Source organism: Hippichthys cyanospilos, chromosome 2 (assembly GCF_059441005.1).
Source record: "Hippichthys cyanospilos isolate Australia breed blue-spotted pipefish chromosome 2, RoL_Hcya_1.0, whole genome shotgun sequence".
In the NCBI taxonomy this organism is placed as follows: domain Eukaryota; kingdom Metazoa; phylum Chordata; class Actinopteri; order Syngnathiformes; family Syngnathidae; genus Hippichthys; species Hippichthys cyanospilos.
The window spans coordinates 19,154,890-19,281,546 of NC_142370.1; the positions used below are offsets into that span (position 1 = coordinate 19,154,890).

General features: G+C 40.9%; 6 protein-coding genes across 9 annotated transcripts; 3 read left to right on the forward strand and 3 right to left on the reverse strand.

Moving 5' to 3' along the window:
* The first annotated feature begins 13,717 nt into the window (after window positions 1-13,717).
* On the forward strand, window positions 13,718-21,964 carry tnnc1a (troponin C type 1a (slow)). The gene is made up of 7 exons (XM_088407412.1): window positions 13,718-13,828; window positions 13,932-17,524; window positions 18,558-18,588; window positions 18,677-18,823; window positions 20,594-20,708; window positions 21,059-21,195; window positions 21,426-21,964. The coding sequence occupies exons 2-7, from the start codon at window positions 17,501-17,503 to the stop codon at window positions 21,455-21,457; spliced, it is 486 nt and encodes a 161-aa protein (XP_088263538.1). The 5' UTR covers window positions 13,718-13,828; window positions 13,932-17,500; the 3' UTR covers window positions 21,458-21,964.
* A 7,241-nt stretch (window positions 21,965-29,205) lies between these two features.
* On the reverse strand, window positions 29,206-34,267 carry LOC148427734 (dual specificity protein phosphatase 7-like). Its single transcript, XM_088409023.1, has 3 exons — window positions 33,554-34,267; window positions 32,554-32,982; window positions 29,206-30,635 (listed from the first exon to the last, which is right to left on the reverse strand). Exons 1-3 carry the CDS (start codon window positions 33,921-33,923, stop codon window positions 30,325-30,327), a joined length of 1,110 nt encoding a protein of 369 aa, XP_088265149.1. The 5' UTR covers window positions 33,924-34,267; the 3' UTR covers window positions 29,206-30,324.
* Window positions 34,268-37,857: 3,590 nt separating this feature from the next.
* On the reverse strand, window positions 37,858-44,005 carry LOC148427735 (meiotic recombination protein SPO11-like). The gene is given in 15 exon segments (XM_088409245.1): window positions 37,858-38,289; window positions 38,606-38,717; window positions 39,375-39,451; window positions 40,132-40,156; window positions 40,158-40,167; window positions 40,421-40,520; window positions 40,655-40,764; window positions 40,879-40,915; window positions 40,985-41,071; window positions 41,812-41,920; window positions 42,003-42,069; window positions 42,250-42,338; window positions 42,960-43,070; window positions 43,619-43,716; window positions 43,991-44,005. Coding segments are annotated over 15 exon segments (1,167 nt in total). The 3' UTR covers window positions 37,858-38,169.
* A 6,417-nt stretch (window positions 44,006-50,422) lies between these two features.
* Window positions 50,423-71,554, forward strand: LOC148427736 (bone morphogenetic protein 7-like). The gene is made up of 7 exons (XM_088403547.1): window positions 50,423-51,108; window positions 64,916-65,108; window positions 65,620-65,768; window positions 67,934-68,137; window positions 70,170-70,246; window positions 70,318-70,428; window positions 70,518-71,554. The coding sequence occupies exons 1-7, from the start codon at window positions 50,709-50,711 to the stop codon at window positions 70,665-70,667; spliced, it is 1,284 nt and encodes a 427-aa protein (XP_088259673.1). The 5' UTR covers window positions 50,423-50,708; the 3' UTR covers window positions 70,668-71,554.
* A 2,241-nt stretch (window positions 71,555-73,795) lies between these two features.
* irf10 (interferon regulatory factor 10) lies at window positions 73,796-79,024 on the forward strand. 2 transcript variants are annotated; one of them, XR_015864776.1, is made up of 8 exons: window positions 73,796-74,173; window positions 75,761-75,956; window positions 76,037-76,113; window positions 76,242-76,293; window positions 77,146-77,250; window positions 77,330-77,716; window positions 77,815-77,970; window positions 78,183-79,024. XR_015864776.1 is itself a non-coding variant. In XM_088408003.1 (8 exons), the coding sequence occupies exons 1-8, from the start codon at window positions 74,003-74,005 to the stop codon at window positions 78,309-78,311; spliced, it is 1,236 nt and encodes a 411-aa protein (XP_088264129.1). In that variant the 5' UTR covers window positions 73,796-74,002; the 3' UTR covers window positions 78,312-79,024. The 2 variants fall into 2 exon arrangements, 1 of the variants encoding a protein (XP_088264129.1); XM_088408003.1 differs by having other exon boundaries at window positions 77,852-77,970.
* Window positions 79,025-79,030: 6 nt separating this feature from the next.
* LOC148427738 (uncharacterized) lies at window positions 79,031-105,196 on the reverse strand. 3 transcript variants are annotated; one of them, XM_088407999.1, is made up of 3 exons: window positions 104,897-105,196; window positions 81,037-82,656; window positions 79,031-80,623 (listed from the first exon to the last, which is right to left on the reverse strand). In XM_088407999.1, the coding sequence occupies exons 2-3, from the start codon at window positions 82,498-82,500 to the stop codon at window positions 80,162-80,164; spliced, it is 1,926 nt and encodes a 641-aa protein (XP_088264125.1). In that variant the 5' UTR covers window positions 82,501-82,656; window positions 104,897-105,196; the 3' UTR covers window positions 79,031-80,161. The 3 variants fall into 3 exon arrangements, with proteins under 3 accessions (XP_088264125.1, XP_088264126.1, XP_088264128.1); XM_088408000.1 differs by lacking the exon at window positions 104,897-105,196 and adding an exon at window positions 85,396-85,573; XM_088408002.1 differs by lacking the exon at window positions 104,897-105,196 and adding an exon at window positions 83,187-83,398.
* Window positions 105,197-126,657: the final 21,461 nt, after the last annotated feature.

The following is a 126,657-nucleotide window of genomic DNA, read 5'->3' on the forward strand; positions in this document are numbered from 1 at the left end:
CAGAGGTGCATCCTTCAGCATGTATTAAGACTGAAATCATGTCTAATGTCGAGGTCCCACATGGAATGCTGCTGTCCTTGTTAGCATCAGCCTCAAACTGCCATTGCTGCTGTGCATGAGCGTGTAATAACAGTGAAGTGGCCCACTTGCGTCTTCACAACACACATTTTTCATCCGGGAAACGATGCCTAGCTCCCACTTGCATGTGCTGAGCGGAATGGAGGAGCCCGGGTGCGCTTGTGATGTTGGTACACTGTCCATGATTGGATGCGGCTCACAGTGCGATGCACATGTTGTATAGCTTGCTCTTACGTGCCCACTCTCCTTCGGCGTAGCGTTTGTTTAGCATGACCTAAATTGCTATGAAGTGAGTGTCCCGGCAGCTCTGTCTCGCCTTTTTCTTTGTGAGCCTCTTCTTGCTTTCTCGCGAGGGAGCAAACAAGCTGAGAGAACAGTTTTTTTCGAAAACCAACAGCTTCTGCCAGGCATACTTTGCATACGTGGCAAAGTATTGTAGGATTTAAGCAGGTCCGCTCTTCTCCGATATTTCACCTGCCTAACTTGTGGCGCATCTGTCTGCATCTTTGCTACCAGTGTTGAAAATTACGAGCATTTTCTTTCACTGGGATGGAACAGTTGCGGGTGACTCCAATAAACATCACTTTGCGCAAATCCATTGAAATGTGCAGCATAAATTTCAGAACATTGACAGGTCTGGCATTAACACATGCACGTGTTGAGGATGTGCCATGCAACAACCGGCGCAAGAAAATGAAAATAAACAAATGACCTCAATGACAAACAGTATGGGGGCACTAAAACGCTTCAAATTTTGTACGTGAGTTGCTAGGCAACAGCTTAAACCAATCTCCGTCTTTTCTCCCCCCTCATTCCTACGATCCCCCCAAGTGGCTCTCCTCTGGGCCTCTGGGATCGCACCACTGCTATCATTGAAAATGATTAATTAACTTCTACGAAAAGGTCCATTAATGATGCAGATTAAGTTTCGAGGGGTTAAAAGGCACCGCAAGAAAACCAGGAAGGCATTGGAAGCTTCAGATGCACGTCAGAGTCGGAAACAGCATCCATCAAGGTGAAAACCTCCTTGGTTTTAATCGAAATATCTTAATAGTGAGCATGTTTTCATGATATCGATCATTTTGCTAACCTCGGGCGGTAATGGTCTCTCCATTATGAACAAATTGGGTTCTACCATACTGACAGTATCTTCACAATCTTCATAATAATTTAGAACTTTTGACAACCAGTCACTTGATGACACAAATCTGCAGATTCAGTGACCACAAATTTGGTCATCGAACTGCGGGCTAGGGTGTCCCGGTGGCATTTCCACATGGGGCGGCATGACTCAGTGGCAGTGTAGATGTTTCTCAACTGAGAGGTTGTGGGTCTGATCCCCCGTCCACTGTGATCATGTCAAAGTGCCCTTGAGCAAGACACTTGAAACCCCCAGTTGCTCGCCAGAAGGCAAATTATTAGAGATGGTAAAATCGAGTCCAGAAAGTAAACATCCTCCCGCAGTTTGGCTTTAGCCACATGTGCTTTCACTCAAAAGGGTAAGTTAAGGAGCTCATTTGACTGCAAGATCTTTAGAAGCACCTGCGGCCAAAGCCAAACTGTGGCAGGGTTTTGACTTTCTGGACCTGGATTTCTCATTTCTGTTTTAAAAGTATAGTCAGTGTAAAGCGCTATCAGTAGCTGAGGTAGAAAAGCGATATAAGTGAGCATCTTTTCACTGATGGACACCCTTGTTCGGTGTTCGCTTTGGAAAAAAAAAAAAGGCCTGATAAGGCTATTCCATTAATGTCCATGTATTATTTGGTATGTTTATTTTGAAGTTGGCTCATGTAACGCATTGATGGCGTGATTTAACATTTCTACTTCCTTGGCGCGTGCTATGTATGGACATGGAAAGCAGAGGGTCGTGCAAGATGTCCAGAATGTGTGCCAAAAATGCAGGGAAGCAGAGAGGCGGGGTGTGCTCATAGTTATAATTTAATTAAGGTTATGTGACAAAATAATACAGGATCAAAAAATGATGTGGACTGTGCCAAAAAAAAACTTTAAAAAGTGAAAACTAAATACAATCAAAATTGACGAGACAGCAATGACCACCTGGGCAGGACACAACTGGTGCAGGGTGCTGATTGGCAGACACAAGGGAAGCAGTTTGGCGAGGACAGGTGTTCACAATCGAACTAAAAAGACACTATCATAAGGGGGCCACAAACATGTACTAGAAACATGAACAAAACCAACCGACAAACCCGGAATGTGAAAAGACAAACCGACAAAACCCCGATATCAACTCAAAACACAACAGATACCACCCCAGAATACAACAGCATATCAGCGCGTACCAAATGAACATAAACCCATGACGATTAAATAGAAAAACACGGACAAGAAAGCACACGGTACTGTTTTGATCACGGATTAAATCTGCCGAAATCTGCCACTACTGAACACAGATAAACTGTCATTCAAAAACAATTTGGGACCATTGGCAGATGCTTGATTCTCAGGTTAGCGATTCCATTGGTTTACGGGAGGCGCAAAGTCCAAAATTCACACAGCAAACCGTACTCATGCACTTGAATGGATTTAGTTTAGCAAAGGTGAGGGGCTCTTGAATACCGATTTGCACAACTTTTACACCAAATTTCAGAGCAATGAGTACTAACTTAGGTTTTGCCCTTCATATTTGGAGGAAACAATGGTTCGGAATGAAAATCAAATACAAATCATTCCCCCTCGGGTGACAAACAAAGTATTTGAAGGTGCATGCAGCACATATGCATGAGGGAGCATAGAAAGAAAACGAGACGCGGGGTCTGTCGTCAGTCCCACCAAATTGTGGGGAGGCGAGCCACGGAGCCCTTTAAGTATGAGCTGCAATCCTTTCTCAGCACACTGGCCCTGCTAATCCCCTCCATTCTAGCCAATCACTATGGAAACCGACTGGGTCTCTCACCCTTACAGCCTATTCGTGCCACTCTGTCACCGACATGGACATTGTGCCGCGGAACATGAGGCTAGCCACGTCTCTGTATCGTCATAAGGCAAGGCTGCATGTTCTTTTGACGTTACAAAAATTTGCCTGTATGTCAGGAGGTCGAACGAACCCCAAAATGTTTCCCCTGCGACCTATCGTGTCAAGTCTTTGCTCCTCCTCGGGCAAAACTGCAGGAGAGTACTCGTCATGGTTTTAAAGGGTTTATCGTCTTCAAAGCCGAGGCAGCCGGTCCTCCGCTCCGTCAGCGAGACCGCGCGATCCTTCCAGCACCGACAAGAGTGGGAAAATGCACGTGGACACAATCTGTGGGCTAAGCTTCCAATCCAGAGCTTTTACATAAAGCTGGGGAAGATACTGTATATTTGCATACACCGCTGACGTAATCTTTAATCCACCTCAAAACACCTCCAAAACTAGTACAATGTCTTGGCCCGCAGCGCCACTGATTGTTAAGTAACTATCAGTGTGGCCAAAGTGCAAGACCACACGAAAATATGCTAATCACAGCCGTGACCATGTGGGCACGGCGCTCGAGACCGTCCATCTTGTTCTAGGTGCCACTCAATAGATGACTGCCGGTCACATCTTTTAAGTAGGAACGTTGTATTGCAGTCAAATTCGATGAAAGTAGAACAATTCTAGAAGTCTTCCTATTCCAATTTGGTCTCCTTATTTACAATTTTCTAAGATTGTATCACGAAAACTATGAAATGAATGATGTATTTAATAAAACATTCACAAGTCATTTGTTTTTTTCAACGCAACTCATGCGGTTTCACGATTAACACTACAGTAACATCCATGAGCACGTGTCTCGGGTCGAAATGTGTGGGGCCGGTTACTGGTTTTCAAAATCAAACTTTGATTTGATTCTCAAGGGCTGGATTTGAGTCACTTTGATTTTTGATCCAGTTGAGGATTGCATGCAGCACTTTCGTACGGAAGCCATTCTCTGCCTGCAAATAGTAGAAACGTGTTACTCTAAGTCGGCGGATTTGTAAGAATGCAAATGTTCATCGAAATAACTGAACCCAGTGCAATGACAATAATCATGTATGTTATTGAACGTGCCCGGATCAAAACACGAATAATTGAATTCTTTTGCGGTGTCAATAAAGTGGCAAAAACTTTTTAGTGATTCCTGGTTTACGAGAGGTCAATATAAAGGACATTTAGGTCCTATACGGGACTTCCTGGCCAATACGGGACTGGCAAACCTAACTGTCGTCCAAGATAGCATTTTGATTTAGCTAGAGTAATAACAAGTGTTATTAGTTGGATGACAGATTATCAGATTGAGTAGTAATTACATTTGTTATAAATAGTACCCGGTGAGGATTTATTACATGTTACATTTAGCAAAATATTAGTGTCCTGGTTTTTTATTTTGAAAATGCTGTCACACTAAACGATATTACATACACCGCTAATCACACTGTCGCACTTCACATTTTGTATTGTAATTACTTAAATGAATGAACTATGCACATTTTTAAAGGAGTTTATGCAACCAAAATGAATGAATTAACATCCACAATAACACTTTAGCATAGCTAGCTTCACCATTAACACCCAACAATGTACCATTGTATTAAGTAGTACAGTACATGTAATACCATATGCGCCAGCAGGGCAGTTTGTCGCATGTGATTAGCATTATTAGCTCTATGCTATTCTTCTATTCAATGATGAATTGAATTCGACTCTGGTAAGAATTCATTACTCTGACTGATTGATTGATTGAACTTACTTTGAACATAAAAACACGAAATTAATAGAGAGAAAAACATCAGAAGATATCACGGTTAAGTGCCGTTTACATGTTCACAAGGAGTAGTTAGATGTTCAAGAATCCAGTTCTACTCCTTTCTTCCCTCAAAATTATTACGTGATATTCAGATACTAAGGTTACTTATAGACAATAATATAATGCCATATATTTTAAATTAAACAAATCAGAAATGGAAAAAACTCTCACCCATACACAATTCTCAAGTCAATGATTCATGTATTTTGTAACAAGGTGTTTTATAACCTCTCTTTGAAAACATTAAATGATTTACATTCTCTCTTTTCTATAATTATTACATAGCTCAACACTTTTCACAGAGACACATATTTGCTTTTTGTTGAATCTTGTCAGATTTTTTAAAATCACTTGTGCCTCTCAAACTATAACAAGCCTCTCTGATAAAAAAAAACAAGAAACAAAAAAAACCTTATGAATACTGTGGCAATGTTTGTTATTATATAATTTATACATTATTTGTGCTGCTTTGAATTAAACCAAGTCAATGAATTTGAGTATGTTTAATTTAGTGAATAATGGATTGGTTGCTTCTATATATTTTGAAGGATTGATATTTGTGTAGCTTTTTTTGAAGACGGGCAAACATTTACTAGTCCAAATCTGCGCACAAAAGGTAAGGTGTAAAAATAATAATGAACGAAATAATAGATATATAATGATTCCTTATTTAGGAGGTTTGGTAAAGAATAACTATGATGTTAGATATTTTTGCTTGAGCATTTTCAATATGAAGTTTCCAACTTATCAATCAATTGTAACCACCCAAAAAATTATTTGGTTTACTCTTTCTATTTTGATTGAGTCAACTGAGATTTGCATAGAATATCCATCATTTCTAAAGGATAGAAGCTACATTTTTGTGCACTTCTTAAAGAGGACAGTTTGCACTTGTATCACATTTCAATACCATTGTGACAAATATTTTAAATCACAATTTGTTTTCCATAATTTGCTGACTAAAATGTGAACCCGTATGTGAATAATAATCAATAACCATTTAGTCAGAAGAATGTTGGTACCATGCGAAATGAGAACATGTCACGTTTGCAAAAACTGACAATGTGCAACATTTTTCACTGCTATGTTGAAGGCCATAGATCACATCTTATTCCACGAGTGACACTTTGAAGATGTGTCGGCGCACGCTGTCACTGTCAGACACGACGCATGTGAGGACGAAGCCGGAGGTTGCGAACGCAGCCTACAGATATTAATGCACACGAGGAGACGGCAGATGACCTTGTGTAACAAAGCCCACGTAAAGCCTAGTAACGGTTTCAAGGCGTGCCGTCTGCTGCGGCACGCCAACGCTCTGATGCAACACCTCCGATGTGTCCGTCCCTTCCAAATGAGACAGAGGCATGAGAAAGAAATGAAATGACTTCATTTAATGGTTGGCAATGACATCAGGAAACGCTGACCTTTCGTAGGCTGCTTGGGGCCACGAAGTGAGTCACATGACGGGGAGATATTTACAGTGCCTCTCGTCACTGGCCCTGTCAAATCACAGCACACTTCAGTTGAGCCCAGCAGGCCCAAGGCTGGACTTAGGCTCCGAAGACTGACGCAAAGGTGTTTTTTTTTTTTCTTTTCTTTTAGCCTGCACTCTGCGCAACCCCTGCATGGCAGAGAACAAGAGGGCATGAGGGGACAGGCGTGTATGTTTGTGACAGCTTGTGTAAGTGTTTGCACATAAAAGGAGGTGAGTGACACACATTGTCCACCAAATTTCAGACCAATTTATCTTGTGAACTAGCCCCTATCGTGCATCCCTGTAACTTTTGCTCACATCTATAAAAACCTCCATTTAATTCAAAATTACCCCGGATAGCTATACAAGAATCTGAGGAGGCAATATCTGTGCTTGAACACAATTCTATACAGTAAGGTGGTAGCTGAATATTTAGAATCAGACTTCTCGTGAAAAATTAGGTTCAAACTATCTCTTTAATTATTTAGATGCTTAACTCTCACGAGGTCGGGCATAATAACTCACAGTCAAAAAATAGAAATATAACTATTATAATAGTCGACAAACTATTTTTCTATGGGATATTCTCAAAATAAATAAGTGTGCTCTAAGGCGGGTGGCATGGTGGACGAAAAGTGAGCATTTGCATCCCAGTTTTGAGGTTAGGGTTCGAATCTGTGCTCCGATTGCCCAGGCCGCCTTTATCTGCTCATGGGACCTGGAGTAAACCCATAAAAAACAGCCCCCTACCGCAGGGCATCATTTCAGTTTCAAAGATTCTCTGAATCCTGACTGATGGGCAAATTCAGTGTTTTTTTGTTTTTTTTAAGAAAAAAGAATGTATGTGACAAACATAAACCTACATTTGCAGGGAAAGCAAAGTTTGTTTTTAGTGTATCTAAGAAGTGTATCTAATCTAAGCAGTATATGTTAGAAAATAATGTACAGCACTGTATGTGTACACGGCTGTATGTATGCTGCAGCCGTCTATGCTACAGGCTGAATATGAGCTGGTGTATGCGATTGTGCGTTGTTGATTCAAAGTTTTATTTCCAGTTCCATTTGTTGGCTCACTGTCGGTCAATTCGGGCTTTGGTTCCGAGATCCACCCCAGTTCTACGCCTAGTTGCCAATCAAGTTGCCCAGCCGGGAAAAAAAAGTAGGCGGTGAGAACCTTGACAACTTTTCGCCCAGAACTGTTAATTCATCTTCTTCTTCCTTCTTCGATCTTTTAACACATCGTAACCAGGAGTGCAAATAATTACGAAAGGTGCTGTATGCTGCATTAACTGAAGACTCTCATTTGTCTTTAGGTGTAAACTTGAGTGTGAAGACAAAACAGTGGAGAAAGTGAATGAATGGTTAGATGAAGCAAGGTCATGCACATATAGAAGCAACTTTATCATACTCAGATCTCTTAACTTACACGGGGATTCCGCGTACTGCGTTGTGCCTCCGCCATGTTAACGAACGAGAGCGGTTCCACATGCTGCGTGCGCACCAACTTGAAAAATCTGGTTCTTCGCCGCCCGCTGTGGTCAATTGCACAGTTCAGAAAGCAACAAACAGGAAAAAGAACGTAATCTACATCCGGATTTCCAAAGGAAAAGCACTCTATGCGGGTAAGACTGAGTTCTCTATTGCTGATTGATTGGATGAAGCCAAAAGCGGCTTCTCCTTCTCTGAGCCATTGTCGTCGAGACAACGAGTGCAAATGCTTTCCTCCTGGTGATTGGCACTGTAATGTGTACAAATATATATTGTGGTCCCTTCTGGAGGTTTCTGATTTTCCCCAAATTGGGGTTTTTGAGTTTTTCCTTCCCCATCTGGGAGCTTTGACAGGGGATGCTGTTGTGTACCTTATACTGAAAAGATGTCTCTGTACGACCTCTTTTCATCTGTGAAGCCCTTTGAGACTTCGGTGATGTAGGGCTATATAAATAGAATTTGATTGATTGATTGATATATTACTGTTTGAGTCGCTATTCTATCATCCATCCATTTTCTATCGCCGGTTAGCCTCACGAGGGTCGCAGGCTTGCTAGTGCCTATCCCAGTAGGCTAAGGGCAGTAGGCGGGGGACACCCTGAACTGGTTGCCAGCCAATCGCAGGGCACGAGTCTATCAATTAATTTGGAATTTAAAACGAATACTGTAAGTACTCACTATTGCAAACGAAGCATGCAATGAAGTGTTACTGTTACTTTGATGTGGCTTGAAATAAGATCTCCTGACTCATGAGGATAGTTGCATGATGTTGATGACTAGAACGAGTTCCTCGTGGATTTTCCTCAGTTTTTTTTTTTTTTTTTTCAATTTTGCCTATATTCTGCAAGATTTGCATGGATGTGCATTATTGCTGCCCTGACGCGGCCTAGGCCAGTGGTGTCAAACTCGTTTTTATTGTCGGCCACATTGTAGTTATAGTTTGGGTTAGAGGGCTGGAATGACTTTGAAGTCAAATCAATTTCAAGTGTGTTCATGACACTCACACAGTTTTGGGATCAAAGACTGGTAAAAACCTCTTAAAAGAGAGCTTGGGAACAAAAATTGATTGATTTTTTGTCCTCCCAACTTTCTTAAAGTTGAAGATCAGTTTTGTTTTTTGGCCAGAACATCAAGTCAAATCAGTATTTGACAAGCCACATAACATGATGTGGCGAGCCGGATCTGGCCCCCGGGCCTTGAGTTGGACACCTGTGGCCTTAGTGGAAAAAAAAAAAAAAAAGAGTCGGAAATGTGGTATGATGAGTCCAAAATGTAAAGCTGTTGCTCCTGATCCGCATGGAGTATAATATAGCATAATGCTCCATGCAACAAAGGAGGGGACTGTTTTACAATGAATGAGCGCAATGGGTCTATTCCATCCAAATCAGCTCAAAGAGAAATATCGTTACAGGCACACAGGGTGTTCCGCTCGTTTGTGCGTGTGTTTATTTTCAATTTATTGTTGTATTGCTGATGCATGGATGCTTGCATGTAGCCGGACTGTCAGCTCTGATCGGTACAACTTTGACAAGTCCTTACACAAGTCCAAGTGACCGATTCATGTGTGGAGATGACAATACAAATTATAGGCAGCAGCAAGCCTGCGACCTTTCTGAGGATAAGCGGCTGTAGAAAATGGATTAGTCATTTATTTTGCTCAACTCCTTCCTTACCATGGACGAGAATTCTTGTCATGCAGAATACTTAGAATACTTATGTTGTTTGCCAGTGACAAGAACTGATAAAAAGAGAAAAAGAGGAGGAAAGGCTCAGTCTCACATTTTCCTTTCAGCAATCATGAAGGTGAGGACACAGGGGGTAAGGAGGAGGTGGAGGAGGAAGCAGAAGACCTCTGCTTGGAGCTCAGCTGCATGTCACACCCAATCATTATGTCACACGAGTGTTTCTAGTGGGATGAATGCCGTTTATAGCAGTTGCTGTTGGCCAGTAGTGCCCAGCTGATTTAATGCCGCCTGCATCAGACATATTGACGATCTTGGGGACGTTTCTCCACTTGATGGTGACTAGTTGTCCGTGTGACAAGTGCATTGTGCCTAGTGTTGGGAGTAATGCATTGCAAAAGTAACTTCATCACTGTAATGCATTAATTTTTACCCTAAGATATTACACACAAAAAGTAATATTGTACTTGTTACAAATGACAGTAATGTCACGCATTACTATGCATTTTTAGCCTGAAAGTGCTGTTTCAAATTTGCCAAAAACCCATGAGATTAGAGGAGAAACTTGCTGGTGTTAGTCTTCAGCTTCAGCAGAGATTAATGTGGCAGCAGAAGACGGTAGGTTTAAACATAAACAATATATCCACAACATGGACATACGCTCATTACTTTCAGTTTGCCAAAGACAAAGATAAGAATAATATAATAGTTGTGTGTGCGACACCTGAAGAGCTTTTCACTGTGGACCAGTTCTCCAAAGGATCGGTTATTTGACAAACCATCTAGAGTGGTGCCGTAGTAACGTGAACTTGGCGAAAGAAAACACGTAGAGTATAAAGGTTTCCACTTCCACGTCAAGAGGTTAGGAGATTTGTTAGAAGTGCATCGTACGTGGAAGACTTACTGCCGTTTCCCACCTTGGATTCAGCGGGCATTTGGAAACTTTGTCAGCAAGATCCCTGTCGCAACTAGCAATAATGACAATGCACTGTAAGATAACACTTAATTTCACTGTACGATTGCAATTAATAATAATCTATAAATTGTTCAGGTCGGTGTGTATCAAGATGATACACAATAGCAACCACGTAGGCTAGCTGATAATTTTAGCCCCACCGAAACCATCTATTTTTGAAACATCTGTCCCTAATTAAGCCGACTGAACTTGAATTTGAATGCAATACTAACACTGAAAATATGAAATGCACTGTTTTTGCCTACAGAAAAAAGAATGCATCAGTATGCTGTGAATCTTAGTAATAAATGAATTAAAGTACAAAAAAAATATATTTTATATCTTGTCTTTAAAGGTTTACAATACAATTTAGATGAAATGATTTGTACTGGTTTTAGGTTTGAGACAACCTTTCACTGAATGCGTAATGAGCAACATTTAAAATGTCAAATCCATATTTCCAGTTATGGTGGTGAGAGTAAGATGAAAGTAATGCAATAGTAGTGTAACGCATTACATTTCAAATACAGTACTAATGTAATGTAACTAATTACTGATTACTAATGACAGTAAAAAGTTATACATAATGCATTACAGTTTTGAAGTAACTTGTCCAACACTGATTGTGCCATTGTGGATGTGCAACCACATGTGGCGTGATTGTGCAACTCACACACAGAGTGATGGTGTTGAAAATGAGCCATGCACATGTATTAACCTTGATTGTCGCCCCCACCCCCGAGTTCTGATTGGTGAAGGAGACAAAGAAAAGAAAATGATACAGTCGCTCCATGGACCAAATGTGGCATGCAGAGAGGGAGGAGGAGTGGAGTGGGATTGTGGGTGTGGGGGGAAATAGCCCCGCTCAGCTCTCATTTTCTCCCCGCTACTACCCAGCAGAGTTTCTATGGCAACCCCTCAAAAACGGTGTGCGGTGAATTGTGGATTTGTGATGCGCCATCTGATTGCGCCGTGTAGAAGAAATGGCTGCCACTTTCGTCAGCCTTTCCCCACTCGTAAAAGGAAATTGGTGGAGTGGGCCTATGAAACAGCACACGGCATTTGCTTGTTTCCATTTGGGTGTCAATCTTTGCCGACACAACAACAAAAACAAACGGGAAGCTTTGTATCAGAACCGGGCCTCCCGCTCATCAGTCCTGGCACCCTCCAGAATGCACTCAGTTTTCCGTGCACGCGCACCCTTATGTTTGAGTTTGCAATTGATGCACCCATGATGGCAATTCATTTTTGCTGATCTCCAACAGAGGCACACAAGACCTGCTCTCTTTTTAGATGGCCGGTGGCCAAGAAAGAGACACACAAGGCAAGGACAAGTGGCACAAATCATGTTTAACTTGAAGCCCAGCCCCGCCTCCTCCCTGGCCTGTGTCACTACCTGCCTGCACGTCAGCCATGTGAGGTCTTTGTCAAGGCATTGTGTGTGAATACAACATGTGTGTGTGTGTGTGTGTGTGTGTGTGTGTGTGTGTGTGCGTGTGTGTGTGTGTGTGTGCGTGTGTGAGCTCTCTGAGTGGCAGCAAGATGCTTGTAAGCTGTGCCAGTCCCCATTAGCATCCCATTATAAACCAGCATGCACACTCTTCACTTTGAATGCCTGCTGCAGCATGCTCGTGTGTGCGTGGCTGTGTTTGCGAGAGTGTGTGTAGGTGTGTGTGTGTGTGTGTGTATGTGTGTGTGTGTGTGTGTGTGTGAGAGAGAGAGAGAGAGAGAGAGAGAGAGAGAGAGAGAGAGAGGGGGGGGGGGGGGCAGACAGACAGAGAGAGAGACGGACAGAGAGAGAGAGACAGACAGACAGACAGACAGACAGACAGACAGACTAAGAGAGAGAGAACTGATTGAGATGGCCTCTTTTTAAAACATCCCAAAAAACAGCAATGTTTTGTACTGCTCACTATTCAGTATTAGTGTGTCTGCAAGTGCTTTGGTTGTTTTGTTTGACCCAGATTTCTCACCTACCCCTCTGTTGGTAAATTGAATTTCCGGAGGCAGCCTTGCGCAACAATTACGTTCAAGGTACATGAAGTAAACAGCGACATCTGCTGAGTGGAAATGTTGTTTCGATTGTATTCACAATTGAAGTTTGAAAATCACCAGCGAACAAAAGTCTCTCAACATTAGACATGACCTTTACATACTCTCCGCCATCTAATTAAAAAGCCTTTATATGTTCCATCTACCAATGGTACTGATCAATTATGTGAAAATAACACTTTCCAACGACATTAAAAGGCTCAAATTCCCAACCACCATTTCGGGAAAAACTCTGAAAACTCAAAGAGCTAAAACTTCGAACTTCTTTAAGACATTGATTGCTTTAATTATACTGTGAAAATACAACAAAATAAACTGTCTTAATTTTTTTTTGTCCTAATCAATGGTCTGTTCTGAGTGTGAGTATGTGTTTGCCCGTTTTCCGTGTAACAGGTCTGTCACTGGGAAATCAGTCTACGGTCCAAATTACATGCATGGATAGAACAATTTAAAGGTGTATGTTTCTCTGATACTAGATCGTATCAAGATGAAGACAGACCAAGACTACGAAAATCAAAGAAAAACAAAACACTCAATAAAAACAGCACGAAATGATCAGTATTCTCCCATGTTGTTGTTGTTGTTGTTGTTTTTAAATATTTATTTACGACACACAAATTAGCCTTGTCCAAGACTGAAACAAGATTGAGTAAAAATGCCTTAAATTCCAAGATGAGACCTCTCATAACAGACGGTGTCTTAAACATCAAAACGTGCCTCTATTGAATTTGTACGAATTGGTTTTAAAAGACTGATTCGCGCAAAGTTGTCTGTGCGATCATATCAAATGCAATAGTATGGAAGAAAAAAACAGTCGCTCTGTAATCCATTACACTGCTGTCAAATTCTGTCAGGTTCCAAAGAAAATCTTAGCTAAAGAATTAACCACGTCTGCTGGAAAAATATTTTATTTATTTATTTATTTATTTATTTATTTATTTATTTATTTATTTATTTATTTATTTATTCATTTATTTATTTATTTTTGCATGACAGGAAATAAAATACGTCATATTTTTTTGCAATAAAAATACATCTTTAACCACCAAGAGATGCTTGCGTCAATGCAATTGTGTGATCATCTATCCAGCCAGTGTTCCAAAAGTACGTATCCTTGTTAGGGTGACAGGCCAGGTGTAACTCAACCCAGAGGATTTTGGCGATGTAAACCCTGCACTGGTCGCAAACCAATTACAGATCAGCATTTTTACTTTTCAATCTATGCGAATATATATGTTCACTGCATCATCAGAATCCAGATCAGCAGAGGATGCGGGGCATGGAGTGTGCACAGGAGCTACCTTTGATGGTGACATCAGCAGATGTGCACAAGGTCATCAACATGGCGCCCTCTGCGGGGAATGTGTTTGTCTGCTCCGGTTGCAAATGTCAGCTTTTTCATCTTTGTTGTGCGTTTTTTGCGTTTCTTTCACCAGACAGTTGCCATGCGCTGGTAGCATACAGCAGGGGGGCAGGATTGAACATTGCCAACGCTCGTAGCTTAGTGGATTTATACCTTTGAACATACAAATCATTGTGAGATCGCACGGGCAACCCTGCCGACTCCAGGAAGTCCATGCTATGAAAAGTCGATGACCACTACCAAGTCTCTTGCTGGCAAATATGCAGTCGCTGCAAAAAAAGCTCGACGAACTGAGAGCCAGGATCACAACGCGGAGGGAAATAAACTGAAGGGGGTGAGGAGCTTTAAACAACTGGGCATCCACATCATAGAGGACCTCACTTGGACACTAAACATCAAACAGCTGGTGAGGAAGGCACAGCAGCGCTGACTTTCAGTGGTGGCGTAGGTTTGGTATGTCACCAAGTGTCCTCAGTAACTTTAGCAGCTGCATTTTGGAGGAACGAGCTGCATCACTGTGTGGTACGGCAACTCCATTGCTACGGAGAGCAAACGCCTGCAGAGAGTGGACTAGACAGCATCCAAGATCACCGGAACTCCACGTATCGTCCCTGCAGAGCATCTTCCAGCTCAGAGTCTGCAGGAGAATTGCCTCCGTCACCTGGGAACCCACCCACCACATACACAGACTGTTCACTTTCCTCCCGTCAGGCCAGAGGCACAGACGTGTAAAATGCAGCACTAGTAGACTCAGAAACTCTTCCTTCCCCTCTGTCATCAGACTCATTGAGCTTCATTGTACACTGTGCACATGACAATAAACACTTTGAATCTCTTGAATCTGCGATTGGCTGGCAACAAGTTCAGGATGTCCCCCTCTTACTGCCCAAAGCCAGCTGGGATAGTCACCAGCAAGCCTGCGACCCTTGCGAGGATAAGCGGCTCTAGAAAAGGGATGGATGGAATCTCTTGAAGGTTCTGAGCAGAACAAACCCACGGAAAATAATCAGTCCAGATAATATCCCAGCCATGCACTGAGGGTTTGATCATCAGCGCTAGCTGATGTGTTTGCAGACATCTTCAACCTGTCCCTTGCAAAAGTCCCCACCTGCTTCAAGTCTGCCACCATAATGCCTAACCCCAAGCAGAGCACTGTAACCTCAGAGTCAGAAATCCACAACCGCACATCCAGCATCAGAAGTGTCAACACAGGGACACTCCAGGGCTCTGTGCGGAGCCCCTTGTTTTACCCACTCTTCGCTTATGTCTGTGTCACCTCCCAGAGCACCGCCAGCTTAATTAAGTACCCGAAGGACCCTACAGTCGTTTGCCTGATCACTGTGGGGTCGAGATAGCATACGGGAAAGAGGTGGCAGACCTTGTGGCCTGGTGTCGTCTCCACCTCAACGCAGACAAGACCAATGAGCTGATCATTGATCCAAGGCTGCAGATGGAGTCACAAAAACTACAACTATTCATCAATGGGACAGTGGTAGAGAGGATGAACACCTTTACATTCCTTATCACTTACATTTTGGAGGCTCTCACCTGGTCCCACAACACCTGACAGATCATCAAAAACTCCCAACAAAGACTGTACTTTTTTGAGGAGAATGAAGGAGTTTGGCATGCCTGCAAAGATTCTCAGCAACTTCTACAGATGTGCAATTGAAAGTGTTCTCACTACCTCCATCCCTAGAAAATGTGCCATCCAAGATGCCATCCAATCTGGTATGGCAACTGTACAACACAAGACAATATGACCCTTACTCTTATTGCCCAAATTACTGTTTTTATTGCCTACTTTGTTATTTGTTTTATTGTGTGGAATGTAAGCCTGCTTGAGGAAGTAAACAGAGTAACAATTTCATTTTTGACAATAACATTTGAATCTTGAATTTATGGCCACTTCAATGTTTTCTACAGTGAAATATTGTAGCTAATAAATGAAACCGCCACAGTGCAAAATCTCTTCCACTCAGTTTATTCACTTAACTGAACATATTTCTCCACTGCTTGGTGGCGCTTTGACTGCAGGCTGATTGCAGTTTGCACTTTAAAGATGCAGTAATATAGCAGATAAACATTCAAGTCATTTGTATTATATTTCAGTATGCAAAAAGGTGCGTGGTGGGATGACGTACATATGATGTAATGTCTATCCCGACGATTAAAATTGCATTTAAGACATTTTTAAATTACCATTTTTTAGCATTCCTGTCATTCTGTCAGCAAAACGGGTGCCAGTCGGCGATGGACTGACGGACAGTTAGTCAGTGTTTATAAGGTGCCCACCTCTGGAAATAAATGTACACAAAACATTGCTACACACGCAGCTAAACAGAAGATTACTGTATCATTATGACATCCTGTCCGTCGTCTGGGAGGAGTGGCCGAGATCTTAAAAAAAATGGCGTATAGGTCTGATATATTGACAAAATACAATGTTACTAATGTTATTTGGAATAACAATACATCCTGAGTCCTGAGATTTGATTTTGATTTGAGAGCTACACAATATCTCAACATTAAATTTCAGTAGAGTTCATGTGTTTTTTGTTTTTTTTAATTTTACATTTTTGTTTTTAATTCCTGTCAGGAAAATTATTTCAGTATGCCTCCTTTTGAAATTAATTGCTACATTTGTGCAAAAATCCGGCATGTGTGCTACTTAGCTTCTGTTAACGTTTGATAATTGTATATAGCAGCACTATTGGATGGATTTGTTATTTGATACAGGTCGCTCAGCACTACTGTTATAGTACGACCGTTCTCTCTTTTTATTTAGAATTCATTTCGCGTTTTGAAGAAATGTAAATGTTGTAAATCTTGGTCACATAACAGTTTCATTTGCTTTTGTGGACAGTGCACGTGTGGGCATCGTAAAAACTGGCGCATCTTAATTTTTGCGTCATGTCAAGCTTGGTTTATCATAATTGGGAATTTGGCAGGGAAAAGAAGGCGTTGAAAAGACTTGAATTTCATAGCACCGTCTTTCTTTTTCTTATTTTCTTCTTCCCTTTCTTCTTCTCTCCTGAATGACATTTTGACATTTTCTAGGGACTTTTTGATTTTTACACTGTGAACTACATGGCACAGGTTATTTCGTGCGTGTGTTTTTTCTTCTCCCCACAATCACACAAACACGGCGCACACCTGCCGCTGACATTGTTGCCACTTTTCTCATACTCTACTTGGACATTAGGGGTCTGCTTTGCCTCATCTCCTGGCCTCTTCCCTCTCACGTCCACCAGCCCCGCTCTCCAGAGCTTTCTATGACTCCTCTCCTGTTCTAGAGGAATGTTGAGTGTCTCTTTAGCCCCCTCCCAAAAGATTAAGCCCTACCACACTCCCCCCTCCTCTCTTCATTCCATTCCCAAGTATGCCCCCTAAGAGTTGCCGCATTTTTATCTGAGCCCAGTGATTGTGACGGATTGGCCGCATGACACACAGACACAGACACACATTTGCGAACGCATACCTGGGGGAGTGCTGCCGGGCCGGGGAGGGACCAGACAACGGCGAGCTGACGATATAAAGCCTTGCCATGATGAGGCCAGCGTCCTGCCCTGAGCTGGACACTACCCACTTCCTCTGTGGCCGCAGGACACCATCAAGACAGGCAGCAGGCCAGCCTCCAACATGAACGACATCTACAAGGCAGCGGTATGTCCTCATACAATTGTTGGCTCATTTGTTTGTATAATGGCTCAAACTATAAAGTCTTGGAGATCATTTACATCATGGGTGGACACCCAAAGGGACCGTCCGTCCCCCAGCATGGGGTAGTGTATGTCCATCTATTAAATTTGATGTTGCCGTTTAACTTGAGTGGTCTCCATCAGCAGCTCGCATCAAAGGAGCCTTGATACCGTCTCTCGACGTTGGCCCATTTCACCCCTGACAGTCCTGAGAGGAACCCCTCAGGAGGGCTGTGCCAACTTCATTCATGACTCCAAATGGATCAGTGCAACTTTGCATGTGCTAATTTGGGCTAGTTGCTTGTGGTCGTCTGGTGCCAGAGTGGGGCTTGAGCATTAGATAACCCAATCCAACCAACCCCCAGCCCCCATCACCCTGCCACAGGGCTGAATTCCAGCATTATCAAGAGCCTTCGAGCTGTGAGGTTGTCTGCATGGACTCGCAGCTAGCTGCTTTGGCCTCACACATCCCAGTGGAATAGTGCGGCTGAGACAGAAAAGCCACACAGGAATGTTTATTACATCTGGTTGGGTGGATTGATTCTTTCACATATATCATCCCTTGCAGGAGGGGTGCATTTAATTTATAGTGGACAGATAGACAAACAGACACGCAGTGTAGCTCTTACATAAGCAGCTGTCTCCTTCTCTCATTCGTAGTAGCTTTTCCAGGATTACTGTTCTATTGTTGCACCCGAGCCACAAGCTATGCTAATTTAAAACATTGTGTATTCCGTCCTTTATGGATCCCGATCCTCGGCCTATTTTTAACCCTGCACTTGATGTATAGATTCTGTGTTCGCTCGGGGATGGCCCGGCGTTTTAACTAAAATTGGACCCTTTAATTCACTATAAAAGTGATTACAAAGTAGAATTCGCTTTGGGCGATCTGAAACATTTCTCCATGCGTCGGTGAGTCGTCAGATGGCATACAATTAAAAACAAATGAGTGTGTTTCCTAAAAATCCATAAGCAAAACTCCTTTGCTCTGTTTGCAGGTTGAACAACTGACAGATGAACAGAAAAATGGCAAGTGTCCTGTGAATAAACCATATCTTGAATTTCCTACAAACTCAAAAATATTGTTGCTAATTTGTGCATGTGGGTGCTCTTCCAGAGTTCAAGGCCGCCTTTGACATTTTTGTCCAAGATGCGGAAGATGGATGCATTAGCACTAAGGAACTGGGGAAGGTGATGAGGATGCTGGGCCAGAATCCCACCCCAGAGGAACTGCAGGAGATGATTGATGAGGTGGATGAAGATGGTAAATCAGACTTTTTATGTTTAAATAAAAAGAAAATTGCGTATGTTCCGTTATGATATCATTTGTTCTGCTGTTGCTATTGTCATGTGCTTGTTATCCTTTTCAATTGGCCTTGTATTTGTCACCTTTGTCATTTTTTTATAGCCATGTACTTGCCATTGTCCTTCATTGGCCATGTTTTTGTCACCTCTGTCATTTGAATGCATTTATCACCTTCATCATATAGGGTCATGCATTTGGTGTTGTGAGTGGTTTGTTCTTGATGTATACGTTGCCATGCAGTTGCTATGGTCCTTTAGTTTTTATTTCTTAGTTTTATTTGTTATGTCATATAGGATTGATGTCTGGCAGTGCTTAAGATCCGAGTTCCCAGTGCTGACAGAGTGTCAAGCTGGCTCCCTTGTCCCCATAGGGGTCTAATGTTCCAGGTTTAGTTTTGCGGGTCTAGTGTTCCGGGTCTAGTTTTCCAAGTCTGTATCCCCGAGTCTAGTTTTCCAGGTCTATATTTTCAAGACTGGTTTTTCAGGTGTTGTTCTCCACTCCTAGCTCACCAGCCCCTAATTGTTTTCTTTGATTTTGTCTATATATTTGGAGCCTCTACTTTATTGTCCTGGCTGCTTCTGTGTCAAAATTCTGTTCGTGTGACATGTGATTTTTCTTTGGTAGGTCAGTAGGTTTTATGTATCGGGACCGTGAATATGCAGTTAAATGTTAAGAAGCCTGATTTAACTATATCTGACATACCTGAGAATCTACAGTATTGTTATTATCTGATTGACTTGCTCTTTTAAAATTTCAATGTATATGTCAACTGATATAACATTTTCAGGGTTCAGGAGTGACTTCATGAAGAATCTGCTTGGCAGACTCTGTGGTGGCACAATCATTTCTTACCCGCAGTCCATCAACTGTAAATATGTGACGGAAATCATATATTAGGTTGTTATCATTATGTGTTTATTTCTTGTCTAGAATAGCAAGCATTGCTATTTGTCTATGCAGTCCTAGTTCATCTCACCCCAGTCCTTAGATAAAGCTGTTGACACAGGAAAGCGTGAACTGAAACCGTGGCCCAGCTGTTGGCGGCGCCTGGCTGGCTCGTTTTCTTATGTCTTGTATTGTGTAATGCTTTGCTGAATTAATAAAAAGCAGGCGGGGACGGTTGGGCTCCGACGGCTGTGAAGCGAACACGAGAGTGACAGCATAGTCGCCCCTTGCCGGCAAGAAAAGTCCATCTTGACCGGTCTGAGTCACTATTTTGCTGCTTAGCAGCTGGGCTTGTCTTAGTCCTCTTTCATAGATTTCTCTGTCAAAATAATAATATGTTAGAAGGTTTTTTAAGAAAATGACAAAATAACAGTACTATAATACAATTTTATAGCCACACGTGTATTCTCCACATGTATCCATTTTTATTTTTCCTGCATGAGGGCTGTGAAGGCTCACTGAGCTCAAACTCAGTTGAGTTGGAATGGATATCAAGGTCAAAGTGTATTTATTGTCATGTGCAAAGTGTAGAAACACGTTTCTCTGTACAGTGAAAGTATTACTTTGAAATCCCCTTCAGTGTTGAAAAATAGGAATGACAAGACAAAACCAAAACAGTGTAAAAACAACACATTAACGAGCACAAGTACGAACGGTATGAAGCGGGTTGATTATAAACAGATCTCTTCAATAGTGTGCAAGATATTGCTTATCCACATTAAAAGGTGATGAAGTAGAAGTTGAACAAAAGGCAAATTTTGAGTCAAGTGTGTGTGTGCACAGGGAGTGGCACGGTGGACTTTGATGAGTTCTTGGTCATGATGGTGAGGTGCATGAAGGACGACAGCAAAGGGAAGTCCGAGGAGGAACTGGCGGAGTTGTTCCGCATGTTTGACAAGTGAGTTGCATTTTTACTATTTCTAATACCGAATGGAACTTAGCTGTTATTCAAATAAAATCTAATGAATGCAAGAAGACAAAGTCAAGTTGCAATGCTGCATGTAATGACAAAAGCTCTGCGCTGCCATGCAATTACTTCCTGGTCCTTTTTGGCAGCCAACAATTTCAGCAATTTATGCAGCCTCTCTGCGCTAGCCAGACAACTTGAGTGGGCGTCTTTCTCCCTGCTGAGGTGTCGCAATTAGATGCAAGACAAGATCAATAAGGGGTCAGGCGAAAACCCTAGCTCATTTTCATGCCCATGTGTTTCATGTATGTGTGCGTTTCTTTGAATGTGTGATCTCACAGAAACGCGGATGGTTACATTGACCTGGACGAGTTGAAAATGATGCTGGAATCAACAGGAGAAGCAATTACTGAGGACGATATCGAGGAACTGATGAAAGATGGTGATAAGAACAACGATGGCAAAATTGACTATGACGGTGAGGAGTTTGAAGACAGTGAAGGAGGAAGTGCTTTCTTCTGTCACTCATAGTAGGATGACATGACCACGACAAAAGGGAACACACGTCTTGCACATTTCCTTTGCAATTCTTAGTCCATTGACTTGTATGCATGTTTTAAAAATCTACTTTGGACTATTGACGCTTAGTTCATTGTTATTCGATGCATGTTGGACACTTTTTGCTAATGTGGCCTGTTCTTTTTGCAGAGTTCTTGGAGTTCATGAAAGGAGTGGAATAATTGATCTCCTGAGAACATTATTTTTGTATTCCTCTGTCACATCTGGAAAACTGGAAGCTGACTTCTGGTTGGAGCTTTGGAAAGACAGCAAGATTTTTTGCATCTGACTATTTGTATTCTATGTTCCCCATCACCTCCTCTTGCATCATTGTAAATACAATGTGTAGCTATAGTTTTCTGCCCACGTATACTGAATTTGTGTAAAATACAAATTTCATTTGCAGCATTTTTTTAATGTCTGATGGTCAGTTTACAGGTATTTTTATTGACCAGTTGATGTGCAGATACGTTCCCAAAGCCGAAAACTTCTTTGAGTCGTCATTCTGTAGTGACTTTGAGACCAACCATCAGCTTCGGCATATTTAGTGATGCGCATGACAAACATTTGACTATGTATAGACACCCTCAGGACTTTTTATCTTCCTCTCATAGCCTTGGAAAGCATGCGTTTGATTATGTGCTTGGAATGTGCCGTCAAGAAATAAACAAGATGCATTTGTCAGAGTAGTTTGATGCATCCTCTTTTATTTCCTCATAATTACTCAATAATTACTGACAAGCCATTTTTCTGGACCCTCTTGCTGTTTTGCCCGTTTGTCGTATTTGAATTTTTTTTTCACAGTAAAAAAACAAAACAAAATAATGCACTTTTAAAGCCAGTTATGATTTCATTTCAAGAATGGATCTCAAATCCGTAGCCATTTGTTTGCTCTACTCAAGCTTGTCTGTGGCATGCAATGCATGGTCGCTGTGTGACTCTCTAGTTGCCCGGTCTATTGAGACAGGAGCTATTTATGTCTAATCATGTTAGTGCCCATGTTAGGGGATCTGGAGTGACTGTCTTCGTGTTGACAATCCCATGCCTTTGTCCTTATAAAGAACTCGAAACGTGTTGCAGACCACAGCGCGCTATCTCCATGGAGGATTGGATGACAGCTGCCAACCAAAAGACCAGTAATGATGAAGACGGCCGCTGCACATCTTAGCTCAATTATCTTTTGAAACGGTTGGTTCTGAAAAAAGTGACATTTGAAATTGATACCTAAGTAGAATGACTGTTCACTGATGTGGCTTTTGAGCACGTGTGCCTTTTGGTAACTGGGTAAAATGAAGCTTTTTTTTTTTTTTTTCAACCTTTATTTTGCTCCACTTATGAGGCTAAATAAGAGACAATATGCAGAGAAACGCTGCACCACTGTAATTTATAAGCTAGGTTTTATGGACACATCCCAGGTAGTGTGTAAACATCTATTTACAGATATTCTATCCATTAGTAGTGAAGGTTAGCAGCTCTACCCTGAGAAGAAACCATACACAGACATAGCTGATCTGAATGTAGATGTACTACTCACTAGCATATATGTAAGTAGATTGAGTCACGCAATTTTTGAATATGCAGTTACAGGGGGCTCACCACTTGATGTCAGCAGTCAACTGCTGTCAACACATGTTGACGCGCTGTGTTGGGCTCATGAATGGCTACACCGGACGACGGAAACAAATACGCTTCCGATGTTAAAAAAATAATAATAATAAAATAGCGGGGTATCACCTCGGCTATATCGATGAATGAATGCTTCCACATTAGTAATCTTGATTTATGAGAGTTTGCAGGAACCATGTGCAGAAAAATATAAATTGTGAAACGAGTAATTCCCATCGATAGTGTTAAATACTTGTTAAATAAAATATTTCAAATGTAAATAAAAGTGTATGTCGTACCGACAAACACATTTGTATAGACACAAACAGTAGACAGAATACAAATGTAAGTTGACAGTCATTCGTAGCTAACATTTCCGTTCTCTGTTTAATTGTGATTGGTCACATGTTAACAGAAACCAAAAAACTCCACTGTGATTACCCACATGTTTTTGAGGGGAACTATAAATGAGGAATTTGACATTTTGATTATGATCAACAAGTTGAAAATTTGAGGAAACGCTGCCGGACTAACCTACAGGTGCTAATGTTCAGAAGTTCAATTCTTGACCAGTTGGTAAGGTCACGGTTGTGGGACAAATCCCACGTACTGGTCTGCTGGATTTTTTGTTTTAAGAAATATATATATATATATATATATATATATATATATATATATATATATATATATATATATATATATATATATATATATATATATATATATATATATATATATATTATATATATATATATATATATATATATATATATATATATATATATATATATATATATATATATATATATATATATATATATATATATATATATATTTTGGGGGGGGGCGTGGCACCACTCACTCACATATGTGCACTGATATGTAATGTGTTAGTCAATGCTGACAGGTCTAAAATTTATTTTTGTTTTCTTTGGAGATTTTTCCACTTTTGTCGTGGTCCTCAATGCATTGGGGGAGCAGACCGCCGCTCATTGAGTTGAAGGGCTTCAGAAGAGTATATTTTGTCATGTCATTAGTCCGACCGCATGGTGACCGCATTTGCCCGCCTCCGTCCATCGTCCCACAGGTGCACCATCCACGATCTGGTGAACAAACAACACCACATCGATTGGCTCCGTTTCCTCGCATTTGTAAAGTCGCTAAGCTAATGTGTGCGATGCGGACGAGGTCCAATGGTGCTTTTCCCTCCATCAATGGGAGGCAGCGCAGCAGCAGCTGGAGAAGTGTATGAATGGAAGCGGGGTGTGGCAAGCTGTTACGCAAGCTAGCCTGATGACTCATGCTGGTTGTTGTGATCGCACATAGCAGTTTAGGAGACACCTTCGCCACTGTGGATTCCGGTGACTCAAAAAGTCGCATGAGACCAGTGTGGCAGGGGAAGTGTGACGCCGGAGGGATAAAAGGGATTTGCATTGATAACACCGATATACTGTTTGCGATCACCATTACATAACGGATTCCATTCGGTTTTATTAAACCAGGGTGTGCGACACAAACAGTTCATACATCCTCAGTAAAATATTGTCATATTTGTGATTCATTCACAGTCACACGCTTCATGAAATCGGGCTACAACTGTCAGTGAGCCGAGCCAAGAATGCGATGTGATTATAACCTCTTCGCAGCGCTGTCTGATTTACGGCGCGATAAAAGAGTCACAAAATCCTCGGCAGAGTGAGGATGAGGGCGTTAACCACTCATACCAGCTTTGCGCCACCCACACAGGAAGGCTTCAAATGACGGTTCCTGTATTTCTGGCTTCTCAGATTACATAGGGGGGGACAATGTCACGTAGCCTACTTAAAAAAACATAATTGTTATTCCCTTTATTATCTTATGTAATTGGACATTATTGTGCTGTTTATCACTTCAAATAAAGACAATGCATTCTTGGAGCATAGGATTATGATATAATAATTACTTATCAGTGCCAGATTTGGCTTTTTTTCTTTTTAAAAAAGTGGTAGGCTTTTTTCTAAGTTATCATGAATACGCAACAAGGAAGTGGAAGATGACACAAAAAGAGAGTGAAAGGCCTGTGACTCCAGCTTGAACAGACACAATGTTGTATCGTGACGTTCCATCCCACTTGTGGCGCTGAAAACATTGAAGTACTGTGTGTGCACTGCCTGCGCATAATGGCCCACACAACGGCGAGCCCGAAAGACACAGAATTGGCAAATTCCACAATAACTATTCATTGATTCCAATGAATGACGATGATTGTTTAGCCTGATTGTACCATGGGGTGGGGTGGGGGTTCTATTTTTACCACTTTTCCAAAGGGATATCCTGTGTTAAACTGTGCAGTACACTGCAAGGAATATGCCATTCACATCATTTTTAGACCATGCGTTAATTTGTTTGCTAAAACATTAACAGGATGCTAATAATGAACAAGTCTTTTGAAATTTCACACTAAGGTATATACATACATACAGTATATATAATCTTTAGCTCTATAATAAGTAATTCATCTTCACAAAATCAGGCTTATGTTTGAGAAAACGAAAATTTAATTATACACTTGATCCCATTTATTTTATTTTTTTTTTTTATAAAATTTGGAGGTTGCTCGGTATGTATGTTGCCAAGTTGAAATTCCCAGTTTTGAGAAAAACACATTTAAAGTTTTAGTTCAATCATCTTTTAATGGTGCACATCATCTACCTATCCCTTATTTTCATACACTTTGGGTAACCTTTTGAGCCGCTGGGAAACGAAAGTCGAAACCTTGACGTGGCTGACAAAAATGTATTTGGCAATTTTTGTTGACTCAAATATCACTCAATTGACTCAATCGTTACCTTTTGGGGCTCATTCATTCAGTCTGTACAGTAAGCAGCATTCTGCCTTGTAGGAAGTGACCAACAACATGCAGGGCATGACAGTTCCCAGAGCTGCCTCGTGCACCTTTGCCGAGCACAGAACACATGACAGAGAGATGACCTATCTGTTGTATAGCGTGGGGTGAGCCATGTTAGACAACACCGGTGCTCCCTCTCATTCACTTGGCCACGGACTCAAGTGCAAACACACAAATTTGTTCCCGTACAATTGTGAGCTCAGCCTACTGGAAAGCGGCGGATGGTGGAATTGGCTCTGAATTGAGACTTCTGGTAGTAACAGATGGGCGGATCGCTCCACCACTAGGAGTCCATGTGGCTCTGATTCACACACGACCTATATACTCTTGGACTAAAGTGACACTTTGCTTACTCTTCCCATGGCATATTGTACATTAATGTCCAAGTACGATTCATTTGGGTTAGCTGTTGTTTTGATACAGATACACTTTTATTTAGGGATGCTAAGTGTTCCTAGAATATTGCCTGACAAGATGGGTGTCTTCAAATAGGATTTAAATCTTGTAGTATGGTGACACAATCATATGCATAGCTGAGCCTGCTACAGCCTCTCAGAGAGGGAGAATCTGACTCCAGATCTGTTCAATCCATCCCACATATCGACAAGAATGAAGTACTGAAAACGGTTTCAATTTCAAATAAAAGGAGATACAAGTATATGCCTATTATTGTCACTGTAAAAGTATTCAAGGGACTCCATATTGGGCATGTCAGCTGCCATTATGGCTTGGAGCACACATAAACGATATCGTGGTCATCCACTTAAGCCATGAAGCTGAACCCATAAAGTGCCGTCATTCAACAAAAATGACAGAGATGTATGATGTCATCATTTCTCAGTTTCATGAGGTCTGGGATGGCGCGCTCAGCAAGTGTTGAGATTAGGATTATTCCACTCTGGCATGAAAATCTACTTTACAAGCAAAGGGAGTCCACGGAGAAATGTTGTTGTTATTCAAACTGTTAGTGCGCTTTCTCAAAAATAACAATCTTTATTGCCTGTTACTAAGAATGGCCATCTCTATTTGTAAATTTGAATAAACATATTTGTATTCCAAGTATTGTGCAATTCGGGAAGAAGCAGCTGTGAGAATACTGTCAGCCATGCGGTATGCTAAGCACACTCTTATAGCCACAGCAGATGCGAACCAGCTCCAAATGGCTTTTATGTCACATAAACAAGTGGGCCCTGACACCCAGCTCAAATCCCAGCGGCCTCGTGCACATCTGCTTCCACGATAATGAGTGCAGAATTAGCACATTTGGCATTGAAAAACTGTTTGTGGACCACCGGTTTAGTCATATCTCTTGTATCTTTTGAATTGGACCCTATCCAATACTAATATAGATGCCAAATTAAATCATTCAGCATCACAAAGTTAGAATGAGATGATTTCGATTTAGGAAGCTAAAATGTCCCAACCCCCTGATTTAATTTATTGACTCATAACACCTTAAGACATTTTGTGCCATTTTGTGCTTCACTTTTTGCGGCTTCAGTGCTTTGTGTTTTTTTGTTTTTGTTTTGTTTTTTTCAAAAGCCTGTCACTTTACAACAGCGCCGACATGATGCACTGCAATAACACTCCCACGCTTGGTCCTAACATGCAGTCTAACAGCCTGTTAATAGTCAATCCTGTCCAGCTGCAAAATAAGGCACTCCTGCTTCAAACTGAACCGATGCTCGTCCTTCTAAATTAAAGTGCTCATGGCATTTCGTAAAGGTGGTGCGCTTATGGCTGTGAGTGAGAGAACTGCACACACACGTGGGGCAATAGGAAAGAATGAGATAGAATGATAGCACAGGCTGAGACAGGCCCTTTAAGAAAACTTGTATTGTGGGTAATCGGCGGGCGGGCGGGGCGAGGTGGGTGTTGGGGGGTTAGTGCTCGGGCTGCAGGTGGAGTTAGCGGCTGTTCACCGCGCACTGTGTGCTGTGTATTGTAACGATAACAAAGTTTGTTCCCAAAAAGAGACACATGTTGAACTATATATATATATATATATATATATATATATATATATATATATATTTTAGACACATGTTGAACTATATATATATATATATATTTTATCAACACTTTATAGAACAACTGACAACTCGGCAGCTCACCAAATCTTGCTCCTAATTTAATAAGTATTATGTAACACTATGAATTGTTGAACGTATTCTCAGTTCAATGTAAGGGACTCGAAGTAAAAATACTAGCAAACAAAAAAGAATTTTGAAATCAACACAGCTGTTTATCTTTTTTAACGTTCTACCTGATGTATCATGAATGTTATTCCAACATTATTGTGAGGAGACCATATGCCCGGGCTCCATACGGTATCTTAAGTCGGCAAGCAGCCGTCTATCTATCAGCAAATCTACATGAATGAATAAAATACTGTACCTTGTGAAAGCTCAAATTGAAGAGGCTTTATGGTTTTTTTTTGTTTTTTTTTACAGGCGATTAAGGAAAATCAAATACGAGTCCTGCTGTGGGGTGCAGCTTTCTTTGGCCTGTGCTTTACTGCCACTACCTTTTCTGGCCCAATAACAGATCTGGCCTGCAGGTATGTGACTTGCCAGGTTCAGTCTTGCAGAGAAAGCCCATCACTCAACGGCTTTCATTCTCCACACCTTGATGCGTTGCCAGGCGTGCCCTTTCATGCACCGTAATGCTGATACAAATGTTGAAGGCTGAAGTAAAAACCTGTTATCATTTTCTCAAGCATATCCCTCCTGAAGCTGGAACTAATATAGCACCCACACAGCTTGCAAGGCATTAAATCCTGAGGGATAACTGATGGGTAAATGACCATTCCTTCTTTCCGAACGCACATATTCTCATTTGTACACATGGAGGGTCATTTTCTGTATAGTAGTTTCGCTTTCGTAAAAAATGCTCAGTCAATAAGGCATCTCAAGTACAGCAATAGAACATTAAGATGAAGATGAAGTTAACAGTCACATGAAGTGACACCAAATCCACATTTCAGAATACATTTAAAACTGTTTCGCTTTCACGCGCATTAACTGCTGGCTTGACAAGATGACACAATGGATATACCATCTTAAAGAAGGCGCATTTCCCAAAGTATATTTTGAACGTAAAATTCATGGTTTCAGAAAGCGGCATGGCTCATCAGCGTGCAAATGCGCTTGTGCAAATTTGACCGGAATGCAGAGTGAAAATGGGTCAGAAAGAAGCTAATGTACTAATAGAAATTGCATTTGATATATGTAAAATGATATATTATTAGATTTTATTTTCATTTCATTGGTATTAATTTTAATTAAAAGCCGATTTATTCGCACAGACAGAATTACTTAAAAGTACTTTAATTATCATGAAGGACTTGGAGTTTAACTGTAATTTTTTGTTGTCTGACATGGGAAGCCATTTTGTCATGTGAGAAACCAAGGAGAGAATGAAACGCACACAAGCATGTTCAAATAAAAATATACAATATATTTGTTATATAAACTTGTACAGAATACTTTGGACATTTAAGTTAAACATACACTATGTATGAGGGTCAGAATCAGGTCAATGTTTGATCCTTCATTATGCTTGAGAAAAGGTTCCGCATTCAATTGACTCTATGTGCATCTTTTACAAAACGTGGCAACCAAAACAGCCCTTTGAAGAGACCATGACATGACAGAGATGCTTACAAAAATCCCTGAAAAATAGTTCTCAGTGAGGTAAGAACACGCTAGTCCAACTTTCGCTCATTCCCAGGTATTAGTTTGAAAGCTCCACGGGCAAGTAGACAGCTAATTATGTGCCTTCACGTTTCCTGGAAACGTCACCGCGCCAGAGAGAGAGGTGCACCGGAACAAATATTGTCTTGAGAACTAAACATGGTGAATGTTTGTCCGTTATGAGTTTAGTGCACGTATTCATGTTAAACTTTTGTTGAGGCTAAAAGGAGAAGCCTCGGTTCAGTTACCGGAAGTCTATTTCATATTCCGTTTGAAAATAAGAGAAACAAACAAACAAACAAAAAAAGGTCTGCGGTCTTTGACGGAACAGAAACATGCAAATAGCCTCCTGCGATACACAAAATCAAATAGCAGGGTTCGGTACTTCAAATGTAGTTTGGTAGTATACAGCCACTTACGTTTAAGCTTCCTGTTAATACAATATGAGCGGGAACATTCTGACAGGAAACATGACCCACTAGCTTGTGTGACGGTTTGCTTCAATTGCACAACACTCCTTGGACAGCCGACAAGAATGACAAAGTTGGAAAGAAATCTAAGGCCGGATGACTGGAGTAGCTTATTTTCCTTAAGTTGCAAAACATTCAGATTGACCAAGACTCAATTAAGCCCTCCCCTACAAAAAACAGCCATAAGAGCAATCTGAAGAAAAACATTTAAACATGTTCTGGCTTTTATGGCAGTACATGACAATGCAGAGTATTATTGTCACACACATTTCACCTGGTGTTACATAGTAAGGCATCAGACGCCGACTCAAATATGGCTTGGCTTCCGCCAAAGTCGCGGGGAGGTCAGGAAGCCGACAAGCCGAATCAACCGCCACCAACATTCAAGACGTTCATGTCGATTCCAGTGTGTCCAGCTGAAAGACGTTGTGATTGGTTGGCGTGGTGAAGAAGAGCTGGTCTTCGTTGGTGGAGCGGTTGTCGCAAGGACTGTGCAGCCCCAGTGTCCGTTCAAAGTCCAATAATTGACCCATGAAGTTGAAGTTGGGGGAAATGTTGGACTTCTTTCTCTTGACAAGGTCATAGGCGTCGTTGAGCGACAGGTTGAGTCTCTGCATCAAGTAAGCCACCGTGACTGTAACAGAGCGGCTAATGCCAGCCAGACAGTGGACCAGGATGCCACACTGCTTGGACCGAGCTTCGTCTGGAGAGAAAAAGAAGGTCGCCGTCACTTTTCATTTAGCGCCATAGTAAGGCTTTTGAAAAGAATATGTCATACAAAAACAATCCACTTGTATGCACAATGACACCATTATCATCCTCTATGGAGGACCGAAAAAGCCAGAGTCTCATACTGGGAATTCGTTAGCTGTCAACAAAACGTGCACCAAGTCTAACTTGTGACCCTGCAATCAGGATCAGTACAGAGAGTGGAAGTGCCACTTCCTTCCTGGTTCTACTGTGAACCGCTCATGAAACTGACAAAGGAGCTGTGGTTTGGAGTGCAGTCCCGGTTAGAGAGAATCAGTCAACCTGAAAGCAGCTCAGCGCCAACCCATTTTTGTTTGAAATGTTTAATCACAATTAGCGGCCTTTGCACGTGGTCACAGCATAAACCGAAGCTTATTGACGAATATTACAACGCCTTTCGTCCTACGGTAGAAATAATTATATTCAAACGCAGGCACAACAGGTCGTTTGCCTGAAAAATTGGCCTCATTCTAAACATAAAAGTTAGTGGATGAATTGTAATCTACAATCTAAATATGATCTTATTGCATAATAAGCTAATTTCACTGATAGTTCTTAACTCTTGTATTGAAGGCCATCAATTGTTGGTATAAACCAGTGCTTCTCAGTTATTTTTTGTAAAGCCCCTCCCAGGAAAGAGAAAAGATTTGGCGGCCCCTGCTCACTTCCGGCAGTGGCTGTAATTAAAATCATTATCTACAAATCTATAAATGTAATAAGTATACCTAAAAGTACATCCTTTATTCCACAACAACAAAAGAAATAAGGCAATACAAAAAGCCTAAACGTAACCTTTTAAGCCCGTCCTTGGGGGTCATCCGCACTGCCCCGAGGGGTCCGCCACACTTTTTGAAAAGTACTTGTACAAACCATTTTCACAACTTTAAAGCTTGTTTCACTGTCTGTCTCTTTTGGAGAAATATTCAAACAAATATTAGCTGCATTGCCATTTATGTGCTATACAGTAAACAGCATTCACTAGAAGATTAGGACGTCATCTTTCGAGCTGGAGTGAAAAAAAACTTTCTTCACGATATATATCTGTGGCTCCTCTAGTTTAAATTCATACAGTTTTTGCATAATATGAATTAAGCAGCAGAATTCACCTCAGTTTATATACCTCAGAGGTCAGCAATTTTACCAGTTGTTAACTTAAAACAACCTCACAGATGCAAAGGGCTTAGGTTAATGAGCAATCACAGCACAGCCTGGAAACATCACATGATCAAACCTAGAAAACAGGTGTCATTACCTGAGCCCTTTGCAACTGTGAGGTCAATTTTGGTCAAGCGCATGTGGCAAAAAGGCTGCCTCCTGACATGGATTAAAACAGGTGGATTTTTCTGCATAATTTATATTTCACATCTGCAATTTAATACCATGAATACCATGTTTAGACTAGGGGGGTGTACAAAATAGTACACATTTATATAAGGATTTTTATTTTTATTTGTATTTTTTAATTGTACTTTCCCTTTAAGCATTTCCTGCTATTATAACAGAATGAAGAAAAATCACGGACCACTACAATGTATCCCACCTGGGTAGATAAGATTTGCAATAACGCTATATGCACCAGAAACAAAACGAACAAAACAAAACAAGTAAAAGAAATTCATCAACGCCCTCTACAACATGACGGTCGTGTAGCTGATTTGGAATCTAGGCATTGGATCCCCTGAAAAATAATTAAAAGCATTTAACTATGCAAGATATCAACACGTGTGGTCCTTACACAGCTAACTAGGCTTTATATTTTCCATTACAATACAGATTTTTTTTTTTTTTTAATTGTCAGTTGGTTATCACCACATTAAAAATGTCTCTTGCCATTGTGATCATAAACAAACAGAAACTCAGCCCACACTCACCTATAAATGATATTGCCTCTGGGAAGAACTGGGACAGATTTTGACTCCAGTGGTCGGATATGGGGATCTGTTTATACCTGAAGCGTCCATCATGCTCAAACATGTTTGGGAGATTGGGTGTGACGTTCAAAATGTACTTGATGTTGTATTGGCGCAGTACATCTAAGTTGGTCGAGTCTTTGGCACAGCCCAGGTAAAGGTAAGGTAGGATCTGGACCGGGAAAGTAGGCTGATTGCTGGGGAGCGGGCTCTCCTCCGACTCCGTAGCGCTGTTGGGCTCTCGATCGGAATCCCCGTCCGAACAGTCTGAGCTGATGCGCAAATTTCCGAAACCCAGAAAGGAAAGCGGAGGAGAGGAACTCGGACAGGAGATGTCGAGGAGAGTCTCACAGTGCTCTGGGTACTCAGTGTGGAATTTTACAAAGCCACCTGGAATATAGCCAAAAGAACACACGTGAGAAAAATCATCTTCCTAGTTTAGAGAATCAAAAAACAAAGTCACTTCGAGGAGAATTTGATCGGCACTGGAATGAGGTGACGTAGTACATAAGTAGATCCTGTTATCAAAACAGACCATTCATGAAATGCACGCCTTCTCCAAGCTCAGCAAAACACAGCGTAGCCATTTTGGAATTTTAATTGAGAATCTCAATGGCACACTTAAAAAAAAAAAAAAAAACCCGAGCCAAAAAGCAAGCTCATCTATTTGACGTATTTCGAGGGGACGACCACAATCGAAATAACAAGATTCATTAAACAGAAGGCGTCTTTTTAAAGTGTTTTCACTTTTTGCGTCTCTGCGCGCAGAACAAGCACTCAAACAAATAAGACTTGGCGCACCACTACTACTAGCTTGATTTGGATGTTGATAATAGGACATATGCAACAAGCGTGTTTGCCTTTTCAGGTTAACACGAGTCCACTCTCGACAGCACGGTGCAGAAACTCGAGTGAGCCACATTTTAGCTAACGTTCAAAAGTAACTTGCTTGGATCCTCACCTTCCAGGTAGTGCGCTTTACAGCCATCCTCCCAGAGTTTTTGAAGGAGCAAGCCCAAAACGGACGATGGGGTTCCGCTGTCCGGCCAGCTGACGGTGCTCTCGTCGTAGAGAACCACCGTGTCCGTTTGACATCGCCGCGTAAAATTCTCTTTGTCCTCGTGGTTGGGAATGATGGTCCGAATGGGTATGTTGCCCTTCTTGAACCTGCGGAGCATCAGGCCCGGGATGATCACGCTGATGGCGCCTTCGATGTGCGACGACTCGTACAGCTCGTGTGCGCGGCAGTCGAGCAGGAGCACTGAAGTGGCGCCCGATTCCAACTCCACTTGCAGCCATTCCACGCTCTTACCCGCAGTCGCTTTAGACATGTCGCGCTTGGTGTCGATCGGTGGCTTTCCCTCTACATGCTCCGACTTCCACGCGGCCACGTACTACATTTTTCCCGCAAAAAGGGAGCCCCGCGGCCACGACGAGCGTTCGGCTTGCGCTTGAGCTGAGCGGAGAGCTTTCCCCCTTTTTTTCCGCTTCGCCCTTCCCATCAAGCGGGGAGAGTTAGCCTACTAGTGTACAGACAGCGAGGCGAGTCCGTTTCAACGAAATCTATGAATCTTGAAACGCGACTTCTTTTCCCAAGGCAAAAAAATCTATATGTTTGTCAACTTCAGTTGCTCTGCATCGTACCGCACTCAGGTTTTGTCATTCCACTACACGACAGCAGAGCAACTCCAGAGGGAGGAGTTTGCTCCGGGTGACTTAAAGTCGTAGCTGGAAGAAGTTAGGTAACAATCGACTATTTCTCAATCACTTTTAAATACTTTCGCCTTCACTTACTATAAGCGGGGTGGGTAACAAACCATCATTTTGTTTACTAAATATTTACTCCAAGGTTGTTTTCAGATTGTTTCTGATTTAAGGTACTTTTCTACAACAAAGGAGAATTTTAACTCAAGAAAAAAAATCACAAATTTCAGGTCTTTCCAAACTTTTTACTGGTACAGCACTGGCAGTTACAAGAGATTGTCACGCATTTTAATTAGAAGCACACGTGTTCAGGTCAAGTGAACATTAACAACTCTGGCAGACAGCTATATCAATTCATTAGCCAACAGCTCTTCTTGTTTTACCTTGTAACAATACAATATTTTTGGCCTGGGGTGGCTCATCTGGAGCACTGCATGGGATCATTCCTAATGGTTGAGTCCATATGTTTGAGAAACCTAAAAGGGAGTGAGAAGTAACTGTGAGTTTGAGTTCTATTACAACTAGAGAAGCTTTGCATGAATGTGGCAAGAAGAGTAGTTTCATCTGAATTGTACAAAAAAAACACAACAACGCCAAAACCGCACTCAATGCATTTCTTAATAGTGACGATGCTTTTTATTCCATATGTGGATCTCAAAACCACTTATTTTGTTCCTTAGTATGTTTTTTTTTTTTTTTTTTTGGGGGGGGGGGTCTATGCGCAATCATGTTTGTAAACTTTAAGGTTAACTAATGATGCAAGCCATCGTGCAAGGGGGCTCGTTGGTGAATGAGGGCAAATAAGAGGGATGAGGCAGTGAGATGCGTGCAGAGGCAAGGCGAGCGTGCGGCTCATCTGCTTCCACACGTGAGTGGGGGGTGGGCAGGGAGCAGATGTGCAGAGCATCGGGATTAACAAGAATGAGGAATACAGATAAACCTGCACATACGCACACATGCTAACCATTGTACGCTGATCCAGCAACAAGCACATTGGTTTGCACATCCCACCACCGCCGCATGCGCACCTGCTTCCAACACTTACACCACCATGTACTTACATTATGCCTGTGGCTCTACATGCTCGCCCACATAATTGTTGTTCTAACAAAACTCCAGTACTGCAACAATAAGCACTGAACAGGCTGCCATTGCCGGAAAGGGGTAAGCATGATTGAAAACTCCACACACGTTACACATGCTGTGCCTTTTCTGTGTATGATGTGAAGGATGACCTCATCAGTCACATCTGTCCCATGTAACCTACACTATTAATGCATTCATTGTAACTATTCAGTAAATGCTCAGAGAGAATGAAAGACTAACATGAGCTGAGGTGACCCGCATAAAAGCCATGGTCACCTGACTTCTCCACTTCCACCAGCACGTTGGTTACATAACGCTCTCCAAAACGTGACCACATGATAATTCGAGTGTGCAAGAGGGGGCGTCTTGGGTTTGCAGGAGTCCGGGTTTTGCGTGTCAAGTTGTGCATCTGAGGGCTTCCGTGCAAAGTCCTCACTAGCACTCCTGTCATGTACACATGGACAGCGGGCTGTAGTCAGGCCAGCCTCCACTCAAAAAGACTAAGTCAAGCCTAAAAGGTTCATTTTTAAAAGATTGTCTTTCATTTCCAAGATATTTGTTGTTTGATTGTCTTTCATTTCCATGATGATGTCATCATCTGAAAAATAAAATGGAACATTTTCCTAATTTTTAGACTGTTTTCTTAGCAAACACCTGACCTATCTTTTTTTCTTTCTCGTGCTCTGGATATTTTTGGTACTTTTGAAAATGTTCTCTGGAGTCACATCAATATTTACATCCACAGATTGTATGCAGGGATGACAGTCAAGTTTATTTGTATAGTAAATCAGGGCGAGTTTTTTTTGTGTGCCTCCCATGAAGTGGGCTCCTCCGAAGAGCTCTTTGCGGCCCTGGTTTGGCAGAAAAATACGCAAAAAATATATAATATATTAGACTCAATGGCACTCAGATGATTTAAAAAAAACTGAAGTGCTGTTCAAGATCTTACGTGTGCCTCTGTACTGCACCTGTAGCAAAACACAAAGCGGACATTTTTGCTGATTTTCCCCATCCGTGTTATCTCAAAAGTAGATTGCAATATCCTGCTCATTGTTGATACCATCTAGTGGTTCATGAAAACCTCCAACCGCACAGCATGCACAAGTATGAGCCATCAGTACAGAGGCATTCCTGTCACGGACTAAAACGGAGACCAACTTTGCCCCCTTGTGGTGAAACCAAATATGTTTTGAAATGCGTTTATGAATGAACCGCCTCGGAAATCACGGTACACGGTGGCCGTACAACATAAAACCCATGCACTGGATGTCATTCTCTAGCCTTTAAATATTCAACGAGTGCTACTGCGACTGTATTTGAACACGTAAGACACGCTGCTTTTGTGCTATCAGTGGAAATAATCAACGGATTTTTTTGTTCTTGTTTGGGCCATATCTCATTCTCTTTGCTTACTGTTCTCGTCTTTCTTTCTCATGCATCTGTCTAGATAATGTATAAATGTGTCCATAAGATGGGCAATTGTAACGCCTGGGAAGCCAATGTTTGGACTGCGTTTCAGAGTCAGGGTTTTAAATACAATTTGTATGCATAAATCATTTGCACAGTTGAGAAAAGCATTCTGGGATGCATCATTCCAGTAACCAACGGGCACAACACGAAGTAAAATCTCAGTCTGGTTGTCTCCTTGCCAGGAAATCCAAGTTTGACTGGAAGAAATCAACAAAAAAGGTTATCTAGTAAATAATCAGCAAAACCTTGCTATTTAAGTGTCGTGTAAACGATAGATCAAAATAATAAAAAAAAATGTTGATACGTCAAGAGCTGCTGAAAGATCAAGTTGACCGTTGAAACCATGCTTCTAAGATGAACATCAAAATAAACTTCCCTGTTATAGTTAAGAAACCTTCGTGGTCAAAAGACAGAACTGCAACAAGGCAGCTGCAATATACTGATTCTTGATGAGACGCTCTGAAATAGAATCACATCAAAAGTGCACAAGTGTGACCATTAAGAGTGCGTCAGTACACGGAGCTCGTCAATTTTGAAAAGTTGTGCGCACACTGTACATACAAAATATAACCTATAAGAGCATCTAGCTTTTTTGAATCTTCATTGAAACTCCCACTGATTAAAGGCATTAACAGCAATATCTAAAAAATGCGTATTAAATTCCCAGGTTTTAATTTCTTCCATTTGGAAAACCCCAATCCACTCTCATGACCAACCGCACTCTCATCCAATGTGAACAGAAAAGGTCAGCTGGTCATGACAAGCAGAGAGGAAGGATTCTCAAGGGCTTATTATCTACTGGTACCAAAGAGTAGTAATGATAAAAATAATAAATCAGGACACAGTATTCAGAATTGTCACTGGGGGGGAAACCTGCAGATGTGTAAGCCATCCAACAAGAAGGATTTTATGAATTCAATGCTTTTAACACAATTGTAAACCACAAATGAAGTCACACACTTTCAACATGAATATAAGAAAATATGATAAGAAAATTCTGATAAGCTTTACAGCATTTACAAATATCTGAACCTCGGACAATGAACCAATTTACTTGTTTGATGGGTTTCTGTGTGTTCTCTTCTCAGCTTTTTGACCCCCAATATTCTTTTAATTCAATCTTCACATACAGAACATGACCGCACCAACTAGCGCTCCCAATATAATAATGATGGTGTGTATTTGTCTCGAGTAATTTGTAAACGTAAGCAAAATGATCAAGGTAGGAGGTGTCAGTAAAGGTCAAACTGGTCGGTTACTGTGATTTTCAAACAATGTATCATTCCGCCTTCGTCCCACTGGGGGGCACTATTGCAATCACAACCAGCTCCCGAAGCGCAGTTTGTTGGGCAGGTAGATACCGGTGAGGAAATCTGGACCGATGGCTGCCAGCGACTGTATTTCAGCTTTCAATCCCTTCTTCTGCATCAACGTTATCTACAACGAGAGCAATTAGGCTTCGAGTCAAAATCCTCTGCCATGCATGACATGATGAGTAACATGCCAAAGAAGTAACTTAGAAATCACTGTAGTAACACAATTATTGACAACACACACATGCTTGTGTACGCTATCCTTAGTTTAGTATTTAAAAAAAAAAAAAAAAAAAAAAAAGAGTAAAAGTTGAAAGTGGAATTTCTACAAGGGCATGAATTTTTCAAGGATAAGAGTTTTTTTATCCACGGGTTGCCCGACCCTGATAGCATATGCATTTGACAGATAAATCACTGGTTTATTTATTTTCTTTTTTCACCTCTTTCAGCCACTCTGGTTTGTCTGCAACTTAGGGCCTTTTGAGGAGGCTGTCAAGTTTGTTTTCATCGTTCTTGGTGAGGGGAAGCAGAGCATTCCCGGGAACCTGTAACCTCAAGAATGAAATGAGCATTTAACCCTACTAATTTCTTTCAAGGGTTATAAGAAATATATATGACATGTCATACTAGGCTACTTCAACGAAACTTCAAAATTGACAGCGCTATTTTGTCAAATGAGTATTCGTTGAAGTGTTTTTCTTTTTTAACCAATATTCCCTCTAGGTGGGAAAAATAATAATAATCATGATTTGTGGTTATTTTTTTGATAATCGCCCAATTCTTCTGACCACAGTTACTAATTCACATGCTTGAAAAAATACATTGAAGAACTACAATTGTTAGAAAGCACAGCAACCAATAAAAATACATTTAAATTGACGCTGTGAAAGATTTAGACCGTTTTCCATTAATAAGGAATACAATAAATGATTGTAAATCTCAATTTTAAATTATATTACATGGGGGGAGGGGGGGGCACTTCTCCAGGTGGCCATGTTTGTTATAGCAACGGACAATGGTAAATGCAGCACCTCCTGCTCTTCATACAGAAAAATGGTCTAAATCTCACACACTGTCCCTTTAAAGTTCAACTTCGTTTAAATTTGAACTTCACCTTGTTGTCAAATCCTTCAAGAGAAGACACCAAAAACTAGGCTAGTCTAAACAAATAATGAGGAGGATATAGCAGGAGGAACTGAGATTTCAAACCTCTTGAGGTCCGAGGGGAGGAGGCCTAACCACATAACACCGGGAATGGTTAGGCTTTGGGCTTCAAAGGACATGGTCTATCCAAGGAAAAAAAAAAGGTACAGAAATAAATGTTTACATTTAAGGCATCACAGCTCAGCCCACTGCCTGCATTCCGTGCTGCCCGTATGTCAAATGTGTGTTAAATTAGACAGAGTACAAACATCATCAGCAACACGTTAATTTCATGACAGTTTAAATCTTTTGGGGTGGACTTTTAATTTATCAATTACATCATCACAAATCTCCACTTTCCAAGGCACATGTGCGTACGGCGTAAAAACTAGCACATCTGTGGTGTTGTGCAGGTGCAAGTCTTTAGTGTGTTTGGAAAATTGGCAGACTCAAAGTTTCCAACAGTCAAATTAGAGCCGAACGTGCGACAATTTTTTCAAACGCACCCTAAGCCATTGTTGCAATGGAAAGCACCGGCGTTACTTATAAGGAGAAAAAGCATGGGTATGATGTAAGCGAGTTATTGTCCATCCACATGGAGATTGCTTCGAGGTGTCTTTCAGGTTAGAGCATGTCAACATGCTATCCATACCATGTGACAGTATGACATTTGTCCAGTCTCACAGATCCCAAGACACTACATTCATAAGTTCTCAATGTTTTTTTTTTTTTTAAACATATAACACAGTAAAATGTCTTTCAGTTGTCACTCTGAAATCACTCCATCTCACAGTAAAGCAATTGAAGGCCATATGGCACTCACCACTGATCCATACTTGTAGATACACGATCTCAATGCCTGGAAAAATCAGACACGCGACATGCCAATCACCAACATACAACAGCAATTACACTACGAGACGTGCAACAGGGCCCAGAACCAAGTAAAACGTTACATACGTGTCCTGCCATGCAACAGAAAAGAAGTTGAATGTCTGGATGGGATTAGGCCCGAAAAGACACCCTGAGGCAGCTAACAGGTGCTTTGGCTCTTGAGTGCGACCAAATAGTCCTGTGAGATGTAAAGTTGGGCTGAGCTCAAGCACAAGTACCATGCGGGTCAGCGTCCACAAGAGTGAAGACCGGGACATGGAGCGCGTCCCAGAGCTTCCTCACCATCAACCTGCTGTCCACATCTGGAAATCCTTTACCCTTAAAAAAAATAAAATAAAACACACACACACAAATGCACACTCTTAAAAGGGACAGCTGTGCCTCAAGGCAACATTAAGATGAGAAACTTTTAATCCACATAAAGGGGAAGATGAAAAGAAACCCTGACATACTGTGATCATGATACACGGAGAAAGTTTTGCACAGAAGTCATTCAGTTGAAGTCTTTGAAACGTAGCATCCTTCTCAACTACCAGGATGAACTTGGCAGCTGATACAATATCTATGCAAATGCTAAGGCAAAGCAAAGACCTGCAGCCAATTAGCACCATCCCTACTCGCTCAAGTACAAATAGGAACAGTAACAATCTTGGGGAAAAAAAATACGAAAGGATAGTTTGGATTCCTGCGATGTTTGAAGAGACTGCAACAGCCTAAAAAAAACAGAAGCATCAGAGGCAAAATTAGTGTCTCTCATGAAACGTAGAGTGAGAAGGACTTACCGTGGAACTTGAATGGCAGTCAATTCTTGTACCATCTTCCTCCATGTAACAAAGATCACTTGAGATCAAACCTTTGGACGTGGCCAACTGTTCAAGTCAAAATAGAAAGTTTGTAAGCTCATGCTGGTGGCTTGATTATTTATTTCATCAAATATTGATACAGTAAAAATCACATTATGGGACCTGATTTCCTATGATGGGCAAAGCACACAGATTGTTTACATGAGTAAAAGAAAAGACACTCATGTAAAACTGACTTGAGCAAAAGTGCTGATCAAAATATCTACTCAAGTAAAAGAAAAAGTACTGGCCCTGAAATGTACTTTAAAGTACAGTGTAAAAAGCTACTAAATATTGTCAGTGATGTTCAAGGGGGTGGGGGGGTGGGGGGGGGGGTGGGGGGGTTGGTACGTCCTCCTCACAGTCCCAAGTTCAAATCCACCTCTGTCCCGCCTTCCTCTGTGGAGTTTGCATGATCTCCCCGAGCCCGCATGGGTTACTTCCGGGCACTCCAGCTTCCTCCCACATTTCAAAAACATGCATGGCAAGTGTATATGACACTCTAAATCAGTGGTGTCAAACTCGTTTTAGCTTGCGGCCCGCATGAAGGAATTTCTATTCCCAAGTGGACGGAGAAAATAAAACCATGGGATATGGATGTTCATATAACTTTAAAACAGGAACTTCAGATTTATTTATTTTGTGATACTGTCCAAAAAAGTACAAACACAACATCACGATCACTCATAAAAAAAATAACTACTATTAATCATATAACATTTCAAGTTGTCCATTATCCGTATGTTTTTCTTTAAGTATACACTCACCACATGTAGAGCTCTGCGATGAACCTTTAGCATGCAGGACACATCATCCACAATTCCATCGATTACTTTTTGGGACGCAAACAGCTGTGGATGGTTGTAATAGATATCTCTGCCGAGGAAAATATAGATGAATTAGATGCCAATTTGAGGATTTGGAGTAGAGATAAAGAAATGAACGCTGAAATTATTACCTTTTAGTGGCATATGAGTGGCTCCGCACAAGTGTGTACAATACAGAGAGAATTTTAATGATCTGGGCTTCAAACAGATTTTGGAATATATATTAAAACACATCTTGAAAAGGACTGGTCTGAAAAATTTTATAGACAGGCCGTAAAAAGAAAAAATAAACCTTTAGCTCCCCCTCCCCAGACAAAAAAAAAAATGTCAGTTGTGAAAAGGGTATTTTAAGTAATGGTGGATAAATGATCATCTTACAAAATGTTGTGGCAGTTTTTGGGCAGTCACTTCTGATTGTCCTGACAGCTGTTGCTGAACTCATCTGAAGCCCAATGTCACTGTCAAAACTTAAAGAGGGACTCAATTGAACTTCACAAGAACTAATGAATGGCATAAGCGTTTAAAAACTCATTCGGTACAGAACAATAAAGTATCTTACATCTTACAGTGTAAATTACCGACTTTCACCTTTACAGCTTTGAAAATCTGCTCTACCACATGTAAGCTATCAAAAATTCCCCACAGCCAGAGGGCTACCTGTGAGAAGCCCCCCCCCCGCAAATACACACACACACACACACAATGAGCTTTGCTGAACATCTTAAGTCACATTAGGCCCTGCGTCTTTTAATCACTCAGTCATCTTAGGGTAGCAGGAAGTTATTTCAGCTTCAATCTCTGTGGTCCAAAGTACATTTTTTCACTGCTAACACCTGGCTACCCCGTTTGGGAATTTTTGTGCAAACTCTAACGGAACGCCCCAGTCCCCCTCAAATCAAATTCAACAAGCTGGTCATCTTGTGTGGCCCAACTGCCTACAACAGGCCATGTAGGTAGATGTTGATTTTTTCCATACAGCGTAATTGTTTTAGCTTTCCAACGTCAGCCTTCTTAACTGTTTTACACAGTTTAAGACTGATTCAAGGAACAAGATTATGAAAAATGTAAATCTGTTGGGAAGAATTTACCTGACATTGTCCCAACTGGATCTGTCTGGCAGCACAAGTGCTGGTGCCTCGTCCATCGACAGACAAGTTATTATTTCCAGGATTACATTTTCAATGCGGTGCAAAACCTGCCTGTATGTCCAAGTACATTTGATTATGGATGCAATCAGTCAAATTCAGCAACAGATCCGACGTTTATATTGTAATTGCGTATAGTTATTTAAGGTGATTAATGCTAATGTGCAAGCACGTACTTTAGGTACTTTCAGTCTAATTAAGCAGCAAGCATACTCGTGTATATCCTTATGGTTAAGGATTGTTGCTGAACACAACTTTTATGATAAACCCCAAGATTAGGTCACGCTGAATACCGGCATCTTTAACAACTAAGGCAGGCAAGCATTGTGAATTTGCAGGGGCACTGGAGTCCATCTTTCACAGTGTGAAGGTCTAGTCAGAGTGTGTGAAAGCCCAGATCCAAAGAGAAGAGGTCTGTGCCCCTGACCTGACCCTGAATTTCTTCTAATGTGCAGCTTTACCAAAAGAATTCATTTGCCCTAAGTGGCTTTGACAAGCTGCTTCCATAGTAATGGTTCTTAATTTCTGAGTAATTGCTATCTCTAAGTGATGATGGACAACCTCCTCACCCAGGCTGCAACCAAATCGGTTATGTGAACGACCTCTGGTTGTGGGGGTTCTTTTTTGTGCTGCAGAAAAGCTGAGCCCCCTGCTGTTCCCTTCGCTCACGAGAGATTTGTATCGAGTGCTGGGCTCTAACCTGAGGAGACAGAGTGCAACGAGTCATGTGCTTGTCTCAGGATGAGTGTTTGTACTGGGCAGGAGTGAGCGGGGCACAGGGGAAGTATAGGGGGAAGTTGGGGGATGTCGGGTAAGAAGAAAAGAGAAGGAGGAGGGAATGGACTCGCTGCAGGTGAAGGGGATTAACTGCAGCTTGGCCCAGAGAAACCAAATACAAATCTGTCAAGTTAATCCTCACAAATAGAAAACAGAGCTGCCCTCCATTCACAACCTCCATAGTTCAGCAAATCTACCTCCTGCTCCCCCATGTGGCCCCCTAACTCTCCTCTTCGGGCTCTCTGGCTGCTCTGTTTCTCATCATCTTTTGGCCAGTCTGACCATGCTGCCTAATGGCCCCAAAGTCCAGTCAGTATCCCCTAAAGAGGGTCTGACTGGTCGTCCCGGCTCCCGTCTGATTGACACTACACACTTAGGGGGTCATTAAAAAAAAGGGGGGGGGGTGTATGGGCAAGACATCTCAGTGATGGGATCTCAGTGATGGGAAAAGAATCTAAAAAGGGACCTAAACCCAATTGAGGTTAACGCAAGCGGAGAGGTTTTATCAGCACCCGACACCTCGGTAAAGCTTCATGATAAGCATGCGGCTTGGTGTGGAGAGCAGTTCAGTGTCAAAATGATGACACAGGTGCCGAATGATAACATGCTCCTATGACTAATGCTAAGTCTGGCATTAACGCTAAGGTTGACTTCAATCTAATCACAGAATGTCAGTAGCACAATGGATAACTTAACGTTGACGACTAAGGACCACGAATTAGATCACGAGGTGTTTCGGCATGCCACATCAGGCTGGAAACCATAGCTCAAACAAATGGACATAGCAAATACAGTACTGGCAAAAATATGCCACAGACCAAGTACAAGTGAAGCAATCTTAATAAGGTAATCATGCTATCATGGAACTCATTTGTTACGGGGATGCAAATTTAGTCATTGTGGAAATCCCAGAAATCAAGGGATAAAGGTATAATTTGCTCCAAAAAGGAAATTGGGAATTTAAAAAAAAAAAAAAAAACACTTTAAATCTTTTACCCATTAGCAAGGAAATATTAATAACTCAAGGGATAAAACAACAGGATTTTAAGCATCTGGGTTTCGAAACCGTGTCAAACTATGTTAAAGAGTAAAACCAGCATGGATTAAACTTGAAACCTAAATGGGACATGAGAAGTGTTCTATTTTCCCGCCCTCTTTCTTGCCTGCCTCACAGCTGTGTTTCATATGTTCATAGGGCCCCTGGAAGTGGAAATATTTACCAGTGCAGAGCATCATTACAGCAGCGAGTTAGACAAGGACAATCACAGCAAACAACAAGAGATTGATTGACAAAAAAGTAAAACCACAAACCCCATTCACTTCTGTCCTTGCACTTAGACCCCTTGATTTGGACATCAATTTAAGGTTCAGTTTAGTCTTGCTTTGAGACCACCCCACCCCTTCCACCCAGTCAAATGGACCTGATCCACCTCCCTCAGTTCACAGGTCTTCAAAGGACTGCTGCCTGCTGCTCTTTAAGGCAACACATGAAATAAATATTAATCTAGCCTCTGATCGTGCTCTCCAAGGCCCTCAATGAGAGCATGACACCAATGGACAGTGCGTCATCATTTTTTTTTCTCTCTCTCTCTCTCTTTTTTTTTCTCTCTCTCTTTTTTTTGTGAACCACTTTCTAAGCATGTTTTGACTACACAGTTTAAAGTTATCAACCCATCAGCTGAACAATAGTGCTGTGTGATTGTCTCACACCAACATGCGGGCGCACGGTACCACGATATCACTGCTGGCTGATTGAATTTTTGCTGGAGGGGGGTTTAAAAAAATAAGGGCTAATTAACACGCATACATGCACACTCACACACGATTTGGTGGGGGGAGTGCTTAGGGAGTACCAACTCCCCTATTAGGGACTGTTAGGTTCCTGTACAACCAATGTCAGCGTTTGATCTGTCATAAAACAGATTTTTTTTTTCCGCTTCCTAAAGTGAATGGACCGAATCTCTACTGCCATCCAAGATGTTGATTGGGTCCCGTTTGGTACTTTTGGCTTAATCAAGACTGCGTCTCAAACTCTCTCTGGAGCGGTTTGCATCCTAGTGCAAAGTGGTTGTCATGAAAATCAGAGCAACAAGTCTTCACTGTAGCTGGTCTATAATATATCTGAGAAACCCATTATTATGGACACATATTCACCATAACTGTTCTTATTCATGCTCTCCACTCAAAAGTTTTTGAAGTAACTTCACTGAGTTGATTATGAAGACAAAACTTGATATGCTAAGAATGAACTTTAAGTGACATAAAAGTTAGGAGCCACTCAGAATTGTGTGATGAGAGAGGGAGGGGCAGAAAAGTGTTAACCTCCTGAATCCACATGGCCATTCTTTGACAAATTGAGGTTGAATACCAAGTTTTTACAGCCACAAAACAGTTACACATTCTGCTGCTAATAACACGAGTGTCACGTGAGGAGGAGAGTTCGAATCCAGACATATACAGGACCCAGAAATTAAAAAGTCAAAAATCTTTTTACACAAAAATCTAGTGTGACAAGTTGGAAAACTAGACACTGAAACCAAACTCAATGAAAGAAAATTGTGACAAAAGGTCAAGTCTTGCAACAGCAAACCCCAGAAGACGCGGGTAATATGTATAAAATGTAGCGCAACCTTCGCCAACAAAGATAGTCATTGCATCTCAGTCCACAATACAAGCTACCACCACGATTTATGTTGTTGTACACAACTGCTTGTTAGAGAGCGAGAAACCGAGCGAGAGAGAGTACGCGTGTATGCACACATACACGAACGCACATTATTGTAGTTTTTATTGCTATTGTAGGAAAACAAAAATATAACAAAACACACCCAAAACCTCCACAGAACTACACAGCCTGTACAGAGAATCATTACAGGAATAGGTAATAAAAATGAGAAGAGAGATGCAGTCGGAATTTGTAATTAATACTCTGAAATATTATCCGTGCAGGTGATATTTTCTACAAAACTAAAATTCTTCTGGTCTTTTGGAAAGAATAAAGTTGATATTTTATTCACGTAAAAACATAAAGTACAATAGAGAACAACGTAGCTTATGGATGTGAAAATTTGATATGTGTTGTGACAAACTGTAGTACGTAAGAGACCAAAGAAACAAAACCAGATCGGTAAAAACGCTCACTGATGAGCTGGCTTGTTTAGTGAACATGTGTACAACATCCAGTCAGCAGCCTCTCCTTTGTAGACAACACTATGCTGATAAATAATGAGATAACATCAGTTCTGAGTAAAATGATGACTGGCTGAAAATAAACGTGTCTGTTGTCAATTTGTGCGCTGTCTTGCAAGATAGCGTCCGCCCACAGCCCAAAAGATAATTTGTGACAGAGGAGACTTCAGTCTGTAACGCAGCTGTACGTATGTTTTGAGGGTTGTTGATAGAAGCTTCAAACACAGTTTCCCCTGCTATTCTGCTTTCCGTCCCCCTGTCAAGGACCTCTCGGTGAGGCTCGCTTATTCCAGCCCGAGCCTCTTGCCCACTGTTTACTGTGAATGTCACCAGGCTTGGCGAGTCGCAAACAAAGAGAGGTCTGTTCTTTTTGTCCCATCCATGATTGCTATCTCCTGGCTTGGCAAAAAGTAAGCCAAAGACTGAGGGTAGTTAGAGGTTTGACCTCAGCGAGACGACACGGAAAGAGAGAGAAGAGAACATGAGAACAAATGAAAATGAATGTACCAAAGATGAATAACATGCTTGCTAGCTTCTTGAAATTCTGTCTGCTACATCAACATCTGCCGCCATTACAGGATGGAAGTGTTCATATGTAGTCGTCTAGCTCGGAGCAACCAAAGCAGATTGAAATAGCCTATACGTAGGCTTTCGGCTACTTGAAATCTTGACTAGAAAAGGAGATGCGAGTTGTTTTGTGAGAGCAAAAAGACCCGTGTTGAGATTGTGGGAAGGTGAGCCAAGTGGACAGGACGCGAAGACCCTCTCTGCCCGCCCCCTCTGTTTACAATCATAGCTAAAGCTGTCTGGCAGCCTCGCATGCTCTGCGATTGAAGTTCTAATTTTATTGTCATAAAAATCTTCTGGCGAGCCGCGGCCCTAAAACATCTCTTTGGGAGCCTTTGAAACGGCACTCTCTAATGTTTTAAGAGTTCATTCCTGAAACGGCCATCTGAAATACATTCAAGTGTGTCAGTGAGAACAGAACTCACGAGAGGGTCAGCGGCGCTCTTTAAAAGTTTGGTGTTTAAGAGGTGCTTGGGCACTAGGGGCAGATGGAGTGTAGAAGCAGCTGCCAAACATCTGCAACCCTCCTTTGTAATCTGGGCCCTGTTGTCACAAACTTCCTGCCACGGCATAGTAGAAAATTTGGATATGCTCAAAATGAATTTGGGTCCACAACGCAAGCTCTTTGGTACAATGAAGCGCCAAGCGACACAAACTGGGGGATACGAGCACAGTTATATCAACAGAATTATTCGGAACAGACCGTTTTACAATCTGCCCTGAGCAAGTGACGGAAAGTAACATTGCTAGTCCTGTCTTTTTGCACTCATTTTCATTTGAGTACAATGGTTGGAACACTGTGCAATTGGAATCCGGTGGCTTCACTGCCTAGTTTCCAGGGCCAAGAATGAATCAAGCTACACTCAATTACTATATGTTCCATTATTTGCAATAAATGTGATCGATGAAACACTCTGGTTTACAATTTGCTTCGTTGATTATTACTAAGGTAGGAGGGTGAGTGGTTTTATTTCTGTGCCCCGAAAGCAAGCACTTTTATTTTGTAGAATTAAATTGGTTCCGGCAGAGCGTTTATTAAACGGGCACCTGATGACCTTCCCGTTGCCGTTTTGTGAATGGCAGGCACATTGCTAAAGATGGGTGGTTGGTGAGGCAGAAGGATGCCAGCATGTTACCTGTTGCTTTAAATCTGGGTTGCGGTATCATCTTGTGTAATGTGAGTATATGCTTTTTTTTTTTATATGATTGTTTTATTTTTGATGTTGGACTTGGTTTAATTTGCTGTTACTTTTTAGAAATGTGCGTGATCGCAACCACCGATGGGAATAACTTTTTAAACTGCCGGCAAGGTACCGATTAACTTCAGAAGAGTAGAAATTGATCGTTAGGGTGGATAATTTACGAATGTGTGTGTATTGGGAGGACCGTATAATGTTAGCCTGTCAATGATTTTTATCCCACTTATTTTCTATTATACTGTTGGGCACTTTTTATGTTTTTAGTTGATTTGCCGGGTCAAGGGGTTGTGCAACGGGTTTGATGCAGCATTTTTTTCTATTTTTGAATTTGCTTGCAGTGCCTTACTTTGTGTGAAGTGTGCTGCAAACACTGCCGGAAGTGTAGGCACACTCCTTTGCGCACTTATCTCAGCCTGGCTATTAAAATAAAGTTGTTAATATCTATCTCCAGCCACAGTCAGTTTATTCTGACGATTGATTGAGACCTGTGCTTGAAAACAATAATACATAAGGAGTTCAACAAAGGCCAGAGGTTAAACAATTCTGGGCCACTTCTCTCACCTGAACCTCTCGCTTGCGAAGCAAACCAAAGAAATGGGTGCTGACTAATATTTGGCCCCAATATATATGCAGGAAAAAACAGGGAGCTTCATTTGGAATGATTTGAATCAAAATAGAAAATAAAGTCTTTCATCATGCAGGGAAGGCTGATAGGAATTGCCGATAGAATGAAAGAAAAAAACTGCCATTGGGAGATGTAAAACCACCAGCCTTACATTGCTTAACTTGAATACATTGCTCTTTCTCTCTGAAACTCAAATGCAACATGTGCAAAATGCAAAATGTGTATTGATGGTAGAAAGTAAGAAGTTGGAAGTGATGTGAATTTGCGGCATGACATTAACGGTTGGATACTGTGTCAGTTGGCGTAATACACTCAGCATAACTATTCACCAAAGCATGCGTTCTAAAAACAGTTACTTTCAAAATAAATCAAGGGTCAACAAAAGTTGCCATCCCAGATTTGGATTGATTGTGCAAAACTTTCTGTATTGTTGTATTCAAAACAATGGGAGGTTGTGTTATGAAACATAACCCAGGAAGTTGGGTTAAATTGACCCAAATATTGGGCAGGTCTTTTTTTGATTCTTTTCAACCCAACTATGTAAGATGGAACATTCTGAGTGTTTCAGAAATTGGAATTTTCACTAAATAGTGACTGCATGTACATGTTGTCAAAACAATTTATGTTAGTGCCAAATTTATTCTTGAGGCCTTATGAGGTCAACGCAAATGTTAATGTAGAAACTTAACTGATTCTTTCCAATTAAGCATTGTGTATGGCTAACTAATTCATGTGGTATGATTAACTGAGGGGATTATAAAATTAACATATGAGTATAACATACAATGAGGAAATAAAATGAACATGGAATAAACACGAGTAACACTGGTTACCTCTTACAAATTATAGGATTGTCAAAGGGCTAAAATAACATGAATATACCTAGTTAAGGCAAAACTGAGACGCCCGATTCAATTGAATGAATGGATTTAAGAAATCCAAACAGTTTGGAAAGGATGTTGACAGTGCAAATACCAATCCCAGAGCTTCATTCGGTTGCCACCCTCTTTAATCTCTCTGTCGCGCTCCTCCCATTACAGCTCGTTACTGCAGAAGGTGTTCTCTCCTGGTAAAAGCCGCGGCTTCCACTGTGCACTTGTAGTCCGCAGCACACGTGTGCAATCCCGCAAGTTTGAGAGCGAGGAAGACGAGCGACAGCCACGAGCACCTGATAAAAGGACGGATAGCCGAAATCGATGTTCCTTACGGGAGAACTTTCCCCAACATGAGGGCAGCTGATTCCGGTCACTGAAAGCGGTTGCCAAAGTGCGGTTACCGTTTTGGAGCGATTGGCAGCAGCGCCAGAGACTTTTACGCGCAGTGGCTTAGTTTGCTATGGCACCGCTTTTGGACAGACGCGCTCCAGTTTTGCTCTTGATTTGGAGTTACTGCGTCGTGGCCGACACGGCTTTCACGAACTTTTCCGTGGACAACGAGTTCCATTCGAGCTTCATCCACCGCAGGTTGAGGAGCCAGGAGCGCCGTGAGATGCAGCGGGAAATTCTGTCTATCCTGGGGCTGCCGCACCGGCCGCGACCGCACTTCCACGGCAAGCACAACTCTGCTCCCATGTTCATGTTGGACCTGTACAACGCCATGTCCACGGAGGGGGACGAGGACAGGTACTCCTATCCATACAAGCCCATCTTCACCACTCAGGCACCCCCCATCGCCAGCCTGCAAGACAACAACTTCCTGAATGATGCCGACATGGTCATGAGCTTTGTCAACATAGGTACGACATCTTCTCCTCACATAACCGACCGCCTTTTGGAACCTCCGGAAGTATAGCACGAGAATTTGAAGGAATTAGTGACGCCAAGCCTTGAGGCCACTAAATGTGTCTGTTCAAATTCCACAAACGCAAGCAATGACCTGCAAGTCTGCATATGCAGCTTGCCATTAATCACCACTGGACACATTTCCCGTGCTACCCTTCAATTATACTTTGTGTGATGTGTACGCTGGAGAAATCGAGCACCCTATATTGCGATCGTCCATCCTTCTATTATCGACACCCCTTATCCTCACGAGGGTCGTGGGGGCGTGCTGGAGCCTATCCCAGCTTTCTTCGGGCAGTAGTGCAGGATACACGCACAACTAGTTGGTCCACATACGGACAAACAACCACTCATACTCCCAAACACGCCCGAGGGCTATTCGGAGTGTCCGATATACCTACCCTGCATGTTGTGGGGAATGTGATCGTTACCTGAAAATGTAATCAAGACACAAAATGTAATAACATTTGCACTTAACATGATCAAAGATGTAATAAAACCCAACTCTTATAATTTCACCAATAATGTAAAGATACCATTCCTGACTGATGCTGTAATAACATTTTTATCAATGAATCTCTGCGGCAGATCAGATCTAATATGAAGAGCGGAGCGTACTTTGATTACCTCTGCAGGGTTGGTTTAATACTAAATACCTCAACTCCAACAATAGAGGGTTTTATGCAGACATTTTTTACTGTTAGAATGGATCTAAACGGCCGATTAAAATAAAAATGCTCGATATAAACACCTCAATCGGAATGAAAAGGCAGAATCCAAATGGAATTTCATGACGAATCATAGAGGTGGTATATCGCATCTGCCAGTCCGAAATACTATCAAGTAAACAATTCGATCGGAGTAGCCAAACTGCTTACGGTGTGTGCATGCTCCGTCTTCAAGTGAATGCTTCATGTACCCACATTAAAATGACGCCATCTTACCAAAGCCCTTCTGCAACATGGGCGCAACTTTGAAAGTACCTATAACTTGTTTTCACAAGATGGTTTTTTTTTTTTTTTTTAATAAGACTGTCAAAATTATCTCAACTTCTGTGTTTAAAGGCTATAGCAGTGGTTCCCAAATGGGGGTACTAGTACCCCTGGGGGTACTTGAAGGAACTTCAGGAGGTATTCGAGATTTTTAATGAAACAAATAAACATTTTTTTTTTGAAAAGAGAAAGAAAGATTCTGAGGTTGGACCCAACTCGTCATGTGTCACCTCTCATTACCTGTCAAGTTAATGATTTATTTTTATGAACATATCTCTACTGTGATCCTAAAAGAGGACACTTTAGGTTGAAATATTTTCAGTGGACTAATATTTATTTATACTTCTTTATTTTTTGTCAACAGGTCTGACACTTTCGGTTTATTATTTTTCTGGGGACAAATATTTTTTAAGAATTAAATTAATGATTTATTTTTGTGAAGAGATCTCTACTGTAATCCCAAAATAGGACACTTTAAGTTAGATATTTTTCGGTGGACAAATATTTATTTATAATTATTTCCTTTTTTGAAGAGGTTTGACACTTAATGTTGTTTACTTTTTGTGGACAAATATTTATTAATAATTAAATTCATGATTTATTTGGTGAACGGACCTCTACTTGTTATGTTTAGTATTTTACATATATAATTATTTTTAGAACAGTCTGACTCTTTATTTTTCGTGGAAAAATATTTATTAATAATTAAGTTATTTCTTTTTTTTTTGTCTAAGCCAACAACCCAATTAACAAATAACAACAATGACGGGGGCGATTATTTGGCTTTAAATAAGCAGGTTACATGTAGACAAGGTTTAAGAAATTAGTCAATTACGCTGTAGTTGTACGATACGGCACAATTCTCCAGCATTGGCGCTAGCCACTAACTAGAGACCTTTCAAACCCAGAAAAAACAAAAACCAAAAAAAAACCCAAACAATATATGCAATTAAAAGTTAATAACTGCTATACTGTATCTAAACGATTTGGGCCACCTACGTCATCATATCTGTTAATTTACTTATTAAAATACATGGACCATCATGTCATTTCGGTTTACAACACCTAATTAGTTAACAATGCTTCCATCTTCCATTCCAGTGGTTGGTCTGTCAATCAATCAAAATGCTGTTGTCCGCATGCTGTTTGTGGGAAGGGGCATTTTCCTTACAATTCAAAACTTAGTAAATGTAAAAAAATGGACCCTTTGTCTCCATTTTTCATTCTGTCTCGCAAAGCTGACTAGTGGATCACAAGGATCCTTTGCACATGTATAGACCGAAGCAAAAATCAGTCAATCAAATCATTCTGGATTGAATATCATTTGAATTCAAAATCATTTTGGATCGAAAATCAATTCTGAATCGAATAGTAGACCTAAATGTAATAGAGAAAAGGATCGATTAAATTGTTATTGCAATATCAGTGAAGTTTATTTATTTATTTATTTACAAACAAAACCCTATAATTTCACTAATAATTGATCACTTTCTGATTGAAATAAGTGCAAATTCTATTACATATTAAGGCATTACTTTCAGGAAAGGATTAAATCATAAGGTGCTACATGGAGAGCAGGGTTACTGTCAAAGAAGTAAGTTCAGGCGCTGGCTCTACGGCTGTTGGAGCAGGTCGCTGCGATGTCCATGTGTCATCTAAAGAATGGGAGCATCACCAGCACAATGGGATCAAAGTGCAGCGGGTGCTCCCTTCCCACTGTGGTTCAGAGGCACACTTATGAGTAGCCCGGCTCGGGAACAATGCCCTTCAGCTATGAACCATGCTTAATTATGTCAGGTGCAGCTGGTCGCACAATTAGACAATGCTAAAGACAAAGTATTACAATATGGACTTCTGTGCAAAGTTAAATGTTCGTAAATAAACCAAGTCATTGACTCACATGCAGTTGAGAGTTGTACTTTTACACTCCTGCTAAGATCATTGTCGGAGCATCTTGGCAGGAGAGAGGGAGGTGACACTGGCTCCTCCGCTGCACTGTATAATTACAGCAGGAGCCGCTGCATTGTGACTATTTTCGACAGGCTGCAACACAGATGGATTTAACCGCAAAGGCTCTGCAAGTCAAAGGGCCTCACAAAGTGTGCAGCCAAGGGGGAATGCGGCAATGGAGAGAAAGAAGGGAACTTTTTGGGGAAGAGGTGCACGCGAGAGAGAGGCGCTTGCACTCGATGCTGACAGTTCATCAGTCAGAGCCACTTTAAACTTCTGGAACCGTCTGGCTGTGATGTGACCCGTTAGGTGAAAATTCTGTACTCCCTTATTTGCGCTGCATCTGCCAACCGAGTTCTGATGCCTCCTGTGATAGAATCAGTTTCCTGGCAGCTTGATTAGAAGCAGCAGGTACACTTTGCTTCTTTGGCTTCACATAAGCGTAAGGGAGAATCAGATGGATTATCCATTTCCTCTCCAAATTCCTTCCTTTCCACATTTGCTCATTGTGGTTTTTATTTTTATTTAGGTCGCCTGAGAGTAGAATGAGTGCGGCTTTTATTTAAAAACATTCCCCAGGCTCTCTGGTAGTCTCTAAGGCCTCTGTGCCAAGGTGCAGTAGCCTACTATGGTATATGCTGAAAAGCCTCTTTTGATGCACTTGTCCTAGGAGTGTCAGTTAAATACACTGACAGTACCAACTAGAGCATATTTATTTACTGTTATCCAAAAGTATGTTCTGCGAGATCCCAGTCATATCATTTAGGGCGGAATGTCACACCGAGGAGCTAGAATTCTTTTTAATCAGCTTGCGTGAGAGGCCAGCTCGGGTTGGTGCGGGCTTTGGGACAGACCCCCCATCCGGGGACGTCCTCTCGCTGAGTCACCTCTGTTTGAAAGGCCAGCTGTGTAAATGGCTTACAGCATACGTTTAGAATGTACAGCACTATGCACGCAGCCTGGGCCACCCAGACATGTCGTGCATGTTGCACATTGAGTAGCTTTGCTGCGCCACATACATACATCTCATGAAAGGGTAGATTTGTTTCAAAACAAATCAGCTATTTTTGAACAGAAACTGTCAAAAATGTTGTCCCCATTTAAAATGTCAAGTGACATCAAGATTCGATATCAGGATGCAGGTTATGATCAAAACTGATCTTCATTTCGACCTACAGTCAATTCAATTACTTTATATTTGTTGCAGGGGTGGCAATGAAGTATTTTCTTTGAAATGAATAGCTTGCAGCGCTGTTTTCTCGTGTTTCTGTTATGGTACATCATAGTTCATTAATTCTGGGTCTCGTTAAGCGTGGTCATGTTCGGCTCATGAGTAAAATGCTAAGCTATAGTACCTTTTCCTTGCAGAGTTAAAGTTTAGTTTTCTGACTTTGGTTGCCTGTTGTTTATATCCTGGATGACTGATTCAGAGCATACATTTTCAGGTGGGTGGGTGAGGGCTGAATGTCATAGCCTTCTACAGTAACACACGAAAAGTCCCCTGAAGTGGGGATGGTCCATTTTTCGCTTACAATCGCATTTTATGTTTGTTTAATCAGCATCTTGATATCAGCTTGCTTCATCAATTTGACATCGTCGACTTCCATAAACCTGACTAGGTGAATACCAAAATCTACAATCCAAAGCTGCTATCTGTGTAAAATGTGCTTACTTTTAAAGAATATACATTTTAAAATATAATTTGTTTCATTAAACATATTTTATTAACCAAATAACTTCAATTGAAATGTGAAAACAATGAAAAACAAAACAAAACCACTGAATTGGACAGTGTTTTCAAACTACTGTGTTCAAACTTTTAACTGGTACTGATGAATAAAAATGAAACACATAAACCATTCCATGTTGTCATTGTTATTTTATTCGTATTATAATGTTATTGTGATTATGATGATGCTGACGATGAGTATTATCCTGCAGAGGTTATGCACTTCTTGTGAATTGAACGTAGTTCAATATTGTGAACTGTAGCTTTAGTTTGTAATTCCCCATTATGTTTGTATGTGGGTGGCAGGGTTTGTGTGTTTCAGTTTGGGAAGACAGCTTGTGTCCCTGCACTCTCAGTGGGTGATTTGTTTTTCAGAATAAGCCTTTTAAAAAGTAATAGTTTGTCATCATCATGGATCATGTCATCATTGAATAGCTGGAACAAGCGCTATTTCTATGTTTTGCTGCTTTAATCAGTGCCAGATGGCACATATTTCCCCAAAATGAGTTTTAAAAAAAACTTTCCATGCTTTTTCTGTTATTAATAAGCAAAATCTGGACCCAGAGGCCGATAGGATGCAGAGGCGGAGAAGTGAAAGTCTTCCTATGCAAAACTGGAAAAAAAAACAAACAATAACAAAAACATTACATCTGGAAAACTACTGTACATCTGGAACACTAGACCTGAAAAAAAATAGGAACACAGCTTGAGACAGCTCGATGCTATCACACTATGTAACTGAGAACTTAGATCTTAAATAATGAGACATCGTAAAGACAAAGTAAAGGACCATAGAAACTCCATAGCAAGTGATACATCAATGAACAAACCAGCCACTACAGTCACAAAAGTCAACACATAATAATAAATAATACAATAAATACATAAATATAAAGGTGACAAATACACGACCATGACAGCTGATATCTCAACTTTTGTTCTTCTTTGCTTTTATTGCAAGGTGTTCGTTTGCACAGCTGTATTCATTGTGAAACAAGTCTAGGTGTGTTGCGACAGCCACAAAATGTGGATGTTCTGCTCACCAGGTAATAATTATCTTCTGCGTTACCTTGGTGACCTGACAGGGCAAAATCTAACTCTGCACCATACCGCCCCTTCACTTCCTTCAGAGTTTGCACTTGAATATCATATTATTATTCCTGCAATAGTGTAAGAGACATGCAGAAAAAATCCTGAAGTAGTCAATTTGTTGAGATTTCATAGAGGTTTTTGGTCTCAATATTGTGTCACCAGCTCTCCGGCCTGCACACTCCAATCATACCAGAGGCATGTGTTCATCCGTTCTCTCCCCACCTATGTGCCTATTTCTCCTCGCATTCCTCCGCAGTGGGCTGCACGTGGAGCAGAGGTTAATATAGATGTTTCCCACTGTCTGCAGGCCAGAGCAGCTGTGCACAGAAACTCGATATTTTCAGAGTCCCTCATTGCAACCTCCTTCATCATGTCTGGACCGTGTCTCCGTTTCATCCTGCAGCAAGACCAAAAGTCCCTCCTTTTCTTCTTGCACAAACAGTATTGATTATCAGCAGCGGTTCAGTTAGTTAGCATAGAGTCCCTGACGGTTCTGGTTGTATTTAGTCTCCGAGCACTAGCTCTGGCTCTCACCTCCTGAGGTTTAAGCCTCCTGTGCGCTCAGACGTAAAACATTTCAACACTTTCTTTTGTGTGTTTTTCCACTCCCTGCCTCTTTATTGCACACATCCACAGACGTTCTGTGAACCCCAAACACGCACACCCTTGATTTCTCACTTTCCCACCCTCATAAATACACACACATATTTTCGTCTATCTATTCCAACATTCTGGCTGTGGTTCAACTCCAAATGGACGGAGAATACACAAGCAAGCGGTGAAGGCCCAGTCATTCCACAGTGAATTCATCTTGATGGCTAAGTTATTGAAATTCTTTGAGACCTCCTCAAATGAAACTAAAAGTTTACACGTTTAAATGCGTATATGGAGCCAAAGATGCTTGCACTTTTCAGATGCTCAAAAGGAATGTGCTGGGAGCTAATTAGTGTTATTCGGTTCATGTTTTACTGCCTTGTGAAGAGCAGGGAGTGAGCAGAGGCAATGGAATGTTAAAGTTGGTAGAGATAGCCATGCCTTCCTGTCAAGTCATTCCTTTTAATGCCCGCCTGGATTTGATGTATTATACGGTGGGTTAGTGGATAAATCATTACCAGAAACAAGGAAAAATCCTCTTACATTTTCATTGGCTGTCTAAACAGTACCGGGAAAACATGTACACTAGATCTGATTCACCTGTACAACCCAGAAGTTCAAAATGACATCTGGGAGTGAGTATGCAACTTCTATGCACTCTTGGCTATGCCATGGCACACGCTGGGAGGAATGATGAAACACTTGGGTGGGTGTTACTTGGCCATGCGGCAAGGTATCCAAAAGCCTGGAGTGAGTGTTTGAAATTTGCTACTCTGATTGCCAAAAATCATTCATTGCCAGGAATGCTGGGCTCATTTTTTGACTGTATCACAAACCTACACTGCACATTTTAGGTAAACTGGAAGAAAATGCCAGCTACGAAGAAAGTGAAAAAACAAACAAACAAACAAACAATTAAACATGCACAAGAAGCTGCAGCACAGTGTGATTTGCTATAGACCCGTTTTGCCCCTTCTTTCATCTGGGTTACTCTGGCCTTAGTTTATCGGAGAGCGGCAGCATATCAAACTCCCTTGCGTTTCATTGAGTACAAAGCAACAGATGATAGAGCAGCTCTACTATGGTGGCAATAGGGATCGAGTGTGGTGCAAAAGCAAGTTGTTATATCAGAAGCAGAACTGCATTCCTTCATACAAATCGGGCACTTTTCTTGTGCGAACAGGATGTACTTTTGCATTTATGTGTTTGTGCATAGTAAAACACTATTTCAGAGCCATTTTCCTTTACCAGTCACCAGCATGGTGTGATTTGTGTTTCGGTTCTAAGCTGAACATTGCATTAGCGGAAGCCCTAAAACATCGACAATACTGTTGGCCAGATCAAAGCAGCATCCGATGTTTTAGCGATACGGTGAGGAAACATTACACCAGTTGTGTATAGACTTTAAATGTTTTAGGCTTTAGTATTCAATTATTCATGCTCTGCTCTGCAAAAATATGCAGTGGGGAATCTTTGATGAATAATTCGAAAACAAAAACATCGCTGCATGACTCTTGACCTAATGTCTCTTGAATGGGTTTTGAGAAAAATAAATACTGCTAAATGGCCATGTGCAGCTGACCAATTCTCTTGCATAATATTTAAAAAAAAAACAAGGTTATTAATCAACCCAACAGACAGTGGACATGCAGCCAATCAATGTACTTTTATTTGCTCTGATTGGGCGGATTTGTGGCATATTCGTAACCTGTGTGCCACAATGAGTGCACAAAGAGTACACAAGTGGAGCGAGCGAGCAAGGGAGGGAGGGCTATCGTGAGCGATCAATGAGAGATTGTGAGCGAGCAACTTTTACTTTCTCTGCTCAAACTGCATCGTTGCTCGCTCAAACACTTAACATTGCTCGCTCAGTATTTTTTTTCTGTGCTCAAAATCTATTCTTGCTCGCTCAAAAATTGTCATTGTTTGCTTGCGATTGTGGCACAAATATAATTCCATAAGGTAGGACATCATTGAAGGCCTAAGTGTGAAATGTACGGACTGCCACTGATATACATGCACGCACACACACACACACACACACACACACACACACACATATATATATATATATATATATATATATATATATATATATATATATATATATATATATATTTATACTGTATTTATAAATCTAAATATGTGAAACACTTTACAAACATTGGCTTGCACACAAGTGTAAAGTGCATCTGAAATGTTTTGACAAAAGCTTTCACATCTCTCGAATCCAGCTCTCCCGCATTACCTTTGCCTTTTCCACCTTCACGCTCCACTTCGTCCCTCCATGTGACCTTTTCTTTCTTTATGATTTCTTCTGAGCTAAAGATCCATTTCTGGCACCAGCATGCTAAAAATGACATATCATCCAAAAGTGAAGCGGGTGGGCTGAGCTGGGATTTGGGCTATGAATGAATGTTTCTTTACAAAGACTCCAGTTGCATCATTCACAGTGAAGAGCCTTTCAAAATACTACCTTCGTTCATGAACATCATCAGGTCAACAGATAGAAAAAAACTATGAGGATGTTATCCATAAGTCATATAGTACTAGCTGCAGATAACAGAAAAGGTCATCGATACAAGGTTGGACTTGATCATCTAAAAACAAACAACAGTCCAACATGTGGACTGTGGTCCAGGCTGTTACATATCAAGTATAAAATAAATCTCTGGTCAGTAATGCTCAGTGACACAGGTGGTGGAACTTTGCTATGTGCTTTATGGCAGAAGAGGTAAAGCATATTTGATGACTTCACTGAAAGACAAGAAAAGTCAAGAGCTGTGATCTGCAGACGGCCTGCAGGCTAGGGAACTCATAAAGGTTTGATTTGACCACAAGTAAAGGACTCCTCTTCCTGTGGTTGCTGCCTCAACTTGCACACATGCAGTCCGAACGGCATGTGCACACCCTCAGGCGGACACAAACACGTGCATGCGCTTATGTGAATTATGTGGTTAATTAATGATTGTCAAGTGTGACTAAGTTCTAACGTGAAACTCTGTTGACCCTTTTCCAGTATAAATACATCATACGAGCATGATGTCATCAGTAGTCAGCAGCGGGCAGGAAGTTTCTTGAGTAAGTCATAGCCCTGCTGTGGTTAGCTGAAAGATCAAACCCAGTTTAAACTTTATAGGATAAACATCTCAAGTAACTTGCCCCTTCTTTGCAGTACCTATTGCTTCCCCGGGCTTGTGGAAACTATGACAATTACTTGTTCCCTGGATTATAATTGGAACATTGTCAAAGCAATTGAGACAATGAAAGAAATAGGCAGACCAAGTAAACATGACTTGTGAATTCTCCAGTGAATGCTCAATCATCAGAAAAAATGACATTCGATTGATTGTACCTCTCTTTGGAATCGGCTGTAAGCTCCGGAGGGATCTTCTGGAGCAGGTACATATCTCTAAGGACTGGAAGGTATTAAAAAAGTGATGCGGTGAAGATTAAGTCGAAGTGCAGCAGTCCCAGGGGTGAGATCCCCCTTGGCCCCATGCCACGCAGCGGAAGTGTTCAAGGTGCCTCTGAAGGGTGTGATGGGGCTGAGCAGACACTTGGGCTAATGTGAGCCGTCAGATCTGTCCGTTGTTGCTCCGGAGGCTGAGGTGTCTGGGATGCTTCTTGACTCGGTCAGACAAGGAAAGGAGGTGTTTGCAAGGAGAAAGGGAATGCATAGAAAATGTGATATTTGACTTTTAGCCACCTGGTTAACAAGGGCGACAATCAACAAAACCCTGAAAATTTGCAATAGGGTCTTCAAAGATGTTGAACTTTTTAAACATTTTTAAAAATATTGAACATTTTATTGTGCCGTTTGGAAATTAAATTATGTGGCTTGTCAAAGAAAACATGGGTGCAGTCGAACATGACAATTTTATTTTATGTTACAGTATAAATAAAATACTGTTGTTAATTGATAATATAATTAATTCTATCGTATAATTATCCTATAATTAATGAACTCTTGGTGCCAAATAAGCAGCTTGAATTTAAAAAAAAAAAGGCAAATCAGACACCAACATGATGAAAGCATTTCACCCTTATGTGTGTGTGCGTGTGCTTGTGTGTGTGAGCGTATGTGCGCGCATTTGTTGTTGCATCTGTAATTATGGATTACGAAAAAAGCCATAATGATTGTCTAACTGTGCTGTGACGCACAAGATTGTCTGCTTCGTGAGCCGGACTTTGTGATACACTTCCCATGTGTGTGCATGATGTGGACCCTTGGCAGACTTATATGGTAAGGCCTGGTACACACATAAGAATTTTGCAAATCTTAAAAGATTATATTTTCTCGTCGGTGAACCACACACATAAAGGTAAAAAATAAAATAAAAGGGCATTTTACAGTTTAGGCCGTATTGTCACGTTGAAGCATGGCCAGTGAAGACGTGGAAGATTGTGGACCCAAAAATGCAGTGAATCAGGAAAGTTGAGATGCTCAAAAATTATTATTTAACTCTGCTCACAGGCAAGGCAAATAAGAATTTTACAAAGTAACAAACAAAACTCGAAACTTAAAAGTCTTACTGCGACCCTGTGGCTATGGCAGAGTGACAGCCACAGGGTGGCAGTAAGATGTATTGACAGTATGGTAGACTCAATACAATAACCTGACAACCAACTGAAAGCAAACTGGTAACTAAATACACTCAACACTAACGAGGAAACATTTAACAGCTAGGCAGGAACAATAGGCAGGAGAAGCTCGGTTGACAAGACAAAGATAAAACACAGATTGGTGAACACAATCACACAAACAAGGAGAGACACGATGGGGGAAAAAAAACAGGAACGTGACACATTACCCAAAACCCCACAACTATTGTACAAGTGAGTTTCTGAGTCTGCTGGTGCAGTTAAAAAAACAAAAAAAGAAAAAAAAAAACAAGAAAAAAAAACATCAGCGCAACCACAGCAGAGAAAGTGGCAGGTGCACCAAGACTAAAGTTAATTTTAAACAGGCACGTGTCAGGCATGTGTAGCGGAACATGTGTAATACTGACATCATGTCACATTGATATCACCAACAGCTGCTTTAGAACATGTGCGTTGTCATCAAACGTTTTCATTCATTTGGGCAGCTAATGTACTTGAGTTTGAGAGTGAAGGAGGCTTGAAAAACAAGTCGCTCTGTTTTTCTGCCCATGTTTTGCCAAGGAAATCGTTACATAGTGAAGAATGTTTGATGGGTGGAGCTTAAATCAACAGAAAGGCGGTAGTAGATTAGAAGATCATGCACCAGAGAAAGTTAAAAGAGAAACTGGGAAGTTTGTTTTGTGATATCTTGCAAATGAATGTAAATGGGCCTTCACTTACAGTATATGCTATACCGTTGTACCTTTGGCACTTCAAGAGCATTTTACACATCACATTAACTACACATTTACTTACTGATGATGCAGTATCAGGAGAAAAGGGGGGTTCCGTATCTTGCTCAAAGACACGTCGACATGATCACAATGACTGGGGATTGAATTTACAGCCACAGAGCCATGCTACCCCTACTCTAAAAATGACTGATTCTTATTTACTTTGTGTTTGTAAAATACAAAATAAGCAGCCAAATCCACACGTTCTTATCTCTCTCAGGAGGATTTTTCCACTCACGAAAAATGACATCACAGGGCTCAGTAATGACCAATCACAGTTGATTTGTTTTCTGAATTTGTTTGTGGCTTTTGTAAGCTGAGCTATACTTTTCAAACATTCCATCCTACTTTTGTTTATCATGGTATTTTTCCACATTCCACAGTTAAACATATGTATAAACATTTCATTTGGCACATTTTCGATTGATTTTCTTATTAAATATGAGATTTATGGTATCTATTTCTAACCAAGAAGTAAAACGCCTCGTTTGCAGAGGCCGCACCTCTTATCGTGTGTCTGCCTTTGATGAAATCATTCAATGCTGGTCCGTTCGGAAACATCCATCCATCCATCCATCCATCCATCCATCCATCCATCCATCCATCCATCATCTTGACCACTTATCCTCACCAGGCTTGCGGTTGAGGGAGACTATTCCAGCAGCCTGAGTAATAGGTCCAAAAACAGGCATTTTTCTAAGATTAAAAAGCACAACAGCATCAATACACCGCCTTCAATAACACCCGTTCCTCATGTCAAATCATTGCCCGTGGGAACCCAGTATTCATAACAACAGTTTCACCCGTGGTTGAATTATTTACTATTGATGCTGATTGTCTGGCTGTGTACTCCCAGATGCACATTTTTGCCACCTCGGCATTTTCTGCAGCGAAACGTCAATAATAAATGAAACATTACTATTTACTTGGCCGACTCGATGCAAAATTTCGCCTCCTCAACTCCGGAATCGGAACGAAACTAAAAGATGTGGTAAAGGTCGGCATGTATTTAATCGTGCGCTGGCGGTACGGGGGCGGCGTTGGGAAGGTATGAAATTCTTGTCGTCGTAAGAATCCTTCAAATCATATTTACCTGCTCGGGCAGGGTTGGTCCCGGCGCAGAATAAGCAAGGTATGCTTAGAAACACCCCAATTAGGGAAAGTAACAATAATAATGTGAGAAATCAACATTGAAACATGGTTAAAAGCTCCAAAACATTGACTCTTCATGACTGGTCCCCTTGAAACCAAATAAAAAAAACTTTTTAACAGTCTTTAAATCAAGACCTAGTTGATATGTGTATCCTCCTCATGACACGAAATATCTTTAATCGTGTTTTAAAATGGCATATAGTACATATGCATTTAATTTGTACACGCCACATTCCATGAATTTAGTCTCCCCAGTCTGGCAACCAATTCAGGCTCTGGCTCACTCATGAGAAAGTGAGAAAGAATGACCCTATTACAGTAGTTGTACAGTAAATTGGATGGACGGATGGACGGACGGTTATGAAAGGCTAACGTGGGACTGATTCGGGCTTAAGAGTGGAGGCTCTGATCCTTTGGGCGTCCTCCTGGGACATGAGGAACATGCTTGAGGGGTGGTGGTGGGTGATGGTGTGTGGGACTTACCAAGGGAGCTACAATAGAGTGGTTAGTCTTGTGGGGTACATTGGAAACATTTACTCCAAACATGGATTCTCAACTCATAAGAACCAGATGAGGGGAAGACTGGATGACCCTCTGGGACTGAGGGCGGGAGAAGAACTTGTCAGAAGGTGCCTGCGTCTTTATCTTGCTCCTCAAAAGAATTGTTGCCTCTCGCTCCTCCATCCTCATGTCAGTTGCGATCAAACAAGGCAATGTGCATTCATGGGTTTGAAGTGGCATTCCTTAGCATCCAAAGAGCAGCTATGAAATATAACCAATAACTGTAATACAAAGGCCATTCCTTCTCTGCTTATGAAAAAGTAATGATTTGCCAATCAAACATTTCTGAAGCCACTTCGTTTTCTTCTTACAGTGGAGCATGACAAGGAATTCCTGCCAGTGCGACGGCATCATCGAGAATTCCGATTCGACCTGTCCCAGATTCCGGAGGGCGAGGCGGTCACAGCTGCTGAGTTTCGCATTTATAAAGACTTCATGCATGAACGATTTGATAATGAAACCTTCCGCATCAGCATCTACCAAGTGCTGGAGGAACACTCTGACAGGTAAAAACTTTTTTTCCATCTGCCCTAGTATGCGTGAATACAATTTACTGGCGTGCACAACGACCGGACCATTCATATTTGATTCACCCACACATACAGTATAGAGTACAGTAGAGACTGACTTGTGGTTATTGGGTCACCAACATATATTATTGTCTCGTCATTGCCCTTCTCAAAGAGATACTTTACTTGTTTAGGCATTTTCAGCAGTAAAGTCATTAAATAATTTGATATCTAAATGATTTTTCTCATACCCATAGTGAAAATGACACTCAGGTTACAACCAGTCACCGCTCACCTGTTTTCAAAGGTTGGCCACCTGACATTCACAAATTCCATTATTGGATGTTACAGGAACCCTGATTGTATCATTATATTTTTACTGTTGAAAATGGCTAAAAGAGTTGAGAGTTCTTCTGGAAAAAGAAGCCAGGAGATATAAATAGTGTTTAGTGTTGCTTTTGTCTTTTCCTATCTTGTCTCTTTCTCATTTTCTGGGTTCTCTGTGCAGAGTGTCAGACCTTTTTCTTCTGGACTCTCGAGTCATTTGGGCCGCAGAGGAGGGATGGCTGGTTTTTGATGTGACGGCCACCAGCAACCACTGGGTCCTCAACCCTGGAAGAAATCTGGGTCTTCAATTGGCTTTAGAGGGCACAAACGGTGAGTATCACAAGCATTTAAAACACAGTGTTTACATGTTTGAAACGGTTCATTATTATTATTTTTTTTTTTTATATCACTCAAATATGTATACAAGTAGCATGGTTAGCCTGCTTCGAGAAAGTATGTCCTGTCACATTTTCCATAATCTGACTGCTTGAGGCTATCATCGCCAAACTCTGTTTTTCATCTTTGGGAAACACCGTCAACAAACAACTTTGATTACAAGAGTGTGATTAAGGACGTGATCTCTCTCAGGTTGGCAGGATGTTACATGTTTGGCAAGGAAAACAGTTGCTTTCATGTTTAGGGAGCGAACCTCTGCAACTATGAGTGTGTGCTGAAGTCCCTATGAGAGGTTGTGGGCGAGCGTGTGTAGACAGGCACGAAGGACATTCTCCCGACGGCGACAACCCGGTGCCTTGATTTACCACTAAACGGTGATTAGACGCACGTTCTACTGCAAAAGCACGGGGCAACAAAACGCATGTACCAGCTCACCTACATAGAGCAAAGAAACGAGAAGTGAAGGCCTTGATATTGTTTTTTCATAACAGGTGGAAGAGAGATGGGGTGAAGGTAGAGCAATAGCAGGATCACAGCTCGTGGGATGCTTAGTTCCCAGTCCGGCAATATTCATTCCACTTTTTTGTACATTTAAATACAATGACATTCCGACATTCATGAGAGCCAAATAATAATTTTTAGGCAAGTGGTAATCAGCAGTCAGAAAGTGATTATGTACTGTATATACATGCAAGTGAATTCCTGTGTGCTTTATAATTGCCTTCACCCATGTAGTATCTGGTCTTCGTCTTGGGCTTTTTGTGTCTAGCAATCACTGCTGAAACCACTGTTGTTTTTGCCCTCCACATTCTCTCTGGTTCTTCCTTCAGTCCTTGGTATTTCTCCAGCTATTTGTGTTTGATTCCAGATGTTGCTATCACTCGGGATTGCTACATCTATCACAACTGCTGTCTTCTAATATTTATCCACCACTACATACTATATCAGGCTGGTTGGCTGTCTCCAGTCGATCTGCATTTGGAAGTTGTTCTCCACCGCCTTTGCAGGTGGTAGTCATCTTGATTCTGAGACCTCCAATTCATATTCTGTACAGATTTTCCAGTCAACTACAGTATTGCTGCTACTTAGTGATATCTTCCCCGCCAGCATCTTATACCCTGCTGTGATGCGCTGTACCATCTTTGGGACTTCTTTGCCCAGCCTCCACATCGGATTCTGTCTGATATGATAGACCTCGGCCTCTATCGAGCTTGTGTTTAGGGCCCGATCTTGTGATGCCACGATTAGGGCCTCCGTGTTATCTTTTAGTCTAGCCTCTTTCAGCCACCGGTATATGTACTATGTTCCTGTTATTAGCCATTCCTTCAATTTTATGGTGGTACATGGCCACACCGGGGATCGTCGTTCAATGACATTCTGACTCCGTCTCCTTACTGGGATTCTGTTGTCCGAGGCATTCACCGAGCAGTTTGTCTGTAGGGGCCATCTGCTGTTTTCTTCTGGTTCTGTTTCATCCGATTAAAAACTTCCATAGCAATGGTGCATGTTGTCTACTAATCAACTATTTTCATACACTTAGATTCCAATTTTTGGTGACCAATTAAAGTCGACATGTTAAGGAAGCGCGTTTTACAGAAATTGAAAAGCGGACATTTCCACCGAGAATTCAGATTTTTGTCAAAAACCCAGAAATTGTGTTTCTGATGAATGGTGAATTACACTTCAAAACATGCCCCGATGTCAGAGGTCATAAAGGTAGAGCGAATCGAGTTTTTTATAAGACGCTGTAGCATGGACGCTAATGCAGCGAACCATAGCAAAACGCTTTCAACTGATGGTCGTAAATAAAGGCCGCAGCAGCACTTGGGCCTCAAACACAGAGGAAGGTAAAGGATTACAATAATTAAATGACTTTTTGTATTTGTATAACAATCTTTGGATTTGTCACAGTAACACAATGCATCTAAAAGAAAAATGCTTGAGAGTTTTTCTCAGATGAATGAATAACCAATTGAAAATTCATTTTTAACAAAAGGTTTTTATCTATTTTAGTCATCATATAAAACACGCATCTCATTTCCGACATTTTCAGTGTGGGTGACGCTCTTTTGGACTTTTCTCTGTGCCACCCTCTTCAGGAGACAGTATAAATCCCCGCGCAGTAGGGCTGATCGGGAGGAGTGGTCCGCAGAACAAACAGCCATTCATAGTAGCCTTCTTCAAAGCCACCGAGGTGCACCTGCGAAGCATTCGCTCAGCCCAAGGAGGCGCCAAGCAACGGAACCCCAATCGCTCCAAAGGGGCCAAGACCCAAGAGGCGCTGCGTATGGCCAACATTGCAGGTAATCCACGAAGGTGCTTTTAACTCGTTTTGAAGAAAAGGTATGTGAAGTTTCTTTGATCAAAATGCCACATTCACTCTATTTTTTTAGTGCGCATCTTTAAATCAAACTCTAATCTGAGAAGGTCACTGACTAATCCGTCATTGTCCGACAGGCTCCAAAAGAAGCTTGGCAAGATTAAATTGTGAGATCAAAAACTTATGTAATCACTCGTCAAGTTTCCTGAAACGTTTGGCATCATATGTTAAAATCCATCTGCCAGGTTTATGAATGTAAATACTTGTATTAAATATATTACCAAATGACATTACATGAGTCTGATTTATATATAACTTAACAATAGTACGATTTGAGCGCACGAAAACGTGCAATCCGTATTGCATGACCTTTCATTGGAGGTGCGAGAGGTTCATGTTTATGGGAACCGCTGAAACATTAGAGTGTAATGCCAGAGTTTGAGTATCCCTCAGCCGCCTTTGTTTATTTACACAAGCATTACAAGAGCAGTTGGGCCCATGTTCCCTACGAGGAGGTAAAAGACTTTTATGGCAGAGCACATCTGGGGTGTGCTGCGGGGCAACCGGAGCCACAAACACATGCGCCTGCTTGGAACTTTTTAGACCAGCGTCCCCTTAAGTGGATGATGAGAACCAGTTGCTCCTCATCACTGACAACCTGGAACTTTCTTGGACAGAAATGTAGCGCGGGGCTTCAGGGGTCACTGGAACAAGAGTTAAAAAAAAAAAAGTCAACTATTGTCCTGCAACAGGAATGTGTTAAACTGCGATGCTGCCGGAGAGCGCATGGATATGATGCGCTCTAAAATGTTTTGCCTTGGTTGGCTGTGGATCACGACTTACTGTCAACTTACTGTATACATGGAGTTTTACACACATCATATTCTGTTTTTTAAAACCCCAAAGGAGAACTCTTGGCACTCCCTACCTTACCTGATTATGTATGTTACATGCAAATTCATTTTGGGCCTTGTTGTGTGCAACACAACCCAGGTTGGGTCAAACTGTCTGAAATGTGTTGGCCCAAAAATGGGTATTTTCAACTCAACTGTTTTTTAGAATGCACAATATGTAATGCTTGCCTTTGCGTCTTTTTCTAAAATAGTCAGTAAATGTTTCTGATACAATAAATGCTTTGTAGTTGTTCTGCAATGTACACATTGTGCCAAATTTTATTCTCATTTTGATTGTCACTTGTCTGCCGCTTAAGCGCAGCAATAGACAAATGGTGGCTGTAACCCCCACCATGAAAACAATAAATGTTCTCCAAGGAAAGCGGAAATGTGGAAGAAAAATTGCTAAAAAAAAAAAAAAAAAACGACTGAAAAAATAAGTCAAATTGCACAGTTTACAGTAGATGAACGATACCCACACATGTGTAACATTGTAGATAAACGTATTTTCCAAATGTTCACCCCCTAAGCCTTTTTGTGCCCCGTGGTCGATGGTCTATAGCTACAAGTAAATCCACTGACTGGCGTTACATTTCCATTTGCAAAGAGAGTTACTTGAATACATTGATTTCTCCCTGGGGTAAACAAACAAGGCGGAAATCATACTCAAGACAGGGCCCGATTTTGGAGTGAGGAGGAAACTCTTTTAGTACTGTGATGAGTGGCATGAATTTAATATTTTTTTTTCAAAAGATAGAAGTGCAAAAGACATCTATTTGCATCACGACATTATCCATGTGTCACACTTTCGATCCATAATTACCAAAACACCGTCCGCTCGAAATGTTTCAGAAATCCTAATTTTGACCATAACCCGAATATCGACCCCGTATCAATGTAGTCTGTGACACAAACGAAGAGAAACGCGAGCGAGTAATGGCAGGACATGGGCCAAAACTCAAAGCAAGGTGACATCTGAGCTGGGTGGCCCCGTTAGCAAATTGCTTCTGGATCTGGCGGTGATTTCCGACTTCTTAAACGTCTGCGTTTGGATCTGCGCTGTGTCAAATGGGCCTAATTGTTGTTTGAGGGTGACAAATCTCTCCCCATCTTCTTGCACAGAAAACAGCAGCGCTGATCAGAAGCAGGCATGCAAAAAGCATGAGCTGTACGTCAGCTTCCGAGATCTCGGTTGGCAGGTACGAGCTTGTTCACGTCTCAGCCTCCCCGTGGGCCTGCTTTGTAAATCAAACTCCTGTCCCTTACCCAGGACTGGATCATCGCGCCTGAAGGATACGCAGCGTACTACTGCGAGGGCGAGTGCGCCTTCCCACTCAACTCGTACATGAATGCCACAAACCACGCCATCGTGCAAACGCTCGTGAGTCAAGTGTCAAATACTAAACAGAGTTTTGCCCCAAAACCTTCAAGATGAACACCTGTTTTTCATCTTCTTCTGGTCACATCCAGGTTCACTTCATCAACCCGGACACGGTTCCGAAGCCTTGCTGCGCTCCCACGCAGCTCCACGCCATCTCAGTCTTGTACTTTGACGACAGCTCCAACGTCATTCTCAAAAAGTACCGCAACATGGTGGTCAGAGCTTGTGGTTGTCACTAGATGCTGGTCACCTTGTCACATCCTAGCGCACACACACAAACTCACGCACGCACACGCACACACACAAACGCACATGCATAGTCAGACACAATCCTGACAAGTTTTGGCACATGGACATGCGCCCCACCAGACAATTTCCTGCATGCGAAAAGCTCTTGTTTCATCTCCAGGGTTGTTTCCAAGTAAACATTGTGTTGTGTGGCCGACATGGAATCTTTAATTGTACACATGCGCAAATGCACGCACACACACGCACACACAGACATTTGTGCTTTCTACTGTGTATACAAGTCATTTTAAGCCGTGTAGTCACTCACCATTAACAATCTTGTTTGTTTTCTGTTGTGTTAGTTCTTTTTTTTTTTTTTTTTTGCTGTAGATGTTTATTTCTTATGAGAGAACCTGGATGCAAGTTAGGACTTTATGAACTGTATAAACGAATTGTAAATAATGTTGTCAAACCAAGTAAAAAGTGTATTTATTTCCTGAGATGTCAGTCAGGTGTGTGCGTGTGCGTGTGTTTGTGTGATGTTTCTCTTTCTGACACAAAGAACTTGGAAATAAATGTAAACATGAAATGGATTGACTTACCACTAGTCCAGGGTGTCTCTCGCCTCTCGTCTGAAGTCAGCTGGGCTGGGCTCCAGCTCACCCACGACAGTAATGAGGACAAGTAGTATAGAAAATGGCTGGATACATAAGCAAAAAATGACTCTGAAGTTAATATGCGCCAACTTGGCACGGAAACGGTGACTTATTTCATAGGTTTGAAAACTGTTTTCACAAAGTGTCTGGAGGAGGAGGGGAAACCACATGGTGTTGGGGTTGTGAGATCACTTTTGTCCTCCTGACTGTACATCTCTGCTGTAATAAAAGCTGTCATCAAAGTGGTGTATTCATTTCGGAGCTATCAAATATATGACAATGAAAGGGTACTTCTGTCATTTAATCGGCATAAACAGCTAAATTAAGTTGAAAATCCAATGAGAAATCTGCAAATCCGCATCTCCACTTGTTTTTACATTTTTATAGTGTGGCGATGCAGTGTCCTATTTCGCTATAAACAAATGATTAGACACACCTTATTATCACAGTTCAATAAAAGTCCACCACCATTATTATTATTATTATTATTATTATTATTATTATTATTATTATTATTATCCTTATTATAAAAGGCAGATTTTTTAAATACTGATGGAATAACTTCATTTTCTGACAATACAACAGACGGTTATAGTTGCTTTTTGTTTGTGTGTTTTTTTCACCTTGACATACAACAGTACTTTTTAAAGGGACAGCGTGTAAGATTTAGACCGTTTTTCATGTAAAAATTAATAAATTAAATGATTGCAATTTTCAAAAACTTGCAAAAAAATGTGTTTTTAATGACCAACAGTAGTTGGTTAAATTATATTACATGGGGGGGTGGCACTTCTCCGGAGGCTGCCATGTCTGTTATAGCTACTGACAATGGTAAAGGCAGCACCTGCAGCACCTCCTGCTGGCCAATGAAAAACGGGTTTAAATCTGACACACTTTCCCGTTAATTTTTGACTAGGTCACAGGTGTCAACCCCATTTTTATCGCAGGCTACATTGTAGTGATATTTTCTGTCAAAATGACTGTGAAGTCATACATTTTCAAGTTTGTCACACATTTTTGCTAGTTTTGAAATCAAAGGCCATAAAAAGTGTTCAACAGAGAGATAGACCCAAAAAAGGGTGTTTCACCCCAATAAACTTTAAAAGTTTAAGACAACTTGCAAGTTGTTATTTTCTGTGGATTTTTGCTTCCTTCTTTGCTTGATCGTTTTCTCTACAATAAAGGTCTGACCATTGATCATTGGCACGTATAGTTAGATATGTAAAGATGAAGTTCACACTAAAGTTCTACCTCAATAAAAACTTAGAAGTGATTTCAAATGTTTTCATATTCATTCAACACCACGAAACAGCTATATGCCACATAACCATAACAATAAATAAGTAAACAATAAAAAATATAAAAATCTTCATTTGTAATTAATCTTTATTTCGTAATAGGATTCCGATCGAGCGTTCGTGTGTTCACCCTAACCAAGAGCTTTTCTAAAGCAATTGCAGTGCTTGTTTCTGCCAGAAGAGGTCACTAGTTGTTACAGATGCTTCCCAAAAATGACGCCAACAAACGTTTAAACATACTTTAAACATTATTATTCAATTGTTTCAGGAAAATATACGCTCATAAAACAAATTTTATGTTCAGTATGTTACTCAACAGATTCTCCCCCATTCTAGAATGGTTCGATCCAGTTTGTCACGTGCCATCTCGTCACATGATTTAATGATTTATTTTTGTGAACACATCTCTATAACCCAAATGTTGAATATTTTTTCTGTGTATATATGTATATACCGTTAAAGTAAATACAAAATTAAATAAATTACAGGTCTGGCACTTGATTTTAATTTTTTCAAAATATATATTAATAATTAAGGTATTGTGGCGAGGCGAAGAAACCACACGTTGTTGTGTTAGTGGAGATCTTTACTCTTCGCATGCCGTCACAAAACTGATACAACAAAGTCCAAAACAGCAAAGACAAAGCCAACAGGTTCAAAGCATCAAAGGATCATAGCATCATGCCTACTGGGTGAGAGACATGGTCCTAGTGTCCTCCACAATATAGCAAAAAAAAAAAAAAAAGAGCAGGAAAGCATATAGACACACTGCCCTCTAAAGGCCAAACAACACACAGCGGATGTTTGGAAAATGCACTGTACAATTGATAAATGCATGTCAATTCAGTTTGTCGCGCTTCTCAGGCGCGTAGGGTTAAAGCCAGTAGTTTTATTGTTGTTTTCTGTCCCTGTGGCGAGTGTGACCGCCAATCAAACATCCCAACCCTCACCAAGCGTAATCTTTTTAGTAATTATATGGGATCATGTAAATAATAATCCAGCAACAAATTCCAGACTGTCAAACGTTTTACAGGAATGTGCTTGGAGTGTCGTAATGCGCAAAATTACATTCGCTTGCTCATGCCTGACTTTTGACTGGGTTGTAAAGTCTAGCAGTAAATGTTGGAGATGAGTAAAGGCCGTTCGTGCGACTTGAAAACCGAAAGTATGCACCGCGCACTGAACTTTCGCTTTCGGTTACCAGACATTTAGCAGTCTTCCACGTTACATGCGCGCCGGACCGCTTTCGTTCCTTATTTTTTTTTTTCGTTTTCTTTTTCTTTTTTAAGAGCAACTCTAACAAGCTTTCTGCTCTGCCGCGGCTGGTCGTTCCGCTAGGCGGGTGACCGAGGCGATCCAAAACCGCGAGACCCCGGGCGAGTTTATTGAAGAATGGAGGAAGGGCCCAAGAAGCACTTGAAAGAGTGGCTCATAGGTCAGGTGGAGAGTGGCGCGTTTGAGGGTCTGTGTTGGGAGGACCGGAACAAAACCATGTTCAGGATTCCCTGGAAACACGCGGCCAAGAAGGATTACAGGCAGACGGATGATGCTGCTCTCTTCAAGGTCATCTTTCAACCACTTTTACTAATAGCCCTACTATTAGCATGCTTCTCTGCGACAGTTTATTTTATTGTTTTTTTTTTTTTTTAATTGAAATAGCTTTTTTGTTTCTCATTTTGTTTGGTTTGAAGACAAATACCACTACCACATCTACGGAAATATTTCTTAATCATAGTTTGTCATATTCACTGAACATATAGAGGAAGTTAACCCCTTTTTGTGACTGTGTTTTCTCAAGTAGAAACACTGCATTTTAATGAAATTGATGCACACGAATTTCACAGAAAAATGCACCCGTTTTTTATATACATCTCCTTATTTTGCCATCTGCCCTCGAAAAAAAGGACATCAGATTATGAAATTATGTTTGTGCCTTGTTAAGGGCACTTGTAATGACCAGTCATGGCACACCAGTTTCCTGGGCTTTGATCTTGTGACATGCGCAACCTAATCGTTCTTTAGCTAAATCTGAGCTCCTCGACTCACTTCAACATGGTCCCCTCAACATCAAGATGGCAGAAAATGGTGGTGATGGATGATTTCTGTCTAAACCAAATTCTTTTACTAATGTCAAAATGCTTTCTCGGCAGCAAGATGACAAAGCAATACAGTACAAACTTTGGCCTGGACGTATGAGCAATAAAACAAATTATTTTGAATAATTTCTTATATTAACCCTTTAAAGGCCATTGTATCCATTTCCCATTTGGCACACGACCTTCAGATGTTTTATTTTTTTTATTTTTAGACATTTCCTTGGAAGGGAATTCTTTAAAAGTCCTCATAAACTTGGAAAAAAAACACCTAAAGGTTTCGTTTTATTGAGGGGTTTATGTATTATGTACTTTGAACCCTGGTCTTTTGGGATTTTCAAAGAGTAAAATGGTTAGTCATGGGTAAATATCATGACTAACAGCCCATAGGACCAAGACCGGCTTTCAGCAAGATGTCTGTCTAGCTTTAGGTGTGAGTTTTTCAGAGAGTGATGAACAACCCTTTTTTTTTTCTTTGCATCAACGTGGCCATAGGGAATTGAAATTTCTCCGCATGCATGAACACAAATAATAAATATTAGCGGAAATAAATGAATTCCTATCATCTGATCTTCAATTTTTTTGCGTCTTAAGATAGATACAAAGTAGTATGGTGGTCATTGCGCAGCTTGGGGACTGTTTATGCATCGTAATGATGGGAAAACAAACAGTGTGGCAGCAAAGGCGTACATGATGCCAAATCTTGAAGAAGACCAGGACAATTAATTGCTTTGAATGTAAGTACAATAAATCATGCACATGTATCATACATGCTTAGTTTCAACTTAAGTTCAGGCAACTCGATAATGTTGATTCAAAATTGGACCTGTCTGAAATTAAACTTCATCCATAAAGTGCAGGTAATGTTTTGATGTAATTATAAAGAATCCAATTAAAATCTGTGTCATGAAGTACTGTAAAACGTTGTACTGATGATGTATTTCATGAAAGAGGTTGAAAACAAACATTTTTGGATATTTCGAAATTCCCTCAAGAAGATCCAAACTTACTCAAAACGCAAGTTATGTTTTCTGTACTTGTCCGCCGGCGTGTTCAGGCTTGGACCTTGCACAAGGGCAAATACAGGGCGGGCCGGGACAAGGACAACCCAACCGTGTGGAAGACCCGTCTGCGGTGTGCACTGAACAAGAGCACGGACTTCCAAGTTGTCCATGAACTCAGTCAGCTGGATGGCGCCGAGCCTTATAAAGTTTATCGCATCTTGGGAGACGGCAAGGAGGCCTCCCAAGTTGGTAAGGAGAATATATTGAAATCCGATATTTTAAATCATTTCACAGTTCATTAGGAGCTCCTTCTTCTTTATCATTGACAGCGTCTACAGAGAAAAAGGATCGGATAATCAATCAAGTCAAGACTTCACCAAGGAGCACCGGTTTCCAAAGCAAAAATGTTAGTTGGTAAAAGAAAAAACCATAAATACAAATTTAGAATGGTGTTCAATTAAATACTTGCTGCTGCTGAGGAATGCATTCCAGACTGTGAAAATGTTTTTTGTTGTTGTTTTTTTTGTCAAAAAGGAATCCTTTCAAGCTAATGAAGAAGAGCCAGAGGAAGAACAAAAACAATGCGGTAAGAGCTTCACTTTTAAAATTCAAACGTAAAAACCAAGAGACTGCAATTTCACTTTCAACCAACCAGTAATTTTTACATTTTTTACATTTACATTTACATTTTAACAGTAGTTTTGCGCACGCATCGAGGACTTCTATAGCTGTCTAAGATTCTACTGTGTGAGTAGTCAGTAAAGGCACCTCCAGTGAACTGCGAGTGGGTGAAGTGCGCGCTTTCTTTTGCTTCTCCACACAGATATGGATAGTTGAATGCAAGTCATTGTTCATATAACTGAAGCTCAACCGCCTCAACATATCTCACAATCTCACGCTGGAAACGCACCACCAGAAATGCTCAGCTCGCTGTGGTCCGACTACATTTTCCAAGATATTTAGGCACGGAAGAAACAAGTTATTCTAGTTCGGGGATGTTGCAAACGTGAATGTGACAACAAGCAGTTGAAATTCCTTTGTAATTGGTTTTATGTATGAATCTCTATCTGAACTTTGTGATCGACGTACACATGGCCTAAACAATTGGCTTGCTGAGTGGACTAAACAAACAACAACAAAGAAGCAGGATGCCAGGACGTGAACCTAGATACAAATGGGACAAAACAATGAGGCTGGCAAAGAGACATCTGGTCACCATAACCTACACGTGTAGCACATATTGAGTTGGAAAGGTGTGCATCAACAGGCGGGCAAAATTAGGGTTCCAAATGTGAATATCCAAATGACCAACAAATATCGCCCTGAAGAAAATGTTGCTGTTTTTTACGCTTCTTGGAATTGGAGAAAGACTACTTAGGCTAGTGAGAGCCAAGCAATACCGACAAAGTGCTGACTCTTGATTTCCACTGTACCCTAGATGATCTAATAATGGAGCATAAGTGTCCTGAGCTGACGGAGAAAACAAATCGCTCTCAGCACTCTGCTTTATTGACCTTCCGCAACTCAATATCTACCATATCAGGTAAGAAAGGCTTAGGAGGTGGGTGGGGGCACACCGCACATTTGACTGAACACTGTAAATTTGCATGTTGTGTTCACAGATTTTCGCATGCAGGTGACGTTGTTGTATCAAGGCCATAGCGTGGTGAACTGTACCACCAAGAGTCCCGACGGGTGCTTCATCCTGCAGGGTCACGCCCCTTTAGGAAGTGAGCGTATATATGGGCGTAGCACCACACAACGGCTGTACTTCCCTTCCCCAAATGGCAAACACATGTCGTCATACATGGTGGAAGCAATAAACCAACTTCTCTGCCATCTGGAGAGGGGCGTGCTCATATGGGTCGCTCCTGATGGTGTGTTCATCAAGCGGTTCTGCCAGGGCAGAGTGTACTGGTATGGCCCCATGGCCCCACACACTGACAGGCCAAATAAACTGGAGCGGGAAAAGACCTTCAAATTGCTTGATACTTCATCGTTTCTTAATGGTAATTGAACTTTTTTTCCCCTTGAAAACATTTGTTGAACACCGCCGTTACAATACCACCTTTAATTACAGTATGTAACATAAACTGTTGGATTACAGCATGTGAAATCAGAGCCTACGAAAACAATGTTTGCAGATCTTCACAGCAGCTTACAAGGAAAGGGACCAACACCCAATTATAAAATCGAACTCTGCTTTGGAGAGGAATACCCAGACCCAATAACTCCAAAAACCAAGAAGCTGGTCATGGTGCAGGTGGGTCAAAACTCCGATTTGGGGATTTGGCTTTTTGTTTGAGACATTTTTTTGTCTTCACCTATGTTCTTACATAAACATATTTTGCATTGTGCAGATAGTATTCGCATTCAAATGATGTTGGAACTAGAAAGTAGTTGTAGTACAGATCAACTTCCAATAGAGTTCGCTGCAACGCTGATTATGTAAAACTGGAAAACTGTCCTGGCCAGGTGGTACCTGTGTTTGCAGTGGAACTGCTGCAGAAATTCAGCTCGGAGGAGGAAACTTCAAATAGTTCTGTCGCAAGTCAAGGGAAAGAAAGAGAAGAAGTCAACCGTCCTGCAGGCGGGGCAACATAACCAAGTGAAAGCTTTATTTTGCCTTTTCTCTACCAAGGCAGAAATCACCACAGAAGATTAGGGGTGGGAATCAGCATTTTCAATTCAGTGAGATTTAAGTGTGTGTTTGTTTGAACGGCGAAGCCTGTCGCGTCACTGGTCAAACATCTTCATATTCAACAAAAATGTTGAATGATGTGGCAAACTGACTTTTTATGATGCATTTTCAAATGCACTTGCACAAGGGAAACCGATGACAGACACAAGCGGGGCCTCCTTTCTTTAGAGTCAAGGAGTGATTGTTCGGCTGTACTATATTTTCTTTAAGTCACATAACATAGTTTTGAAACGTAACCAAAGTTTTCAAACGATTGTTATGCAAAACCGATGGAAGCGTGTAGCTCCCATTACAAAGTAAACCTTTTTAGAGAGGCAAAAAAGTTTGAATGCACTTAAAAATGCATTTAAAGTACATATAGGTTAAAGGTGGAAAACGCAGCATAAAAAATACAATCACGGTATTGACTTGCATATGCACAAGTGAAATAAAGTAATGGGCCCCCCCTTTTTTTTTAAAGCATAATTCATTATGTTTGAAAAAACGTGTGTTTGAACATATTTGTAAGTACAGTATGATGTCCCAATGTACTAAAATACAAAAAGGTTGACTTGAAATTGGTGGCTCCATGATCCTGTAGCTTTGAGAAAATGCCGGGAATAAATCACAAGCGATAAATAAATGAATGAAGCTTTTCTCCATTTATTTCTAGCGAACATATTATAACAGAGTCACCATTTTAAAAAATATACACTTTGTAGCTATGACATTTAGAAGGAATAATTAACTGGGATGTTTTAGTCACAAAAACTAAAGTGATACAGTGTGCTGAATCAGAGGAGATACCCGTATCAGTTTAAATTACTTTCATCATTTTCCCTGCTTTCGTACATACTGCATACAGTAAGAAACAATGAAATGGAAACACACGTGTACATTACACAGGCATCAAGCGCATCCACAAAGCATCATGTTCCAACGTGTTATTAGCACCATTACTCTTCTGCCTTACTGCACTTTTTCCAGTATTCAGCTCTTAATGGAAAAAAAACAGTGGTACACATCTGCCCGTCTGGGCATGATTGTCTCATACGCGGTTTTCTTTAGTGTTCTTTCTCCCATCTCATCTCAGAGATCATGTTAAGAACATATTGGAGAGTAATGCCTTGACAAACAACTCGTTGAATGTGATAAGATTTGAAGAAGGCAAAGAGTCGCTTGCGCTCTTACATTCATCTTGCCTGCCCAGACCGACGCGTACACAGTGGTTGAGTGCAAGGAAAAAAAGAAGTCCAACACAACGTATCCGGACAAACTTGCATTAAAACCATTTAGCATACTCACTGTACACATTTAGATATTTAGTAACGCTTTTGTTCATTTTTTTGTATATATTACTGCGATGTATGAATAGCGCTTACTGAACTTTAATAATACTGGTTGAAATTGATACCCTGCAGGACACACTGTAAGTATGTGTGTGGGATGACCGTTACATAAACATGAACGGGTCACGAACAATGACGGGTGCTTGATTGTCTCACTAAAGTTGTCAGTGAGTCTGAAAAAGCCACTAAGACATTTTTCAGTAGATGTTCCTTTCACCGCCAAGGAACGGAAAGGAGAACAAAAGAGAAAGTGGTGGAGGGTGCAATAGACATGTTTAAGCTTTGGGGCAGCGGTGGGAACACCCGTGATTTTTCATTGTTCTTTTTTTTTTTGTTTTCAATACCTGCAACCCCAAGTGGGGGCAGCTGAGACATGGCGTGTTTACATGTGCTTACTGTTGGGGATCGTGTGCATGTGCAAGTTTCTACTGCCACTTCATGAGTTTGGAGCCTTGAGGTAAATCCAGGAGGCTTGCATCAGTTCCTGTCAAGGGAAGGACATCAGGGGCTGACCAGCGGCGTTTCCGAGGGCGCCCAGGCTTCTGAGTCTGAGGTTTTGCTGCAGGAGCGTGCGTGGGCCTGCTGGGAGGCGGGTGGTTGGCCAGAGGCGGAGGAGGCGGAGGAGGTGGCATTTTCTCCCTGTGTAAGCTGCTGGAACCTCCGGGCGCGGCCCTGGAAAGGTGCTGTGCGCGTTGGACCCTGTTGGAGGAACGCACGTGTGCCCGGTGAAGTTGCGTGGGTGTGGGAGTGAGAGCAAGGCAGACATCCCCTTCTGTAAGCTGGCGGCAGGGAAGGCCATAGAGTTGAGTTGTTCTCCGAGGACAGCAAGAAGACCAGCCTTGGTCCTGGACGAAGAATGGATACTCCACCAAGACCTTTAGTAACTCCTTGGGGAAAGCAAAAATGGATCAGAGTTTTCAACTAAAATCAGGTTGGCAAATGAAAAAAAACAAACAAAACAGAATTTCAGGCGACGCTTAATTGAGAGAGCTAAAACCAAGGCAGGAAGCTTTATTGATACAGTACATTTCCTAGGGCAATGTGCTTCACGCAAGCAAAGACACAGCACTTACAAGCATTGCCAAAAACTGATGACATTCAGAGGCAAAGCAGAAAAAAAAAACGATAGCTAATCGCGAAATGCGTGTCTGCCATCTTTACTTTTGACTCCAGGCTCCATTAATTGACCCAGGTCTGAAGAAATTGAGAGCCCTGCTGTATCAATATTTCTCTGAAGCGACAACACTAATCTAATTTGTTAAAAACAACAAAAAAATACATATTTGAGCAGATGACTTACCTGAGTGTTGCGGTCCGTGAGGTGGACCTGCAGATGGCTGACACCCTGTGCACTGCTGGGAGAAATGAGCAACACCGTGCAGGTGCTCAGATGGAAATCTGGCGAAGTATCGGCACTCCTCAGGAAATCCTCTGTCTCCAACTCCTCCACCTGTTTTAACTGCCCACTGGCCAGCTCAATGAGCGAACCCTTGGTGAAGTGAGGTAGGAGCTCAGGGTGAGGTGGGTGAAGGGCAGGGGCTGAGGTGTGAACATGATCCCTGTTCGGTTTCAGTAGCTTCTCTTTGTCTTTATCTCGTTCCCTGTCTCTATGCAGAGTCATTTCCCTGTCTTTGTCTTGGTCTCTGTCGTGGTCTTTTTCGGCCCTGTCATGGCTGTTCGGTGGTGAGTTCCTTGGATTGTGCTTCTTTGGGCCTGGCTCTACTTGCAAGTTAGACAGTGGTGTTCCTGAGGGACTGTAGGGTGGGTAGGGCCGGGGGGCCTGGGGGCTCGGCTGGCAGACGGATCCCAAAGAGTAGTAGATGTGAGCTTCGGCTGCCGGGGCCCCCACGGTGTCAGGTAAAAACTCTCCAGCCGCCCTCGGGTTTTGTCCCGGATAATGAGGACCGGTTGGTATTCTTTGCCGATGTCTGTCCTGCAGCGAGGACTGTGGCTCATAGCCCTCCCGAGCTTTTGAATCTGACAAAAATGGGCCCCCGGATTGAGCGTGAGGTGTCAGATCTTCTTGCTGTCTCCGTCCGCCATTAGGATGGGAGCTTTGCGGACTCCTGTCCGGTCTGGTTCTGATACTATCGTGTCCGTAGTCACCTGTGAACAAATGTCTAGAGGCAGTCCTGCTGCCTGGCCCATCCAGTCCGTTGGGCCTCTTGCCCAGATATCTGTTTCTGGCTTCGACTAAACTTGGCTCTTGAGAGTAGAGAGAGGTATGGCCGAACAAATAGGATGGGGAAAAGAGGGAGGAGCTGTAGTCTCGTCGACCGCTGTTAATGTAAGACCACATCTCCCTTGAGTCAGCTGGAAAGGGAGTCTTAAAAGAGCAGGTGGAGGGTGGGGAGGAAAGGGGCCCTTCAGCTCGAAGCCACCTGGAGTGGTGAGGCAGTGGCGTTGACAGGGGATCCTCTCTCCACGCAGGAGACCCAGAGCCCCTCCTTTCCACAACAGGCCCTGGAAAGAGTGGAAGGGGCATTGAGGGAGTGTAGTTCAAGGGCCATGGCAGGGGCAGGGCTGCTGGTGCAGGTAGGGGTGGAGGAGTGTGGAGGAGATGGGGGTTTGGGGTAATTAGCGCTCGCTGCCTTTCCCCCACTTCCCTGTCGCTCTCCCCTTGCCCTGTGTTGGTCCTACTCCGAAATGGCACGGGGGGCTTAAATTCATCCGGTGGGGGAAGGTAGTGTTCTGACGATCCCTGTCGAGACTCCCTCTTCTTGGGAGGGAGGCACTCTTTGCCGCGGTCGGGGCAGGGATTCATGGGTGGGCTCCAGCGGCAGTGGGTGCCCCCAATGTGTGGGCGTAGGCTAGGTCACATGGGCCTCACGGGAAAATGGGGGGCACAGACAGAGGCGAAGGCTGTGGCACAGCATCACTGTTAGATCACCGTGGATTTTTCACGATTGAAGATGCTCACCTACAGATCAGGACATAGATGAGATTGGTAGAGGTCACCAGAGGCCAAATGTGGACTGAAGACCAGATTTTACACAAATCTACTTGGCTGGAACAGATAGTTTGCATTCCATGGAAAAATGGTAATGGGCTGCAAGGTCATAATTTGCCAAACAATGGCCTTGATTACATCCACAAAATAAATTCAAGATTCAAGAGTTTTATTGCCAGATGCTTAGTAACACTACACAATGAAATTTATATTCTGTTCGCTTGCCTGAGCATACTCACATTCCACGCTATAATAAAGTAAGCAATTTTTTTTCATCTCATTAAAGAGCATTAGAGTACATTTGAGTTCTTGTAGATTGAAATGTAGACTTTATGTGGCAAATACAAATTGCGGTACAAAAACAGCTACTTCATAGACTGTGAGGGAAAAATATTCAAGTTATTTCTTCAATGCTATGCTTAATGTAAATGAGTCACTTTCAAGACTTTGCTTCTGTATGCGTGGCGCGGCGGAGGTTTCGTGTGCGGTCATATGACTACCTAGTTCCATTTGATTGGTGAAATGGAGTCACATTTCAGGAGTGGTTATGTTGGATTGCTGACACAGATTCATGTGACAGCGCCCCAGGCAGAAGTCTCTCTGGCAAACCAAAACAAATAGATCGCACAAGCAGAAAGAACAAATATCCTCAAGTGAAGGTAAACAGTAGGTTAACTTACATGTACTCAGACAAATACAATTTCTTCCAAACCCTACTTAAACATGAACTAACCACATTTGGAGGTCATATACACTACATATTTGAAGACGTGCAGCCTGTCAGGTGCCAGCATCAGATGTGGCGAATTTGAAAAGGTCAGAACTGTTCACGCTTAAACTCTTACTTTTGATAGCCATAGCTAATTAGTCATTACCTGAGAGCACTGTGGTGGGACTGAAACTCTCCAACTTACTCATTTCATTCAAACACATTACTCCCACATGTCAGCTAAAAATACACCTTACAGCTAATGAAGCAGATGCATTCCTTTGTGTGTTAAACGCACAGGGGCATGCATAAACACGCACAGCTGGTGTCTTCGTCTCTAACTCTATGGTGATGATTAGAATATGGAGATGCGTTTTGATATAATGTTCATGCGCCACGCCCACGACATCGCCGGCAGTTTAGAAGTGTACTCCCCCCCCCCCCACCCCCCCACCCCCCACCCCCCCACCCCCCACCCCCCCAACCCGCCACGCTCCCAACATACCCCCCGGCCCTTCACTTTCACACACAGACAGCAACAGACACACAAATACTCCCACAGCCGGCAGCGCTCGCTCCCCCAGCGACAGTCAAAGCTGGTCACCACCCACCCGAAAGCTGACAGAAACAGCACATTCGTTGTGGATAGTGAGTGTCTGTCCGTGCCAACTAAATATTTGTTAGAAGAGGGGAGAACTGTGTGACTGCATGCTGCGTTGCTCAGGATATGAGATCATGTGTGAACGTGTTTGTTTAGGTTTTCGTGTGTGTTTGTTGAGTTCGTGAACGTGTCACAGATTTTGCAGTCTTGTTTCATTCAGTGAAAAGTGTAGGGGAGCATCAAAATGAGCCCTTTTGTTTCCGTCATCCTAGCTCCATTCTCACAGTTGCAACGCTGCCTCTTGGCTCCACGCTCACCCGCAAACAACCATCTCAACATCCGCTATCCTGTCACCATGGCAACTGTGCTCCCTCATGCATCTTGTTGGAGAGGTGAGATAGGGATACTCCACAGAACGATGGGTAAACTGTTGCTCAACAAGTCATGAGGTCCAACAACAGATTCGGTGTTGGAGACAAGCAAGCTGTTTATGCATCTGAGTGGAAAGCTGAAAAATTGGCAGTTTGCTGTGCGTGTGTGAGATTCAGCTTTTCAGATTTGTAGACATGTTGTGCCAAAGTAATACAAACAAGAAATTTCATACGAATCATTTTGTTCCACTCTGTAATGCGTTTTTAGAGTACCTCTAAAATGTCTCATTATCCAAAGACGAAACATGTCATCAGAAGCAGAAATGGATAATATTACTTTACATGACATTCTAAGAGCGATGCAGTTACATTTCATGAATATTACTCATCTCTGTCATTATCTTTCAAAATATTCTTTCGAGTACCCGAAGCACTTTCAGGTTCACCCACATTCCTTACACTAAACTAATTGCTAATCTGCATTTTTTCCCTCTAGAAATGATGCTTGTCCTTTTGATAACCCCATCAAAAAAAGACATGTTCCCCAAATAAACCTGCCTGAAATCTGCCAAACGCTATGAGAAAACAAATAAAGGAATACTGTGTGTGTGTGGAGGAGTTTGCAGCGAAATGTCTTCTGAAAGAAGACTCCTACACTGCGCACACATGCATATATAGAGAAGCTCTTTCGATGCAGTAACTTTGCTGTGGGAGTGTTAAACCATAATTGATCATAGCAATGTTATGTACACTTTCACATTACACTTTGATTTTTCTGAGGGGGGTGGGGTGTAAACATCAGTGCTACTTTTGCTCAGAGGTGTTCTGTTTGTTGTTTTTTTATTGTATAAATGTTGCTAACTTGCATTCTAATTGAAAACAGCATTCAATGAGGATTACGTACACATCATCCCACCTTTCCTGCACAAGCATACCTCTGAAGGCCTGTCAATCAGCCCTCTAATGTGCGCACAAGCGCGATGTGGGCGCAGGCAGCCGGCTGAATGGAACTGTGGCGAGAGACTGACCTTAGTGCAGACTAGCAGACATCCCGGTGTAGCGTGCCATTCATATCCCAAACGTCCCAGAGGGTCATCACACACTTCAACTTCTCACTCTGTTAACACTGCCACTGTCAGCACTGAAGCGGCAACCCACCCTCCGATCTGTGTGTGAAATGATATAGGCAAGCCAGCAAAATCAAGGGAAATAACTGAGAGCCTTGTTCGTCTCTGTTGTGTGTCAGTGTGTGTGTTTGTGTGTACATGTGTGCAAACGGTAGAGGAAATGAGTAATATCTTGCAGTGAGAAACATGTCTGCTCTGCAGAGCCACACAGGCAGACCAGTTGCTGCTGCCACCCACTCGCTTTAATCACTCTGAGGGATACAAACACACGCATACGTATACTCCCCGCCATACACAAACAGCCAGCCATCATGCGCTTAATGTCGCTTGGTCACACCATTTGTTAAATTGTACAGTATATTCTATCCATTGCCTTTTGAGACCTGTGCTCAGATTCACCCCACAACCTTGTGCTGCCATCTTTCTATTCTTCTATTCACTCATTAATACTGTAACGATTTTGCTTTTTTTTTTTTTCCTCCATCACTGAGGCTGTCATATCTTGATACTGATTGCAATCAAATGATACATTCCCAATGTCCACGGTTATTCCGATGCCATTTGAACTAACACAATTCACCCCAATTACAATGATCACTCTAATTATCATGCAAAACTATCTTCAGTGTAATGATGGTACACCATGTGACTCGCTCCAAATAATGTAATTTGGTGCTTCAGTGAAAAGTACTATACATAAGTTAGGCCTGGTTCATCTATGTTCCCGCTGCACATTTAGTCAATTATAATTAGTGCAATATAAACAGCAATCAGTTTTATTTTTGTCAGGAGCGTAAACATTTACCATTTAAGATGGACAGTTGAAATGATGCAAGGCAACCTGAATGTGCTGTTTTTTTGAGTGATTAAGAAAAAGTTGCATCCTTAACTCTATTAGATTTCAGCACTGAAACTGATGTGTATTTGTACTTCGTTTTTATGGTTTACAATGATTACATTTGAGGTCTTGTGGTCTGAAGTTGCAAAGTGGCTTGGGAAAATGATATTAATCCAAAAATTTCATTAAGTGTGACCTCTGGAGAGTAAATTCTAACATAGGTAAAATCATCATCTGAGATTTGAATGCTTTTACACCTGGGGATGTTTAACTACAGATTAAATTGGGCTAAAATGGTCCTTTGGCCTCAACACCAAAACAACTTTTTCATTCAATTTATAATTCATTCCTGAAGCATCATCTGCCAAAGTTTGTACAAGTTACTATGTTAGTGTGTTTTTTCGAAAATGCATTTGGACACGTAAAGAAAATACATTTTGATGGCATTGTAATGGTTTAACAGTTTGATTTGGGTTTTTAAAAATCATTAACTAACACATTAGTACTGCAGAAAGGCTCTCCAAATGTGTTGCTAGCATTAATGCGCAGGGATATATGCAATGATTATGATCATCTTTTCACCTTCAGGTTTCATATTGCATTCCTTAAATTTGATTTACATTTCATCTCAGATAAACCACAATAAAAATGAAAATCTGTGGTTGTTTCTCCATCATGTCGCAGACTTATTTTGCCACCTACGTTTCTATTGACAAGACATCAAAAGTAGGTAAACATCATTAGTGTTGAAGAGTGATCAAAATATTTTATTTTTACAATGCATTATAGAATACATGATAACTCAAAAGCATATAATAATGTTCACCTTATTTATTTGTATATTTTTAAAACCATCTTTATTCTCTGGATAGTGGGGTGGAAAACTTTTCATTGTAAGCAAAGGAACATCGCAGTGACAAAAGTAGCTTTTAATACATTAAAATAACTTAATACCCTGGAACTGACGATGAATTGGATTATTTGCTGATGTTTGAATGACATGGTGATCTGCTTCAAGGTAAGGATACACATGTACAGTTACGTCACAAATTGCACGTACAGCCGAGCTGATAAAATAAAATTCACACAGCTGTAAGTCCATGTGGCTTCTGCTCGATGTCGTGCTGGAAGGTCTGATCATTGTATTTTTGGTCGCCTTATTCACATATGTAACTCATTGGTGAAATAACGTCCGAGACAAGGAACTCCGGCTTGTTTGTTGCCAGCTTCACAAGGACGCACTAGCTAGCTTCACGACTAAAAAGGTGCATGGCAACTCTGGTCACACTCTACTTTTTTCATACACTTTGATTACAATCTAAACTTTTTGCTTCCTGGGAAATGAAAGTTGAGACCTTAGATGAATTGTGTCAATCCAAAAATGGACATTTGTGACCAACGTGCATTTCTGTCAATTACTCAAAACGAATACCGCCGACATATTCCTGGTTTTGCTAAAACTCATCATATCTATAGAATTGAATCGCGTTGCGTCACCTCACTCGGTGTGCGGCAGTCTTATGGTGCGTCAACCAACTGAATTATCCTCATAAGTGACAGCAGTGGTGGACGTTTATAGTTAATTCTACGCTCATTTTTTTTTTCTCTGCTGCCTGTCACTCGAAGAAAAACTTGACATCCATGCAATTCACACTTTGGACGTTTCTCTCAAGTTTCCCTTCACTCAGAGCCTTATTTGATTCATACATTTATTTTGATACAAGCACACGCAGGCTCACGCCGTCAACAAAAATGCTGCGTGAGAGCTCTCATTGATTTTCCCCTGTGACTGAGTCGAAACAAGTGCTTAGAAATAACTGCTGTTGCCTAATGACTTACAAACTCAACTGGCGTTAATTCATCAAAAATCTAAAAGTAAGAAATAGTCAAATAATTAAGTAAACCCAAGACTGCCGGTATGAAACCTGGTCGTCCCTGAACTCATCGCCAGTCAGTACCAGTACCTACAAACACGACACTATTTACACTCCAATTCGCACTGAAACCGAGTGGTAACTGAACCATGTCTGCCTGCACTCGAGTCCAACAAGTGAACCACGACCGCTCCATTGTTTTGATTGCCTAGCTTTTGGTAGTCGACCGCATGCCACCACATGAAAAAAAAAAAAAAAAAAACTCAGCCGAAACGTCAGGCGAGATGAAAAAGACACATCGTTGTATGCATCGAATGCTGCTAATGCTAGGAGGAAAAGATGATCAAGCAGCAGGCTGTTGTCCCAACCTTGCTTCCAGGAGGACTTTCACAATAGAAGCATTCCTGCAGTTGGACAAATCTGAACACGTGAGTCACGTAGCCCAGATGTGTATTTTCATTCATGGTGTTGACAAAACTTGTGTTTACTCAATTGTAATATTATTAAAACATTGTTTAGTTATATCACAGCGAAAGAGGAGATGATAATTTAACATACATTAACATTCAGCATATTTTGGTCTATTTTCATCATTTTTATTGATTCTATGATTTTTATTCTATATCATACAGTATATTCCATTATCCATATTTATTTACTATGCAGCGATAAGATCAGTGCTCCCAATGTTGTTGTATGCCAGCTATATATTGACAACAAAGGAATTCTATTCTTTTCTATTTTATTCTATTCTAATCCATCAGGTGCTCCACTTTTTGGCTGCGCAGATTCTCCCATTAACTTAAGTGTGCCACTTACGCACCATTATGAAATGTATACACTCAGGGTGAAGTAACCTTTAAATCAATGTGTTCCCTGAGAAAGTTGTCAGTGCATGCGTTCCTCTTAGCGTGTGTTACACTTTTTGAGTCAAGTTTCACAGCTGGTGACAGTGAATGATGTCACACCTGTAAAAAAAAACAAAAAAAAAAACGAGCAAAGTATGAATTAGGACGACTGTAGAAGTTTGACTTAAGTTTGACTGTAGACTATCTTGAAGTTGACTTAAAGTGAATGCAAAGACACACGTTCCTTCCCTGCAAAACGGAGCTAAGCACATGAGACGCACACACGTCACTGATGATAACTTCCGGATCCACAACCTAATACAATCAAAGAGGAACACATTTTTAAATTGGACCTTTATGAAATTCACGTCTTAGGAAAACTCTGAATATTAGGATCACCCTCAGACTGAATCACACCCTTGTGGCGCTTGCGTGTGAATTGCCAAGTTATGTGTGGTGGGTGTGTCAGAAGCCGAGCCAGGTGGATCGAAGCAGTTTGGAAGTGTGCATCTTAGAAGTGCGCAAGAAATGCGCTTTAGGAATTGACTTAAGTGCAAGTTGGAAAAGATACCCCTGCATTATCAGGGTTTGAAGATAATACAATAAACATATACAGCAAAGTCATGAATTTATCATTCCAAACCGCAAAAACATATTCAGCCTGGTCACATTGTAGCATTGTAAAAAACAATATCCGATGTAAGCGCAACTAAAATTGTCTGCCATAGACTGATGAATGATTATATTACAACTTATAACTGCGGGCTGTCCAGTGTTTCCTTTAGGATTTTTTTAGAGGATTTTCTCGATGTGTAAAACGCTCGCTTGATGAAAATGAGCACACGCAAGTAATTTTCTGCACTCACCAATAACATAGTCATATCAGGGCTATAGCCTAGCTTTTGCACTGGTAGCACTGGGGCTACCAACCTTTTCACTTTGTTGCACCGCACAGGATTTGGTCACACACTTACAAATTGCACGGGATGTGGTAAATTGCATCAAAGCTCGAATGACTGATGAAAACAAAACAAAAAAAGTGCATACCACAGCTTTGAATATCATTCTTAGTTTGTGCTCGAGTTATTTTGTATTAAATGTTATAAGAATCATGTATACCAAATGCAAATGAGGCTTAGTTATTTGATTAGGTATTGTAAACATGTGACAAAATGGACCATACAATGTAGTCAAGTAAAATATCAAAATGATCACATCCTCATACTGGCAGACAAACTTAGTCAAGAATCTCCATGGACTATGACGTTTGCAGATGAAATTGCGATTTTTAGCGAGAGTAGGCAAAGGATGGAGGAGAGGCTAAAATGAAAGGGAAGTTGTACAAGACTCTGGTGAGACCAGTGATGTTGCTAGGCCTGGAGACAGCACCCCTGAGAAAAAGACAGGAGGCGGAACTGGAGGTATCGGAGAAGAAGATGACGAGGTTCTCTTTGGGAGTGACTAAGATGGATAGGATCCGGAAGGAATATATCGGAGGGAGGGCACATGTTAGAGTTTTGGGAGATAAAGTCAGAGGCCAGACTGAAATTGTTCGGACATGTCTAGAGACAAGATAGTGAATACTGTATATAGGTGGATTGATTGGTGGATGCTGACTTTTGAATTACCAAGCAGGAGCTCTAGAGCAAGACCAAAGAGAAGGTTAATGATGTCGTGAAAGAGAAGACGGAAGTAGTTGGAGTGGGGGATGAAGATGCAGGACACAGGCTTCAAAGGAGACAGTTGATGGTGTGGCGACCCCTGAAGGGAAAAGTCAAACGGAGTAGAAGAAGAACACAGCAAAGGTGCAGTATTTACCATATATATTCATCCAGGGCGACATGAGGACAGCTTAAGTACATTTGAACAGCGTGAAATGACAGTGGAGGAAACCAGGAAAGATTTCCTCAGGCCATGGTGACATATTTTCAGTGTAGGATGACAACCGTCTAGTCTGACATTTACGTTGAGTGTTACTTTTATTCTTCAAAATGATTGCAGCTCGAAGCTAATGTACCGTAAATCTGTGTAGGTTGCCCATGCGTGTCTGCTCTGCTTCTTATTGTGTTCATTGTGTGGTTTTCATTTCAGTATTTTATGGAGTGAGCCTTTTTCTGTAACACAGTGGGCCAATCCAGGTTATTTTGAAGCATGTTGCAGAAATCACATTCAAAATGAAAGAATATCTGCAAAAAAACACTGATCACTGATTATAATTATCATGAACAACCGTAATAATAAGAATAACAATTATAATAGTCATTAAAAAACATACTGTATTTGTATAGCACCTATAAGCAATAGGTCTGTTGCATGTGGCGTCCCTTCAGGTATTGTTTTGTTTTTTTCACTAGCCACCTTGGTGAAGTAACATTGACAAAGATCACAAAATATCATTAGAATTAGCATTAGAATTAAAGAAATACAACAACAACGATAATAATAAACAACAACAATTATTATTATTGATATTATTATTAAAACAATAATAAATAAAATGTATTTGTATAGCACCTTTCAAGCAATAGGTGTCTTGCATGTGGCATCATTTCAATTTTTTTGTTTTTTCTTTTTTCACTGGCCATCTTGGTGAAGTAGCATTCGGCTGATTACATTGGATTGCATTACACTGGATTACATGCTTCTCTTAAAATTGCGCACTCTTGCTGCATCATTGAGTGTTGTAACAATAGCGAGGGAGAAAAAAAAGTTGTTGTTTTTTTTATTCCGAGAATGCGTGATTACGTTCCAGAGCCCAAAGGTAGCAAAAAGTAACACGATCCATGGTTTGGGTTTGGGTGTGGAGGGATCACTCTGTGAGTGCAATGTGTATTTATTTACCTTTGAAATCTTATGGATGTAAGGGATGATTTTATAAAGATTACCCTTTTAGAAATATTCAAAAGTACTGCTAATGTGTAAGCCTCTTGTCTTTTGGATTCATGAGCACTAGTGGTTGAGTACAATGTTAGCCATGAACTAAGGTCTTGAAGCCAACCCAAATCACTGCCGTTTACATTACCAGTAGAACATTGTTTGCTGCTGAAAATAGAATGGAATACAAGGGGGTTGAAAACTTGAATAGGCAATACCACATCCCAGTCAGTTATCTGTTTTTAACAGTCGCCAAAGACTCAGAGGTGCATTGGTAAATGGGGGAAAAGCGCATCTTTTCAAGCGCATCACATCAAGCGCTTTAGAAGCAAGTAAAAATCTGTACCGCATATGTAATTGCACAGCCAGGGGAATTTAATGAATTTAATTAAAAAATAAGTATACTGATAATAAAAGAAGTCATAGATGCAATATACTGAGACAATAAATACAATTTAAATCATAGAATTGAGGAAAGCAAACCTAAAACAATGAATGAGTCTTTCAAAAATAGCAATAGATACTAAGACAATCAAAATAATTCAAATCATAGAGTTAAGGAAATCAAGCCCAAAACAATGAATTAGTCTTTGAAAATAGCTTAAAAGATGTTAAAGACTTACATTTTAAAGTTTCTTGGGGGGAGTCTTAATAGTCTTGAATAGGTTGAAATGGATGTGCACATCAGTGTATTAAAGCTATTTACATTTCACACGGTTTTCCATTTCTTTGGAATGGAATTTGTAAAGAATCTCACAAACGAACAAAAAAGTAATTTAACAAGCTCTTTGAAAAAACAATATTTCTTTAAATGCCAAGACCAGTAGGAATAAACATGTTTTGATATTACATGCAGAAATGGACATGGTGTATGTTTAAGGTTGAAGATAAAATCCTCCTCTGCTATGTAAGCATCATTTTTAACCGACACATTGAATAATTAGATTTTTCAGTCAAATTAAATAGGAGACAAAATCAATCAAATGACTAATCATATTTCCACCGACTCGCATAGAGTTGATGCTACATCACTGTTACAGTGAAAGAAAAGGAGACATTGAAGTTTGATTACTATTTTATATACTACTTGACAAATTTATTGAACCACGATAAAACGTTAGATCTGCTCTAGCGTTGGTAATTTAAAAATGTCTTAACAGGAAGCATGCAAATAAAGGTATGTAATAACCTCTTTGGACCTAAGCATCATGCTGGACGACATAAAATGTTTGCATGTTGTCTCAACCAATAAATAATTAAGAACGGCACGGTATAGAGCTATGTGCACTGGTTAGAGTAGACGGGAAGGTGCTATTCCATTTGACTTATCTATTAATTGCGGTCTTTTGGCATACGATTTTGGGTATTTATGCCAAAATGAACAAGAGCTGCATCGCAAGAAAAATAAAGAACCGCTTCGAGTGCATTCACGTTACACTGATGCTGCATTCACTGACCACTCACAATTCTGTCTTGCTATAGTTTTTACATTGTTGGCAAAGTGTTGGCGCGTCTTATACATGGTGACATAGAAAAAAACAGATTTTGACCCCAAAATTAAGGCAACGTCCTGTACACAGCTGCGCCTAATATGTGGGGTATTATGGTATTTAAAGCACTAATTTAATCAAACTTGAGGAAGGCTGTTTTTAATGAAAGAGAGTACGTAAGTGAGCGAAAAAAAAATGATGTGCAAATAGGCCGAGGCCTATTTGGGGACCAAATGGGTAATATTTTGAATGCAACTTAGCAGAAAACAGAAAGTGCGGGGTTGTGCATAAAAGGGTTCATAAATTGGCTTAAGGTGGTTAAATTCACCTTTTATTCTTGTCCTTTCTGAAAAGTTGATGCAATTTTGTGCTAACAATGGTCATTTTGTTTTCTTTTCATTAATCTTTACCTGCAGTTAGCATCTTTGTGATTTACCTGTTTAAATACCCTTGTAGATTAGAGAATAAATGTGCTGATTATATGAACTAGTATAAAGATGTGCAGAGTTTGATCAAAAAATATAAATCTCTAAGCTTTAAAATCGAACTCAAAACTCCTCAAATGCAGCATCCTTCTAATTAATGTCTCATTTCATAAGGTTTTTGACTACTGACCAGGTGAAATTCATCCAAAGATTCCCCTATAAGCACTCTGAGTTTAATCTAATGAATTATACTCACAATGCAAAATAATTTATTTAAAAAAAAAGAAAGAAAGAAAACCTTGACCATATTTGCACCATACCTGATTGCTTGTAGTAGAAATTCTTCCTCCAACTAATTTGCTCCACTTTCGTGCCTTTCCCTGCTGATTCGGCACACACATGCACTGGCACACCACCACACGCAGGGTCACACACATTCAAATAAGGTCAAATGAATCACACTACACCCTTCAAACAAGAACAATGGGGGTCCAAAATAGAAACAGAAATAGGTCTGAAGTACTTAGACTTGTGAGATTACATGTGCACATCCCTAGATAGTAGTTTTCATTGTCATAAAAATGACATTCTTTTTGGACGGTAGGTGGGTTGGTTTGCACATCCACCTCACAAGCTGGGCCTTTGGATCTTAGCTGTCACCCCGTCTGACCCTTGGCCTTTCTGTGTGAAGTTTGCGTCTTCTTCCTGTGGATTTTCTCACGGAACTGTAGCCTAAAAATATTAAATATTGTCATGTGCACAGTGTAGAAATATCTTTTTCGTCCAAAATATTTTGCACTACATGATATCTTGCACTGTCATCCTCTTAAGAATGACTTTTCTACCACCCTATCTACGCCATAATATGCTCAGAATGTGAGTCCATTCATTTATTAGTGCCCTTATTGCTCTATCACTGGGTTTTTTGTTTTTGTTTCTGTTTTGTTGCCTATTTTATTGTTTGCTCAATTTTGAAATGTAGTCTGCTCGGGGAGGTGAACAGAATAACAATTTCATTGCGTAGTATTACGATGCATAAGAAATTAAAACTCTTGAATCTTGTACAGTGAAATTCTTACTTTGCTGTCCACACGAATGTCGCAACCAAAAAAAGAATAATTTCCAAGTTAAGACAGAAAAACAAGGCATAAACAACACAGAGGTTGCAGAACATAACCAAGTATGAACCGTAAGTGGGTAGGTTATGTACAGATGCCTACAATAATGTGCACGTTTGGATGGTAGATAAAATAAAGTGCACGTGTGCATGGTAGGTTAGGTACAACTATTTACAAATGGCGTTCCAAGAACATGCAAGTTAGAGTCATTAAAGTGTGAAGATTAGGTATGAATGGCTGTCTATAAGCTCCGACTGAGCAGCAACCACTCAAAGCAGATGATTGATAGATTTTGCATTGCTTTCTTGCTCTCAAAGCCATATGAAGAATCTGATCCCATTTGGGCCATGCAAGGGATGGACATCTGATGCAGCAGAAATTTGTTGCTGAATGGCGAAAGCAAAGGGACAAGATAGATTTGACCCATTCTTCGACAGGAAGCCCGGCCTGTAGTCGGCTCAACTACAATGAGGATGGGCTTATGGCTCAAGAGTTACTATAAACACATTAACACACACTCGCACGCGCGTGTGCACGCACACACGCTCACACTCGTTAATCTGCATGTGCCCAGGGACATGAGCAAGATTACTGACTCATACATGTACATTCTTCTTTCTGGTATTCTGCACATTCATTTCAAACTTATTGATGCTAATAGGAGGTGCAGCAAGTAAGCAAAATAAAATGTAAAACAATACTTGGAATTTGGAATCTTACATTCAATTGTACATTCACTGGCTTTACTGGGACACCTTCTTATGTAGCCAAGTATGAATGACTTTGTGGCAGCATGTTATAAATGGTTAGGGTTAGGGTTAGGGTTACTATAACATTGATAGTGGCCGACTGTGGGCTTCCTGAGTGGAGTTTGCATATTTTTTCCGGATTTCTTCCACATTCCAAAAACATGCAGGGTAGGAAAATTGGACACTCCTGCACGTCTGCCACCCTCAAAACAAGAATCGGTCAAGATAATGGATTGATAGATAATAGTATGAACAATATTTTTGCTATTAGTTTCTTATTATTATTATACATTGGAAACTGTGTAGGTTGCTATGCTTTGTGGACCCATTTATGCAATAAATCTCAGATACTCAAGCTTAGCTTTAAGGTAGTGCAAAAGAACATCGTGGACAGAGACGGAAGTCAACTCTTCAACAAAGCAATTGTGTGTAATGCAGTCTGCTTTTTTTCCCTTACGTTTTTTTTTCAATAAATACGCAATGGCAAGCTACACGCACTGCCCTGCCTTGTATGTTATATTTTTGGTTAATTTACTTTTTTTTAATAGTAGCACCATTTTCTTGTGTGATGAATTTTTGATATTTGATATCTATCTATCTATCTATCTATCTATCTATCTATCTATCTATCTATCTATCTATCTATCTATCTATCTATCTATCTATCTATCTATCTATCTATACCTATATATATATATATATATATATATATATATATATATATATATATATATATATATATATATATATATATATATATATATATATACCTGTCAACCTCCACGGCTCCGTGCCCTTAAAAACTGTCGTATTTTCTCTTGCAAAATACAAAATAATCTTACACCATATTTTTTTTTCAAACGTGTTTATTTATGTAGTTTAACATGTTATATTGTACATGTGTTTCGTTACATCATTCTGTACATATTCTTAATAAATGATGAAATTACAAGTGTTGCTTAATTACTACAGTGTTCTCTATTGTATGCCACTGTTGCCTTCTCTGCTGACATGAGCATATCTTTTGATGGTTGAAGGTCACAACAATTGCCAGGGTAATTCATCTTCACCTGCACGTAGGCAACAAGTGTGTCTTCTGACATGCTCTTTCTGTATTCTGTGTTGATTTTCCTCACAAGTTTCCAGACTTCTACGTTTTTGGCGCGGCTCTTTGTATCAAAATGCGTCTTTAAATCATAGAAACCGGAGGCGGCTACTTTCACGTCTTTTTTGCAAGCAACACAATACGAATGTTCCACACCTTTCTTCGAAGCTTGTATCAATCCCTCGTATCGTCCTGACATTTGCTCCCGCTCTTTGTGATGCTTGCCTCTTCCATTTAACTTACGGCGTTTTAATTCAGGTTCGGCCATTGCGACTTGATGATTGTATCCAAAGAAAATTCAAAACTATGTTGTAATGTAGGCCTGCTGCTCTGCTTTCGCTTTGTTCACGTGTGATCGGAACGATGCGATGGGAAATCCCCAGGCGGCAGACGCAGTAGCATCAAACCGCTCGCTTCGTTTGCAACGAAAAAAACGATACCGAGATAGAGGCTACCGCGGCGAACTCGTTTGACTTGATTGATTTGCCGTTTCGTGATAGTCGGTGTATACCGGATGGTACCCATAATTGACAAATTTGCGTTTTTCCGTACAGATTTTCTTGTACGTTGTACACGTCTTAAAATGCATAATAAACGTACTTTGTACGGCAAAAACGTACGGGTTGACAGGTATGTAAGATATTTGTTTTAGTTCAGTCATTTTAAGATGTGAAGTAGGCCATGGTATTTATTCATGATGTTTCAAAGACAAATCCTGAAGATGTTATTCAGTTTAAAATTATTACACAATTTTTGAGAACAACACTTTTTTTGCTTAGTGCAATTGAGACCTTTGAATACACTTGAACGTTAAAGTCAAAATCCGTTGCATGTTCAAAATGTAATGTAGGTACTGATTAGGTTTCACATCTTCCTGCGGATTACGCCAGTTTATCCCATTTTAATCATCTGCAACCTGTTCAAAATAAGCATATTTTTGTACCAAAACAAAAAATCTTGAAAGGCAACATATATATTTACATAATATTAGTTTTCTTACGGTCACATTGCCCGAATGTGATAAAATGATACTAACTATACTTAATTATCAGATGTACGACAACATCAACCGACAAATAATATATAGAGTTTTTTCCTTTGCATTAGTTTTATAAGCATAACCAGAGGTGAAACGTACATCAGGTAATCAAATACATTTACTCATGAGCAACAAATGTACATTGCTCAAATTACAAAATGAAAAAAAAAAAAAAATCAAGTGGCTCTTTTTGCAGGGCTCACAAACAAATGGCATGTAAAATAATAGCAAAGGTCTTCTGATGAAGTGGTCAATGAATGTGAGGTGCAGTGCAAGCGGGGACAATTTTGAGTGATGCAGAGGAGAGAGTGAATCTTGTAATGTATAGCTGGGTTAATCCTAGACAATCCAAAGAGGTACAGCCTATAGCAGGCTTAGAGTAGTTCTGGGAGAAAATCCCACCTTGTGGTGGTGACGGCTTGTATCCCCTAGGTTATAAATAGGGTCACGATGACTCTTTAAGCTGGTTTTTACGCAGAATCAGTTAAATATGACTCATGTAATTGTACTGGGGTCATCCAGCACAAAGAAGCAGGAAAAACAAATTTACAAGACAACAGTGCTCTTTGTGAGTGGCCCTACGAATTCATCCAAACATGCAGGCACATGCACAGGTTCTTGCAGAGGTTAACAACGAGTATTCTAGAAACCTGTGACATTTTCCCAAGTGGGCGCAACAGCTTGCTGTCATTTAAATGTCTGCCGAGGGTAGTTCCATTCTTGCGCTTTCCACTGGTGATTTGTTCAGCCATAAAGCGCTGGTGCAGGCCAAATATTAAAAACAATTCTTTTTTTTTTTTTGATGGTCACTTTTGTTTTTTAACCATCTTTTTTTCACAATTTTGGAAAGCACACATTCTTAGCCAGCGTCCTGCCACTAGCTTGTGACATGACTAACACAACTCCCAGGCACTGATATGAGTACTTTCAGATCACTGGCTTACACGAAGGGGGTGGGGGGGAAGTTTACAGCTTGTACGAAAAAATATAAGCGTCTCTATGAACGTGTGCGTGTATGTACATCTGTTTCCATTCTCAATATTTGTTTCTTTAGCACCGTCCTGTGGAAAAAGTCAGTCAAAGTGGGCAGGCGTTTCTTTTATGATTTAGCAGCAAAATGTCAGCACGCAGTCAGCGAGAATAGCGATGATAAGGCCACGCAGGGACCATAGCCGGGTCTCTTGTTGGGAGCTTGAGTGCCATTCACTGACAGAAAATCTGTCTAGACTGTCTGCACAGAGGCTGTCTGGAATGCCTTCGTCGCTTCTTATATTCATTGCCAGTTCTACAATGGACAACCCTGAACATTAAATCAGACGTGTGTGCGCGTGTGTGTTCAAGTAATTTCATTACAGTCGCAATATTGAAACATTTGATCATTTGTGCTGATGGTCACGCAGTAAAAGCCGAAAGACTGATCTGTATCAAAGGCAAAAAAAGTGTTTGTGTGTGAATGTACTGTATTAGCCAGTTGAATAAATAAAAAGAATGTGAAAGAAATTGAAAAGCATTTCAAGGGTATCAAAGGCAAGCGCATCTATTATTGACGCAATAGGGGATACAGGATGTCTCGGATGTTACTTCTTGTGTACAGTGACACCAACGCCAATACTGCAATATATAGTGACATGTAGGTCTGCGTTGTATGTATAAGGCCACAGATTCTGAACACTACACAACGCTGCGGTACATATACGGTGTGTCCTCACAGTGTAGGTGTGGGCTGTGGGTGGCTGGGTTGAAAGGCTATTGAACCCCTATTGTAGATGACACGCAGAGGACGAATGGAGTTGCTTGTTTGCCGCATATGGGTGAGGGAAGCAAGGTCAAAGAATCCGTATAATGTCCGTCATCCGTATAATGCATATAGAAACTTTTGCTTCGTGATCACGGCTGCCCATTTGTGTCTTCTCTGAGGGGCAGCTGTATTTGTCACCTTTTAGTCCAACCAATTCTTCAAAATCTTTCCATCTTGAAGAGCGCCAACAAGGGAACAATGGCCATGTAGCTAACCTTCACACTTCCCATTCCCCTTACACATGCGATGACACATTTCTAGCTTCATTTTCAACCTCTGAAATTCTAATTATATATACTGTTTGAAATGGTGTTCGAAGAGGGGACATACAGCATATTCGTTTTTCTATTTGAAACGGGATACTTTACCTTTTTGGCCGTTTTTTGTAAGTTTGTCTAATAATTCATTTGATAGTAAAATAATTTTTCCGGTACAATTTTATAGACACATTTTCTACTGAACATTACATCACGAGCTTTTCAATGACAATATCGATGGGCAAAACGTGGTTCTAAATATAGCAATTGTACATTACGAAAGATTTAGCAATAAAATGTGTTATAGACCAAACGCGAACATTTAAAAAAAAAGAAGCTAAGATTGGCTGAATTAGAGCTATCCTCCTCATATAGTGGGAGAGGATCCCCTGGCCTGAGATGATGCCCGAGGGTGCGCGGATGACCCCGAGGAACAGGGTTAAAAGTTAACTTTTAGGCTTTGAAGTTAACATTTCTTGAAAGTGTATCTACTGTATAATGCTTTTTTTTTGTTACTGTAAAATAGGATATAATTTTAGGTATACTTTTACATTATGTTAATGTTCAATCAATCAATAACGAGAGACTGGAGAAAAGGCAAAACTCTATGTCAAAAACAATCTTTTGCAAAAGGGAGAGAGAGCACCAGGGTCTTCCGGTGTTCTGGGGCTCTCCTTGTTTTATTCCAAAGATTACAAAGAAGGCGGTTACAAGTTTCAAAATAATACCATATAAGGAGTTGTTTATGTCTGTAGTGTGAGTGTGTGTGTATGTGTATATTTGTGTTAGTGTGTGTGTGTGAGTGAGTGGGTTAAGAGGTGTGCAAGCAAAGTGTTTTTATATGATAACATAAATACATATATACAATTATTCCATCAGTTAAATACCGGTAATCTTATTTACAGTCACAGCCGCAAGTGGAAGAGGAGGGTGCGACATGGATTTGAATGGATTGGGTCTAGAGTGTGATTGTAAAACAAATCCATTAACTTCAAAGGGGATTCATGTAAAAAAAAATAAAATGTCTTCACAGTCATTAGTGAAATAAGCGGCAAAATCAATCCTTTTGTTTTTTGTTTTAAAATCTCATGATTTTGCTTTTTTCCGTCAAGTGAAAATGGCTCGACAGTTGCCCAGCACTAAGGTAACAACTAGTACTTTTTGCATTTTATAAAAATTCTTTAACTTGACCAAAAAATGTGTGTGTGTCTTATATATGAATGTCTAACTAAAGTTGAGCGAGGTTATAACCTGGAGTGCCTATAACCAAGGGTGCGCATATTTTTTTTCATGAGTTACTCAGAGGAGTACCAGGACGTAGGGTTTGGTACTCACCCTTTATTTCATTAAAAGATCTTCCACAATGTCATTGTCAGTGTCACTCCCAAATGAAATGCACTGTCTGTATGCACACACCGACGTCACAATCTTCAAACCCGTGTCCTCAAAAAGTATCATAAGTCCATCAGTTATGGTTTGCGCGGTTTCTTTGGGACCTGGTTTATTAAGTGCAAGGAAGTCAGAGGTAAATTCTGCATCACTGTAGAGTGACAAAATAAGCAATTTCATTCACACCCTCACAAGAATGAAATGCGACCCCAACAGGCAGTCTGGACCACTTCCATAAACAAATATCCTCAGAATAGGAAGACGTGGGACATGCATGCTTAGCTTTATGAAAGGCTGGGGAGAAAACTGTACCCGTGGATTCAACATTCTACGTGCATGTTAATGAATGATGAATGGTTCCGCATCTGCGTATTCGCTGAGCTGCGCTGCGTCGTGGCTGTGTCGTTGCACCATGTCCACCAACATGTCCACGCAACTTTACTTGTGAGATCTGTTCTCCAGCCATGGTCAATTCCACAGTTCGGAAAGCACCAAGCAGGAAAAAGAACAGGATCTACATCGAAATTTACAAAGAAAAAGCTCCCAACATGACACGATTGTCTTTTACTTTGCTGATTGAGTGGATGAACCCCGGATGAACTCTGTGCCATTGTCATCAAGACAAAAAGAACAAACACATTCGTCTTGTTAATCACCAATGTAACGTGTACAAATACATATTACTGTTTGTGTCACAATTTGATCAATTCACTTCAAAGTTTAAATGAATAATCTACGTACTCACCCATTGTAAATGAAGCATGCAATTAAGTGTTACTGCAAATTCTTCACAAATGGAGCGAGTTTTGTTTTCAAAAGTTTAGACGCTTTTTGTTTATTCATTTATTTTAATCACGCAAGTTGGTAGTCCCCGCACAAGCGCAACTGTTGTGGCACGCAACTTAGAGGAGACCAACTCAGTGGCCGGGGGTGTATGGCCTCGTTGCTCTGCACAGCGTGGCGGGGCGGACACGCAGTACTGTACTGTACTTGAAATCCGCGGTGCATTTTCGTGGATTCCACGGGTTACACAGAGCTTGCGTTGTTACAATTAGCCATTGCTTCTAGGTTAGCTTGTTTGTTGGCCACAAGTTGCACTACATTCATGTGCTCTTTTCAGAAAAGATCGACCTTGTATCAAATGCAACTGTTCCGTCTGCCGAGGACATGAGTGGTAAATCTTGCACCCCATTTAAGTGTGCTTCAAAGCAGGCACAGTTGTGAAAGTAGGGAGGGTACGCAAATGCGCGAATTGAAGCACGCGACGATACGCATCAGTGATTTCTGCCTCGCATGCGTACCTGCGTACCGCTCATGTGCATGCCTGCTTATAACCTGGTATGCCCTACACATGGAAGATTACCCAAATTATACCTGTTCATTGAGACTGCCCCTTTTAATCCAGTGCAATTTATAGTCCAAAAAATACGTCAATCGCCAGTGTTCTTAGTTTGGTCACGATATGTACGTAAAGTGAGATGTGATTGATTTTGATGCCATATTATATCAACAGCCAGTGGCAAAATGCCCCCCCCCCCCCCTTCAGGTCGATAAAAACAGTTCTACTTCGCTGATACTTTGCTGATCCACAAACGCATCGTTAATCCAAAAAAACTGCGTGTTGTGTCGTGAACAGCACTTTTTCATTTTACTTGACTTCCCCTTTAATGCAGCTGTCAAAATGAAGCATAATGAAGAGCAATGTCAACATGAGCCCAATTACAAACTGCAAAGTGCGTTTGCACAGATTCATCAATGTTTGGCTTCTTTTTCACCTTCTTCCGTTCTCGCTCATCTGCCAGGCTGCAGGAAAATGCCCTATCAAAGTGGGGGAGAGTCCTCGAGTAGAGCAAATGAGTGTGAACATAAGGTGTAGTGTGTGTGTGTCCGCAAGTGAGGTAGGTAGGTGGCACAGCACAGCAGGGCATGAAGGAGCCCTGTGATAATGACAGGCCACGCATTATATAACATGCAGATTGCATAAGGAGACGATTATTTTAAGTTCACATATCGACAATGTGTAAGTATTTTTGGACGTGGGCGTCCGGCACTGTAAGCACCTCTAAGTGTATGAAATATTCCGATGGATGGTGTGGGTGTGCGTAAACTAGGGTGAATTATGAATTTTTAAGAAGGGGGCATGGGTGTTTCAGATTTCTTTTGATGCTATCGCAAACTATGTGGGAATGTTGGCACACTTGTGCGCCGTGCACATCCGGGTGTGTTTTTATCTCAGGCTCCCACTCATTATCACTTTTAGGCTTCAGAGAGATCCGCTTGAAAAGGGGCTGACTCTCCTTGTCAGATGCAGAACCTGTAGCTTTGACGTTTGATCATGTTCCTGTTTGAGCTTGTGCTGAGAGAGCACATGCTCAGACTTTCATCACTCACTCTCGGCAGTAACCTAAGTCATAAGGTTATGGCCCGCCGGGTAGTATGGTGTGGAGTAGACACAAGTGAGGCTTGCAGCCCATACACTACGATCTCTGTGCCGCGGCCTCCCGCTTCGTGTGTGCCTCTGCAAAAATAGACTTCTTAAAGGGCCAGCAGCCACTCAACCCCATTAGTTTCATCGGCAGACGCATCTAAGCAAACAATCATTCGGTGTATTCATTCTTGGGAAAACTGCCTTTCCACCACTCCATCCAACACTCTTTTAACGCATCTTTACAAATATTCCTCTGCACTATAAGGCGCAGCCATGCAAAAATGCTCATAATTGGGACGTTTGAATTACGTCAGCAAGGACGCATGAAAAGAACATTTGAGACGTCCCCTTTGACCCTGTGAAACATTCTTCTGAATAGAAAACAAGGGCGTCAGGCACATGGATGCTGGAAGGTCAAACATTTATACAGATAAATATTCCTTGCACGGTCATTTCAATTTCAATGTATGATCCCAAGTTCTTAGAAACCCTTTGAACTTCACGAGTAAACTGATGCACCTGCACATGCTGGCACAAGATCCCTCAAACAGCAACTGAACTTACAACTTTTTTTCCCTCTCTTTCACCTTTTTCTCAAATCACTCCTGACTTGCTTGCAAATTGTCCCACTCTGACCAATCTCCTCTGTACTTTCCCAGTTTAAATGCAGGTCCTCTTGGGCTCCTTGCTATCTCTGGACCAGGGCTATTTAAGCCCACTGCTCTAATTCTGAAAGTCCTGATCAGACTGAGTGATGCACCTCCACCTCCCTCTCTGTCGCTCTTTCACACTCACCAGCTTGTTCACACTCTCTTGGTTATTCCCCACCACGCACACCCACACACACTTGCATATGCACGCATATGCATGCACGCGCACACACACACACACACACACACACGCAGGTGCTGACTTACGTTACTGAAACGCTCTCTCACACACACACACACACACTAATGCCATCTTACTCAAATGAATAGTGAACATTCATCCTCTCTCTCTCTCACACACACACGAAAACAAAATTTGGAGATATTTGTACTTCTGTGTACATACTTCAGCCTCACTACATGCAAGAGTGTGTCTGTCTCATTGAAAGTTCCTGACACAGTTTCACTCGCCCAGTACTTGACAAACACACATATAAGAGGAAGTGGTGCGGTGACATACCTCGCCGGGTGCCTGAGTGTATCTGCTACTAGAGAGTCCACTCATTGGATCAGGTGGGCGACAACGGCGGCGACAGCAGCAGCAGCAGGCATATGGAAATATCCACTTTGTGTCTTCTTCCTTGCTACCGCTCAGCCTTTCCTCTATTCATCCCGTCCCTGCCTCTCCTTCTTTTCACTCTCTAAACGCCTCTCTGCTCCCTCCCTCCTTCGCTCCCGCTCCCTTGCTCACTTTCAAGCTCTCTGTCAGAGTATTCTCTCTCCCCGGCTCGCTTGATCTGACCACCCCTCCCCTCAACTCACTCTTTTCTTCTTCCTTTACAAGTGTCCGTGTGCCCTGACACTTGCAAACTTTTATTTCCCCTACCTGCAGTTGAGTGTATAATTAGATAGAGCTCAGTGGTAATACAGTCAGGCTCATTGTGAGAGCTTTGGCACTGACGCTCGCTCATGTTTGGCCGACAGCCCGGTGGCTTGGCTCATTAACCTCCCTTTAGCAGAATGCAGAATGGACCGGCCCTGTGGCTCTTGCTATTTGTTGCAACATCTCAGCCTCTTAGCTTCAACGGCCAATCAGATGCCTGGAGGGATGAAGTCAAAGGTGCGCCTGCTTAGACCAGGGCACACTGTACTGGTATGTGGAAAAGCACTGAGAACTCGCAGCAGGTGCAATGCACTGCCAGCTGTAGTCATCTCTTAAGATTCATCACATGACATCAAATGTTATAACAGAGGCAATTTTAGAGGGCAAATTGCTGGCACCGCGTGCTTCTCTTCGAAATAGAGGTCATCTACACGTTTTGTTGTGAAACAAACAAAAAAAATCCTATTTACCAAAGGGAAAAAAAAACATGAGCACTTCATGGTTCCCATTGTGCATGAGTACAATCCTTTTCGTAAAATGAAAACACACGAAAATTAAACATAATTAAATTAAATTTCCTGTCTAATTTTCCAATTGATTAATAGGAGATAATTGGCAAATGTCTTTTTTAATCAGTGCAGGAAGTGAGTTGACAGTCCAGTTCAGGTCAGGTCAGGTCACATGAGAAGTTTACAGTCCAAGACTCGGCTCCACCAACAATTCAATTAGACAAATGACATCCAACAATATGTACTCGCTCGGCAAGTAAAAGTAACGTGAGATTTTATGTGAAACATTACAGATGGCTTGCGCCATTGTCTATTCAAATAAAAGATTTTCCCTATAGTTCGTATTAAATCAATAATATATAGTTAGAACTATAGAATGCTATAATTAGAGGTACACAGATTAATTGTGGTCAATTCATTACATTTTAATCTCTAATCATGCTTGGGAGATCAGTGTTTATGCATCAGGCCTCACGTGCTTGTTGGGGGTTGAAAAACAATTGTCAATCACACTGAAGTGGACAATAATTGGCAGGCATTGTACTTGGCATAACATGAGCGATTCCTGTTGACCATGGGAGGGCAAGTTCAGGAGGAGAAGGAAGATGTGAAAACGGAAGATCATTTTCCGAATGAAAGCAGTTTCAGAATTGTCGGTCCCATGAATGTTAAAACTGATTAATGTAGTGTAGCAGTGATGTGAATTCCTTGTAAGAAGGAGCTTGCTTATTACAGAAACAGCTCAAGTTCCGCCTATCACATAAATCCAAAGCCCCCAGTTGCAACTGCAGCCACAATTAACGATAGCAACAAAGACGCAATCTATAGCCAAATTAAATTCGAAAACACTGCGCAGTAAGGATGGATGGATGATGTTTTGTTCTCATGTTACCTCTTATTATGGAGCTAATATGTATATAAAAACACACCACCATTCTTCGAAATTGTTGAAACTGAAGGTTGCAGACAACACTTGGGAGTAGTCGAAAATAACAGCACGAGGTAAAATGTTACATTTGCATCTGTTAAAGTGCTTCTGTTCAAGAGAATAATAATAATTTTTGTTATTGTAGATCAAGTTTTTAATCTGCCACAATAACTCTATCTAAATTAAGAACATAAACTATGGTTGAAGGATTTTCTTTTATCAGAAAATTCAGATAAATTCAAATAACACGTTGGGGGTGTTTAGGGTAAGAAATCAACTTTGGAACATGGTCAAAAAGCTCCAAAAAGTTGATTCTTCATGATAGGGCCCCTTCAAATGATTGCTGTTAGCAGAGTCTACGTGGACAGTTTTGGTGTGACTTTTTAGGGTGTTGAGCAAGAATTGTTGCACAATTAGCTCATGAGATGATGTACAGTAGCTGTTTTTAAATGTGATTTCCTCCAAAATTAGGACTACTGCATCAAAAAACAAATGTGTAAATTCAAACATAGACAATTCATTTATCGTTGATTTCTTAGCCCAAGATGGCCTGACGCAAAGTAGACAATGACAGTGTGACGAGTCCTTCAAATGGGTTTAAATAATCACCCATGTCTTGAAATATGGGGGACAATATAGTTGCCATGGTGACCGGAAATCTGCTTTGGTTAGCCGCAATATTGGTGGATTAACTAGGTCACCTCATGTTTATGGTCCTCAGAGTTGAGGACTGCGTTTAGAAAAACTTTGACACTGTAGACAAAACACAGACTAATTAGTTGGACTATGAGCAAAAAAAAAAAAGGAAACTGCTGTGGTGTTCAAAAATTGCAGTTTAACATTTATAATTTAAGTTTTACATATTGCACAACATTAGATGGTTTGAGGGAATCACCGTTTCGCATTTTTATCCAGGCAACATTATTGCATTGTTGTGACTATTTAACATATGTAACTAAAAACTATTTAATATTTCCTAATGCTCACCATGCAAACCCATGTGAATAACAATATTTGAATAAGCTTCATCTTGTGAAGATAGCTCCTTGAGTGAGTTGGATTGGAGAGAAAGAAGGCGAATGTGATCAAACAAGAGAGTGGGAGGGTGTGACTACAGCACTCATCGACTGATCACATGGTGTGTTGTTTTTGAGATTGTGTGTGCGCGCGCGAGTGTGTGAGTTCACATGTGCTCTCGTGATGATTAGGCACCTCATCGGACAAACGTTTTGGTATCATTTCCTCTGTCCTTCTTTCTCTCCCATTTTCACTTCTGCAATAATGCCACAACGCCCTAATTTAGAGATATGGAGACGTGAACTGAAGTGGGAAAACGCCTTTTTGCCTACACCTTTCTTAATTGAATAAGAGAGGGCTGGGCTCCAAAGACAGAAGAAAAAAAAAAGAAAAAGGAAAACAAAACCCTTTGGTTAGGCTAAATATGAGCAAACCTATTAGACCCCTCTAAATCGCTATTTCGCTAATGAATAGCTCATTATGCTCATAATAAAATTGATCATGTCAATAAAATTGATCATGCCACATATTCAAGGACACTTGCTGCGATAGACTCATTTTGTGGAGGGTTTCTCTGGATTACATAGAAGAAAAATGAAAAATGTAAGAATGTTAAAGGGTTTGAAAAACATTTCTGCAATGCCTGTTAACAGTCCAGATTCAACGGTAAGGGCACAATAAGCAGTATGCGCTATTATTTTGACATTAGTTTTGCTCTTGTTTTTGATTGTCAGATAACACATTAATATGCTTTTTGAATCAATGTAAAGCGTGACCGGAACAAGCAGGTGGCGTAAACACGAGCGGACTGTGACAAACAGGCAGCGTAAACGCATTGTGGACTGATGGCTTTGACGGGCACATGATGACAGCGGGAGTGTAATAAGAGGAGAATACAACACTCCTTGGTGAGTCCAATGGAGTTGGCCCTCGTTTACAAACTCTCACCATTAATAAAAAAATAAACAAACAAAAAAACCCAAAACAAAACTATGGGGAGTAGGTCCAAAATGCTTGGTGAGAATACTGTCTCTCCTCAAGCCAAAAAAATGGGTCTTGTTTGTTGGTATAAACAGAATGACAAAGTGAGAAACCCTACAGAGCCAAAATCTGAAAACAGAAGCCCAAACACACACTCAGCCGTGACGGCGACCGTCTCACGATGCCGCCATATACAGCAAATCTCTCAGGATGATACAGTGCAATTCTACATCTGTACAAACTACATACAACCACTATAATAAACAATACCTCTGATAGCACCAAATCTGAACATTGCTCCCTTATTGTTATTGGCATTGTAAAGGCAATATTGGACAAGGTGCATTTCATTAGATTGTGAAAGCATCGCACCTAATCAAGTATCTGGAGAAATGTACACCGCCTGCTTGTGTGTGTGTGTGAGACTCAGCCCGTGTCAGTTACTCCTCTGCTGAAGTGTCCTTTCCTTTTTTACTTCACACCTCTCTAGTTTGCTATTTTGGCTGTGTGTTTGCAGAACTAGTAGTATTCAGTACCACACACACAGTCCTTCGTTGCAACATGCAAAGCCCATTGGGACCGTTGTGGCAGCGCTCAGGGCAACTTGCATTTTTTATGGAGTGCTGGTAAAATGGCTGATTGGAGAAAGTGCAAAGGAAGAGCCAGGGTTACTCGCAAAGTGAAAAATATCATATTGCATAAGACAGTGAAAGGAACTGACCATGTAAATGCAACAGAAGCTTTCTACCACTAAAGATATATGCACGCACGCACGCACGCACAAATGCACGCGCACCCACACACACACACACACACATGCAGTGATGTCCTAATAGTGTCGGGCAAGGGTAGAGAAACTGGAGCTGAGGCAGAATGCTGACTCAGGAAACCCACCAGAGTGTGTATGTGTGTGAGCCATGTGTGTGTTTCTCTGAGAGAAAGAAATAAAGATAGATAGAGAGAGAGATAGAAAGAGTGAGAGAGAGAGAGAGAGATAGAAAGAGAGAGACAGCGAGAGGGCGAGAGAGGATGAGAGAGAGAGAGAGAGAGAGAGAGAGAAAAGTTTCTGAGGCCTCATGACTTTTGTAAGCAAAGTGGAGCGTCCTTACCACCACTCTGGGCATTTTATATCCCCTTTACACAATAATAGGACTAAAAATGTCTTACTGGAAATAATTCACTTGAAAAAATGGAGTAAGTTTTTTTTTTTGAGGCTACTGGTTTGTGGGCAAATACTCCCTGATGATCTAAACTTACATTTACTTTTACACCAAGGTATCTGAATTAATAGACATTGCAATATTGCAGGCTATAAGGAATATAGCTCTACATTTGAAAAAAATCTGAACCACCTGCAGTTGACACATGGATACATTCCATGAGACGAATCACATTTTGATTATTTGACAATGTTTGAATGACATGATAATCTCCCTGCCATGAGGCGAATGAAGAGCAGCATGTTTGTAGTTTGCTTTTTGTACAGCAGGTGTCACCAACCTGGTGACCGCGAGCACCAGGTAGTCCCAAAGAATCACATGCGTAGGACACAGACCTTTTCTGCATATTCCTTCCCATGCACCCTTGAGGATCCTGGTGAGGGTGAAGAGCCGGTCCACTGTTCCACGGCCAGGACGAAAAACACACTGCTTCTCCTGAATCCGAGGTGTGACATCCTGAGGGATTTGTTTAATCCTAGGGGACACCGAAATATAAAAATTCTCAATGATATAATACATAGCAATACTCCTCTTAAACAATATAAGCAATCACTACCGGTCGTTTTAGTTTTCAACAGTTATACTGATACAAAGGTCAAGCAATTAACCATATACTGTATAAGGATTAAGAACGAAAACTATTTTTGTAACGTGTCCTTTAAAACTGGCATTCAATCATTGAAAACGTCATTCCAATCTATAAAAGTGGAGGCAAACATCTATTTACAAACTACAGGCATATACAATTGATTCCACAGCCCTCCAAAATTATAACCAATAACCAACTTTTTATCGACAATAAATAAGATGTTCTATATCCCAAACAGTTGCTGTTATGATTAAAGTGCCTTTTAAAAATGTTTAATATGAACAAACATTTATGGAACAACTCTGAAATAGAACTGAAAAAATGTGAATCAATGGCTGTGTCCTAAAGGAGTTTTAAACATATAGTATTAAAAAAATATAACATTTACGAGGCTGAATGAGATACTGTATACCATTTTATAAGTCACGCGTGTAAACTTGATAGCTATAGGGATGTATGAATGAATAAATGTCTGTATATATTATGTGTGGATCTATATATAGTGGATCTATATATACAGGCAATATATATCAGGCATGTCCAAACTGGGTCCTCGAGGGCCGCTATCCTGCATGTTTTTGAGGTTTCTGTCCTTCCAGTACACCTGAATCAAGTGATCAGATCTAGCAAGCTCAGCAGAAGCCTGATGACAAGCCTGATCATTAGAATCGTCGGAAACATCAAACACATGCAGGATAACGGCCCTCGAGGGCGGGGTTTGGACATGCCTGCAGTACTGTATAAGAAGTCTTTTATGAGTATATACACATTTTATTTTTACATCTGAAAGAAGAGGAGCATGTATTGTTTGTGTTTTCTTTTAGGATATGAATAACCATGACTGTATAAACGACGTGAGTCAAGTAGAGAAAACTGGAGGTAGTCAAATTTAAATATGTAAACCACACCGAACTGTTATTTCTATTGAAGATTTCTTTTTTTTCATTTTTGCTTGCTTTGCTTTTCTTTCTATTTGCCCTAAACTCTTGCAACATGTGGAAATGTTCAAGAAAATCGATTAATCAGTCAATCAATCAACCTTTTTCTGCTAGAAAATCAAAGTCAAGCCCATGAGGACGTTGTGTGTGTGTGTGTGTGTGTGTGTGTGTTTGTGTGTTTGTGTGATGCGTTTTCCCCAAATCAGGCTTATGTCTCCTGATCACATAATTATGTCCTGATTATACGTTCCAAGAACAAAACAAATATTTGTGGCTCTAAAAACAAACAAACAAAAAACACACACATGATTCTCAAAAGTATTTGTGGGAACATCAATGCCGTAGCGTAGCTAGTCGTCTGGATGCCCAAGTCCTGTCTCTCATTTTTGACAAAATGTGAGTTATGTAATATAGTCCAGTTTTTGCTACGTTTCAAATCTGTTAGTCATTGTAAATTTACGTTTGTTCATAACAAAAGACTTACAATATTCATGTTTAGCATCAAATCTAAAGAGTCTTAACATTTCTTTTTAGTGACGCATCAGAACACTTTTGCAGTAATTAACAATAACATTATGCAACATCTAACTTAGTTGAGTTTTTAACCAATTTTATCTGAACATATTGTTGATGAAAAGCATCATTTAAGTCACTCCTCACTTCATAAATTTGGTATCAAAAAAAGCAGATAAGAAAGCTATAAATTATTTTCAAATTATTGTCACAAACATCCTATTTACTTACATTGATTTCTGGGTGATTCAATCCAATTCGCAAGATAAACTGTGACGCAAAGTCTTTAATCCCTAACTGATTGTTTCAGACTCTGGCTCATGTTACTTTTTGTACAAATCTGTATCTAGTGTGTTTTGATATGCATTATATAGGTAGGATTTTCTGTAACATACCTACATCTTTTAACTTATTATGATCTTGTGTTTGAGACAGATCTTATACCGGTTTGGCAAAGGCACAAAAGAGACCTTGACGACATCAGTTTCACCGTTTAAGTTCACGCTCCTGTTGAGGGACGTCTAAATTGTGTACGTTTGTGTTATACATGAGGATCCAGGGAGCAAACAAAGTGTCAGATGTGAGAGTAGTCTCCATGTGATGAAAGTGAGAGGTTAGCGGATGTTTGTAAACTACGGTAGTGTAAGTATCGATGATTGCAAAAGAGGGGAATATCAAGTCAGCAAGACTGAAGTGCTTTGGCTTAAATTTCCGCTTCTTCCTCTCGCTTCCTTTTGTCGCAACGTCTTTCCTTCATCATCGCCCCTATGTGTCATCTCAGGCTAAAATTACTTGCTGCTCTTTCTTTATAACAAATCACCTCGGTGACAATCTGCGGCAGCAACGGTCAACACTTGGCAAACATGCACACACACAAGCCATACACCTCAGATAATAACTTTAGCATAAGATAAGCATTTATCATTGTAAGCAAACACATCAAGTGCGTTAGCGTGTTTGTTAGCCAAACAGATGCAGCCATTCCAAGCTGGCAAAGCTGCTGGAAGAAATGTAGAAATGTATGCGGCACACATTACGCAAGCGTTCTGTACAATATAGCGGCTATTTTTTTTCTCCAAAACTCCATGCTGTTCTGAAGACAAAAGAAAGATTCTACAACATGAATATGTGTGAAATGCCTTTGTGGGAAAGTGGGAGTTAGATAAATAGAGGGGGGACAGGGCACTCTGGTGTCTGGTCTGGAAATGAAATAAACAACAACATCTCACTCTTGCTTTCACACTTGATGTTCCTCTCAACTGAGTCTCCCAGTGACAGCATAAGGTGTCACTGTTTGATGGGTCTGAGTTTTTTTTTTTGTTTTTTTTAACCTTTCTGTTCCCATGGTTACAGTGACCGGGAAAGACTGGAGGTGAAGTCATTTAGCACAGGTAAGTAATGTAATGCTATGTGCAGTAGTAGTGTTGATTGGTTTGCTGGATCGAGCGTTGTTTTGAGGTCAAAATGTATAAAGACAAACATATACATGTAAAATGTAATGCTTTAAATGTTCAATTCTAACGTACACAGGATATGTTCACGAAGAGGTGTGGTGCATTTATGGAAGGAAATATTTATCACTTCAAAAGCCTTTTCTTTCCGTTACTTTATTCTCCGCAGGTTCTTGCTTTGTTTTATTTATTTTTTTTAAATAATTGTGATGGTTTTTGTCTTTTGATGACGTATTGATTGGAGGAGTGTAGCTTGAGCAACCAACGTGAACTTGCATATCCATTTGATATCTGCACAGTGGTGGGTTCTGAGGACCAGCAATGCCTTCTCGGCCAGCCTAAGCATACATATAACATGCAATGTAATCCATCCCAGCAGGGAAAAGCTTTTGTCCATCATTTTCATAAAGGCAACTGTGAGCATTACCCGTGGCTAACAGAGAAACACAGCATATTATATTACTGGGTATATCATCTGGGCACTTTCAAAAACGTTTAGGGGCACCTTTTGAATGCTCCTTCTCCGCATTGAAGCGTCCTAAAACATGCCAGAAACGTGACCGGACAGCCACCAATTTCATCTCTAACCTCCATGTACATGCCGACCACCGCGGCTGACGTCTCTGGTTTGCGCTCCCGTGCCAGACAATCTTTTGAATAGGAAAAAAAAAAAAAAAACTTGTTGATTAACCTTAAATGGACAGATCAATTGCTGAACAGAGCTGTTGATGTTTTCTGGAAAAAACAAAGAAGGATGGATTTTATTTTCAAATTACAAGGCACTATGCAGATCCACATTAGCGAGTACAAATATTTTATTTGTATTTTTTATGCTTTTGTCATCTTAAATCATTTTTAACCAACGGTGACAACATTAAAAGTCAGAAATACTAAAAATAATTTCATTTAAATTCTCTGGAAATCAAATGTTGCTTGATTAGTGTATTTTAAGTGTAACGTAACCTAGATAGTATGTGGATCGATGTTGTTAATTCAGTTACAAATACATACGATGTCACCGAAAGCCCAGGGTTGAATCGCAAAGCTTGCCACGGGTATATCTACATATGAGGAGGACCGGGTCACAATTGAAAAAAAATTATATGGAATTGTACTGCCTACACCGACGTTAAAATAATTAAAAAAAAAAAAAAAAAAACATCCCCATTGTCGCCCTTGACAAACCAGCCAAAGATGTGAAAGAAAGCAAAGTCTGTTTGTGTCCTCCTGCAACCTGCAGAAATTGAAGGAGTAAAGTGGACAGTTTGGGAAATTGGCAGAGAAAAGGCAAGTACATGCACAAGGAAGGAGTACGGAGGAGTCACGGAGGAAGAAAACTGATGGATGACAAGGATGAAAAGTCAAAAGATGAAAGGGGAGAATGCTTGTGGACGTAAGGAGAGGAAAATGCGAGACGTTTCATCTTACATCGTTGAAATATGCTCAATTTAGGTAAGTTGTGTTCCAAGAAAACTTTTTTTTAAAGGCCACTTAACTGAAACTGATATGCTAAAGAATTTTGTGAAGCTATCTTGTTTGGGTGTTTTTATGGTGGGCAACACCCTTAAAAAGAGAGTACCAGTCACAAGTTTGAAATATACTGTATATCAGATTTCAAAATGCTTTCTTCACAAGGTACAAATAATAGAGACTAAAACCGATCTGAAATCAAAGTAAAGTCGATTCTCCAGTTTTGAAATGACTTCCGTCAAAGTTCAAATACAATTTTTCAAAACGGGAACTCAAAAGAAAGTCCGTTTTTTACTTTTTTCTTTCCTCAGTGTTTCGTGTCTGTTCCTCAGCTCCGCGGTCCTCTATTTCAACTCAGCCAGGCCTGTTTTTTTAAGTGTCTTAAGCAGCCACACCTGTTGAGTTTGTCGTTTGTTAGGCATGCTGGGTGATGTAGTGATGTAGAATTAATTTTTCATAAAGCTAACTGATGGGTTGTCCTGGCTACTGAACCAACACTGCTGTACTATATAGCCTACCAAAGGAGGGAATTAGGATCAGTATGGCCATGACATCCAACATTATTATGGAAGGGTGGGGATGCCTAAGTGGAGTTAACGTTTTAACAAGTCGTTTGAACATACATGCAAATACGTTCATATTGTATGTATTCACAAGTACATTCAAATGTGTGTTATCAAATACCTTTAATTGCACTTTCAAATAAGTTTGAACATATAGTACTTGTGAAAACATTTGAACATACAGTACTTGCAAATATATCGGAAGGCGTAGTACTTTTAGGCTAATGGCTAAAACAAATAGCATTTGTTCCCATAATGCCATGGGATGTAAGGAACATGCCCCATAGCTTTATGGGGGAAAATAGTGATGTTTTAGCATTTGACTTCAAAAGTATATTCTAATGTTTGAATGTATTTACATGCATGGAATTTGCAAGTTTGTTTGAATGCATTTGCAAATATATTTGCATTTACATTTGAACCTATTCCCAGGGTGTCCCAGTTTTGAGCATTGAGCACATCGCAGCGGGTACATGGAAACATTTTATTGTTTATTTGACAAGCCAAATGAACAGAACCCCCTCATGTAAACTTTAGTTGCAGTCAGGGAGTGCCCATTTTACTCCATTGGCAGAACAGCGAGACGGAGCAAAACAGGTTGGCTAATGCTGACTTGTTGAGCGCTGTTGAACTCATCCAAGATAGCATTTATCATTAGCTAAAGTGCTAACACAACCACCAGTCATTATATTTAGCGGTTACGTTATTAAGTTTTCCTTGTGAGAATGCTTTGCACCTTTAAGTTCTCAGGGAAAATACAAGAGTTTTTCCCGTTTTTAAACTTTGAAAAACCGGGCACCCTAAGTTCCATACTTTCACCGATTACAAACAACTGTAGATTCCAAAATGGCTGTGTCATTGGTCATCTGTGGACAAAATGTTATTTATTGTTTCTATAAGAGAAATAAGGGAGAACGTTGTTCGACTCGAGTGCCGCACATTACTATAACGGCAAAAATGCCAATGATTTTGCCGGGCTTTCAAATATCCTCACAGGAATTTCCATGCATTCCCTGCGTGTGTGCGCGTGAGTTTCTATACTTCCTGCGCGCGCAATGTAGTCCCACTACCTGTATTTTCTGTCGTCTCATTATCAGAGTGACATTTGTGCAGTCCTGCCGAGCCATCTGGATGCATCCCACATATGTGAGAGAAACCAGCCTGGGTTTAGATCTGACTCACATCAAACAGCCTCTCTGCCCACACACGACTGCATGCACGGACACGTGCACGAGCAAACGCGTAAACATCTAATACAGATGGCCCAGAAAGAGTTCTTTCCAATATCTGACATTTAAAAAAAACAAGCAGGCGACAAAGAGATCGAGACAAAGATGCTGACGCACGCTATACTTTCCAATCAAACGATGGCAGCTGATGGAAACCAGCCCACGTATCTTGCGGTGACCTCGCATCGAAACATATTGAAATATTGTGTTTGTTGGGGAAAGTCCCCATAATGGAGAATGAGTTGAAAAGCATTATTTAGGTCTAGGTGACAGATTCAATGAATGTACACGCCATAGTGAATAACTTCGGATGCATCTTCCTGAACCTCAAAAGTGATGATTTTTTTTTAGGGGAGGCATATTCAATATGAATCGTGGAGCAGCCCGCCAAACAAAAAACCTCTGCCGTCTGGGACCATTTTAATCTTATTTTAATCAAGGTATTTGTTTTCATTTCTTTGTTACATCCCGTTTGACTGACAGTATGCATTTGGCTGGCTCAATTAAAAAAACATTTCGAAGTGACTCACTCAAGGTTTAATATTCATATTTTTTTGCTTTGTTTGTTTTGCAGGTTAAATGTCATTTTGCAACAAAAGCAGCTCCTCAATGCTGTGGCATTACGCGGCATGGCATGGGGAGAAAGCCCAATACACCTACTATAAACTTTTTTATAAACAATTTTCCCACAGTTGGTGTATTGAGATCGATTCTTTTTCTCTTTTATTTCATTCTTAACCATTGTCGTACCAGGAAACAGATGCTTGATGGAGCTCTGATTGTTTTGATCCTGAAGGACTGCCAGTCACTCACCATGTGGAGAGTGAAGGTTTCAGGGAAAGCGCATCAGAGTGAATGTCGAAACAGATGAAAAACCAAATTTTTTGAATTACAAATTGTAATTAAAATCAAGTCCCTGCCCACAAGCATTCACATCATCATTCACAAGTTCTCTCAAAATGTCCCGTTAATATTTACAATAATTGTTCAATGCATCTAACAAGATTAACTATATTTTTAATTTAAATGCAGAAATGAAATTAAATAATGGGGAATACAAGACTCAGTGTATACTGGATTATCAAATCACCGTCAGTAGAGTCTGTCAAATAGTAAAGAATAAACAACGGACTAAAGATTGCAAATTTCGGCTTGAAAAAAATAACGGACCAAGGATGACGGAAGGAGTGGCGAGGCACTGACGACGGACGGGCAATGCGAAAAAATGTAAAATTCCCACCTCTGCCAGTAACCCCATTAAAAAGTAAAAAAAAACGAAAAACGATAGGAACCTATAAGATTTTGCTAAAGCATCCACGACAATTGCTTCCGGGAGGAACTTCAAAATAAAAGTGGACTGAGGCCGTTTGATTCGTACATTACTTGATATCCTACATTTTGTCTTGAAACTTTGGTTGGCTTCCTCAAATGTTTTTCCTGTTTTATGATAACATACAGCGGGATTACAGGCAGCACGTTCTCCCTAAATCTCGTTAGATTTCTGGGCCAACATCTAGCCAGCTGTCTTATCAGACAAAATTCTAAATGCATAGACGTATGTATAAAATACTTATAGGGTACTAGTTCAGAACATCTTGGAAAAACACAAAACTTTTTTTACTGTGATCATTCTTAGAAACTGTTGTCGCGTGTGTCGAATGTAGCCACTTAAGCTACAACTAGACAGAAGGCCTGTGTGAGTCAAACAGAAGAGAATTGAAGTGTATTCTCAAACACTGCATCTGAAACAGTATTCCGGTTTCAGAGCGAGCAGTAACATCCTGAGGGGATGCTCTAAATGCCTCTCGACATTTGTGAGGAGACCAAAATACAGTTTCGCTATGAGTGAGTCAGCGCACTCAGCCATGGATGGAAAAAAAAATAAAATAAATAACATAAGCGTGCATACACGCAGGGGAACTGAGGGCCTGCAAATTTACCGTGCTGAATAAATGCCGCTGGTGCGGTACATGATGCATGCCCGCTGACGGTGTCAATGCTTCACCCTCGGCTGAGAAGTTTGGCCCTTAGAGTCAGACCAACAAGTCCCCACTTTCATGCAGGTAGCTGAATGTCGCTGCCGCATTTACTGACATGCTAAAGTTCTGCTGCATGCAAGGTGAGCTTCTCTTTATTCCTCTTCATCTCGCTCTCACTCCCCCCACCACCTTCTCTCATCTATATTTGATTGCTCCCACTGTACCAACTTCATTTGCTTCATGTGAATTATGAATGAGGCACGGAGTGGAGGCGCTTTTTCCTCTCCGCCGGTTTGATCCCCGATTAGCAGCGAATAGAGTTATCTGCGCTATATGTGAGCAGGTCTTTTGCTTCAGATGTGTGCCACCCAATGAAGAAACTATGCCAACATGTGCTCTGCCTCTCTAAGACCATGTATGGCAGCTTGGGATTCAGTTGCATTCTTTAAGCAAAGAGAGTCCTTGTCTGCAAAGGAGATGGGCTCAAGCAACATGTTACATTGTTACATTGATGTAGACCTGTGTGTGCACAATTTATGTCATCTACGTCCCCTCACAAGGGTCCATATTTTGTACCTTGTACACAATCTCAAATCCTACAGGAACTGCCAATGTGGACTAAACTCGACTGGCAAATACGTTCAAACAAACCTGCAAAAAGGTGGGCGCATTTGAGAGCATGTTCGAATGTAAGCAAATTCAAACTCGAAGAAGCACATTCAAACATACTGTATTTGCTAAGAGATTCAAATGTAAAGTTCCATTAGAAAGTGTTTTTTGTTTTTGGTTACTTGATTTAAAAAGATTCTATTTAAGGGGGTGAAAATACAAACCTACTGTATCTGACTCTATGTGAAAAGGTAATTGCCACCAACCCCCTTATCATATCATTCAACAACAGTGAGTAACCACAGGTTTGGCAAAGCTGACTTCCATTCAGCAGGCCACAGTCAAACCAAGAAATCCCATTTTTTTATATCCTTGGGTTGTCTCAGAGTGATATTAAAATTGTATTGCTGAAATGAAACCTTTGCGAGTAACAAATGTGCAAAAAACACAGAACTCAGGAAGGGGACAAGTACTTTTTCATACCACTGTACATTTGAACGCACATCTTCAAAAACATCGAAATGTATTTGCAAGTTCTATTAGTCAGTCAAAATATTTAGTCCACATTGGGAGTTCACACTCCTGTAGGATTTGATAACATGAATGAGATACAATATATGGACTCTTGTGTTTCTGGATACATACAGTAGATTACATAAATTGTACACTTACACAGGTCATCAGGTTCACAACATAATTTTACCTAAGCCTGTTTCTTGTTTCTATCTCATCAAGGACTCTCTTTGCTTAGTTAAAGAATGCCATTGAATCCACTTAAAATGTAAATACATAGTTTTTTTTGTTTTTTTTTTTCCCATAACGCCACTGGTTATTTTCTTGCACATGCGAAAAAGAACATTTGACCTACATTATACCAATGTGTTCAAAAATTAGGTGAGTAAATATGATTTATTCGTAATTGTTTAGTATTACGACTGCAGAGCATGGTTTTTATTAGGTATTTCTTTCAGGTAGTTCTTTTCTCGCAGTGCCACGGGGCACTGTCTTGTGCAGCCTGTGCACAACCTGGAAATCATGCACCTCACACAACAATAATTCATTGGGTTGGATGTGTACCACCACCACGTATCCACATCCAGCTGATACCTGGCCTTTATTTCAAAGTACTGTATCTGTACTCGAGGTGGCAGCCCATTCTAGCATTGGCTGCTCTCTTGGAGCAGTCTTACCACCGCAAAGTGGAAATTACAAATTGAAAGGCCCGACATTTGTCATTTATTTCATGAAATGCAGAGGCAAAGGCTATACTGGGAGACATTTTTGTTTGACTTGTGCAGTTCAATTTACCGTGGTGTTATGGCAAAAAAAAAAAAAAAAATACTAATGGTTGAGCATTTTGCAAACAAGTACTTGACATGAGTTTGCAAGTTTGCATGTTTGAACATATTTTAATCCATTCAAAAGTCTTTTCTTGTCTACATGCGCAGACCTGCTCTTTACCAGGGCTGAATGCACTTTATGAGATGCATCGCATGTGATGCACATGAACTCCTCTACACAGCTCAATGGATTTTCAAGCCAACACGCACACTTGCTCACACTTAGCCAAGATTATTAATAGCGTGTTGCAGTCCCACAATGCACCTGAGAAGAGCAAGGCAAGCAGTTCAAAACTCAAAGAATGACTACCGTTTTTTGGGGAGCGGGTAGGGTTACATCATGAGTTATGTCACAATTCCTGGAAGAACAAAGATGTCTCGCCCTCGTCCTTGTTTACTATGCCACTGATGTACACACACATGCAAGTGCACGCACACACGCACACACACACACGCAAGCATGTTTCTCCATTCATGAAAACCTTGAGATTCGTTGACACAAACAAGCACAAAGACAAAAGAGACACATTGTTACCAGTCTGCCTTTGGACAATGTTGCAACTAACAGAAGGGTCTCGGTGTGAGCAACAGAGTGCTGATAACACAAAAGCTGTTCAACTTTTCAATGCCTGATGCCAGTGTGTATATGTTTGCGTGCAAGCGCGTGTGCGTGCACGTGTGTGTTTATTTAGAAGGACCGTCATGGCTTTGGCAAGCATGCTACTGAAAATTTGGAGGCTATGAAGTGAGGATGACGTCTCCGACTGGATCGCAGGTGTGAAAAGCACCGACATCCTCTTTCTTTTCTCTCTCCTTCCTGCCACCTCCTCTCGTCTGTCTCTTTTGCTGGCCTCATCTAACAGCTAAACGAGACAGTTCTAAAGCAGAGACTCCCTGAGTATCAAAATTGTTCATGTTGTGTACTACTGTCTGAGTCAGAACAAAACTGGAATTGCAGAGGTAGATACACAGGGGCATGGTTCGAAAGATCGCAATGCAGGGGGGTGGGAGGAAATACTTAGAACACAAGAGAGCGTGAGTGCATGTGAATGAGTGATGTACAGCAGGGAGTTGGATGGAGATGGAGAAAAGCGCAGAGAACAGACGAGCACGGAAGAGAGAGAGTGTATGAGAAATAGAGAGGGAGGGTTGAATAGGGGAGGGGTAGGGTGTAAATAGCGAAGGGTTCGTTGAGTTCAGTATGCGGTAGCTCTGAGAGATGGAGAAATGGTTGTATGGTTGTGCGTGACTCACATACATTCACATACACTCCATATGCATGCATCTGCGCCGCCATGAGAGCAATTTCGACACCGCTGCCTCTCAAACATGAACCATTAAACATATTTGTCAGTAGAATTGCACTTACTTGGACAATGTGACACGTCTATATTTTGTCTTACCACCATTACACACATTATTTCTAGCTTTGAAAAGACATTAAATCACAGTTCTTCTCAAATACGAAAAGAAAAATATACAGTGATTACCAGAAAATCATCCCTTGCACCAAATAGTAACCTGTACAAAAGCTGCATCAATTACTCCATCTTTCCAAAGATAGTCAGGTTCAAAAAGCTAATATACACAGGACCCACAAAAATGATGTGTGTTTTTATATGACGTATTTTTCGGACTATAAACCACAACTTTTTCATTATGATTTGAGCCCTGCAACTTATAGTCCAGCGTGGCTTATCTGCTAGTGTTTCCCACCGGTCAAGCAAATGTGTGTTCAAGGAGTCAGTTTATGGAACGACTATGAAATAGAACTGAAAAGATGTGAATCAATGGCTGTGCTCCAATAGAGTTTTAAAATACTGTATAATATTAAAAATATTTTAAATAAAGGTCTAAATTGAATAAAATCTTGTATAAAAGTTTGTGACATGTAAATTTGATATACGGTATACAGTATATATGATTGTATTTATAAATTTATGATTGTATATAATATTTGGAGTGTGTGCAATCTTCACTAAAAGAATCTATCAATTAAACATCAGGAGACAGAATGCTATCGAAATATTAATTTAGAGTTTGACCTCTGCTGTATTCTGTTAGTAATACGCCACGATATTTCTCGCTCCGGCATGCCACAAGATTAATTTCCTTTTCACCTTTTTTGAGAGTACAGTTTATTGAGCCAGAAGTGCAATGGAGAACAACTTCTGTATATAGGCTGATGGATAGGCTTGAGTTTGACTCTCTCGTACAGTAGGGGGCGGGATGCATCTAACCGTTGTTTGCAATGGTACATCAGTTGAAAGGACAAGGAGTTCAACAGAGTACACAGGAGAAATACATGACGGCCTGATAACTTTTAAATCATTCACGTGGCAACATTTCGGTTTTTCGACTGAGGAAGAGGATAGTGACGCATTGAAAAAAAAAGCCATACACCGCTGCTAACGTGAACTGTATGCAAAGGTATATGGACTACTACCACTAAAACCTGAAGCTAGCCAGCTCTTCAAAAACACCTTTTAACAAGCAAGCAACAATAAAGCACTGTTGCATCGCCACTGGACTCATCAAGTGCGAGAGCTACCAGACAACATGGGATGTTGGAATGTACAGTGTGCTCAAAATGAAGCCATTTTTGAAAGTGGAAGGCAGTGGCTTTCGGCGACTAATTTAGGACCTTGACCACGGTATGAGATCCTGTCACGACATCAATTTTGTTGCACAGCAGTTCCAACACTTTACAAGAAAACCAAAGTGGAGGTCATTGACGCCATGAAGTAATTTCGCCATCACAACTGATGCCCTTTGCTTGCTGCTATTTCAAGAGTGCACCTTTCCTTCCCAGTGACATCGGTTGGCAGTCTTTTTCATGTATTTTTCACAGCAGGTGGTATGGTTATCGCCCATTGACCACCTTAACCCAGGTTGGACCCTGACAATGTGGACATGCTGCCTAATATACATATATATATATACATATATATATATATATATATATATATATACATATATATATATATATACACACATATATATATATATATATATATATATATATATATATATATATATATATATATATATATATATATATATACGAAAACACTGCTCTTCTACATCCTGTCACGTTGGGGCATGGCGGGTTGAGGAGGTGCGGGATGTTGGAAAGGCGGAACCAAAAAATGCAGGGCTGACTGGGGTAGGTTCGAGTAAGGTGATTTAATAACACAGGCAGGGTTGAAGGAATCGAAAAATACAAAGTGCAAACCAAAACGTTGAACTGAAGCTGACTGGGGGCGACAAGGAACGGGGGGCGACAATGAACGGGAGGCAGCACGGGAAGGAGGGCAACGCGAGGCAAGACGGCGAGGGGAAGACGTACAAGGAGCGTGAGACGAGGCAGCGGGGGGACGACGAACAATGACCCGACAAGGGACGCGGCAAAACACTGGGGCTTAAGTACTAACCGAACTAATTAAGACGCAAGACACCTGGGGACAACAATGGGCGGGGAAACTTACTGGAGGGAACACGCGGGCGACAGGTGAGGTTAATTAGTGATGACACGAGGGGAACACAGAGGACCTATAACTGAAACTACACAACCCAAAAACCCACAACGAAAAACAGATCATGACACATCCATCACTATGTAAGGTTTTTTTTTTGTTTTTTGGCAAGTAATCTGCATGACTGACGTAGCCTGAGAGCACACAGGGAATAGAATATGGGCAGAGAACAATATGAATGTGAAGTATTAATGTGTCACAATAATTTGTGACTTTTGTTGTTGATTTTCAGAAGATAACAAATTCACTGTTGTGATGAGTCCAAGTGATACTAATCACTCAGTTGAAGCAGCCTGCTCTCTCCACATGAGTCACTTCATCAAATCATTGAGCTACAGAAAAACGCACTTGCGTAAAAGACATGCCAAATACAAGTCATAGAAATTGTCCCTCAGGGACAGTATTGTCCCTCGGAGTACAGTATCACTTACTGTATATTACATATTGTCACCACCCTGCAGGCAAGGTCAAACAATATGCTGAATTCCTTCAAAGGAGCTGTCAGGACTTATGAAGAAATATAAAAATAATATATAAAGAAAAAAAAGGAGTTTATATCAGGACTACAGCCAACAACACAAAACGCCAGATAGTTTCCTCTATATCACAATGTATAATTAACACCTTGCCATTGCGGAGTGCTGTTCTTTTGGGTAACAAAGGGTAACTGTTGTCTCTCTGCCTTGCCACATTTAGCAAAAAATGCCAAGATGCTGTGTGAGAGTAGTCTCAGCAGCACACACTGGAAAACTTTCAGGCAGATGTGTGTGTTGTCACATTTGACACTGGGCTGTCTGTTGCCATGGTGATCCCAGACTATCCCTATACAACAGTGATATCTTTTTAATAAAGTCTGAGAGATTGTCAGGAGTGTGTCTCCAAGTGTGTCTGCGGGGGTTCATCAGAGACATAATTACGGAATACCTTTGACATTTTATTTTTCTTGCACATATACAGTATACCAATTACCCATACATACACACACACGCACGCACACACACACTAGTAATATGCTCCTATAGTCACAATTGAAAAGCCCATATATACAAATATTGCTCTCATTCACATAGCTTTTCATTATATGAGCGTTTTTCAGTATGAAATGAAAGAATTTCAGTCTTTCACTTGTCTCTATATGACATTTTCACTTGTGTTCTCATGAAATTACTTTTTGGTTGAAAATAGGCATGGGACAATATCAGATTCTAACAGTACAATAACCTTGAGCAATAATATCACGGCATCAAGGGATTGAAATTACAGCTCGCGAAACATAATTTTAAAATGTTTTTGAGTAAATTGCCATTTTTTTACATTATAAAACAGTTTTATTTAAGAAAAAATATATATGTAACACATTTTTAAAAATAACAAACATTTACCATGCTAAATTAAAACAAATATATATTCAAATAATATTGAAAGAAACCTTAAGTGAGCAACACGGGTTTTGCTTACCAATAAATATATACAGTAATTGATTCTTTCTGATTTAACTTACCCAAATTTAACTGAAATATGGGCACTTGAGTTGAATAAAATAACAATATTGTAAAAAAATAAATAACCATTCAACTATTATGTGTATCAATTAATAGTACAATGTGGATTCTATGTTTTTACGCCCCCCCAACACACACACACACACACACACACACACACGCACACACGCACGCACACACGTACACACATTCGGTCTTCCTGTCACTCGGGAATCTTCCGGTCACTTGGGCTCTTGCCCGCTTCCGCACTACTACTGCAAGCGGAAGAGATCATACAACACCAAAATCTGTGTTCGTTTTGAGTTACGCCGCCCGGCATTTGAAATACTGCGTTTTGCGACCCGTAATGTCCAAGATGGCTTCCGAAACACCGCTTTGGACAGCTAGTGCGGACCAATGTTCATGATGAAATAAACCGGACAAGCCGTTTGGAACAGCGCTTTTTATTTTGGACGCCGACTGGCGTTGCTAATGGTGTTGGCTAATGTTAATACTGTACTCCTAATGGCGTCTGGCATATTAAAAACACACACACACATTTGTCGCTGCTAGGCATATAGAGTGGCGTTTTAGACGCTGTCTCCGATCCCGCGTAAAAAGCGGTGTAAAAATGGCATTCTAAAGGCGTGCGGTACAACTCGAAACAAACGTGAATTAGCATCGTTTTATCGTGGGGTATGCGCAACATACCCACAGAACTGATGTTGAGAAGAGGAGTTCCAGAGTAAAAGTCAGTCTGAAGGGATTGAATGAGCAGTGAGGCATGCTTTCAAGTTTACTTCTTTGACGTGTGTGTCCTTTGCCGGTTTTGAGATTCGAGTTGGAATGTCAATAAAAACACCCTTGCCATCTCCACTGACTCCTCCTCGAATTCTGGCTGCGACAGTATGATCTCATTCGCTCGCCATAGATCTGTGCGTGCGTGAGTGCATTTGTGTGTGCGTGTGCGTGTGTGTGGTAGTCATGGTGAAGTGATTGAATCCACAATACTGTATACCATTAATTGATAAGCTTTACCAGCGGT

Bases quoted from the DNA above. Each gene is read 5' to 3' on its own strand.
- LOC148427738 (XM_088407999.1), bottom strand. From the start codon at position 82,500: ATGAATCCCTGCCCCGACCGCGGCAAAGAGTGCCTCCCTCCCAAGAAG. The intron at 80,624-81,036 runs GTAAGTCATCTG...GCTTTCCCCAAG, and splicing joins TCACGGACCGCAACACTCAG to GAGTTACTAAAGGTCTTGGT.
- LOC148427736 (XM_088403547.1), top strand. From the start codon at position 50,709: ATGGCACCGCTTTTGGACAGACGCGCTCCAGTTTTGCTCTTGATTTGG. The intron at 51,109-64,915 runs GTACGACATCTT...TTCTTCTTACAG, and splicing joins CATGAGCTTTGTCAACATAG to TGGAGCATGACAAGGAATTC. The intron at 65,109-65,619 runs GTAAAAACTTTT...TTCTCTGTGCAG, and splicing joins CTGGAGGAACACTCTGACAG to AGTGTCAGACCTTTTTCTTC.
- irf10 (XM_088408003.1), top strand. From the start codon at position 74,003: ATGGAGGAAGGGCCCAAGAAGCACTTGAAAGAGTGGCTCATAGGTCAG. The intron at 74,174-75,760 runs GTCATCTTTCAA...CGGCGTGTTCAG, and splicing joins ATGATGCTGCTCTCTTCAAG to GCTTGGACCTTGCACAAGGG. The intron at 76,114-76,241 runs GTTAGTTGGTAA...TTTGTCAAAAAG, and splicing joins CCGGTTTCCAAAGCAAAAAT to GAATCCTTTCAAGCTAATGA.
- tnnc1a (XM_088407412.1), top strand. From the start codon at position 17,501: ATGAACGACATCTACAAGGCAGCG. The intron at 17,525-18,557 runs GTATGTCCTCAT...CTCTGTTTGCAG, and splicing joins ACGACATCTACAAGGCAGCG to GTTGAACAACTGACAGATGA. The intron at 20,709-21,058 runs GTGAGTTGCATT...GTGATCTCACAG, and splicing joins TTGTTCCGCATGTTTGACAA to AAACGCGGATGGTTACATTG.
- LOC148427734 (XM_088409023.1), bottom strand. From the start codon at position 33,923: ATGTCTAAAGCGACTGCGGGTAAGAGCGTGGAATGGCTGCAAGTGGAG. The intron at 32,983-33,553 runs GTGAGGATCCAA...GCTATATTCCAG, and splicing joins TAAAGCGCACTACCTGGAAG to GTGGCTTTGTAAAATTCCAC. The intron at 30,636-32,553 runs GTGAGTGTGGGC...TTTTCTCTCCAG, and splicing joins AGAGGCAATATCATTTATAG to ACGAAGCTCGGTCCAAGCAG.